Source organism: Capricornis sumatraensis, chromosome 13 (assembly GCF_032405125.1).
Source record: "Capricornis sumatraensis isolate serow.1 chromosome 13, serow.2, whole genome shotgun sequence".
NCBI lineage: Eukaryota > Metazoa > Chordata > Mammalia > Artiodactyla > Bovidae > Capricornis > Capricornis sumatraensis.
Genome location: NC_091081.1, coordinates 21,582,998 through 21,727,176, shown reverse-complemented (window position 1 = coordinate 21,727,176; position 144,179 = coordinate 21,582,998). Strand labels below are relative to the sequence as shown.

The following is a 144,179-nucleotide window of genomic DNA, read 5'->3' as shown; positions in this document are numbered from 1 at the left end:
ACTCATGGCAGACTCATGTCAATGTATGGCAAAACCAATACAATATTGTAAAGAAAAAACTTAAAATAAAATAAAATAAAAATTAGAGCTGAGTGCTGAAGAATTGATGTTTTGAACTGTGTTGTTGAAGGCTCTTGAGAGTCCCTTGGACTGCAAGGAGATCCAACCAGTCAATCCTAAAGGAAATCAGTCCTGGGTATTCATTGGAAGTACTGATGCTGAAGCTGAAACTCCAATACTTTGGCCACCTGATGCGAAGAACTGACTCATTTGAAAAGACCCTGATGCTGGGAAGATTGAAGGCAGGAGGAGAAGGAGACGACAGAGGATGAGATGGTTGGATGGCATCACTGACTCAATGGACATGCTGCTGCTGCTGCTGCTAAGTTGCTTCAGTCATGTTCGACTCTGTGTGACCCCATAGACAGCAGCCCACCAGGCCTCCCCATCCCTGGATTCTTCAGGCAAGAACACTGAAGTGGGTTGCCATTCCTTCTCCAATGCATGAAAGTGAAAAGTGAAAGTGAAGTCGCTCAGTCACGTCCAACTCTTAGCAACCCCATGGACTGCAGCCTACCAGGCTCCTCCATCCATGGGATTTTCCAGGCAAGAGTACTGGAGAAGGCTGCCTTTGCCTTCTCTGTCAATGGACATGAGTTTAAGTAAACTCAGGGAGTTGGTGATGGACAGGGAGGGCTGACATGCTGCAGTCCATGGGGTCACAAAGAGTTGGACACGACTGAGCTACTGAACTCAACTGATTTACAATGCTGGTTACATATATGTATGTACATATGTGTGTGTGTATATATATATACATATATGGCTTCCCTGGTGGCCCAGTGGTAAAGACCAGCCTGCCAATGCAGGAGATGCCGGTTCAATCCCTGGGTCCGGAAGATCCCATGGAAAAGGAAATGGCAACCCACTCCAGTATTCTTGCCTGGACAGAAGAGCCTGGTGGGCTATAGTCCATGGGGTCACAAAGAGTCAGACACAACTTAGTGACTAAGCGAGCACACATCCTTCACCTCAGTCCCTTTATAGCCTTAAAAATCCAGTGTGGCTAGTCCAGGTCTAACTGCAGTCTCAGCCTACACTGCTGAGCTTTTCGTTTGCTATTCTACAGCCACTTTGTCTCCTATCAGTGTCTACAGAGCCACAGTCTCTTTGAGCAATAGTCCTTTCACCCACATATATGTTCTCTGTAAGATTTCCCTGCTTTCTTAATGTGGTGTAGGTCACTCAATTAGTGTTATTGATTCATTTACTTTTTCATATTACATTTATTGCAGTCTACAGTTCTATATATGTGTATTTTATTTAACACTTCTTCTCTCTCCATTCTTCTTCCTTTTTTTTTTTTTTTTTGACCACACTGCCTGCAGATGTGGGATCTTAGCTTCCTGACCAGGGATTGAATCCAGGCCCCATGAAGTGAAAGTGTGGAGTCCTAACCCCTGGGTCAGGGAAGTCTCACTCCACTCTCCACTCTTATGCTGGGACTAAATACGCTGTGAGAAAAGGGACTGACTATTTTCTATTATTTCACAGGGCCTGGTACATAGTAATCACACACACAAAAAAATTGTTCAATGAGTTAACTCTCAAAGGAGTATAAAAGTAATTAGGCAGACAAAAGAGGGAAATTACTCCTGGGAAAACAAGTAGGAAGTATGAAAACTCACAAGATGAGAAGAGTATTGATGCTTTTGTGAATCGCCAGATAGTTTGATGTGGCCAGAGGTCAGTAGGCACACAGTAGAGGATAGACAATATACAGAAAAGGTGTATTTGAAGACAAATTCCCAGAAAAATCACCTAAGGATTACAGGATAAAAGGAAAGGGATAAGAAAAGTTAATAAACACACAAGCATGTCCAGTAATGCATCTAATTCTTTTAAAAAGAAGGAAATACTAATATTTCCACTATTGTTTTCTAAATTATGAATGGATCTTCAAGTGAACAACAGACCATGAAAAGTGCATGTGTATATGAATGGAGAGTACTGTTAAATGTTTTTAATTGAAATAATTCTGGCAAAATTGCTGATGTATAGAATCACTTGTGATCTTCATAACAATTATTTCTAAACAGGAATCATTTAACTAAATAGACAATTTCTTCAAAACATTGGACAAAGGAGAATCTATTGTCTCTATCTGATCTTGCCCCCGACAGAACAGCTTCTGTTGTAGCCCATAGCAGGAGGGTGGGAGTGGGGAGTGAGGAGTGGGGGGAGGGGTAGGTACCTATTGTAAACAATCTAATTAAACGAGACATACGTAGATGAATAACCAGACCAAGTCCAAGTCTAATGATCCAGTAATACAACCATTTAATTGAAGCTTTTCCACAAGAAGAAAATAGGTATTGTATAGCAAGGTTATTATACAGCTATTGCAATAAAGGGCTTCCCTGGCAGCTCAGCGGTAAAAGAATCCGACTGCAATTCAGGAGTTGTAGTAGATGAGGATTCAATCCCTGGGTCAGGACAATCCCCTGAAGGAGGGCATGGCAACCCACTCCAGTATTCTTTCCTGGAGAATCTCATGAACAGATGAACCCGGTGAGCTATCGTCCATAGTGTCGCATAGAATCAGACACAATGGAAAAGACTTAGCATGCATGCATTGCAATAAAAGGAAAGCAAAAAGAAGTGTTATGAGGAAACAGAGATAGACCGCATATTCAAGGCTATTAGAATGATGGTAAGCATGAGTGGCTGCTGATCCTGGAGTTATTTCACTGTAACAATCTTTTCTTTCTCATCAAAGGAGAAAAGAGAAAACCATTGTGAAGGATACTACCAGAGACAAGACTGAATTGTAACTGAGGGACCATATTCATGAAAGGATCCTATGGAAATAGTCTTTCCACCAGTCCCATTTTTATCTCTTGGTAAACAGAGGTATGGGAGTTTAAAATAGTCTGTAAGTTAAGAAGCAGGAAATGTGTCTCCTCTAAGTAGTCAAGGTCAAAATTTACCCCATCTAGTCAAGGGAAAAAACTATGCCCAAAATTAAACTCAAAGCTTAAAACAAGCAATATAGAGCAAAATATTAAAGAATCAAGAAAGCACCTGCATTCTTTTACATATCTGTGTCATTCTAATGCACAAATATCATAGGTGATTTTCTGTTGCCTTGAATTTAAAGCTCATTATTACCCCCAGATAAACTCAACAGGAATATTTTTCATCTTTTCCTGAAAAAAAAAAAAAAAATCATGATTTTGTTGCTGTCAGTTGCCAGTAACCATATGTAACAGAGGTGGGTACAGATGGGAGGAAATAGTAAAAAGGTCAGCTGCAAGTGAGTTTTGCACAAATAAGGCATATTTTGTTGAAAGCTTCAAATCTCTGAATAATTTACTGTATCCTGACCACTTTCCCGGAATGTGAGGTCAAGTGGGCCTTAGAAAGCATCATTACGAACAAAGCTAGTGCAGGTGATGGAATTCCAGTGGAGCTATTTCAAATCCTGAAAGATGATGCTATGAAAGTGCTGCACTCAATATGCCAGCAAATTTGGAAAACTTAGCAGTGGCCACAGGACTGGAAAAGGTCAGTTTTCATTCAATCCCAAAGAAAGGCAATGCCAAAGAATGCTCAAACTACCGCACAATTGCACTCATCTCACAAGCTAATAAAGTAATGCTCAAAATTCTCCAAGCCAGGCTTCAACAATACATGAACCGTGAACTTCCTGATGTTCAAGCTGGTTTTAGAAAAGGCAGAGGAACCAGAGATCAAATTGCCAACATCCGCTGGATCATGGAAAAAGCAAGAGAGTTCCAGAAAAACATCTATTTCTGCTTTATTGACTATGCCAAAGCATTTGACTGTGTGGATCACAATAAACTGTGCAAAATTCTGAAAGAGATGGGAATTCCAGACCACCTGACCTGCCTCTTGAGAAATCTGTATGCAGGTCAGGAAGCAACAGTCAGAACTGGACATGGAACAACAGACTGGTTCCAAATAGAAAAAGGAGTACGTCAAGGCTATATATTGTCACCCTGCTTATTTAACTTCTATGCAGAGTACATCATGAGACACGCTGGACTGGAAGAAGCACAAGCTGGAATCAAGATTGCCGGGAGAAATATCAATAACCTCAGATATGCAGATGACACCACCCTTATGGCAGAAAGTGAAGAGGAACTAAAAAGCCTCCTGATGAAAGTGAAAGAAGAGAGCGAAAAAGTTGGCTTAAAGCTCAACATTCAGAAAATGAAGATCATGGCATCCAGTCCCATCACTTCATGGGAAATAGATGGGGAAACAGTGGAAACAGTGTCAGACTTTATTTTGGGGGGTTCCAAAATCACTGCAGAGGGTGACTGCAGCCATGAAATTAAAAGATGCTTACTCCTTGGAAGGAAGAGTTATGACCAACCTAGATAGCATATTCAAAAGCAGAGACATTACTTTGCCGACTAAGGTCCGTCTGGTCAAGTCTATGGTTTTTCCAGTGGTCATGTATGGATGTGAGAGTTGGACTGTGAAGAAGGCTGTGCACCGAAGAATTGATGCTTTTGAACTGTGGTGTTGGGGAAGACTCTTGAGAGTCCCTTGGACTGCAAGGAGATCCAACCAGTCCATTCTGAAGGAGATCAACCCTGGGATTTCTTTGGAAGGAATGATGCTAAAGCTGAAGCTCCAGTACTTTGGCCACCTCATGCAAAGAGTTGACTCATTGGAAAAGACTCTGATGCTGGGAGGGATTGAGGGCAGGAGGAGAAGGGGACGACAGAGGATGAGATGGCTGGATGGCATCACAGACTCTATGGACATGAGTCTGAGTGAATTCCGGGAGATGGTGATGGACAGGGAGGCCTGGTGTGCTGCAATTCATGGGGTTGCAAAGAGTCAGACACGACTGAGTGACTGAACTGAACTGAACTGAACTGACCACTTTTAATTTAGAGATGTGTGAAGTAGGTGGCTCAGATGGTAAAGATTCTGCCTGCAATGTGAGAGACCTTGGTTTGTCGATTCCTGGGCCAGGAAGATCCCCGGAGAAGGGAATGGCTACCCACTCCAGTATTCTTGCCTGGAGAATTCTATTGTCAGAGGAGTCTGCAGGGCTACAGTCCATGGGATTGCAGAGTTGAACACGACTGAGCGACTAACACATACACACATGAGGTGATACCTGGGTCAGGTCTGCAAAGCTACCACTTCATTTTAATGATCCCAAGTTAACAACTGGCCAAATTGTCACATAATGTCAGTGAAGTCTGGACCCTAAATTATTTTAAATGAGTACTGAGATTTATATCTACTATATTCTGAAACTTCAAAATTGTTCATATACCTACATATGCATAAAATAAACTTAACAGCCTTATTTAAGCAAACAAAACATAATTTGGAGCATCCTAGTTGATAAAATCAATTTAATAAAATAATAATGTTAAGCTATTTGAAATACATTTCTACAATGAATTACCAAACTCCTCTGTATTCTGCTATGTCAGAGTTGCCCTACAGTCTATGCTCTCTGATTTATACCTTTTCCTCTTGTTTCCCAGAAGCACAATTTCAACATCAGACATGAGTCTCCTTTGTGCCAGCATGATCTCACTGAAAGTGGTTAGCCTCTCTGAGATTGGCCTGTTTGAAGTAAGAATGTCCTCCCTTGACTCAGCTCAACTCTCTTTTCTCAAAGATATCTCTTCTGAATGCTCTGCTCTTTCATAATGCACAGATCTCCTTTCAACAGCCCATAACGTACAGGTCTGAGTCACTTTCTCATTTGGCTCATATCAAATGTGATAATATGCATATAACACAATAGTTGGGAGATGTTCTTCATATCATTAATTTCCAGTTGTGTGACCTTGGGGTCAAATGTACCACTCCAACTTTATATTTCTGAGATATGTTAGGGAGAAGAGATGTACATTATAAAATTCATGTAAATAAAAAAAAGATTATAATTTAACTTTAAATAGCTAAGGGAAAATTATCAGCATCACCGACTCAATGGACATGGGTTTAAGCATGAGTTTAAGGGGCCACAAAGAAGACAGGACTTAGCAACTGAACAACAACAACAATATTTGCATTTTGTAGTAAATTTAACCAACATTAACACTAGGTTTACAGAAGGTCAAGGGCTCACTGCTAGGATCTCTGTGGTTAAAAGAATGGGAAAGTCATAATATTACTTCCATAAACAAATGTATACTCTAGTTAGGATAATGAGGTAATCCCAAATATAAAAGAATATGTTTTAAAAAACAGAACTTTGTGATTGAATTTAGAATGCACATTCCAAATGAGGTCAAATTGAATTAAGTAGGATGATGTAATAGGTAATAAATTTTAAGATGAGTTATAAACTTATAAGACACACAGGTCAGTAAGTAGTAGACATAGAACACAGCAAAGGGGAGGGGTCAAACAATTGGTTAGTAAAGAACCTTGACCAGAGGCTGCAGCTCTGGACCAAGCTCTCTAGATATTCTAGATATTGAGAGAGAACTTAGAGGTTTCCAGTTTGAACTCTCATAAAGTAGGAACCACCCCCCTCTGCAATCTCCTAAAACATCACACTGCTTCTCATTAAACTCTAACATTCCAAAGAGCTTATCACTCCCACAATCACTGAATCAGTGTTGAGACAATACAACCTACAAGACAGCTGTCCCCTATAAAACGAGCCAAAAGGTAGGAGTGAAACGCCTTGACGTCTTTGAACATATTTTGCCCTTGATTATTATGTCAGGATTTGAGCTTTATTGAGGGCACCTGCTATAAGCAAGTATAAATGGAAATTCTATGAAATTGACTAAATGAAAACAAAGAATGTAATCTAATCTGCTCAATCTAAATAGTTTTAATGGTAAAGGATTTGGGAGTTTACTGGAACTGGTTTAAGAAAATAACAAATACAGCCAATAATCTGATGATTATCGAAACAATGACAAACTCATATGTTAAAAGAAAGATTCCATCAAAAACAGGGCAGTCTCCCAGAAGGGGAAGGCAGATGAAGGAGAGATGCTGGGGAAGCCAACCGCGTGGTCCGGCGGCCGTTGGGTGGACGCCCTGGCCTTGGCGCCTCCGCCCGCTGTGTAGCCACGCGCAGGCTCCGCACCCGCTCAGCGGGTTATCGTGCCCACTCCCACCAACGTGGCTGCCGGCATGCCCAGCGGCAAAGTGAGATACGCAAAGCTCTCCAGCCCCGACGGCGGACATATTAACAGTCAGAAGGAAACTTCACCTGCCAAAGAGAGCTTAAAGCCGAAAAGATGCCCAGGTGTCGTAAGACCTCATGTATTGGAGAAAAGCTGTACTGACATTCCTTTTAAGGCCATTGCCTGCGCCTTCTCACAGTTTTTGGTTGGTGCTTTTCTCATTATTACGGGCTGCCTCCTGATGGCAGGCTATATCAGCAAAGTGGGCGCCAATCGAGCCTTCCCGGTCCTGACAGTCGGGATCCTGGTGTTCCTCCCCGGGTTTTACTACCTGATCGTCGCCTACAGAGCCTACCGAGGCTGCCCGGGCTGCTCCTTCCGTGACCTTCCGGATTTTGATCACTAGTCCCCACCCTAGCCAGAGGAGTCACAGGTAGGGGTGAGCAGAGTTGAAGGCATTGGACAGAAGTTGTGGAAATCTATGCTTAAGAATTAAGGAAATCTACCGTTTTGCAAATAAATGTTTGGCACAACTATGGCCAGATTTCCTAAATCCATCCTCCAAATGTTAATTGAGTTTACAGTTAGCCAACTAGGAAGTTAAGAGAGGACGTGTTCTTTTTTTATTTTCCTGGCCCTTGCAGAATCCCATGACAAATTTTTCCACTTGGATATGTATCCAGGAGGAATAGCAACGTTGTGTGAGGAAGTGAAGAGTTACTCTGTGAAAGCAAAATGTTGCCACCACCTAGTTAGAGCTGAATGTTTCTTTTAAATAGTCCTCATCGACAATTTTATTATATCTTGTGGCAAATAGAAAAATGTAATAATTATGTTAAATTTATTACCAAGTGATTTATTTGATAATTTCTGTTTTATCCCTCATATTAATCTCTAACTTTGTATTCTATGGATGATCTTGATAAAACCAAATATCAATTGAGGAAAAATTAAAAGAGCACTACAGCTGTGTTGTATGGAGGCCCTACAAGCTTTAGGGTCACACAGAGCTCCATTTAAATCCCAGAGGCAAACTTTCCAGCTGTATAAGTTTGAACAAATTAATACTCTGAGACACAGTTGGGGACCATAATTCCTACAGTTTTGGGTTCTCAGTTCAGTTTAGTTCAGTTGCTCAGTTGCATCCAACTCTTTGTGACCCCAAGAACCACAGCACATCAGGCTTCCCTGTCCATCACCAACTCCCGGAGTCCACCCAAACCCATGTCCATCGAGTTGATGATGTCATCCAACCATCTCATCCTCTGTCGTCCCCTTCTCCTCCTGCCCTCAATCTTCTCCAGCATCAGGGTTTTTCCAATGAGTCAGCTCTTCGTATCAGGTGGCCAAAGTACTGGAGTTTCAAGCTTCAACATCAGTCCTTCCAATGAATAACCAGGACTGATCTCCTTTAGGATGGACTGCTTGGATCTCCTTGCAGTCGAAGGGACTCTCAAGAGTCTTCTCGTAACACCACAGTTCAAAAGCATCAATTCTTTGGTGCTCAGCTTTCTTCACAGTCCAACTCTCACATCCATGCATGACCACTGGAAAAACCATAGCCTTGACTAGACGGACCTTTGTTAGCAAAGTAATGTCTCTACTTTTTAATATGCTGTCTAGGTTGGTCACAACTTTCCTTCCAAGGAGTAAGCATCTTTTAATTTCATGGCTGCAGTCACCATCTGCAGCGATTTTGGAGCCCAGAAAAATAATCAGCCATCTATTTGCCATGAAGTGATGGGATTGGATGTCATGATCTTAGTTTTGGGTTCTAGTAGGGGTTAAATAAAAAAATTCCATATCAACAACATAGCACATACGTGTTTTCAAAAGTGTTAATTTCTCACGGCAAAATAGGGTTCTATAGAAGAATGCACTAAGCCATAAATGAATTACATCTATTCACCTCAAACAACATAGAAGACCTGGCCACCAGAGAGACCTGGACTGCTAATCTGCAAAGTTACAAGTTTAAATCCAGACACAGCATTACTTCTTATTTGCATGAACCTTCTCTTGATTCCTATAAAGGAATAGGGCAAATCCAAGCTTTGTGGTGCCTAAATTTTCTATAATTTGGATGGGGGGTGGTGGTCTCTTAAGAAATAGAATGCAAATTTGTGAATACAGAATTAAACAGAGGGCTTATCAAGGGGCACATACAAGGGTGGGGCCCTGATGCATAAGTCTCATCGGCTTCCTGATAAATTTGGCTGTTAGAGAAAGTGAAGAAAGGATCTAGAGAAGAGGACTGAATATGGAGTCAAGGCTGTGGCTCCATAATAAAGGTAATATTGAACAAACTAGTAATATTTTCTAGAGAAAAGTGTATCATCATATAAAAACAAATACTTTTTGAAGTGTTGTAATAAAGAACATAGATTTGTGAAAGATAAGGAAAGGAGTATATTTTCTGGACAAAGAATATTATCAGTTCATAAAAGAGAAGGAAGGTATTCTCAGATGTGTTACTGTTAGAATAAACAGGATGTACTCAAGTTTAAAAAAAGAATTTGGTGATCTTCCATGGCTATTATATTATTATTGTTCATACCTAGACATATACATAATGAATGTGAAAAACAAATAAAGCTCCAAATATTAGTTTGATATTTATCAAATTGTGCTAAATAAACAGGGATAATATGAAATGTAATTTGTTTGGACTCAGCATTATCATAATCCACTCTCTTATTAGAAACCACAGAATTTACAGAAGAGTATATTGGGAACATAACTGGTAAAAAGTTCACCACAGCTTCAATATGAGTAATTAATATTAAAGAACAATCAATCTGTGCAATGTTAGTTAAGGAATGCCAATTCATAAAATCAAAGATCCAAATAAAGTCAGTAGTGGTAAACCTTTGTTCAGAGATGAACCTCATCCCAAAGAACACAGTTAGGTCAGTAAAGACATGCTATGAGGGCATGATCATACCACAGAAGATAATACTAGAAATCCAAACATTGTTTTAACTCCACATTGTATGGATAGTATATATGGTAACTTTATAAGTTTAGTTTACCAAGTCACATGTCTAACCACTCTTCTTGAATTGTAACTTATATTTATGTGCCTTTTCTTTTGTTATACAGAGTTTAGACAAATTTCCTAGAACAACATCCTTTTGAAACGACTAGTTCCAAGCAGTGCCTGACAGCCATCTGATAACAGTTAATTGGCTCACCAAGCTGAGTCATTGGACACAAGAGATGGTGAGAGAGTGTAAGAAGCAAAACCCATCTCCAGACAGAAGAATATTTTTAATAACATTCTGATAGTAGGAGCTTATCTTTGATTTTGAAACAGAGCACAGTACTTCATTAATTTTTGGAAGAAAGTCTTATTTCTCTGTCTTCCCAAGAGTGTGGGCCACAAACTCATAATTTACTCTGAGGTCTTCTTCCATGGTTTTGAAAGTAGCCTGTTTCACTGCGGATTCCACAAGCTCATTCATCAGCTGCTTTTCAAGAAATTTGTAGAACATGTCAAGTCTTAAAACCTGTACTGAATTGAGAATATTACCTGTCAAAATTTTAAACAGACTAGATGTACCTGCCCAGTAAACTTGGGTCCCATCATCAAGATTTGTGTGGGAGACACAAAGACAAACACCTATCCTGTGACAGCATGTTCCACTTCAAATATATCATTTAAATGAATGTGGGAAAAAACAAGACACTGGTCCTGCTGAACAGGTGCTAGTGGAGCAGTCAAATGAGCTTTTTTTCCATGCCTTCTCCTTTCTGCCTTTCCCTCCTCAAAATACTTTATGAAAGGGTCTATTTGACTAAGTCGACAAGTAAAAGTATTGGGAAAACAAGAACAAAACAAAACAAAAAAAGAAAACAGGATCATATAGAGCTATACTTGGAAAAAGGAAATGGGAAGTAGAAGAAAATGTTTCTAACCTTCAGTAGATCCAGCTCACACTCTAAGGTCTTTCAAGTTAGTCATCAATGATTGGGAATTCTTGGGCTCCCTCAAGTTAAGAAAGAATGGTTTGTGCATTTAAAAATGAAGTGGTATATTCCATTAAAACTGATCAGGATACACATACTTTCTTACACCTTTCCTCTCTTGGGACATGTTTGGGAAAAAAAATTATTCCTAAAAAAATGATAATAAATACTTCTAATAATATTTTCTAGTGATTATTGATATATACACTGCTGCTGCTGTTAAGTCGCTTCAGCCATGTCCGACTCTATGCGACCCCATAGACAGCAGCCTACCAGGCTCCTCCATCCCTGGGATTCTCCAAGCAAGAACACTGGAGTGGGTTGCCATTTCCTCCTCCAATGCATGAAAGTGAAAAGTGAAAGTGAAGTCGCTCAGTCATGTCTGACTCTTCACGACCCCATGGACTGCAGTCTACCAGGCTCCTCCATACATGGGATTTTCCAGGCAAGAATACTGGAGTGGGTTGCCATTGCCTTCTCCAGATATATACACTAAAATGTTTTAAAAATAAAAATAATTGTATGACTTACTATATTTCAGATAAGAATCAATAAAGATGAGTAGGGTGGATTTCAAAGTCTTCCAGCACATTTAGAAAATTTGGGTTCAAAAGTGGGCATGAAAAGTTAGAGTTTTGAAAGTGTACCACTGACTATCAACGGCTTTTGGTTTGATCTGCCATTGTTCAGTGAAATGCTACTAAAGCAGAGCAACAGTTTAGAAAAAGTGAGCTCAATTTCGTTACTATTCACTGTGTAACAGGGCAGTACATGGGGAATAAAAACAAGACAGTCTGGACGCTTAGCACTACTACCAGCCAATAAGGTGCTTTAAAGCCCGATATTCTTACACAGATACATTTAGCTTCTAATTTTAAATGGTTCGCTAGATGTTTATGTGCATTATCTGAGTGCTAAGTTAAAAAGAGTATATCACATAGCATGTACATAAGTACAAACTTGTTTTGAATGGCCAAAATACTAGATCATGGTATTTATTTGTATTTGCATCACATTCTCTGTGACATCAATGTAATTGATATACTGACATTTTAAGATGGTTGCATTGCTGCTTCTCCATATAAAAATTTAACTGGAAAATGAAGCATTTATAAATACAATTTAATAGAAAATTTTTACACAGAATCAGAATATTTCAGGTAAGATATTATTTAACCAACTGACTTGTTCAGTTGCTCAGTTGTATCTGACTCTGTGACCTCATGAACTGTGGCACCAGGCTTCCCTGTCCTTCACTATCTCCCAGAGCTTGCCTTATTGAGGTTCATTTATAAATATGAGCACAAGCCATTCATATCCACACAACTCAAATAGTTTCTCAGTTCACATATTGCCCTAGATTTTTCAGAGATCTTAAAAATGTAACAATTATAGTAGATTATCAATCTTTGTTGTTATTTAGTCACTAAGTCATGTCCTACTCTTTTGAGACTCCATGGACTATAGCCCTTCAGGCTGCTCTGTCCATGGGATCTCTCAGGAAAGAATACTGGAGTGGGTTGCCATTTTCTTCTCTAGGGGATCTTCCAAACCCAAGGATTGAACCCTTGTTTTCTGCATCGGCAGGCAGATTCACCAGGGAAGTCATTTTCAATCTTGTTAGCTATCATTTGACAATGTACATAAAAATTTTAAATGTACATAACTTCTGACCCAGAAATTTCACATTTAGAATTTATCACATATATATAAATACATATACACACATATAATATATACTTTATGATCTGAACAGACATAATTGTGGTAAGATGTTTAAGTGTTACACTGTTTCAAATATTAAAAACTGAACAACTAAGTCTCCATCAATAGCCATTAGGGTTAAATAAATTATAGAACATATTTAGTATCAAATATGTTATATACACATATATGTAAAAATTTTAGAATATGTTGAATAATTATTGAATGTAATAAACAGTTCTAGAATAGTGCCTAACATTATCCCGTTTGTTTCTTTGCAAAGTAAATTCACAAATACATATATTCCCTCCTCATTTAATAAGAAAGATAAACTAAACAGTGGGAAAATATTTTTTCTAAGTTCATGCATTTTTATCAATTGGCTTAGAAATGTACACTATTAAAACATTCATATTTGATTAATGGATTTAAAATTGTATGTGCATAAACTTTTTTACATTATACTAATACTGTTTAAATGTTTATTATGAGCACATATTATTTCTGTGTTTGAGAACTACTTTTAAGTACCCTGAATAGTGAAATTTTATCCTATCAAAAATAAACTATGTGTACTAGATCTATAAAGATGTGAGAATGCTGAAATAATAGTAATTTGTGTCATTAAAGCAATCAGGTGAAAGTACTTTAGAGAATGTCTCCAAATACGAAACTCAATATAAGTTTAATATCTAACTGTATTAAAAATAATGATGTTAATCATAATACCACTATTTGACCACACGTCCTGAAATTCTTACCACAATCCTTTATAGATATTAGTCCCACATTTTTATGGATAAAATCTGAGGCAAGAAGTCTTTCAGAAACTTACCTATGTTTAGCACATAACTAGTAAGTAGAGAGCCAGGACTGGAATTCACAATTCTATGTGTTTAAGTCCTGGCAAAAAGAAAAAAGGAATATCAAAGATGGCAGTGGAATCACAACCAAAATCACCAGGTCCATGTCAGAAAATTAAACAGAAAACTGGACAGCTTTCTAAGTTTAGAGGGCTAACAACATTTTTCAGGTAATAGATTTAATTCATCCTGTTTTTACATAAATACCCGATAGATTTTTATCTTGTGAACAAACCCAAATGCCTCTGCCACCCTTCATCTTAAGAATCGCTAGCTTTGTCTAAAACGATAGCAATGACATGGTAGAGAATGACAGTGGGCAGAATGAAAAAGCATATCTTTACAATGGAAAGAGTTTGTGACTATATTATATAAACTATATCCCACATTAGCAAGAGCTATTTCAGGGAGTCATTAACTGTGAAATTGTAGAGTGGCTCTCAATAAAAAGCTTGAGAGCCAGGAGCCTATTTATATAAGAAGTTCCCCCAAATAACCTGGTATCAAGTTGTATATTCATTGTCTGTAAAGATGTTTCTTTCAGAGTAATTTGAGAATTACAAAAGAATTAGAAGCCTCCCTTGGGACATGGAAACAACCTAGATGTCCATCAGCAGATGAATGGATAAGAAAGCTTTGGTACATGTACACAATGGAGTATTACTCAGCCGTTAAAAAGAATTCATTTGAATCAGTTCTGATGAGATGGATGAAACTGGAGCCGATTATACAGAGTGAAGTAAGCCAGAAAGAAAAACACCAATACAGTATACTAACACATATATATGGAATTTAGAAAGATGGCAATGACGACCCTGTATGCAAGACAGGAAAAAAGACACAGCTGTGTATAACGGACTTTTGGACTCAGAGAGAGAGGGAGAGGGCGGGATGATTTGGGAGAATGGCATTCTATCATGTATACTATCATGTAAGAATTGAATCGCCAGTCTATGTCTGACGCAGGTTACAGCATGCTTGGGGCTGGTGCATGGGGATCACCCACAGAGATGTTATGGGGAGGGAGGTGGGAGGGGGTTTCATGTTTGGGAACACATGTAAGAATTAAAGATTTTAAAATTTAATATAAATAAATAAATAAATAAATAAATAAATAAATAAAAGAGTTAAACAGTAATCTGGCCTTAATTTGAGAGTCTGTAACTCACAAGCATTTCTCACAGAAAGACATATCACTATCAGGGAGCAAGTGGTTTGTTTCTAAAGTGTGAGATAACAATGAAGTCTGAGTAAGCTAATGTGATAGGTTATTATATATGTCAGAGGTTACTGAGATGCAATATTAGTTCTTTTTGTCTTTTTTGCATTCTTCCAGTATTTTTTATTCTGAAGTGAAATTGGTCTACTAAACTGGCAGTTAGAAACAGGAGAGCGAGAGGATAATGATATGTCCATTTTTTATCTACTTGATACTCATTCTCCATACCATGGACAAAGAATAATGATGCTGAACTAAGGTCAAGTAGTTATGGTGTTAGCTTCCTGTACATACCAGAGGTTTTGTTTGTACACTGGGCATGTCAGTTCAATTATAAAAGATTTAACAAAGTCAATTATATCTTATCTACAAGAAACCCACTTTAAATATAAAGACACATATCAGTCAGTTCAATCACTCAGTCATGTCCGACTCTTTGCGACCATGTGGACTGCAGCACGCCAGGCTTCCCTGTCCATCACCAACTCCCAGAGCTTACTCAAACTTATGCACATTGAATCTGTGATGCCATCCAACAATCTCATCCTGTCATCCCCTTCTTCTACCTTCAGTCTTTCCCTGCATCAGATTTCCCAGTCTATTCCATGAGTCAGCTCTTTGCATCAGGTGGCCAAAGTATTAAAGTTTCAGCTTCAGCATCAGTACTTCCAATGAATATTCAGGACTGATTTCTTTTAGGATGGACTGGTTGGATCTCCTTGCAGTCCAAGAAACTCTCAAAAGTCTTCTTCAACACCACAGTTGAAAAACATCAATTCTTTGGTGCTCAGCTTTCTTTATAGTCCAACTCTCACATCCATACCTGACTACTGGAAAAACCATAGCTTTGACTAGATGGACCTTTGTTGGCAAAGTAATGTCTCTGCTTTTTAATATGTTGTCTAAGTTGGTCATAGCTTTTCTTGCAAGGAGAAAGAATCTTTTAATTTGATGGCTGCAGTCACCATCCACAGTGATTTTGGGGCCCAAGAAAACAACATCTCTCACTATTTCCATTGTTTCCCCACATATTTGTCATGAAGTGATGACCCTGGATGCCATGATTTTAGTTTTTTGAATGTTGAGTTTTAAGCCAACTTTTTCACTCTCTTCTTTCACTTTCATAAAGAGGCTCTTTAGTTCTTCTTCACTTTCTTCCATAAGGGTGGTGTCATCTTCATTCTGAGGGTACTGATATTTCTCCCAGCAATCTTGATTCCTTCTTGTGCTTCATCCAGCCCGGCATTTCACATGATGTACTCTGCATATAAGTAAAATAAGCTGGGTGACAATACACAGCCTTGATGTACTCCTTTCCCAATTTGGAACCAGTCTTTCGTTCCACATTCTAACTGTTGCTCCTCGACCTACACACAGATTTCTCAGGAGACAGGTAGGTGGTCTAGTATTCCCATCTCTTAAAGAATTTTCCACAGTTTGTTGTAATCCACATAGTCAAAGGCTTTGGCGTAAGTCGATGAAGCAGATATAGATGTTTTTCCAGAACTCTCTTGCTTCTTTGATGATCCAACGTTGGCAATTTGATCTCTGGTTCCTCTGCCTTTTCTAAATCCAGCTTGAACATCAGGGAGTTCACGGTTCATGTACTGTTGAAGCCTGGCTTGGAGAATTTTGAGCATTACTTTGTTAGTGTGTGAGATGAGTGCAATTGTGCAGTAGTGTGAACATTCTTTGGCATTGCCTTTCTTTGGGATTAGAATGAAAACTGACCTTTTCCAGTCCTGTGGTCACTGCTGAGTTTTCCAAAATTGCTGGCATATTGAGTGCAGAACTTTCACAGCATCATCTTTCAGGATTTGAAATAGCTCAACTGGAACTCCATCACCTGCACTAGCTTTGTTTGTAGTGATGCTTTCTAAGGCCCACTTGACTTCGCATTCCATGATGTCTGGCTCTAGGTGAATGATCACACCATTGTAGTTATCGAGGTCATGAAGATCTTTTCTGTTTAGTTCTTCTGTGTATTCTTGCCACCTCTTCTTAATATCGTCTGCTTCTGTTAGGTTCATACCATTTCTGTCCTTTACTGTGCCCATCTTTGCATGAAATGTTCCCTTGGTATCTCTAATTTTCTTGAAAAGATCTCTAGTCTTTCTCATTCTTTTGCTTTACTCTATTTCTTTGTACTGATCACTGAGGAAGGCTTTCTTATCTCCCCTTGCTATTCTTTGGAACTCTGCATTCAAATAGGTAAATCTTTCCTTTTCTCCTTTGCCTTAACTTCTCTTCTTTTCTCAGCTATTTGTAAGCCCTCTTCAGACAACTGTTTTGCCTTTTTGCATTTCTTCTTCTTGGGGATGGTCTTGATCACTGCCTCTTGTACAGTGCCATGAACCTCTGTCCATAGTTCTTTGGGCACTCTGTCTATCAGATCTAATCCCTTGAGTCCATTTGTCCCTTCCACTGTATAATCATAAGGGATTTGATTTAGGTCATACCTGAATGGTCTAGTGGTTTCCCCTACTTTCTTCGATTTAAGTCTGAATTTGGCAATAAGGAGTTCATGATTTGAGTCACAGTCAACTCTCAGTCTTTTTTTTTTTTTTGCTGACTGTACAGAGCTTCTCCATCTTTGGCTGCAAAGAATATAATCAATCTGAATTCAGTACTGACCATCTGGTGTTATCCATGTGTAGAGTCTTCCCTTTTGTTGTTGGAAGAGGGTGTTTGCTATGAACATTGAGTTCTCTTGACAAAACTGTTAGCCTTTGACCTGCCTCATTTTGTCAAAACTCTGTTAGCCTTTGACCTGCCTCATTTTGTACTCCAAAGCCAAGTTTGCCTGTTACTCCAGTTATCTCTTGACTTCCTATCTTTGCATTCCAGTCCCCTATAGTGTAAAGGACATTTTTTGGAGGTATTAGTGCTAGAAGGTCTTGTAGGTCTTCATAGAACTGTTCAGCTTCTTCAGCATTACTGTTCGGGGCATGGGCTTGGATTACTGTGATATTGAATGGTTTGCCTTGGAAACAAATAGAGATCATCCTGTCATTTTCGAGATTGCATCCAAGTACTGCATTTCAGACTCTTTTGTTTACTATGATAGTTACTCCATTTCTTCTAAGGGATTCTTGCCCACAGTAGTAGATATAATGGTCATCTGAGTTAAATTCACCCATTCCAGTCCATTTTAGTTTACTGATTCCTAGAATGTCGACGTTCACTCTTGCCATCTCCTGTTCAACCACTTCCAATTTGCCTTGATTCATGGACCTAATATTCCAGGTTCCTATGTAATGTTACTCTTTACAGCATCGGACTTCACTTCCATCACCAGTCACATCCACAGATGGAGCTCTGGCGCCATCTCTTCATTCTTTCTGGAGTTATTTCTCAACTGATCTCCTGTAGCATATTGGACACCTATTGCCCTGGGGAGTTCATCTTTCAGTGTCCTTTCTGCCTTTTCATGCTGTTCACGGGGGGTTCTGATTTGCCATTCCCTTCTCCATTGGACCATGTTTTGTCAGAACTCTCCACCATGACCTGTCCATCTTGGAGAGCCCTACAGGGCCCTACAGGTCATGGCTCATAGTCATTGAGTTAGACAAGGCTGTGGTCCATGTGATCAATTTGGTTAGTTTTCTATAATTGTGATTTTCATTCTGTCTGCCCTCTGATGGAGAAGGATAAGAGGCTTATGGAAGCTTCCTGATGGGAAAGACTGACTGAAGGTGAAACTGGGTCTTGTTCTGATGGGCGGGGCCATGCTCAGTAAATCGTTAATCCAATTTTCTGTTGATGTGTTGGGCTTTGTTCCTCCCTGTTTTTTGACTTGAGGCCAAACTATGGTGGAAGTGATGAAGATAATGGTGACCTCCTTCAATAGGTCCCCTGCATGCACTGCTGCACTCAGTGCCCCGACCCTGCAGCATTCCACTGTGGACACACGCCTCTGCCAGAGACTCCTGGACACTCACGGGCAAATCTGGGTCAGTCTCTTGTTGGGTCACTGCTCCTATCTCCTGGGTCTTGGTGCACACAAAGTTCTGTTTGTGCCCTCCAAGAGTCTGTTTCCTCAGTCCTGTGTAAGTTCTGGTGGGTCTATGGTTGGGTTAATGGCAATCTCCTCCAAGAGGGCTTATGCCATACTCAGATCTACTGCACCCAGAGCCCCTGTCCCTGTGGCAGGCCATTGCTGACCCATACCTTTGCAGGAGACATTCAAACACGGTTCTGGCTCAGTCTCTGTGGGTTCTCTGGGTTCTGGTGGGCACAAGGTTTGTTTGAGCCCTCTGAGTGTCTCTGGCAGGTAAGGGGTTTGATTCTAAATGCAATTTCACCACCATACCGTTTTGCTGGGGCTTCTCATTTGCCCTTGGACATTGCATGTCTTTTGTGTGTGTGTGGGATCCAACATTTTCCAGTCAATGGTTGTTCAGCAGCGAACTGTAGTTTTTGAGTTCTCACAGAAGATGAGCGCACATCCTTCTACTCCGCAATCTTATGCCACAAACATCGCCAAAGACACACATAGGATAAAGTAAATGGATGAGCAAGAATGCCATGCTAACACTCAAACTCGGAGCAGCTATATTAATTTCAGACAAAGCTAACTTCAAAGCAAGGAAAATTATCAGAGATAAAGAGGGGTATCACATAATAAGGAATCAGTCGTCCAAGAAGACATGTGTTCAGTTGCTCAGTCATATCCAGCTGTTTGTGACCCCATGGACGATAGCCCACCAGACTCTGCTTGTCCATGGAATTTTCCAGGCAAGAATACTGGAGTGGGTTGCCATTTCCTTCTCCAGGGGATCTTCCTGATCCAGGGATCAAACCTGCATCTCTTGTATATCCTGCATTGCAGGCAGGTTCTTTACCACTGAGCCACCTAGAAAGCCCCCAAGAAGACATCAGTTCAGTTTAGTTCAGTCACTCAGTTGTTTCTGACTCTTTGTGACCCCATGGACTGCAGCACGCCAGGCAAGAAAACATTACAGTCATAGTGGCTTCACACCTACAAGCAAAAAGTCAAAATACGTGAGGCAAATACCGATAGAGTTACAGGGATAAATAAGTGAATCCACTATTGGAGATGTAGACTTCAACACTTCTCTATCAGAATAGACAGATATAGCAAGGAGAAAATCAATATGCACATAGTTAAAGTCAACAATACCATCAATCAACAGACTGTAATTGACAACTATAGGCTACTTCATACAACAATAGCAGAACATGCATTCTGCTTAGGCCCAGTGGAGAAGGCAATGTCACCCGACTCCAGTACTCTTGCCTGGAAAATCCCATAGATAGAGGAGCCTGGTAGGCTGCAGTCCATGGGGTCGCTGAGGCTTGAACATGACTGAGTGACTTCACTTTCACTTGTCACTTTCATGCATTGGAGAAGGAAATGGCAACACACTCCAGTGTTCTTTGCTTGGAGAATCCCAGGGACAGGGCAGCCTGGTGGGCTGACAGCAGCAGCAGCAGCTTAGGCCCAGATGGAATATTCGTCAAGGTAGACCACATTCTAGGGCATAAAAGCATTTTAACAAATTTAAAGGATATAAGAAAATAAATACTAAAATCGTATAGACCACAATGGAATTAAACTATAAATCAATAACAGAAAAATAGGTGGAAATCTCAAAATACTTTGAAATAAATGAAAATGAAAATGTAACATCAAAATTTGGGGAATGCAGCAAAATCAGTTTTTAGAGGAAAATTTATATAGGTGAACACATATATCAGAAAAGAAGAAACATATAAGTCATCTAAGCTTCAATCATCTAAACTTCCACCTTAGGTAACTAGAAAAAAGGAGCAAATTAAATCCAAAGTAAGCAAAAGAAGAGAAACAATATAAATTAGAGCAGAAATTAATGAAATTGAAAACAGAAAATTAACAAGACCAAAAACTATTTCTATGAAAGGGTCAATCAATTAATAAGCCTCTAGCAAGGTTCAGTTCAGTTCATTTCAGTCGCTCAGTCCGTGTCCGACTCTTTGAGACCCCATGAATCACAGCATGCCAGGCCTAGCAAGGTTAAGTAAAAGAAAAAAAGGAGAGAAGTTGTAATTACTAATTCAAAACTTAAAGATATAATACCACTAGTGATCCCACAGACATTAAAAGGATAATAAAAGATACTATGAACAAGTCTAGGTTTGTAAATTTGATAACTTAGGTAAAATGGACCAATTCCTTGAAAAAATCAGTCTGCCAAAACATACATAGACTTATATATATAGACAAATTCCTCATATATATGTGTGTGTGTGAATCTATTGAATCAATAATTAATAATCTTCAAAAATAAGCCCAGATGCGTTCACAGGTAAATTCTACCAATTCTCTACAATCTCTTCTAAAAAACAGAACCAGAGAAGATACTTTCTGATTCATTCTATGAAGCCAGAATTACTCTAACAACAAAACCAGACAGACATTACAAGAAACTACAGATAAATACTTCTTGAGAATAGAGACGCAAAAAACTCTTCCTTATCATCCCTTTCTCCTGGTCTTACCATCCTGCTCTGGCTTGTCAGTCCAAGAAAAAAGCCTCCATCACTTCTTGACAGCTTCAAGGGTGGAGAGAATAGAACTATGAAGGGGAAAAAAAAATGCTACCCCCCTCTTCAATCCTTGTACCAATTACAAAAAATAAGATCTCCAATTTATAATTCTAGCTTATCTTTCATTTTGTTTTTAGAATCTATTCCAAGAGCTCTAATCAGGGGCTTCTGACTTCAAGGAGTCCCTGAACTAGAAGAAATTACATACAACATTCTGTGTGTGCACACCCACGTACATTTTGGGAGGGGTAAAGATCCACAGCTTTGAACAAAGTATTGAAGAGGAGTTCTGTGCTTTTTAACCTCCACTAAACTTGGGGTGGGTGGTGGCAAATATGATGCTCTTTCATGAAGTTAGAATTTATGACCAACAATTTGTCAATTAGAAGTTATATCAAGTATTAATTGGCTTGTTTTAAAAGAGAGATACAGAACAAATTAACATGAAAGACTTTAATTAATTTACAGTTTTTAGTCAAAGCCAGGTATGTATGATTCCATCCTCTATACATTCTTTTTGTTGGAGATGGAATAATATTAATTAACAGTCATAACCATGACCTTAGATACTGCAAAATTATGAAATCACAGGTGTATTATCAAAGAAAGATTACATTATACTAATATAGTTTTAGGGTTAATTTGAATTTCGGTTATTAGAAAACAGGTAACCCATGAATTATCTAGTTACATAGGGTAACCTTCTTATTACCTTCTCCTTGAAGGTAATTTTCTGCCTACTTATCTGGCAGATTTTACAGGAGGGAGAAGAGGAAAATCAGGGCTCCTTTGTTTATTGTCCAAAAGTCTCCCGTTTGGTTGGCACAAACGAGACTCTGATTTTTGAGTTTTGGACTCTGATGTTCTGCACACTGGAGTCTCCTTGTCACCTGAACCTCCAGATTTCCAAGGTCTTCACGTCGCCCTGACCCCCGTCAGTCTCTTCTCTGTTACACACACACACACTCTCTCCCCCAAACACACACAAGCTCTGTAAATGCATTCTCCCCCGCCCCCATTAATGCAAGACCCACTCCTCAACGCTCAATTTGAATCAAAATATTAGCACCAGACCCTGAAAATTCTCCCAGGGCTCCTCCTCGGTGTCGGCCCAGTTCTCAGGTTTCCAGGCGGGCCTGATGGACGGCAGATTAGATTGGCTGAGCTCTTGGAGGAGCAGAGGCTCCACCAAATCACAAATCCAGGATTTTCATCCTTCTCGGTCTCCTCCCTAGACTCCCGGCAACAGGCGTGCGTTGTTTCTCTTAGGGGAACCCAGCCTGGGGTTGCTATGGAGACGTGACGCTGCGGCTTGCAGAGCAACTCGGACCCAGATATCGCCTAGCAAACCTAAGCAAAGCCAGTGCCCTGCGTTGCTGCCTTCCATATCTGCACGCCCTCTTCATCCAAAACTTTTTTTTCTCTTGACTCCCTCCATGGAAGATTCCATCCCCGTCAACCAAAAAACAGAACACCAAGAACTTGGGGAAACAGGGCGGCCGTGGGAAGAAACGGTAACTACTTCCCAAGATCCTGAGCTTGGGTTATCCGAGGCCCTAGAGTTGGAGCAGGGGCCAGAAACTGGACTCCAGACCGGGAGCAGCCCTCCTAGGATGCCCGTCTCTGGAGCCAGAACGCCGGATCGACCTGTGGATGACCTCATAGGACTACGCGCATCATTTCCATCTTCCTCATCTCAGGAGCTCCCTTCCACTCTTTCTCCCCTGGCTCTGGCCAGGCAGGATTTTATGGCACCATGGCAGTCAGACAAGACCACTAGTGTTATTTCTGAAGCTGAGACACCTCATTTTGGCCATTTGGAACAATTATCTGATAAAGGTGGATCAACTCCTCATCAAACATGTCAATCAAAGGGAAACAACTTTCATCAGTCTCAGCAAACTAAATATCCCCTGTATGAACTGAGAGATGTGAGCGACCACACCTCTAAACAGAAAGAGCTGAGATTTGACATTTTTCAAGAAGACGACTCAAACAGTAACTATCATCTAGATCAGCCTGAGTCTGGGGCTTCTGAAGTGGCCCCCAGTGTGCTTGAGATTGCTGTTCAAAATACTAAGGCTTACCTAATGAAGACCAGTAGCAAGTCGGGCTTAAATCTGTAAGTCTTGGAGGAAAAGAGGGAGGAAAAACTGGCAAAGGAAGGGGGCATGATTATCTTTGTGTGAGGATGTGCTTCTGTGGGTGAATGAAAATATATCTGAAAAGTCTGAATTAGTGAGAGAGTGACTTCATAACTCTTTGGTATCATAGGACTCAAGACAGGTCACTGGTGGAGTTTCTTTTAGCTTCTTTAAAGATCCTAGATACACAGAAATAAACTCTAGGAATTATGGAATCTGGGGTTTGAAAGAAACCATAAAGTATCTCTGCTACTGCTGCTGCTAAGTCGCTTCAGTCGTGTCCGACTCTGTGCGACCCCAGAGAAGGCAGCCCACCAGGCTCCCCCGTCCCTGGGATTCTCCAGGCAAGAACACTGGAATGAGTTGCCATTTCCTTCTCCAGCGTATGAAAGTGAAAGGTGAAAGTTAAGTTGCTCAGTCGTGTCTGACTCTTAGTGACCCCATGGACTGCACCCACCAGGCTCCTCCATCCATGGGAGTTTCCAGGCAAGAGTACTGGAGTGAGGTGCCATTGAAAGTATATTTCCAGGATGCTTATTAAAACGGACTGTCTACCAAAATCTAAGCATTCTCAGTGCTTGCATGGTGTGGTTTCAAGTCCCTACCCAGGCCAGTGCTGGAGTGATAAATTACCTGCTTCACCTGGGGCTGTCCCAACTAAGCATGGCATCCTGAGAAACTCCTCAGTCCGAGACAAATCAGGAGAATTCCTTGCTATACAGGCCACCCCAAGTGCATGCCATTTTATCCAGATCTCTTTTAAAATGTGGTAACCAATGACCCAGGAATTTTCCGGCCATCCTATTATAGCTAAGATTCAGATCTCATCATTGAGTCCAGATTTCTAGAGGTTCTTGCTTCCAAGGTTACATAATCATAGGGTCAACAAAATTACAGGGCTAGAAGGGACTTGAGAAAACATCTAATATAATCCGCTTGCTTTTTAAATGAGGGGACTGATCATGGAAAAATTAATTTGCTCAACATTTCTCTGGCTACAACACTCACTGACTCTTCCCTTTCCTCCATCACTCTGCTTCAGCCACATGGCCTCGTCAGTTCCAGTGTTGCTGCTTTGGCCCAATGGCTTCTTCCCTAAGTCCTCCTTAGTCTTTGCTGGCTGTCTTCACATCTTAGGAATCAGCTTCCATAGAACTCTATTATAACTGCCTGCTCTTTCCTTCATAGTACTTAAGGTCATTTATAATTGTATAGAGACTTACAGATTTATATTTAATGTTTGACTCTCCCACTAAAGTGCAGGTCCCGAGTACAGGGACCATTTGAGTTTTGAACACCACTATATATTTAATGCCTAGCACAGTGTTATCAGCTATTTACTGACTAAAGAATTAATTAATTAATGGCAGTACAGGAGACACAGTCTAGACCTTTTGAATCTAGTTAATTCTCAACATGGGGGCTTCCTTGGTGATTCAGCGGTAAACAACTCATCTGGCAATGCAGGAGATGCAGGTTCAATTCCTGGATTGGGATCTCCTGGAGATCCCCTGGAGAAGGAAATGGCAACCCACTCCAGTATTCTTGCCTGGTAAATCCCATGGACAGAAGGAGCCTAGCGGGCTACAGACCATGGGGTCGCAACAGAGTTGAACACAACTTAGCGACTAAACAATGACAACAATCCCCAAAACAATTTGCTGAGATGCCTCCTGATTAGTCAGCAAACATTAAATGAGTGCCATTCAATACACGTATGTGACAAAAGCTTGTAAAAAAAGCTATTATTTGGCTTTTAAACATATGAAGTATAAAAAAAAATATGAAGTATAATCTTAAAGTCTGAAGAATAAGATATCAGTTAATATATAATGTGAGAAGCCTTCACAAAACCCAAATTAAAATATTATTTATAAATTACTGTCTTTAACTACAATTTACTTAAACTTCAGGGATGTGATTTGCTGGATTCTACTTGAATTGCTGATACAAACTTCTTATCACAATTCTCTAGGTTAAATAACAAGCAAGAATTTACAAACTTTGATAAAATGTCAAAAAAGCTTATTATAAATACTTGAAAGTTCACAATTTAAAACTGAATACAAAACATAAAATGGGAAATTTTCTTTTACTGAATTATTTTATAACTGACATTACTTAAATAGCTAAATTTAATTTAGCGTCCAAATGCTAAGTCTCTGAGGTGGTGAATGAATACCGTCCATAATATTCACTATTACTTTCTAAGTGCTTTATAGCCTGTAGTTAAAAATGGCTCATTAAAGATGAACTAAACTCCATATCTTATATACAGCTATTATTTAACAACCATGAAAGCTATTTTTTATTGCAGTTAAAACAATGTTGACTAAAATACAAAATTGGTTTTCATATTGTTGAATAAAAAGCCTGCAAAAAAGACTGCTTCCTTCTTTTCTGCCAGTCATAACATTTCTGTTCATTTATAAAAATAGCAATTTTCAGAGAAAGAAGAAGATATTCTTCATATATAATATTTGCAAACTGTCCATCACATTGGTTGTGCTTATAATTTACCTATTTTTCTTTGACATTCTTAAGATCCATTAGACAAATACAAATATTAAAGAAAGAATTAAATAACAAGGGCAGGTTAAAATAGGAATTTATTGAACATCCATTTTGTTTCACTATAATAAGGAAGGAGATATATTAAAACAATAAACAAAAACCTAATTTCAGCTCTGGAAGAACCTACTGCAGATGCTGAATGAGAAATATGTGATATACACAGTTACACCACAGTGTATCAGTGATCTTAGAAAGGCCCAGTCCACACTGAGGAAGAACAGTTTCAGGAATAACCTGAATAGTAAGGCTTTGAGGATTAATTGTATTTTAAATCATTTCTTGAGAAAAATATGTATAGGACACGACAAGCAAAGGCTCTCAAGTCAGACAGCAACAAGATGCTGGACAGACATTTACCTTGCTGGGCAGACATTCTAACTGAACTAATTATTAGAAATGAAAGTGGAGAGAGACAGTGCTTATCCACCAGAGAGGTAATTTATGCAAATCCTCAAACCGGACAGAGGAATTTCTATCTCTCCTGAGAGCAGTTTGACAGGCGTTTTGGGTTCTTCAGTAATAAATTTCACATTGAAAAACTGGTATCTTAAAAAGCACCTCCTAGCAGTTATGTGTAAAATATAATGAATTAATGAGAGATTAGAGAAGGCAATGGCACCCCACTCCAGTACTCTTGCCTCGCAAATCCCATGGATGGAGGTGCCTGGTAGGCTGCATTCCATGGGGTCACTAAGAGTCAGACATGACTGAGCGACTTCACTTCCACTTTTCACTTTTATGCATTGGAGAAGGAAATGGCAACCCACTCCAGTGTTCTTGCCTAGAGAATCCCAAGGACGGGGGAGCCTGGTGGGCTGCTGTTTATGGGGTCACACAGAGTTGGACATGACTGAAGTGCCTTAGCAGCAGCAGCAGCAGAGATTAATTAATGAATCAATAGAGAGGTTAGAGGCAGCTTCACTAACTCAGTTATGAAATAAAAAGCTACAGCAGTGGTTTTAACAGAAAAGGACAAAAAATATTAGAGTGCATCACATTTTAATAAACATGAGTAACATCAGATGACATTTTTCTCTCCGTTTGTGTGTAGGGGGGTGGGTTGGGGTTGCAATATGAAATGTATTTCTTGTAGGTCTAAAAACACTGAAGTATATAACTGGCTTAGGAAATGTGAAAAGAGAATTGATCTTAAAAGAGTCAGCTGTATTTAAAAATCAAGTTGTATTTGATGAGGGGTAGGAAAGAGGGATGGGAAAGAAGTTATGTTAAAAGAATGAAAAATAAGCTTAGTCACTTTTAAATACATAACTGAGAGATTTTGATATGAAATAAAAAGTAAAAATTGTAGCTGATGTAGAACATGTATCTTGCTGCAATGTGTTTTTCTTTAATAAGTTAAATATTCATATCATATTGAAGGAATTTCTTAAAAAGTTCTAAGATAAGTTATTCTTGGCAGTGGTAAAAGTTACTGAGTTTCTCCACCAAAAATCTCTCAAGTCTTTAGGTTGTTGAAGTTTCCTAAAAACCCAGTGAATATGTATGAAATTATTTCTTCAAATGCTTTAGACAGGGATATTATTTGGAATTTTCTCTTTTCGGGTAGATATGATCATCTTTCTGAAATGCTGACCAAGGTCTTAGATAAGCGTCCTGAAAATGCTGTGGACATCATTGAAAATATTAGCCAAGATGTCAAGATGGAACATTTTAGTAAAAAATTAGATACACTCCAAAATGAGAATGAGATGCTTCCAACCTATGAAATGGCAGAGAAGCAGAAAACCCTTTTTCTTCAGGGAAATTTAGAAGGAGCTGACCAAGAACTGGAAGATGAAATAGTAAGTCACTCTGTAATTGAATAGGTCAATCTTAACGGTTTTTTTGAGGTGAATGGGGTGTGGCTTTAAATTCATACCCACTGCATTTTTATAGCTTACTAAATAGTATTTGTAACCTCATTTCACACCACTCATTTCCTTGGTTAGAGTTTCTTATGTTTTCACATTGTGTTTTAGTATTTCACAGATATAGCTATTTTATGTTTGTGGGGCTAAACTCCTTGGTATCAGTGAAAATGTTTTCTTTATCTTTTATATTTTCCAAAGTGCCTGGGACAGCCTGAGTTCATAGCTGTTTCTTATTGAGTATTGTTGAATGAATGAATAAATGGCACATAATTTAAAATTTGGCTTTAAATCAAGATGCATATTTTCCCCTTTAATTTACTGTAAAAATTAAAAGAGTTTCTAATGTCATTTGCATTTTCTTCCAAGGCTACTTCTTCATATTGTAACTTGACAGTATGTATATTATGTCAATGAGACATAATAGGAGAGAAATAAAAGATTTCTTTTAATCCCCAAAGATAGATTGTTAAAAATATTTACAGAGAAAGTTGGTGACAGAGATTACAAGCTATCATTCAAGAATGAAATCAGCTGTGTTACAGAAATTTTACCTTCAAATATTTCAAATCAGTATCCGCTTTGTTTCCTAAATGCCTGCATATTTGCAATTTATTCTACTGAGTAATTTATACTGTACATCTACCGAGCTTCTACGTTCCGTTACTGTTAGGCTATTTAAAACTGTCTACATACTTGCAAATTTGATGTTTGGAGTAAGATATGTTCAAAAAAGGACGCAGAATTCAGTCAAGGAAAGATAGTTCGGGTAGGGATATACCACATGGAACTAATGGTAAAGAACCCGCCTGCCAGTGCAGGAGACGTAAGAGACGTGAGTTAGATATCTGGCTTGAGAAGATCCCCTAGAGGAGGGCATGGCAACCCACTCCAATACTCTTGCCTGGGGAATCCCATGGTAAGAGGAGCCTGGAGGGCTCCAGTCCATAGGGTCACAAAGAGTTGGCATGACTGAAGCAGCTTAGTAAACACACACACAAACCCTCTAGAGCTCTGTAGCCTTCATAAGGAGACACAAATGACTCAGCAAGATATAGAATAGTCAGAAGGGACGAGTGATAGGTGTCAAGGACTTGACATTAGCTGATCTTTTCTAAAAACATCTTACTCAAAACACTTGGTTATGGACAAGTCTGGGGACAAACAGCATGTGGGGATCAAATATGTGTTATTTTTGCTTTTATTTCTTTTGCCTTTGGAGACTGATCTAAGAAAATATTGCTAGGATTTATGTCTGAGAATGTTTTGCCTGTGTTCTGTTCTAGGAGTTTTATGGTGTCATGACTCACATTTAGGTTGTTAAGTCATTTTGAGTTTATTTTTGTAGATGGTGTGAGGGAAATTTCTAATTTCACTTATTTGTATGTAGCAGTCCAGCTTTCCCAAAACCACTTGCTGAAGAGATTGTCCTTTCTCCACTGTACACTGTTCTTGCCTCCTTTGTTGTAGATTAATTGACCATAGGTACACAGGTTTATTTCTAGGTGGTCTATTCTGTTTCATTGATCTATTTGCCTATTTTTGTGCCAATACCATGCTATTTTGATTATAATAGCATTTGTAGTATTGTCTGAAGTCTGGGAGGGTTATACCTCCAACTTTTTTTTTTCCCCTCAGGATTACTTTGTCTATTCTGGGTCTTTGTAGCTCCAAATAAATTTTAGTATTAATTGTTCTAGTTCTATGAAAAAGGTCATTTTTATAGGGATTGTATTAAGTCTTTGGGTTGCAAGCAGTTGTCTTATGGATAAAATATTAATCACAGTGCTTGTATTCCTAGGCAGAACACGCTCTTCCAAACATAATGGAATCAGCTTTTTATTTTGAACAAGCTGGAGTTGGTTTGGGCACAGATGAGACTTACCGCATATTTCTTGCCCTCAAGCAGCTTACTGACACCCACCCAATCCAAAAATGTCGTTTCTGGGGCAAGATCTTAGGTCTGGAAATGAATTATATTGTAGCTGAAGTGGAATTCCGTGAGGGAGAAGATGAAGAGGAGGTGGAAGAGGAAGACGTACCTGAAGAGAGGGACAATGGAGAGAGTGAAGCTGATGAAGACGATGCAGATGAACTACCGAGGCCCTTTTACAAGGCCCCACAGGCTATTCCAAAAGAAGAAAGCAGAACAGGTGCCAACAAATATGTCTATTTTGTTTGCAATGAACCAGGAAGACCATGGGTGAAGTTACCAGCAGTGACACCTGCACAAATCGTTATTGCAAGAAAAATCAAGAAGTTTTTCACTGGGCGATTGGATACTCCCATTATAAGCTACCCACCCTTCCCAGGAAATGAGAGTAATTACTTACGAGCACAAATTGCCAGAATTTCAGCAGGGACCCATGTCAGCCCTCTAGGATTCTATCATTTTGGTGAGGAAGAAGGAGAAGAGGAAGAAGAAATAGAAAGTGGGCGAGATAGCTTTGAAGAAAACCCTGATTTTGAAGGCATCCAAGTGATTGATCTGGTGGAATCCCTATCCAATTGGGTTCATCATGTACAACATATCCTCCCTCAGGTAGGGGTTTTGCAATTCTCAGACTATCAGCTAGTCAGTAAATATGTATTAAATTCTGTCTATAATGCACACAGTATATTCAAGACAAAGGCCTTCAGACTGTAGACAAAGACAGAGACAATTAAAAAATCTAAACACAAAGTAGTATATAATTGCCAAGTCGTTTAGACCCAGGATCTTCAACAGATTTTATTTCCAAATGGAAGTAAAATGGGCTTTATTTTATTTGGGCTTCCCTTGTGGCTCAGATGGTAAAGAATCTGCCTGCAATGCGGGAGACCTGGATTTGATCCCTGAGTTGGGAAGATCCCCTGGAGGGGGGAATGGCAACCCACTCCAATATTCTTGCCTGGAGAATCCCCATGGACAGAGGAGCCTGGTGGGCTACGGTCCATGAGGTTGCTAAAAGTCGGACACAACTGAGTGACTAAGCACACATCGGGTATTTGGCAAGTTATGGAAGAATTTAGGTTTAGGTGTGTTGTGAAATTATCTTTACATGTTAGATATAAATGGGTACATTAATTTTGGGAAGAGTTCTTTTATTCTATTCTTATTAGCTAAGGAACTTTTTTTGCATGAACAATAAAAGATTTTAACAAAAACAAGTGTCATATAGTAGTTACACAGAACCTATTCTGCCAGTTTTTAATAGCACTTTATATATAGTAGCTCATTTAAAACTCACACTTGTATAGAAGACTCATTTCCTTATTGTACAGATGAGGAAATTAAGGCAGAAAGTTTAGGAAATGTCACAAGGGTAACATATCTAATAAGTTTCAGATGTGAATGAGCAGAATGGATCCAGAGTCCACACTCTTAAACAATCTGGTAAACAGTCTCATTGACAGGTAGAATATCTTCACTATACTTTGATGTAGATAAGAGATATTCTTAAATATCTCTAGATAAGTTAATTAAATGAGAAATTATAATCTCAAAACTCCATGTTGCTAAGTCGCTTCAGTTGTATCCGACTCTGTGCGACCCCATAGACAGCAGCCCACCAGGCTCCCCTGCCCCTGGGATTCTCCAGGCAAGAACACTGGAGTGGGTTGCCATTTCCTTCCCCAATGCATGAAAGTGAAAAGTGAAAGTGAAGTCGCTCAGTCGTGTCTGAACTCTTAGTGACCTCGTGGACTGCAGTTTACCAGGCTCCTCCGTCCATGGGATTTTCCAGGCAAGAGTACTGGAGTGGGTTGCCATTGCCTTCTCCCAAAACTCCATACCTAATCTTATTATCACATTGTTGCTATTAATAATAATAGTACCTTACCATCATATTAATTAGTAAAATGCATTATTACCTTTTCACTAAGGTTTGAATAATTTTAATATATAAATACCCTGTAACAATATTTTGCTTGAAATAACATAGATCAAAATAGCATTTGGTAAATATACATTGAATGAATGAATGGTCAATATGCCGCACAGTGGAACACCATGCAGATAAGTACTTCAATCCAAAGGAATATTCTGGGATTTTAAGGTCCTCATTAGACCACTAGATCTTGCAGTATTTTTGCCCAGGGTCGCTGTAATTGGTTCAACCCCATACAAAAAAGTGAGGAAGAAGAGGAAGAAGAAGATGAAGAAAATGAAGAAAAAGGAGAAGAGCCTGATGACATAGAACAGGAAGTGGGGCCTCCACTCTTGACACCAATCTCTGAAGATTTAGGTAATTTTACATATCCTACATATGTATGTGTGTCCATATATGTATATATGTGTGTGTGTGTGTGTGTGTGTGTGTGTGTACAGGAATACATAAGTATGTACACATGTACATACGAGCATGAAAGTGAAAGTGAAAGTGAGGTCACTCAGTCATGTCCAACTCTTTGCAACCCCATGGACTGTAGTCTACCAGGCTCCTCTGTCCATGGGATTTTTCAGGCAAGAATACTGGAGTGGGTTGCCATTTCCTTCTCCAGGGGACCTTCCCGACCCAAGAATCGAACCCCTGTCTCCCTCATTGCAGGCAGACGCTTTACCCTCTGAGCCACCAGGGAAGCCCATTTACGAGCATATCTTGGAGATATTGTAAGACAGATTCCAGACCACTGCAGAAAATGTGAATATTATAATAAATGAGTCAACTTTTTGGTTTCCCAGTGCACATAAAAATTATGTTTACACTCTACTGCAGTCTATTAAGTGTACAATAATATAATATTTAAAAAATGTACATGCCTTAATTAGAAAATACTATATTGTGGGGGGATGAGAGAATTAGGTGAGGGAGATTAGGAGAGACAGATTTCTAGTTACAAGATAAATCACTCACGGCTATGAAATGTAAGGTGTGGGGAATATAGTCCAAATAACATAAGATCTTGGCATGGTGACATGCTGCATGCAAAGTTGCTCAGTCATGTCCGACTCTTTGTGACCCCTTGGGCATTGCCCACCAGGCTCCTCTGACCATGAGGATTCTGCAGGCAAGAATACTGGAGTGCGTGCCCTCCTCCAGGGGATCTTCCTGACCCAGGCATCAAACCAGGGTCTCCTACATTGCAGGCAGATTCTTTACTGACTGAGCTATGAGGGAAACCTGTATATGAATATATACACAGGTATTTCTGGCTTTTCAAAAAATCACTTTACAGCACTTTGCTTTTATGAGAGAATGACATTAATACCAATTTTCACTGATAGAAATTTTTTAAAAAAGGCAAAACAAAAGTAATGTTCAGCATTTTTGCAGTGAGCAGTTATAGAACAGCACACACTTCAGGCTGTCAGAGCAGCACCTCCAAGATCCTTTCCCAGGAACGACACTCAGCATCAAGTTGTCATTGCTTTGAATTGTGTTTGGAGCTTCTGTGCTTTATCTGTTTATCTTGGCAATCTGTTAGCAAGATGTGTCCTAAGGTAACTGCTTCTTTGCTCTATGTCATTTCAGCTTACAAACGGTTTCATAGGAGCACTCTACTTTTGGATAGTGGGGGAAACCGTTACACACGCACACACACACACAATGTAGTTAATGGTGGGAGTAAAGAATGTAACGTGGCCAGCCCCACAAAGAACTTTCTAGGACAGAGGTTGCAGGAGTGTGTTGCAGAGGGGAAACATAAGTTGGCTCTCTTACTAGAAATGCTGACAGTTATCTTTTTTAAAAATACTTGTCTTGCATCCTACAGATCATAAACACATGACATAGAGTAAAATATCATTAAGTACTATTTTTTTCCAATATACTATTGTTCTCATATTCTTCTTTTCTTCCTATTCAGTTTTGGAGTGTTCATGTTCCAAACCCTAGCTCTCTTTCATAATGCTGATTTGATCATCACGTATTTTTCCCTCTACCACACAGGCCTCCTTTCCCTTGGTAAAACTTATTTTCTCTGTTGTTGAAATGTACATATATAAACACAGACAAATATATATAAATACACATTTTTTTTTCAAATTTCATTGTTCCACAATGTTCAGATAGTACCCTCCTGATTCTATGTTAAACAGATGTTTTAACTTTTCTATGTCAAGTGTGTGTGTGTTTTAAGGTATATAAATATAGCTTTTCTGTTGCACAGTATATGCTTGTCTATTTAGGAGTTAAATCTATTTTGAATTTCTCTTTGGTTTACAGAGATCCAGAATACATCGCCTTGGACAACACGGTTATCCTCAAATCTCATTCCTCAATATGCGATTGCAGTCCTTAGATCCAACATTTGGCCTGGAGCATATGCCTTTTCCAATGGCAAGTATGTATGTGCCCACGTGTAAGGCTGTTATTTTGATGATTTAACTTCTGGAAATTATAAGTTATCACTGGAATGTTAAGTTACTACTGTTTTAACTTCTTTGGCATGTAAAGTCTGTAATGGCATAAGATGAATTCAAACAACATCCATCTTATAAAACAAAGCATCAAATTCATAACATTAGAGTAATTCAGACTTCTGTGTTTTTATCTGAATTATCCAATTTATGGAGCTAAAATGTTTTTTATTCTATGGTTATTTGAGTAATTGATAATCATTTCATGGAGGTAATTCTAAGCAGTGTTAAATTGAGTCTTATTTTTGTTAGTTATCTTGAGAAAAGATAATTTAAAATATGTATGTTTAGGCTATCACTTTCAAGAGAATTAGGATAAGAGGATAGTCAATGTCCTTTGGTCACCCAGAGCATATACTTCCATTTGTCTTATGCTTCCATTTCTTACTTAATAACCTAGGGTCAGAAGCTTGGCTGAGCTGGAGAACTGAGTGGTCAAATGTCAGAGTAGCTATGAGATCAACAAGCCAAAAATGGAAGTGTTTTCAAGCCTTTAATCACTTACTGTAATGGCATAAGCAAGTTGAAGCACTGATTCTACTCGCTGTCCGCCACCTCATTCCATTTGCCCACGTGGAAGGGCACACTGGTGGAAGGTCAGATGGGTCAGCACAGTTGTGAGGGCATCCCACTGACAAGGAAGTCCTCCACATAAGGCTTTTGCAGTTTTATGAACCTGCGACCAGAGGAAGGTGGGGAGGGCTAGGAAAAAGCACTGGGTACTGGGACTTCCCTGGTGGTTCAGCGGTTAAGACTCTGAGCTGCCACAACAGGGCATCCAGATTCGATCCCTGGTCAAGGAACTAGATCCCACATGCCCTAACGCCAAAAATAAAAAACAAAACCAAAAAATGACTGGGTACTGAGTCAGAGTAGGGGAAAGCATCTATGAGTTCTCCTTTTCTCTTACTCAACCCCCATTAGGAAGCCTTGGCAGAGGGACCTGAAGACTTCTGCTGAAGGCCCCAGATGAAGAGGCTTGGGAATAAAGGCACCTGAGCCAGAAACACAATTCTATCAAGAGCATGACAGGCCAGAGGGGCCAGAGTCCTTGCCCACAACTCCTCTGCGACTGCAGTGCACTGGCTCTGCACCAAGTCTGTTGCGGAGAGAGCACTTTTCTCCATGAGGTCTACCAGGGAAAGCTTTTGTGATTGCCCAAGGCTGGACCTGAAAAACCATGCATAGGTTTCTGACCACAAGCCCAAATCTTCATGCAGCCAAGTTTGCTAGATTGGCAACTTCTTAATTCTTCCTAACTCTAAAGAATGTATGCAACCTTTAACTTAGTTGTTTCGTTCTTCTGAAAATAATTAAAAGATCAAAGGCTGTGGTTCAGTTCAGGTGTAAGGTACATTTTGACTATGTTTTCTTAACCAACTTGAGCAGTTTGGCTCATAGTAACCCCCTGTGGGCTTCCCAGGTTGTGTGTGGTAAAGAATCCACCTGCCAATGCAGGAGATGTGAGAGATGTGGGTTCAATCCCTAGGTCGGGAAGATCCCCTGGAAGAGGTAATGGCAACCAGCTCCAGTATTCTTGCCTGGGAAATCCCATGGACAGAAAAGAACCTGGCGGGCTACTGTACACGGGGTCGCAAAGAGTCGGACACAACTGAGCACACACACACACAGAGCTCCCTGTGGTAGAAGAATCATTTAGGGATATTTCATCTCTAATGCATTTTAAATATACTGTACTGTTTTAACATTATGGGACTATGATACTCTTAAGTACTTTATTCTTACAGAAAAGGATGTTTTTCTTACTGAAAACTTATATGATCTACATTTTATTTTTAAATTACAGAAAGTTTGAAAATTTCTACATAGGCTGGGGTCATAAATACAGTCCAGACAGCTATACACCTCCAGTTCCCCCAGCTGTTTATCAAGAGTACCCCAGTGGACCAGAAATTACGGAAATGGATGATCCTACTGTGGAGGAGGAGCAGGCCTTCAGGGCTGCACAAGAAGCAGCAGCAAATTCAACAGAGGAGAATGAAGAAACTGAGGAAGAGGAAGATGATTATGACTAATACAAGTAGAATTAGCCCAGTCTTATGAGACCAATACACACATACTCCTTATTTGGGACTGACATATATATAAATTACTATTCATGTGTAAAATGTCATTCCCTGAAAATAAAAATTTAGAATTTCACATTTGGAACTATTAATATGTACTTTTAGAAAGATGCTCAACAGATTTTTCAGAGGTGAAATGACATTTTCTTTTTTTAAAAAAATCATTTATTATTTTTTAAATTTAAATTTATTTAATTGGAGGCTAGTTACTTTATAATATTGTAAATTACTGTTTTGATGGCTTCAGCTAACCAAATATGTACTTTTTAAGCCTCAGGTTGAATTTCTAATAGGCAAACAAGGTAATATACACCCCACAAAAGCTACTTGGGGGGATTAAATATTTTTTGAGTGTCAAGGAATACTGAGACCAAAAATATTGATAACTAAGTTAGAGCATGTGTTCTTCAGCAATTTGTGATACTATTGCAAACACTGTATGTATATACATCTATCTATCTATCTATTCCCCCCAACCCTCTGTGTGGAGAGGGTATACAATTCTATTACCTGCTCCAAGACTGTAGGAACATTCAAATTTTTTAGCTTTTACCTGTTACTTCTTAAAGAAACTTCTCAATGTAACTCTTCTTTCATCATATGGAAATTGGTTTTATCTGATTTGGGGAAAAACTATTTGCAGAGATGGCTAGCTGGGACAGCAAAAGACTTCAGACTGATATTTTCTATCACTGCTTTTCTAAAACTAGTTATTTTTATTCACTGAAAAAGTATCTTTAAGTCCTATATCCCTGGCACTCCAAGGCTACTGTTAAAAACTAGGCATTGCTTCAGAAATCTTAGGAGCTTACTTACATTCAAGGAGGTAAATATTTTGTGATACAAATATTATGCCATAGTACAGTGTCAAGCCCTGTGGTGAAGAACCAATTAAAAAATAAAAATTAAAAAACCCTTCTACTCCATGGTCATTATCTGTGTAAAATAAAAGTATCAGTAATTGTAGTTTCTGTAATATTCTTGTCATAGACTGGCAGTTTGCAGATCAATGATCTTATCTTCGAGCAACATTGCTTATCAAACTCTTAGGTGTATTTAATTCAAACTTGAGCCGTTCAGGAAGCACTTCTAAGAGGAAGCCCTTCCAAGAGGAGAACTAAGGGGGAAAGGGTCCTAGGCAGCACCAGCTGTATTTTGGCAAAGGACTTTAGGCTGAAAGGAGTGAAACTTTGAGCATGGTGAGAGATGAAACTGAAGAGGTAAGCAGAGCCCAGATTGTGTAGGAAGTTTGGATTTTAACCATGAGCAATGAAGGGGACTCAACTAGGCAGTCACAAAATCGTATTTGTATTTTAGAACAGTTTGGCTTCTATGTGGAAGATGGATCAAGACAAGCAGACCAGTTAGGAGGATATTACGCTGTCTAGGTAAGAGATAATGAGGGCATGAAGCACCATAACTGCATGGGGATATAGAGTGGAAATCTGTTTACCAGTCTGAATGACAGTATTAGAAAGGAGGTTTTCCAGAATTTTCCAATTGGCAATACTATTCATTCCAGGAGTATAACACTTAGTATTTAATACAATAGATAATATTCATAGAACTTCATTCAAGTAAGTTCTTGTTCGTTTTTTAATGGGGTAGCAGCCCCTTACTGCTTCTCCTTTTTAATATCTCTTTTTTCATCTACCCAGATTTCTTTCTGAGAAAGGGCCTCTGACCCATGGCAGACAGTCAGTCACGTGCTAATCAGATGTGCTCTCTCTGGAATCTGAAATCTAAGCAGACATTCTACCCCAACTCCTAACCTGATTGCCCCTGCTGTATTAGGCCATATTCTAGCCTCAACTGTTGCCTTTGTTCTAGAATAGCTCCCTAGTTACCTGTGGATTCTGTGAACTTCTGATAATTTGAACGAATTCTCTTCTGCTTAAAACTGGCCAGAATAAGATTCTTGCTTCAACCTTAACTGGCAATCCTAACATGAAACTGAAAGATTCCTTCTTACAGGACACATTAAACATAAGACTCTCACAGTTATATAAGAGTATAAATATTTAACAAAAGCAAATTACTCTTTTCAGAATTATGCCTATGAAGTATTAAGGTTCTTTCTATCTAGTGAGGAGGGAATTTCATTACATATATAATAATAACAGAATAAAGCAGAATGCTATAATGGTAAGAGCTTGGAGGTGAGACAGTCTGGGTTCACATCTTAGATTAGGGCCACTTTCTTGGGCAAATTACTAATCTCGCAAGTTTCAGCTTCCTCACAGGGCTAATAACAGTATTTGTCTCACAAAACTATAAAATATTTTGGAAATCAAACTAATTAATACATGCAAAATACTGAGAATACCTAAATAAGTTAGAACTCAACAAATAGTCATATGACTATAACACAAAACTAGTTTCTGAAACATGGATAAATCAAGAAATACAAAACTCACAATGCAAACAAGATATTTTATTGGAATAATTACTAAACAATGAAGCACTAAAGGTATAATTTAGACATTTCAGAAATTAAAATATAAATGGAGTATTTAGAAAATCCACAGATTCATATGTTGTATTAAGGTTAATACCAGAATTTGGAAAAAAAAGTAAAATTCCACAATCACTGAAATGCTGACTTCTTCAAGGGATCTTCTCAGCTGTAAAGACTTGAGAAGCTTGTCTCCTAGCCTTGAAAAGAAATTTTTAAAATGTTAAGTAAGTGACAAGTCAATTAATTAAAATATGCATTATCATGTAATATTAAAAAAAAACTAAAATCTGGGATTTTTTTTTCAAGATAATGAAAATCCTGTAAGGAACAGTACAACTTCAAATTTAGGAAATTAGGAAATCATTTTTAAAGTCAAGCCATAAAAAATTAAAGAAAATTTGAGATAAAGATAAAATGCAAAAAATTAAAAAGAAAATATCACCTTTTTATGGAATAATAAATCAAAAGTAAAAATGTGGCTGAAACTCAGAAAGAGACAAGTAAATACAGGGAAGGAGAGATAAAGATGAGACTATGAGCAGAGAAATACCACCAACGCCTCTCTTTCAAGACCAGAAAAGTAACAGTCAAATAAAATACTCAGCTAAACTCCATCTTAGTATCTAACCTCATCTATGATCTCAAAAGTTATCTGTATATTGGTGAGCAAGCATCTTGCTTTTTCTAACAGTTAAAATTAACCTCTAACTTCATTCAGCCAAATAAATGATAGGGTTTAAAAAAAGGAATGCAATTCTGGTATTTAAGTCATTGCAAAGAAACCTCTTTGCATAAACATTTGCAAAGAAACTTATCATAATTAAATTGAAGAACTTCTTCAACAATCCTTGCCTTTATATCCCAAGTTGTGAGGCTAAAAAGATTACTCTAGCTCTCTCTCATTTCAAACAACTTTAATCCTTTCCCTCATGATCCTATTATTCTTCATTAATGCTCCTCTCTACTGGGTGTCTGTTCTCCCTTTGAAAGTGAAAGTCGCTCAGTCTTGTCCAACTCTTTGTGACCCCACAGACTATACAGTCCATGGAATTCTCCAGGCCTGAATACTGGAGTGGGTAAGTGTTCCCTTCTCCAGGGGATCTTCCCGACCCAGGGATTGAACCCAGGTCTCCCACATTGTAGGAGGATTCTTTACCAGTTGAGCCGTAAGGGAAGCCCTTCTCTCTTTAGAGGGAAACAAATGTGGAGTACTTAAGAGGGACTTTTTTTCTTCAAGATTAGAGAATTGTGCATTTTCTAGACTTGATATGCTACCATATAGCTTCTGTTTATACAAATGGAGGGGCTCCACTCCTTAGGAATTTTTCTATAATGTACTGCTCATCACTTAAATGCAAGGGATAAAGAGGCAACACTACTGGAGTTAATTTCTGGAACTGTATATATCCAGTAAGTATTATGTGTATGAACAGTTCTTGAGTCTGAAAGAAAAACATGTCCCTCACAGTACTTAACTCTCTCAATAGTGTGATAATTATACCTCCAATAGTACATCCAAAATATCCAAGTGCCTAACATAGAGACTCAGGAATCTCTAGAATCACATTTAATCAACTAAGACCAATATGAGCTGAACTCCTTGATTAAGTTAGACTTTCTCATCATACTGTTGCCATTTTCATTACTCCCCTGATAATCAAAATTAAATAATATATTATAAAATTAAATATTTTTATGAAGTTCTGAGCAAACTATCTGACAATATTTGGGTATCATCTGAAATTTAAAGATGTCCATTCTGGAATTAAATGATGTAGTGAACAACAACAGATCTTTGCCAATCTAATGTTATAGAATGAGGTATTAGGAGTTACAAAGGAATAACATTGATTTTTTTTTTTATAACATTGATTTTTAACTTAAACCTGTCCAAGCATCCCATGAAAAATATTTAGATACTTACAATTTTCTCCTCTGAAGAAAGCACACCTTCTACTGCCACTATCTGGTATTGCTTATGTTTTAAATTCCCCACAAACTTCCGTAGTTGCTTGAGACTGCTAACTTCCATGTCTTGCTTTAAGAGTTTCTGCATTTCTCGAGAAGGGCATCCAGGGTCAAATACTAGTAAACATAATGTTCGGTTTTTTCTCTCTTCAATTCCAACAACTGTTCGACTATGACCTGTAGAAAAATAAAAAAAAGAGTACAAACGTGCGAGAGATACCTATTTGAGCAGCTGTAAGTTACTATACACACACACACACACACACACACACATATAGACACCCTATATATACTTTTTATGTGTGTTTCGTATATAAATACAGTCAGTCCCTCTGACATATTGGTTATCTGAGTTCTTTGAGTTCTCAGACACAAAACTTTAGTTCTGCTTCCTAAACTCCAGTTTTCTTTCGTTCAGTTTTAGTTTTCAAAGGCTTCATGGCAAAATATTCTACTCCTACTATGTCAAATATTTTAGTTTCCTTTCCTAATCCCATAGTCCTTTTTATTCAAGTGATCTCAGATAAAAGGATTTGAAATTTAACTGCTGGGGAACAAAAACTCATGGTTCCAAAAGGTAGACAAAAGTTAATTTATATATAAGATAATTTCAATGGGAAGGGCTTAACTTTTATAGCTTATATCCTAAACAATGAAATTCCTAACATTTACTTCTCTTTCTTCCTGTCAATTCAAATCATCCACTTGAGAAATTTCATGAAATACCCACACATTAGGCACTGTTCCAGACAGTTCGTGACACAAAAGCAAACAAAATAAACATGTCTGTTTTCATGGAGCTTACATTCTAATAGGAAGAAATGCTCCATAGACAAGGTAAATGAGTAAAGTCTATATATGTTAGCTAAAGCAAAATAATGCAGGGAAGAGGGAAAGGAAATGCCAGTGCTACAGAGGGATAGAATAATGAGCTAAAAATTTTTAAAGGGTGGTCAGGGAAGGCCTCATTGAAGTGAGGTAAAGCCCTGAAAAAAATTAACGATGAATAATAAAGGAAGAGGTAGCCCTGAATCAGGTCGCCCCAAAGATATCAAGGATATCATCCATTACTGCAATGTATTATGACAATATAGCCCTACAAATCAGAGTACTGTCAGTATACTTCTCTCCTCTATTATCAGAATCTTAACATACCCTAAAGCAAAAGCTAATCAGTTGTCTTATATAAATAAATCATCTTATAAGTTACACTCAGTATCTATAAATTATACTAACCTTGATGCTGAAGATAGATAGGCGGTTTAGACGTACACACTACTTTTGGACTTCCTTCTCTCTCTGAAGCATAGTAGCTCAATATCCATTCAAATAAGCGAGGGTGTGTACCCAAAGGACCAGTTGACTTGTGAAAGTCAACAATACGACACCTATAAAAAAATTGACAAAATGGATTATTTAGAAAATATTTTAAAAACTTATCAATGGAGTTATAAAATGCAAACATTTTAAATTAATTTTATTTCATCACTGTTTTCCTAAGAAGAAATAAAATTTTATTATTTATCTGAAAACTGTTATTTTAGAAGGAAATTCTTTAAATAACTTAAGGTTGATGATAGCTATCAAAGTTACAAAAATTTTCTCACACTGAAAATCTCCCTTCGTAGTAAATGAGGATCATACCTGATTTTAAAGAGTCTACATATAACCTGAGACATGGGGACTTTTATTCTAAAGTCTCTAAACCTGATGATTAATTAGAAGTTGATTTTTAATTCCTCAGCAGCCATAAGAAGTTATCAAAATATCCTAAATATTTTTCCTGTCAGTTCTCTCAAATTTCAATAATAGACAAGAAAAGAATACCTGTAAAGATCACAGAAAACCTGTGTGTACCCCCATCTATATATCTATCTATCTACTATTTGGCAACAGACCGTGCCGGTACTGTTTCCTCAAGAGGAAGTCAACCATGAATAAATCAAATTATTTTAACCAGGAGCATTATTTATATTTCTCAACAACTATTTTAAAAAGACTGAGTATAAAGGAAAGGAAAAACAATTAAAAGACTTATTTTCACTTTAAAGTATAGCACAGACATCCTATTCTTGTCTTTCTTGGCCATAAAGTTTCCAAATATACCCACATTGTACTAGTTGCTATCTTCAGCCTCAGTAAGTTTAATATTTATAACTTTCAGCTGATTACTCCTGAGCTTTAAATATTGAAATGAACTTCTGGAAAAGCTATTAACAAGTAAGAACAGTGATCTTGGGTTAGCAGTTGACTATAGGTTTAGATTTAAAATTTGAATGGTATTCTATGGATAAATTCATAGAGAGCAAAAGGAAGACATTTAAATAACTAGTAAACAAATTGAGGGTATAGTAATAAAAAGGCTTTACAAAGAACTAATTTATTTCAGGTACCAAGAAAACAGCATGATATATCAGGTACTTTAAACAAAAATTTTCCTTTCCTTAAAAATGACTTAAAAGCTCAAAATATGATATAGTATGAATAATCTGAAGGTGTGAACAGACTGGCAAAAAGGAAAAGAAGAAAAATTTAAAGGGCATTAAAACAGTCCTTTGAATTTAATAATTCAAGAAAGTTATTATACACACAGTCATTTTTCTATTTAAAATTTAGGAAGCATTTTTATCTCTGAATATAACTCATATATAGAAATGATGTAAAACACTGGCAAAATGACTTGCAAACAAACATAAAAGGAAATATACAGTCATGAAGCTTAAGGCAAACTTTCTATTAAAGATGATCATAAGCATTTATCTCTGATGCCTCTTGAAAGCGCAACAACATAATACTGAAGGAGAAAATGATTTAAACACCTATGGAGAAAGAGAATAGGGTCCGACAAGAAACTGGCACACATTTCTGGAAAATGGATAGCAGGAGAGGGTAAACATAAAAGTGAATGCAGACAAATAGAGACAACTTTCTTAAAACCCAAAAGAGGACAGAAGTTTAATGCACACCAGGTACTGGGCAGAGTAGTACTGAGGCTGAAAACCGAGATTAACTGGAAGGTTGAATAAACAGAGCAAGTCACTAACCAACTCCTCACCTAGTGGAGGAACTGTAGGCAAGAATGGACTCTGAGAAAAGAGCTCCCTCTTATACTAATATTTGAGACTCCCCAACCACACAGCAAACTTCCACCTGAGAAATGAAGTTTTCTCAACTACAAGCTCCATGAAACCCTACAGGACTGCCAATCAGCTTTTTTACTGCCTCATTCTTCACTTTAGGAAAAACAGTAAGGATTTTTAAAAGTTAGAAGAAAGTCTTCTAAATGAACAGACTAAAATAAATAGACATGAAACTAACAACATGGAGGAAACAGAAAAATGCAAGGAATAGAAAAATTTTACAACCATAAAAGGCCATGATGCTATGAAATTACTTCTTAAAATCGAAAAACATTGTTAAAATAAAAATTTCAATACAGTAGTGAGGAGATAAAGTTGAGAATCCAGATAGTAAGACACAACCAGTGAATTCAAAAAGTCAAAAATGTTCAGCGGCCAACAGGAGTGCCAGAAAGAAAAATAACAATACTCATCAAACAAGCTCTTACTACATGCCAGTCCCAGTCTAAGCACTACATTAGCACTACAACTCTATGATGCAGTCACTATTTATATGCTCTTTTCTCAATGGTGGAACTAGGGTACGAACAAGTTAAATCATAGAGCTAATAAGCAGAGAGCTAGAATCAGTTGTAGGCAATTTTATTTAAAAAGTCTAAGCTCTTAACCACTATGTGCTTAGTCCCTCAGTCATACTGAACTCTTTGCGACCCCATGGACTGTAGCCCACCAGGCTCCTCTGTCCACAGGATTCTCCAGGTACATCTTGCCTTCTCATTAAGTAATACTGATTGTTAGAAGCCAGTAGAGGAACAACTTAATCTGATCCATAAATAATTTTGAGTTAAGAATAATAGAGCAACACAAACTATCACTCAGTAATAAGCCTAGGTGTCCTTTCTTAGGAAGCTAATAAAGAAAGTGTTCAAGTAAAAGAGAATAATCCAAAAACGAGAAAGACATGGAATCCAGGAAAAACTCCAGGATCCAATTCAACAGAGTGAAGAAATGCAACATGATTAGAGCTATGGAAAGGATCTAGAAGCAAACAACCCAGACTAGAGAAGGACAATCGGCTTTAAGAAAAACGTCTCCAGGAATAAGGAGTTCCTCAGGTTACATAAGTGGAGTTTCTGCAAAAACTTGACCATGATGTAGACAAACAGTAAAAGGGAAAAGGGAAGGCAATTCTTAAGGAAAACTTTAAAAAGCTTTTCAGGAAAGATATAAAATCATTAGTGAATAATATTTACATAGTTATGACTCTAACTTAATAAAAACTGAGATTTAACTGTGTTATAAAAACTGAGGAGAAACAGGTGGGAGATACAAGGAGAATGTAACAGACAATGTCTAAAGCTGACAAACCAAGAAAAAGCCATGAAAGCATATTATTTAAAAACAATGAAAGTGACAGCCATCTCTAAGAAATAAGACTTGAGAATAGAGAAGATCAAGAAGCAGGGTATGTGTGGTTGGTTTCCATTGTAAGTCTTTCATTTTATTATTGCTCCTTAATGTGAACCGTGAACTTCCAGATGTTCAAGCTGGTTTTAGAAAAGGCAGAGGAACCAGAGATCAAATTGCCAACATCTGCTGGATCATCGAAAAAGCAAGAGTTCCAGAAAAACATCTATTTCTGCTTTATTGACTATGCCAAAGCCTTTGACTGTGTGGATCACAATAAACTATGGAAAATTCTGAAAGAGATAGGAATACCAGACCACCTGACCTGCCTCTTGAGAAACCTGTATGCAGGTCAGGAAGCAACAGTTAGAACTGGACATGGAACAACAGACTGGTTCCAAATAGGAAAAGGAGTACATCAAGGCTGTATATTGTCACCCTGCTTATTTAACTTCTATTCAGAGTACATCATGAGAAACGCTGGGCTAGAAGAAGCACAAGCCGGAATCAAGACTGCCAGGAGAAATATCAATAACCTCAGATATGCAGATGACACCACCGTTGTGGCAGAAAGTGAAGAGGAACTAAAAAGCCTCTTGATGAAAGTCAAAGTGGAGAGTGAAAAAGTTGGCTTAAAGCTCAACATTCAGAAAACGAAGATCATGACATCTGGTCCCATCACTTCATGGGAAATAGAAGGGGAAACAGTGGAAACAGTGTTAGACTTTATTTTTTTGGGCTCCAAAATCACTGCAGATGGTGACTGCAGCCATGAAATTAAAAGACGCTTATTCTTTCGAAGCAAAGTTAGGACCAACCTAGATAGAATGTTGTAAAGCAGAGACATTACTTTGCCAACAAAGGTCCGTCTAGTCAAGGCTATGGTTTTTCCAGTGGTCATGTATGGATGTGAGAGTTGGACTGTGAAGAAAGCTGAGCGCTAAAGAATTGATACTCTTGAACTGTGGTGTTGGAGAAGACTCTTGAGAGTCCCTTGGACTGCAAAGAGATCCAACCAGTCCATTCTAAAGGAGATCAGCCCTGGGTGTTCCCTGGAAGGAATGATGCTAAAGCTGGAACTCCAATACTTTGGCCACTTCATGCGAAGAGGTGACTCATTGGAAAAGACTCTTATGCTGGCAGGGACTGGGGGCAGGGGGAGAAGGGGACGACAGAGGATGAGATGGCTGGATGGCATCACCGACTCGATGGATGTGAGTTTGAGTGAACTCTGGGAGTTGGTGATGGACAGGGAGGCCTGGCGTGCTGCGATTCATGGGGTCGCAAAGAGTCGGACACGACTGAGCGACTGAACTAAACTGAAATTTTATTTTTAAACTATCCCTTTGATAAAAAACACAAACAACAAAAACTTCCTAGATATGACAATAACATTAACTTGTCTTTTCGGGTACATACTTTATCCTTAGGGAAGTGAGAAGGGTATATATTTCACATGCTCCAATCCAGGCCTTTGTTCCCTGTAACCTGTTATTAAGCTGAGAGGCACCCTGGGGATCAAAACCTTCCTTCCATGCATCTTCAATCATAGACTGAATTTTTGGAATGCAAGGAACTGACATACCTAAAATTATACAAAGCAAACATGTAATATGACAGTTACTAAAGTACTGAATAATACTTAGCAGTACATCATATATTCTACAAGAACCTATCATTTTTAAGACAGTTATTTCTGACATCTACTATATCATTTTCTCTTCCTACAACCAGAATGAAGATTTTTAATGCAGATATCCACTAAAATACATCTTTATTAAAGCTATTAATTTTAATATGCATACTATATATTAATTCATTCCACATCATATGTACTTTATTAGATGGTAAATTCAGAGTCTGTATTTCACATACCTTTCAAGCTATCATCATAAGCATCATTTTGCAATAATGATGAAAGCAGCATTTGGAAATTTCTGTAACCACAACCCCAACCTTTATCACCAAAAGATGAATGAAAGTGATCCACTCCTGCAGAAAGCCACACACGCCTCACATCTGTGGCAGCATTCTGATAATACCTATAAAGTGCTTCCATAATTCCTAAAATGGAAAAGAGATTTAGAAGGTTTAGAAGGGTATCACCTTTCTATGTCTGTCTCATACATTTCCAGTATCAATCTCTTTCTCAAGGCACATGTAAATCCTGCCAATTCCGTCTTCTACCTTTTTACTGACATAGTCTTAGTTATTGTCCTGCTTGTTTTACACAATGCAAGATTCCTAACACTAGCATATCACTTATGCTGAATTGAAATTGTTTGCCTTTTTTATTTCTGCAACATAAAAGTACACTGCTGAATGAATGTTCTTCTTATCTCTCCATTTTATTATTCATTGTGCTGGACATCATTTTCTCTGAAGTTCAGTTCTATTTACTCCCAATTTAAAAACTTCATTATGGTTTATCACAGTGAGTTGATTTTTATGTGACATAATTAGTTCCAGTTGGCATAAAAAAAACCCAAGATCTACATGAAAGAATTGTTTTTATGTACATATATATACATAATTATTTTAACTTTTTATTTTATATTGAGTATAGTTGATTAACATTAACAATGTGATAGTTTCAGGTATACAGCAAAGTGATTCAGTTATACATAATTCTGTTCTTTTTCAAATTCTTTTTCCCATTACAATTATTATATAATATTGAACAGAGTTCCTTGTGCTATATATCTAATAAAGTAGGTCCTTACTGGTTATCCATTTTAAGGGTATAAATATTTAAAGACAATATAAAAGGATATGTTTATGATATCAAAGATGGAGGAATTTCTTAAATAAGACACTTAAGACACAAGTAAAGGGAAAGACTGAGAAATCTGATTACATTCAAATTTAAAATTCTGCCTAATTAAAGACACCACATACAAAATTTGGGCTTCCCTGATAGTTCAGTTCGTAAAGAATCTGCCTGCAGTGCAGGAGATCCCAGTTCAACTCCTGGGTTGGAAAGATCCGCTGGAGAAGGGATAGGCTATCCACTCCAGTATTCTCGGGCTTCCCTTGTAGCTCAGCTGGTAAAGAATCCACCTGCAATGCGGGAGAGCTGGGTTCAAGGCAAATTATAGATTTGAAAAAGAAAACTGCTCCTCATATCATCAATGAAGAAATAATATCTTGAATACTTAACGGACTGCCAAAAATCAATAAGAAAAAGACAAACAACCCAACGGACACGAGAAAAGGGACTAGGTTATTTACAGAAGAAATGAACTCAGGAGTCATCAGAGAAATACAATTAAGTATCTTACCATTAAATGGCAAAAACTTAAAAGTGTCACAATATAAAGTGTGAGTCAAAAACACAACGATCTAATGCAGATTACAACCATTCTAGAAAACAACTTCATAATACTCAACGAAATTAATTATGCAAATATCCTTTAATCTAGTATTTCTGGTCTGGATGTTAGAGAAACTTTTGAGGAGGAAGCCTGTTCATAATTTTTAAGAATAAAACACTGGAAACAACGTAAGTCATAACAGCAAATTCTATTCAGCAAAGTGAAAGCAGCACAGTTTAAGAATCAACATATTGAAGCAAATCCAATCAGAGCACACATATTGTACACCAACCTACATACAGTTTAAAATATAAAAGATTATATATTATTATGGAAACTTACATACAAGATAAAATTACTAAAACATATATGAGATTGATAAATGCCAAATTCGGGTTAATGATTCCCTTTGTGGAGGAGGAGAAATTAGAAATCAAAGAGGGGTACACAAGGGGTTTAAAATACATCTAAAAGGTTTTACAGCTTAAAAACATTAAGTTTCATAAAAATTGGGTGGCAGGAACAAAGCTGTTTTCATATAATATTTTTTAACTATACTAACAGATATAGTTTTTTATAAATGTGGAAGATATCAGGAAAAAAATACATTCTTTGGAACAAGGCAGATCTGATTGTGAATACCAACTGGGCCAATAACTAGCTATGCAACCTCACCTTGTGCTCATTTGCTTCAGTCATGTCTGACTCTTTGCAACCTTATGGACTGTAGCTCTCCAGGCTCCTCTGTCCATGGGATTTACCAGGCAAGAATACTGGAGTGGGCTGCCATGCCCTTCTCCAGGGGATCTTCCCAACCCAGGGACTGAAACTGCATCTCTTATGTCTCCTGCATTGGAAGGCAGGTTCTTTACCACTAGCGCCACCTGCGAAGCCCAACCTTACCTCAGGAAAGTAATTGAATCTCTCTAAGACACAATTTCCTTATCCAGGAAACTCTAATACACAAGATTTTTCTTTTGAGAGTTACATGACACAATATATACATATAAAGGTCTTAGTGTCTAAAACTATACTGAACAATATGGCAGAAACTATTTGCATATGGTTATCTGAACACCTGAAATGTGGCTTGTCCAAACTCAGATGTTCTGCAAACTAAAATACACACTGCATTTTAAAGACTGTACAAAGATTGCAAAATACTGCACTGATAATTTTTAATACTGATTACACACTGAAATATATTTTGGATATACTGGAAAAATATTAAAATTAATTTTACCTAGTCTTTATTTTTCTAATGTGACTATTGGAAATTTAAAATTATTTATGTGGCTCACTTACATTCTACTAGACAGCAATTGTCTGGAAAATAGTAAGCTCTCAATAAAAAACTATTCTCAAAGGTCTGTTTTCAAATGTCAAGTAAATTGATACAAGATAAAAGTGAATCATTTACTATAAAAATAAAAGGTCAGGAGTTCTAAAACAACACACAAAAAATTATTTGAATACATGGTCTCACCTAAAACTATATAAACTGTGGGTTGTGAAAATCAAGCATAATTCAAATAATCCTATTACTTTAGTGATGTATGCAATATTAAAACCATGATTTGGATGTTTAAATACTCACCAGATGTTTTTGTTTTTCCATCATCAACACCAATAGCTAGTGATTCCATCATATCAGCTTTTCTTCTATGAAATTCAGATGGATGCATTCTTCCCCGATTTACTTCTATCTCCATATTTCGTAGCTGCTGTTGTTTGTACCCTCCAGAATTATCTAAACCATATTGTCTCTATTGAACATAAAAACAAATGACTTAATTTTTATGTCCCTTTATATCAATGAGGTGAAAAATTTACCACTATTTTATATATCTGGAAATATATTTTGAAATATTCTGGTTTATAGACTTCTATATGAGTCAACTTACAGATTTTTATGAAAAATAATCACGCACACAAAAAAATCCTTGAGTTAATAACAGCCTTTCTCTACAAACAACCATCATGGCAAGAGACTTGTTTTCCTTGAAGTAGGGAAAGTAGATAATCCAATCTTCCTATTAATAGTAATGTGAAAAGCAGATGAGTTCTGACCATATTGCTGATTTTTTTCAAGACAACCTGTCAAGGAACCTGTAGTTGTTACTTGGTTCCTAGGCTAGCCTAGAAAGGCCTATTTAATCCACAATTCACTCAGGTATTTACTCTATGCAGTAAATGAACTATGTTTTTGCACACTGACAGAAAACCTAAAATAATATGTTAAAACAGCCCCTACAAAAATATTTCTGAGATCTAAACAACTAACCTGCAAAGTTACATAATCAACTTATACTCCCTTAAACATTGAAAACTGTTGTATTGATAATATAAGGTAGAGAAGATATAGGAAAAGTCAACTTTTTTTCCCTCTGAATCTTGGTGGGAAAATAATTATGCAAATAGATGAACCATGGATGAGAAAAATAGCCTAAATTATATTCTAAAGAAAGAATAGACATGTGGAAGAAATCAGAGGAAAAAAAGTTAGAGGTCAAACAAGTTCAGGAAGATTATGATATGTACAATGCATATTAGTATATTAAAGGCTTTAAGAAGACATCAGGTACACAAACCTGTTTAATTGAACATTTTCAAACCTATTCATTCATAAACCCTTTTTATTCAGACATTATCCTATAAGCACATAGAAAAAGAACATTTAAAATCTATGAGCATTATTAGCAAATGACTACATAGTCCACAGCAAGTTAGGACTGAAAAGAGTCGAAAAAGCCGTTAAAATATAAAAGAAGCTACCAGTTTAGTTCAGTAGATACTACCATTCACCTAAGATAGGCTCAAACTTCATAAAAAAGCATTCTCCATTAAAAGTGGTTCTTTCTAAATTCCTGAACTGCAGTCACTAAAAGAATTTAAGACTCAGGAGACATTAATTCTAAGTTTCTATTTTATGTATTTATGCAAACATTTAAAATTCTGAGTCTCAATTTCTTAGTTTTCTCCATTAACATAGGTTTAAAACTAGGCTTCACCATTTGATACTGCCCAATCCTGAACAAGTTAAGCTACATAAAGCACTCTTTGTTTCCATTTCTTCCTCTGCTGTTCAAAAAAAAAAAAAATCTAAAATAACTTCATGGAGTATGAAAGACTGTTAAGATACTTTACATCAGGGTCCCCAACTCCAGGGCCACAGATGGGTACCAGTTCATGACCTGTTAGGAACCAGGCCGCACAGCTGGAGATAAACAGTAGGTGAGTGAGCAAAGTTTCATCTGTATTTACAGCCGCTCCCCATCACTTGCATTACTGTCTGAAACTTTTGTCAGACCAGCAGCAGCATAATAAACATAATGTACTTGAATCAACCTGAAACCATTCTCCCTGCCACTCCAGGTCCATGAAAAAACTGTCTTGGTCCCTGGTGCCAAAAAAGTTGGGGACTGCCACTTTATAAGAAGTGTTTGCTCTAGTATGTAAATGCATACTTATGAACGGTGGTTGTTATGAACTATAAAAAATATATGTAAAAAATATTTTGTATTATAATAAAGACAAAAATAATAAACTGAAGTCTTAACAGCCTGTTTGAAAAATAAGAACTCTAACTAAACCAAAATAATATAATTATTATCATTGTACCTGCAGCTTCTGAAATTCTTCCATTTCTTGTCTTGATTCTTCAGATCTCCTCTTTCTGTCTTCTTCTTGTTGAAGCTGTTGAGCCAACTCTAGATCTCTAGAACACTGCACTCTATTCACACCTATTATATATTTTTAATATTTAGAATAAAAGACTGAAATCAAGGCTCACTTATATGTTAGTACATATTTTTTAAATGGAGTAAAGGTTATTATTTTGCCATTTATTTATGACTATGATGTCACAGAAATACTGAGTTTAAATCCAGCAGAACTTGAACTGCCTCTGTAAGGGTACAACCTTCACTTAAATCACTAATATTCACTGAGTGTTTAGGCTGTGACAAACACGTCTCATTAATTCTCATTAAATATCTCATTTGGGTCTTCATAACAGTTAGGAAGTTAAGTATTATTATCTGTTGAAGAAACCAGAACTTAAGAGAAATTAAGTAGCACCCTGGAGTGGTGCCCCTCATTAATACATGTAAGGCAGATTAGTTTTTAAGAGAAATACTTGGTGGGGGGGGAGGGGAGGATGGAAATAATTAAGAGAATAAAAAACAAGTGAGCAAAGTACAGATATTAGATCATAACCTAATGTTGACCTCAAACAAATAGTATAACTTGCCCATTTTACTCTCTATCCAGTGTCCTACACATCTATTATTCAGTGCCCTCTGGCTAGCATCTCCTTGACCTCTCAATTTGATGGTTTAATTATGTATCCGAATATTCTTTCCTTCCCTTCAAATCGCTCAGCCTCTGATACCTCTTCCTAATTGGTCCCCACTTTTACAGGCGGAAATACACAATCCAAAACTGATTTTTAGCATACTTATGAGGCTATCTACAGTGATTCACTCAGACTCACCTCAGACTCCAGCCTATGGAGTACACATAGCGTATGTGTAAGCCTATGGAGGGTACACAAAATAACTCATGTACCCATACAAAGCTTGGGTCTCCCTGGTGGCTCAGTGGTAAAGAATCTGCCTGAGACCCGGTTTAGATCCTGGAGTTGGGTAGATCCCCTGGAGGAGGGCATGGCAACCCACTCAGTACCCCTGCCTAGAGAATACCATGGACAGAGAAGCCTGGTGGGTTGCAGTCCATAGGGTCACACAGAGTTGGACAGGACTGAAGTGAGTCAGTAACAGCAGCAGCATACAAAGCTTATCATAAACAAAGAATTATCAGAAACTCAACATCAGAGTTATTCTTCCACCGTAAATAGCAAAGAACTGTTCCATCTTTACTCCAGCAATTCTCATCTTGGTATTAGGCTGAGTGATCGGGTAATGCTGTCCATGGATATCACTAACTGTACTAGGATCGCTGATAATGAATACTAGAAACCTCTGCAGTAACAGGAGATATCTATGTACCTTAAGAAACTGATATCCAGTAGAACACAATTGGTTTCTCTTTTTGTCTACTTTATACTTTGTTTCAATGGAATTGTGAAACTCATATAGGATCTTTCCATTTCTAAGGCACCATCATGATTACTTAATCAATGCCACTAGCAAAAAAGATAGGGAAACAGAAGAAAATTTTAGAATCTCTTATAAAACTAGTCAGTGGTAATAAAGAAGCTAGAAGAGTAGTTGAAAATGTACTTGAAAAACTTTGAAGTCACATACTTCACATTCTTTTTAAAATGATATGTGCCATATGGCAGCTTCTGAGCTCATAAACCATTTTTACTGATAAGATGTTAAATTCAATTACTTCCAGCTGCTGGAAGAATGGCCTCAACTTTTAAATCAAAAAGATTTTAAAAATGGTACAATATTTCATTATCTTCTGATGTTCTGGGTCAAAACCCTGGATGCACACCCCTAATTGCTAGTCACACCAGTTAATCCTTTACAATCTTTTCTGTGAAAAATCTTTGACAAGTTGAAGCTGTATTAAAAGTTTTTTAAGGGACAGATTTATTTTTGACCAATGTGTTTTCTTCCCCTCTATAACACTAATCTAAAAAGTAGATAATGTCCTAGGAAGTAGAAATTAAATCATAACATCCTTATCTTTAAACATATCGTCATACCTTGTCCAAAGCTGCTTTCTTCCAAATGCAAGTCAACATGTTCCTGCAGAATATGGTAGTTTGTACAGATGAGCCCACACATAGGGCAGTCATAGAGTAGTTGATTACAGTCTGTATTAGAGATATAATTTAGTTGGTTTTATTTTTAAAATCTTTAGATTTTTCACATCAAGTCAAAGACTGTCTACTACTCACTAACTTTATTAAGTAAAAGTTCTTTGTAGCTGGATTTAAAGCAATTTTCTACTTCTAGATGAAAGACTGAGCATAGACACAAACCTCTTATCACTACAGTGAAAGAAAATATTAATTATAAATATTCAGCTCTGTAGTCAAAATAAGAAAAGTAGAAAGGAAAAAAAATGGTAAATAGTGGTCAGTCTAGATATGGATTTTGGGGGCTGGATTCTCAGTACCCTCCAAACTAAGTGGTGATATGCAGAATTCAGGCATTCAGCACAAAGCTGGACACGGATCAAATGCCCTAGTTGGGAGCATAAGATCAAAGAGCTGCATCCATTAACCAGTACCTCAGACAGGTACAACTTGCCCAAGAGAGAAATGGTACCTCTATAAGACCAAGACCTAGCTGATAGTGGGTACAGATGATGTTATTAGAAAATTACAAATTAAAATAAAACAACACTATATATATATTAGAATGACCAAAATCTGGCTAGTCAAAATCTGTATGATCGAAACTCTGGTTTTTCCTAGTCATGTATGGATGTAAGAGTTGGACCATAAAGAAGACTGAGCACTGAAGAATTGATGCTTTTGAACTGTGGTGCTGGAGAAGACTTCTGAGGGTCCCTTGGACAGCAAAGAGATCAAACCAGTTAATCCTAAAGGAAGTCAACCCTGAACATACACTGGAAGGACTGATGCTGAAGCTGAAGCTCCAATACTTTGGCCACCTGATATGAAGAGTCAATTCTTTGGAAAAGACCTTGATGCTGGAAAAGACTAAGGACAAGAGGAGGAGCAGGTGACAGAGAATGAGATGGTTGGATGGCATCACTGACTCAATGGACAGGAGTTTAAGCAAACTCAGGGATATATTGAAGGACAGGGAAGCCTGGTGTGCCACAGTTCATGGGGGTCACAAAGAACTGGATGTGACTTAGTGACCGAACAACAACAAAATCATTGACAACACCAAATGCTGGCAAGGACATGAACTTTCATTCACTGCTGGTGGGAATGCAAAATGGTCTAATCCCTTTGAAAAAGTCTGGCAATTTCTTATAAAACCAAACATACTATTACTACATGATCCAAAAATCACGAATTCCCTTGTGTTCACCAAAAGGAATTGAAAACTTCTGTCCACACAAAAGCCAGTATAGTTTATAGCAGCTTTATTCGTAATTGCCAAAACTTGGAAGCATCCAGAGGGACCTTCAGTAGGTGACCAGATACTGAACTGTGGAACATCCAAAAGAATATTATTCAACTAAAAAAAAAGCTATTAAACCATAAAAAGACATGGAGGAATCTTAAATGCACATTGCTAAGTGAAATAAACCAATATGAAAAAGCTACATGGCATGTGATTCCAATTATATGACATTTTAAAAAAGGCAAAAATATGTAGACAGTAAAAAGATCGATGGTAGCCAGTGGCCATAGGGAGCGAAGGATGAACAGGTGGAGCACAGGGCATTTTCAGGGCAGTGAAGCTATTCTGTATGATACTAAATACTAAATGGTGGGTTCATGTCATCATACATGTGTCAAACCTGTGTACATCACCAAGATTGAACCCTAATATAAACATGGGCTTTGGGTGATATTGACATCAATGCAGATTCACTGACTTTGACAAATGTATCACTTGGTATGGGTTGTTGAATGCTTGAGGAGTTTAGGAGGATATAGGGACAGGGGGTACTTGGGTACTCCCTGTACTTTCTACTCAATTTTACTGTGAACCTGAACTTTCCTAAAAAATAGCATTTATTAAAATTCAAAAAATGAATATATGCCCTCTCCTTCAGTTCAGTTCAGTGCAGTCGCTCAGTCGTCTCCGACTCTTTGCGAACCATGAATCACAGCACGCCAGGCCTCCCTGTCCATCACCAACTCCTGGAGTTCACTCAAATGCATGTCCATTGAGTCAGTGATGCCATCCAGCCATATCATCCTCTGTCATCCCCTTCTCCTCCTGCCCCTAATTCCTCCCAGCATCAGGGTCTTTTCCAATGAGTCAACTCTTCGCATGAGGTGGCCAAAGTACTGGAGTTTCAGCTTCAGCATCAGTCCTTCCAATGAACACCCAGGACTGATCTCCTTCAGAATGGACTGGTTGGATCTCCTTGCAGTCCAAGGGACTCTCAACAGTCTTCTCCAACACCACAGTTCAAAAGCATCAATTCTTTGGCGCTCAGCTTTCTTCACAGTCCAACTCTCACATCCATACATGACCACAGGAAAAACCATAGCCTTGACTAGACGGACCTTTCCTGGCAAAGTAATATCTTTGCTTTTGAATATACTATCTAGGTTGGTCATAACTTTCCTTCCAAGGAGTAAGCGTCTTTTAATTTCATGGCTGCAATCACCATCTGCAGTGATTTTGGAGTCCCCCAAAATAAAGTCTGACACTCCACTGTTTCCCCATCTATTTCCCATGAAGTGATGGGACCAGATGCCACGATCTTCGTTTTCTGAATGTTGAGCTTTAAGCCAACTTTTTCACTCTCCTTTCACTTTCATCAAGAGGCTTTTTAGTTCCTCTTCACTTTCTGCCCATAAGGGTGGTATCATCTGCATATCTGAGGTTATTGATATTTCTCCCGGCAATCTTGATTCCAGCTTGTGCTTCTTTCAGCCCAGCGTTTCTCATGGTGTACTCTGCATATAAGTTAAATAAGCAGGGTGACAATATACAGCCTTGAGGTACTTCTTTTCCTATTTGGAACCAGTCTGTTGCTCCATGTCCAGTTCTAACTGTTGCTTCCTGATCTGCATATAGGTTTTCTCTCCTTAACCTTTCATAAAAATTATTCAAATGAATCAGACTTAAATGTAAAATTCAAAACTTCTAGAAGATAACATGGGAAAGGTGACCTTGGGTTTGGCAGAGTTTCGATACAACACCAAAAGCACAACCCATGAAAAAAGAAATCAAATAAGGCAAACTTCATTAAAAGTAAAAACTTCTGTGAAAGACACTGTTAAGAGAATGAAAAGACAAGTCTCAGACTGAGAGAAAATATCTGTGAAATATCTGCAAAATCCAATAAAGGACTTGCATCCACAATATATAAATTATTCTTAAAACTCAACAGTATCAAAGAAACACATGATTCTAAATGTGTATGCACCAACAACAGAGCCTCACAATATATGAAACAAGTCTGATAGAGCCTAAAGGAAAAACAGACAAATATACTGGGATATATAGATATATATAGATCATAATAGGGAACTTTAACCTCCTTCCAAAAACTGGTAGAACTGCTGGACAGGAAATCAGTAAGGACATGGAAGATCTGAACACAATCAAACAACACACTCTAACTGACAAATATAGAACATTTGATCCAACAACATCAGAAATTTTTTTCCTCAAATGTCTATGGAACATGTGAACATGTGCTAAAACAGACCATGTCCCATATCTCAGGCCATAAAACAAGTTTCAATAACTTGAACAAATTCAAAAGAACTTAAATCATAGTTTGCTCTCTGATCAAAAAAGAATCAAAGTAGAACTCAGTAACAGAAAATCACAATCCCAGAGAATCCAGATGCCACTGGCCTGGGTGGTAAATAAAAGAATACCCTCTGGAAACTGGTCTTCCCTGTGGCTTAGTTGGTAAAGAATCTGCCTGCAATGCAATCCCTCGGTTGGAAAGATCCCCTGGAGAAGGAAATGGTAACCCACTCCAGTATTCTTGCCTGGAGAACTTCATGGACAGAAGAACCTTGTAGGCTATAGTCCATGAGATCACAAAGAGTCAGACAGGACTGAGCAACTAACACTTTCATTTTCACTTTCTTCCTCTGGAAACTAGACTGTGAGTCTGCTTCTCCTCAAGTTTCTACAGCTACTTTAGAAGTAGATGAAACATTTGTCTGCATCAAAACTCTTTTCCGTTATAGTAGTTTCATATTATAATAATGGCAAATGAGCAATGCTATAAACTGAAATTAAAAACACATTTGTAGTAATCTTATTTACAAACCAACTTTTGGGATACTACATATTAAATTGAGACTAATGCTACTTATTATATAAAATGAATACTTTACCTTCTAATGGAGTGTCTAAAAGATCGGCATGCTTTGTTTTCACATGAGTTTCCATATCTTGACTATTATCTTCTATTTTTCCACAGAATGGACATTCAGGAGGACTGTACATCGTTTCATAAATTGATTCTTTAATTTTGGTTCGGTCAGACTGTCTTTCCGTACTTTTCAGGAATTTTCTAGATTCAGTTAAGTTCTCTGAATAAAAGTCTTTATGTTTTAAAGTATCATCCTTAGGCAGGCTTTGAGCTGAAATCTTCGGCTGATTAGATGCACAAGCTGAATGAACACTTGAATTAAAGTCTGCTCTACACTGTAGGCTGCTGTCCTTCCTGTTATTGGAAGTTCCATACTGTATTGTATTAATCCTCTCAAAGTTTCTTTCTAGTTCATTTTGCTCAAAATGAGCAGTTTCAATATGAAAACACATTTCATCATAATTCACACCTGACAACTTGCAAAATGGACATATAACTTCATTTTCCATGTGAACAGTTAGGTGAGCCTTCATGTCTGGTTCTGAGGATACTGTTTCACCACAAATATCACAAGATAGCATGGTAGAGCAGGTAACTAGAAAAGAATACAATGTTATTTATGTTAGAAAGTAAGAGCTGAAGAAAAAGAAAATACATTTTATAAAAGGATTTGGAACAACTGTATTTGTTATTTATAACTAGATTATTTAGATGAAGAAAATTTCAATGTCCTTACTGTTCCTAAAATATACTAATTTATTTATAAATCTCAACTACTGTATTTCAAGTTAATGGTTTGGATAAAACAAAGGCAAAGCGAAAGTGAAGTTGCTCAGTCGTGTCTGACTTTTATGGACTGTAGTCCATCAGGCTCTTCCATCCATGGGGTTTTCCAGGCAAGAATACTGGAGTGAGTTCTTATTTCCTTCTCCAAGGGATCTTCCTGACCCAGGGATGGAGCCCTGGGTCAGATTCTTTACTGTCTGAGCCACCAGGGAATCCCTAAACAAAGGCAATGATACTGCAAATTGAAATTAAAAATTTTTCAAAAATTTCAAAGTGTGTCTGGACTGAGGTAAAGAAAAAATAATGTATATAAACTCGCCCAGGTAAAATAAGCCAAGTAAGAGAAAAAAGAGAGAAGAAACCTTATCAACCAATATATCTAAATACAAAAACTTTAAAGTTGTTAACAATGAGTTGCGCAAATAAACAAATTTCATAATAGCAGCTAACAGTTGAAGAGTTTTATATGTCAAACTAATTAAAGCATCATTACTATCATTCTGGGCTTCACTGATGGCTCAGCGGTAAAGAATCTACCTGCAATGCAGGAGATGCAAGTTGGATCCCTGGGTGGGGAAGATCCCCTAGAGGAGGGCATAGCAACCCACTCCAGTATTCTTGCCGTGAAAATCCCATGTGCAGAGGAGCCTGTCAGGCTATAGTCCATGCGGTTGTAAAGGACTGAATGGACTGGGCACACACGATCATTCTAAATGAAGGCAACTGGCTCAAAGTCACCAGAACCAGAAAATGATTAGCCCAAATGCTAACCCAGTCAGGCTCCAGAGGTGCACTCTCCACCCAAAATATAAAAGCACAGTGAACACAGTTAAAAAGAGCACTGATTCCAGAGTCAAGAGAACTGGGTTATAATCTCAGCTTTCATAATTTTAGATGACACACCTCACCTTTCTGAGGTTTGGCCTACAAAATGAGTTACACTGAATCAGCAGTCACTTCTGGGTTTTACAAAGTTCTGGCTCTGACACAAATTTTGCTAAGAAGTTTTTTAAAAGCAAGCACAGTCACAACCTTTCTACTACCTAGACTATCTTTCAGCTAGAAACTGTTTTAAAACAAACAAAGTGAAAATAAGGAAACTATCCCCACCATTTAAATAAATTTAGTTTAATAGGATCGCCCAACTTCGTCTCCCTGCCCCCCATCCCTTTTCCTCAGACAAGTGAAAACAGTCTCTGATTTTGATGTAAATTATCCCAAACCATCAGTGCAAAGAACGTGACACTCAGAGAATTTTCTTCTTTTCCCGGGCCGGGACCCAGAATGGTGTGCTTGAGCTCCCCAACCCTTAGGACAAGTGGATGACACATGTGTGGAGGTCGGCGGAAGGTGCCGGAGCCTGCCCAAAGGTCCATGGCAACGTCCCAAGGCCAGGACATGAAACCAGTCCCGATACTAACTGGGTCAAAGCATTCGGCCTAGGGATCCGGGGCTGGGACGGTCAGTTCCTACCGGCCTGAAGAGCCGGCCGCTGTCACACTGCCCTTCCTCTTCGGATCCCGCAGCAGATGCCGTCTAGCTCGCGGGCAAAGGAGTGCTGCGCGGTGTCGATTCCCTTTCCCGGCCTGAAAAACTGAGGTAGGCCCTTATTTTTACCCAGACACTGACGGTTAACCGATAAGAGAACCAGCGACTCTGAAAAGCCTCAGCCTCCGGACGCACATTCAAAAAAGCTTTTCCTCTCTTCCCCGGAAGAGAAGGAATCCCAGCATGAACCTCTGCACGCTAATCTGGGTCGTGGTGGATTGTGGGAGTCGTAGTCGTTTCCCCGTCAAGGTTCCAACGCCTAATTTAAGAAGAGACACTAGACTCAGAGGTCTCTATGAATGAATTCTCAGGTTGTGTCCTAAGGCATTACACGAATCCACAATACCCACTGTCAATGGCAACCCACTCCAGTACTCTTGCCTGGCAAATCCCATGGATGGAGAAGCCTGATAGGCTGCAGTCCATGGGGTCGCTAGGAGTCGGACACGACTGAGCGACTTCACTTTCACTTTTTCACTTTCATGCAGTGGAGAAAGAAATGGCAACCCACTCCAGTGTTCTTGCCTGGAGAATCCCAGGGACGGGGGAGCCTGGTAGGCTGCCGTCTCTGGGGTCGCACAGAGTCGGACACGACTGAAGCGACTTAGCAGCAGCAGCAGGGCCTGACTGAGTAGCACTCTCACATTATCAAGCAAGGGCTTATAATGTTACAGCGTGCCAAAGTCCTCTAACTATGGAGGGTGGCAAAGACCTGTTCTTGCCTCACGGTTACAAGATAACGCTATTTTGATCCCTGAATTAAAAATATGAAACAGCTCTTGGTACTTAAAAAATACAATATCAGAATTTAAAAAATCATATTAATAGAGAGCTGTAAGGTAACCCAAAAATTTTCTCAGAAAAGAGAACAAAAAGAACAAGAGATGGAAAACAGGAGCTTCTTTGGGGAAGGAATTATGTGTTATTTATCTTGCATATTCTGTGCCTAGAACTACCATAGAGAAAACAATCTGTTTTCAATACTGCTTGTTCAACCCCAAGGTTGAATCATGTGTTGAACAAGGCCGTATGTGTGTTATAAAAAATCAAGAGTACTTTACTTGGAGCTATTTATTTCATACATCAGTGGCTACTATTTTGCAAAAAAAAATCCCCAGATGTCACGGCATCCAAAAATTTTCAACTGAAAGGTTGAAACAAATGAGCAGAGAAGATAGGAAGAAGTGAATGAGGTTGAAGAAAATGAAGCTCCACGAGGTCAGGATTTTTATCCGTTGTGTACACTATTGTACCTCCAACATCAAATCAAGTCTGGCACAGATTAGTCCCTCCGTCAATACTACGTTGTAAAATGAATAAATGAATGGATGGAAGCTTGGGCGGATGGATGAACAAAAGAACGAACGGGTGAATGACAGAACTGGCAGGGAGCACTACTGCTGTCAGGGCAGTAGGACACACTTCTGCCACAGCAACGCGCAGAATTAAAATCCCAGAGTCTAGAAGTCGCCGGATCCCTCATGAGTGGGTGGGGCTGGGGCGTCCGCGTCTCTCCGCCCTTCTGCCCGTCGGAGCAGCAGCTTCGCTGCCGCCGCTGCCGCCGCCGCCACCGCTGCCGCGTGCAAGGGCTTCTGGGAGTCCAGACTTGGGGGTCTAGAGTAAGGGGCGCAGGAGGCCGCCATCTTGAGTTGTGAGCCTGGTCTCTGTACTCATCGCTAGGGGCGGAGTGCTGACCCCACAGATACCGCAGCAGCCGCCACAGCCGGGGACTGGGAAGTCAGGGCGCCGGCTAGTGCCACATTAATGGGTAAGTGGGACTGACACACGCCAGGTGGGGTGAGCCTCGGGTTTGGTCCTTTCGGGAGCTGCTAGTTCCTGAGGCCACTGTTTTTATCTTCCCCTACAACTGGAGAAGGAAATGGCAACCCACTCCAGTGTTCTTGCCTGGAGAATCCCAGGGACGGGGGAGCCTGGTGGGCTCCCGTCTCTGGGGTCGCACAGAGTCGGACATGACTGAAGCGACTTACCAGCAGTAGCAGCAGCAACAAAGGGTTCCGGGCCGGGCCGGGTTCTCTCAGCTTCTCCAGAGGGAGACAGCGGTGGCGGGGGCGTGGCGGCCAGACCTTTCCCTTGAGGACGCGAAGGCGCAGGGAGCTCAGAGCCTCTCCGAGAGCCAGGCTGATGATGCTCAGGAGCTTTAGGCACAGGATCCTCTCGCCGCTCTGCTCCGCCGTCTCTCGGCAGTTATTATTATTATTATTATTATTTTCGGTACATGGCCTTATCGGACGTTGCCTGTCGCTTCAGGGGCTCAGCAATCTGTTCGGCAGCTCAGCTTGTTAGAAGTTCTTTTGTGTCCAGAATAAGGCAGGTTCAGCCCCAGGGGCCTACGTGTCGCACCCTCTACCTCCAGCGCTGCCGTCCACCTGGCGCAGATGCCTGGAAGGGCTCAGTGCTGACGCGGGCCAGCGCGGGTTAGATGCTTCTGCTAGATCACTTCCAAGGTGACAGTTTAATAGTGTCTCATCACTAATACACAAGAGATGAGAGGAATTGAAATCTGTGAGAAGGGATAGTGCTACTTCAAAAGAATATGACACTGGCATTTACTCCTCGTTTTTTTGAACACTTTTTAAAAAAACCTTCTGATCTGATGTCTCTTAGTTACAGCATTCCATGATTTATATTTTATAAAAAAAAAAGTGACTTTCTCTCATGGTAAACAGGAAATAGCTCTGTCCTTTAGATCTTCAAGTACTGCTTGTTTGCTTGTAGGGGCTCTGATTGCTGCACTTTCCGCTTTGTACTGATCTTGTCATTTTACTAACAGACACCCAAGCCCATAGAAACGCAGGCTTTATGGAGACAAGAAATTCCGTTAATATGTTTTAGAAAAAGTTCAGATTCCAGTTGCTTGCCTAACCTCTGGCAACATTATAGTGTTTGATTGGCATTTCTTATATTTGAAATAACTTGTATGAGACAGCAGGCTTTGAAGTACAGTCTTTTAAGCTATATTCCAGAGAAAGAAAATCCCCTTGGGTGATGCAGCTTTAAAAAATCATTTTCCTTGAACTTTATATCCCCTTTCAAGCAACTGCAGTGAGGATGCAGATGTTAAATAAGAGACAAGAAGTTAGTACTACAGAAGGAAAACAAACAAATAATATATGAGTTGCTGGCGTGAGATTTTATTTGGTTAGCATTTATACTGAAAGATTTTAATTTGTCATTGCCTAGATTGATGATCTTAGGAGTACTGTCTGCTGTGTGTGTTGGGAGGCACAAGGTAATTCAATCAGATGTGGGGAGAAGATATTAGAACTTCTGCTTATCTTATAAAACTATTCTTTTTAAAAAAAATTTCTGTGAATTTATAATTGGATAGTTTGTTAAGTTAGTAATATGCATATATAAATAAACAAGCATATTGAGGGTGCATTCCCAAATGTATTTTGTGTGCATAGGATATGTGATCAAAAGTTTAGAGGCCAGTGGCTTAGAAGATGCCTAATGTATAAGTGGTAAATATTGTAAAGAGGTTTATTGCTGTGAACATTTCATTTTGCTAAGATATTATACTGTTGAGTGTAATTCAACAACTAATACGAAGCCCAGTTTGCTTGGTAATTAACTTTGTTTTTCCCTTCCAAGCCTAAGCTTTTATTAGTGCAACAGAGCTTTTATATATAAAATAGAGAATAATGCTAAACGTTATTAAGAAAGTTAGATTGAACTGTTTCTAGACATAAGTATTTGTAGGTGCACACAGTATTGCTAACATTAATTTATTGACTGTTTTATAAAGAGATATTGGTTGATTATGCATGTATTTTAATTGCACAACTATATACATGTGTTAAGAGGTGCAAAGTACTTTTTAAAGCATTGTAAAGTCCTCAGCCCTTTCCATTCTACCTTTAGTTCCACCACTAAAGAAATTTCTCTGTCTTTACCAGTGACCTGATTATCAGGTCTACCTTCCTATGGCACTTGACTTATTGCAGACACTTAAATATTTGCGGGATAAATCAATGAATGAATAAATTGAGTGACTATTTTTTTTTAGTGTCACTGCAACTGAAATATTTCTTTATCTTTTAAATTCCCTTCTTTTTCATGACTCTTATTTTCTTCTGATCCTTCTATTTATGTTTGGTTTCCTTTGCTTTCCATGGAAATGTGAACATTCTTAAGATTTCTCCTTTGGGCATCTTTCTTTTATAGCTCTAATGCTCTTGAATGATCATTCAATACTCTTTTCCTGAGTTTGACTCATAATTTTTAACCATCTATAAATCAAAACCTTCTGTTTGTGCTCTATGTACTATAAATTTAACACATTTAAGATTAAAGTCACTATACATTATTAGAGTGGCTGCAGTAAACAATAACAAAATTCTAATAAGGGTAGCCAGGATACAGAGCAACAGTAATAGTTAATGAAAATGCAAAGTGGTATACTTACTTTTCAGAATGGCAGTTATAAAATGTGGAGCATATGCTTGTCCTTTTATCCATAGATTCTACTCCTACATATTTACCTGAGAGAAATGAAAACTTATATTTACACAACCTGTACATTGAGTGTTTATAACAGTTTTATTTGTAACTGCCCTAAACTAGAAACCACCTAAATGTCCTTAAGCTAGTGAATCAATAAACTATGGTATATCTGTAGAATAGAATATTACTAAACAATAAAGAATGAATTTTGATACATGCCGACAATATGGTGACTCACAGATATACTATGTTAAATGAAGGAAGACAATTAAAACTATATACTGTTATAATTTCATTTATGTGAAATTTGGGTAAAGGCAGAGCTATGGAAATCGTGGTTACCAGGTTTTAGGAGTAGGAGAAGGACTAAATAGGGGCAACATGAGGAAGTTCTGGGGGGAATTATGAAGCTGTTCTATATCTTAATTGTGTTGGTTATATGCCTGAGCATTGTGTCAGGTTCATAGAATTGTGTACTGAGTGATTTTTGCTGTATGTAAATGAAAAATAAAATAATTGAATTCATTGTTTTCATCTCAAAAACAAGGAGGAGGCAAAAAAACAAAACCACCACGCCAGTCCTCCATCTGTATTCCCTGTCTTGGGTTATTCTGTCATTATTCTGAAAGAGTTCATGCTGAAAACCATGAAATCATCCTCAACTCCTTTTTCTTTCTTAGCACATATTCCTTACGTTCTCTTGGCCTCTAATTCTTATTGAATCAATATCTGAAATGTTTCTGGCATCAGTCTGTCTTCTGTGTTTTTCAGTGCAGCTACTAATTTACTTTAGGTCTTTTATCATCAATGTTTGAAACAACCTTCTCTTTAATTTCTTAATTCTTCTCCTTAGGATCAAGACCAGATTTCTCAGCTAGATTGCAGGAACTATATATTTCAGCCTTACCTACCTTTCTGGTTTTATCTCCTGCCCCTTTTAAAATATATTTTATGTTTATATGTTTTGTATATTTATAAAATGTTTATGTGTTAATTTTTTAAAATATGTATAATAAAACTACTTAAAGTATAGAAACATTTCAGTATTTTAAATGAAATAATTATACTCTAGTACTGAAAATTGGTATTGTAGTCATAACTCAAGTCCTGACCTATGTGGTTTTAGTTCTTTAGGCAGTTCCTTAAGTAAATGAAAGAAGCCAGACACCAATAAATACATAAGGTGTGCTTACTGAAACTTGATGCCATATTTTGTTGAAAATAAGACAATTCATTGCTGATTATTTCTTGATTTTTCCAGAAGCTGTGATTTAGAAGTTTTTTATCCAGCTGTTTCATGATTGTTTCCTGGCTAACAGTTATTTTAAGATGCACCTCACTTATAGAAAGGTTAAAATACCAGGGATAGGAGAGTGCCTCTCCGAATCAGTGAAATTATGATAATGACTTTGTATTTAGACCAAAATCTATTATTTGTTTGATAGTAAAGTCCTAAAAAATTTGATCATTTTCCTCCAATTTTGATGTGGGAGTGAGAGGATTTATTCATTGTACATAATTTTCAGGATGAGTTTTGTTGGTGTATTTGATCCATGAGCCTGAATTTGGTTGTCCCAGAGGAAACATCTCATGTTATTTTGAAAGTAATATATATCTATTTTCCTCTCCTAATCTTAAGATGCCATGGCTAGTCCTGGGAAAGATAATTATAGAATGAAAAGTTACAAGAATAAAGCCCTAAACCCCCAGGAGATGCGTAGACGAAGAGAAGAAGAAGGAATACAGCTTCGAAAACAAAAAAGAGAAGAACAGGTAGGTGTTTTAAAATATTTAATTCTGTTATTGCTAATTTTTAGATAATTTTAAACGAAAATTTTTTTTCTAGGAAATTGAATATAAATATATTTTTATTAGAATCCAATAATATTAGCAAATTCATGAATCAGAACCCTCTGCTATTTTTAATCCCTGACAAGAATGCCTTTTCTATTCCATCGATATACCTTTTATGTCAATATTTCTACCCCAATATTTCTATCCCCAGACATATTTACTCTTGAGCCTATTTGTATCACTTCCACTCAGCGCTGTAAAATTTGCCCCCTAGAAAAACATTAACTGTATTCATTTGTCACTTTGTGGTTTTCATAACCCTTGCCCCTAAGTTAATTATAATCATTTTCCTATGCTACTCATACTGTTCCTCCTGTAGTCTCACCAGGCAGACCTCTTAGCCTTCTCTGTTTGAGCTTTATATATGGAACATAAGGAATAGAAAAATTCATTTAGAAGAGTGCATCTCCACATGTTTCATTCCAAGATACACTGAAATTTAGAAGTATTCATAAATAAGTAGAAGGGTATGGTCCTCACATACATAATTAGAACTACTATGTAAAAGGGACTAGCAATGTAGAAAGTAAAAAAAAGCCTGTTTTAGAAATATGATTATCTCCCCTATTTATAGCATCTAACATAGTCTCTACTATATTACAGTAGGTACTTAAGAAAAAAAAGTCTGTTGAATAAATGAATAGGAAAAGAACTGTGTAGAGACTGAAAAGAGCAGAATTTTATTTAGCTATCAAAAAGATTATGATACCAGATTTTTTTAATCAGTTTTGATTTATGAAATATACCTGTAAATCATGCTCAGTGACTTGACCATGTCTCTTTCTTCCTCTTTTTTTTTTTTTTCTTTATGTTCACTCAGTTATTAAGCATAGGGTCATCTTTCCTGAGAGTTGTTCTTGTTACTTATTAGTCTGATATACTGGCTCTGTTAATATATCACATTATCTCACTCATGTAATAGATCTGGTTTCCTTCTTAGATATCTCATAATTCAGTGTAGGCATATGTGTTTTTCCAAGTGCTATAAAATATAAATATGTGTTCTGTTTATGGTACTGGAAACTGATTAAAAGACCTGAGATTAAGAATGCCCCAAAGCAGTCTATAGGACAAGAGGTAATCTAGCCCCAGATGTTTAACTTCTCTTCAATAATTTAGTTGTTTATGGTATGGTGATTACGAAATACTAAAATATTCAGAACTTTAAGCGATAAAATGATTGTTTTGTTTTGTTCACTTAAAGGAAAAAATAATTCTATGGAAATTTAGTGTTTTATGGAAAACTTAATATATTATTTCTCTTTATTATAGTTATTCAAACGCAGAAATGTCTCTTTGCCCAGAAATGATGAATCTATGTTAGAAAATCCTATTCAGGATCCAGACATCAGTTCCACTGTACCCATTCCGGAGGTAGATATTACAAATGTATTTCAAATTATATTTCTCAGTATTTCAGAGATGTACTGCAAAATTATTAATTTAAAATATTTAGATAATAATTATATTTTCTGTGTTTTAGGAAGAAGTTATTACTTCAGATATGGTTCAGATGATTTTTTCTAATAATGCTGATCAACAACTAACAGCTACACAGAAATTTAGAAAGCTGCTTTCTAAAGGCAAGAATTATTTTCAGTGTGCTTATTTGATGTTACTTATTTCCTGATGTTACAGGAATTTGTAGTGCAATTTTGTTAGTTTTTTTTTATTTTAAGACACTTTCTTTGCCAGTACGTCTTGATTTTTTCTATAATAATCTCTTTTTTAAAACCATTATACTGTCAAAGTAACACATGTTGATTGTAGAATATCTGCAAATATAGAAGAATTTAAAGAAGCAAAATAGTCCCAAATCAGTCCCATTGCTAAGAGAGTTAGAGATACATATTTATAAATTCTTACAGAAATATTTTTCAGACTTTTTAAAAATGGCAGCAGGACAGGAGAGCATGAATGTAAAACAATTTAATCAGATATTTCTTTTTTTCCAAATTAAAAAAAAATTTAGTTTGTATTTTATATTGGGTGGGAGTAAAAGCATTATATTATGTATTATCTTGTTGACGTTTTATAACTGTAAGAGCAGTTTAGGCTGTAGTCCGGAATTTACATTTTGAAGGATCCAGACTTTTCATGTAGAACACCAAAACAAAACTTTGTAGTATTTTACTAGCTTTGCAGAAATCTCCCAATTTTTGAAAAAGTTAGGATAGCAAATTTGTAGAAAAAAGAAAAGGAAGAAAGTCTGTTCCTTTTTTTTTTTCTTTTGACCACATTGCTTGACTTGTGGGATCTTAGTTCCCAACCATTGAACCTGGGCCCCCTGCATTGCAAGTGCACTGGACTGCCAGGGAATCCCAGAAATATCTTTATTTTAAGTTTGCATTTATTTTAATTGCATTTACTTTTTGCATTTATTTTAAATTTGCATTTAAACTTCTCAGAGATTTTATTATTCTCATAAGTCCTCACCTATCATGAGAGTTTATCAAGAATTCTACATAGTTCAATAGCATTTTTGTAAATAACATCTTGAGAAGATAGGACTTGTCTGGCTGAAAGACATTAGGCAGTTCATGATTGATAGTGAAAGGGACATCCCTGGAAATTGGAGTATGGTTATGAAGAATTAGAAGGACTGTCACCCTTAGAAGGATTATTATCCTTTGATTGGTGTTTTAAGTATTGGACTGAAATACTCCCGTACTGTAAAGGTGACCTGCTAAATAGCCTTTAATTTATGAATTTTAAATATTTGTTTAGGAAATATTTTAAAACTTTCTTACTGTTACACTAATGAAAAAGAATTTGCTTTTTTGTGTACTTTTTTTTTTTTTTTTGCAGCAAACATTGCAGTTATGAGAGCATTTGTCTTCTTCCAGCTAAAGGTTTCAAAACTCTAGAAAGAGTTATTTTGTGTGTCCTGTTAACTGACACAGGGTCCAGATCATTGTGCTTTTGTATCTGCATAATAGCTTCATTCTTTTTTAATTTTTAGAACCTAATCCACCAATTGATCAAGTTATACAGAAACCAGGAGTGGTGCAGAGATTTGTCAAATTTCTTGAAAGAAATGAAAATTGTACATTACAAGTGAGTTCTGTAGTTTATGTTCTTAATTATCTCTTTCCAGAAATGACGTAGGATTAGTTTCTAGTGAAAGCAACTTCTACAGTACTGAATATATTGTAAGCATTCAGTAAATATCAGTAGGTGGCAATTAAAGGTGGTGCTACCTGTTTTGCCCTGGTCAAGTTTACAGTGCTAATTTTTTCTAGAAACTATTACTTTCTCTGAAACTATTATCATTAAACAATTTTTTTTAATATATTTTAAATCATTGGTAATTTTAAGAAAAGTTTTATAGTTGTCAACCTTTAATAACTTTTGCTTTAGAAAATCATAAATCAAAATCTTAACTTTCTTAATGGTTAAATTTATTTTGGCTCCTAACTAAAGTTGTAACTTTTTAGTATAAACTCTTGTACCTCTTAAAACATTTTTATCTGATTGATCAGTTCCTTTTTTTTTCTTTTTTAATAAAGAACAAATCAGTATAAATCTACTTAAAATGTGACCAAAGTTGAGTGTGTCTTAAAGAGTGTTGTTTCTCAGTTATAGTGAAAATTTAAAGATGTCTTCCAAATAATTGACTACCAAAAGTATTGAAGTTTACAAATATTTTACTGTTTAAGATTGTTCTTCCTGACTTTCATTACTATATATATAACCTACACCTACTTGCTCAATGCTCTTATTGGTATTGGAGAACTGTTCCTGGTATTTGAATAATTTGAAATTACATCTTAGAATAGTGTTCCACTTAATCTGAATAATTTGGGAAAGATTCTGTCTCTAGGTGTAAGCAAAGAAATGTGCTGCACTTGTGAATATTATCCATCATGAGCTTTATAAAAAATGCTGAGAATGTTTACAATAAGGACAGTCTTATTGTCAATTAAGTGATAGTGCTATAAGGACTGTTCACTTCAGTTCAGTCGCTCAGTCATGTCCCAATGTTTCCGACCCCATGAATAGCAGCACACCAGGCCTCCCTGTCCATCACCATCTCCCAGAGTTCACTCAGACTCACGTCCATAGAGTCCGTGATGCCATCCAGCCATCTCATCCTCGGTCGTCCCCTTCTCCTCCTGTTACCAGTCCCTGCCAACATAAGAGTCTTTTCCAATGAGTCAACACTTCACATGAGGTGGCCAAAGTACTGGAGCTTCAGCTTTAGCATCATTCCTTCCAAAGAAATCCCAGGATTGATGTCCTTCAGAATGGACTGGTTGGATCTCCTTGCAGTCCAAGGGACTCTCAAGAGTCTTCTCCAACACCACAGTTCAAAAGCATCAATTCTTCCGTGCTCAGCCTTCTTCACAGTCCAACTCTCACATCCATACATGACCACTGGAAAAACCATAGTCTTGACTAGACCGACCTTAGTCGGCAAAGTAATGTCTCTGTTTTTGAATATAATATCTAGGTTGGTCATAACTTTTCTTCCAAGGAGTAAGCGTCTTTTAATTTCATGGCTGCAATCACCATCTGCGGTGATTTTGGAGCCCCAAAAAATGAAGTCTGACACTGTTTCTACTGTTTCCCTATCTATTTCCCATGAAGTGATGGGACTGGATGCCATGATCTTCATTTTCTGAATGTTGAGCTTTAAGCCAACTTTTTCGCTCTCCCCTTTCACTTTCATCAAGAGGCTTTTTAGCTCCTCTTCACTTTCTGCCATAAGGGTGGTGTCATCTGCATATCTGAGGTTCTTGATATTTCTCCTGGCAATCTTGATTCCAGCTTGTGTTTCTTCCAGTCCAGCGTTTCTCATGATGTACTCTGCATAGAAGTTAAATAAGCAGGGTGACAACATACAGCCCTGACGTACTCCTTTTCCTATTTGGAACCAGTCTGTTGTTCCATGTCCAGTTCTAACTGTTGCTTCCTGACCTGCATACAGGTTTCTCAAGAGGCAGGTCAGGAGTCTGGTATTCCCATCTCTTTTAGTATTTTGCACAGTTTATTGTGATCCACACAGTCAAAGGCTTTGGCATAGTCAATAAAGCAGAAATAGATGTTTTTCTGGAACTCTCTTGCTTTGTCGATGATCCAGCGGATGTTGGCAATTTGATCTCTGGTTCCTCTGCCTTTTCTAAAACCAGCTTGAACATCAGGGAATTCACGGTTCACGTATTGCTGAAGCCTGACCTGGAGAATTTTGAGCATTACTTTACTATTATGTGAGATGAGTGCAATTGTGTGGTAGTTTGAGCATTCTTTGGCATTGCCTTTCTTTGGGATTGGATTGAAAACTGACCTTTCCCAGTCCTGTGGCCACTGCTGAGTTTTCCAAATTTACTGGCATATTGAGTGCAGAACTTTCACAGCATCATCTTTCATGATTTGAAATAGCTCAACTGGAATTCCATCACCTCCGCTAGCTTTGTTCATAGTGATACTTTCTAAGGCTCACTTGACTTCACATTCCAAGATATCTGGCTCTAGATTAGTGATCACATCATCATGATTATCTGGGTCGTGAAGATCTTTTTTGTACAGTTCTTCCGTGTATTCTTGCCACCTCTTCTTAATATCTTCTGCTTCTGTTAGGTCCATACAATTTCTGTCCTTTATCGAGCCTATCTTTGCATGAAATGTTCCCTTGGTATCTCTGATTTTCTTGAAGAGATATCTAGTCTTTCCCATTCTGTTGTTTTCCTCTATTTCTTTGCATTGATCACTGAGCAAGGCTTTCATATCTCTTCTTGCTATTCTTTGGAACTCTGCATTCAGATGCTTATATCTTTCCTTTTCTCCTTTGCTTTTCGCCACTCTTCTTTTCACAGCTATTTGTAAGGCCTCCCCAGACAGCCATTTTGCTTTTTTGCATTTCTTTTCCTTGGCGATGATCTTGATCCCTGTCTCCTGTACAATGTCACGAACCTCATTCCATAGTTCATCAGGCCTTCTATCTATCAGATCTAGGCCCTTAAATCTATTTCTCACTTCCACTGTATAATCATAAGGGATTTGATTTAGGTCATTCTTGAATGGTCTAGCGGTTTTCCCTACTTTCTTCAATTTGAGTCTGACCTAAAATCTATCTGTCAACTAGAGTCTTTACATAGTAGTGCTAAGGGCTGGGAATCATGGTTTGGTCATTCACTTTATTTGTAAGCTCTGAGTCCAAAGTAAAACTTAAGCCTCCTGATAGCAGTTTATTGTTTGGCTCTTTAATTCTAAGTGATTGAAAGAAGAAATGAATGGATAAAATTGAATGTTAGTTTAAACAATACATTGTATAAGGCATTGTAGTTACAGATTGGTCAGATATTTTTCTCTTTGTAGAAATTCTTCACTCTGTTGGGGAAGACAAACACCTAAATAGATCTGTGATACTATAGTATGCTTAGTGCTAACAGAAAATTATACAAAGTACTTTGAGAGCAGAGAGAACATAACAGCTTATGTTTACAATGTTACACAGCTAGTCTTAAGGGGGAATGAGAGTTTAACAGGCTGAATAAAAGGAAAAGTAATTTCAGATTGTGAGAATAGCATGTGTAGAAAGCATACAGTATTCAAGAATGTTGGGGATTTGAGTGTTTATCAATCATTGTGTGTGTGTTAGTCACTCAGTCGTGTCTCTTTGTAATCCTGTGGACTGTAGCCTTCCAGGCTCCTCTGTTCATGGAATTCTCCAGGCAAGAATACTGGAGCGAGTTGACATTTTGACCTCCAATTAATCATTATACTTGAAACCTAGTGAAATTCAACAGTGTGTTCTTGGGGCAGCTATATGGTGTGTCATATTATCCAAGTTAATATGAAATATGTTGTTCAAACCATAGATCTAACTATACCAAAGAATGCCATACAGTTGCACTCATCTCACACACTAGTAAAGTCATGCTCAAAATTCTCCCAACTAGGCTTCAGCAATACGTGAACCGTGAACTTCCAGATGTTCAAGCTGGATTTAGAAAAGGCAGAGGGACCAGTGATCAAATTGCCAACATCTGCTGGATCATCGAAAAAGCAAGAGTTCCAGAAAAACATCTATTTCTGCTTTATTGACTATGCCAAAGCCTTTGATTGTGTGGATCACAATAAACTGTGCAGAATACTAAAAGAGATGGGAATACCAGACTCCTGACCTGCCTCTTGAGAAACCTGTATGCAGGTCAGGAAGCAACAGTTAGAACTGGACATGGAACAACAGACTGGTTCCAAATAGGAAAAGGAGTACGTCAAGGCTGTATGTTGTCACCCTGCTTATTTAACTTCTATGCAGAGTACACCATGAGAAACGCTGGGCTAGAGGAAGCACAAGCTGGAATCAAGATTGCCAGGAGAAATATCAATAACTTCAGTTATGCAGATGACACCACCTTTATGGCAGAAAGTGAAGAAGAGCTAAAGAGTGTCTTGATGAAAGTGAAAGGGGAGAGTGAAAAAGTTGGCTTAAACCTCAGCATTCAGAAAACTAAGATCATGGCATCTGGTCCCACCACTTCATGGGAAGTAGACGGGGAAACAGTAGAAACAGTGACTGACTATTTTTTTGGGCTCCAAACTCACTGCAGATGGTGACTGCAGCCATGAAATTAAAAGACACTTGCTTCTTGGAAGAAAACTTATGACCAACCTAGACAGCATATTGCAGAGCAGAGACATTAATTTATCAACAAAGGTCTGTCTAGTCAAGGCTATGGTTTTTCCAGTAGTCATGTATGGATGTGAGAGTTGGACTGTGAAGAAGGCTGAGCACGGAAGAATTGATGCTTTTGAACTGTGGTGTTGGAGAAGACTCTTGAGAGTCCCTTGGACTGCAAGGAGATCCAACCAGTCCATCCTAAAGGAAATCAGTTTTGAATATTCATTGGAAGGACTGATTCTGAAGCTGAAACTCCAATACTTTGACCACCTGATGCAAAGAGCTGATTCATTTGAAAAGACCCTGATGCTGGGAAAGATTGAGGGCAGGAGGAAAAGGGGACGACAGAGGATGAGATGGTTGGATGGTATCACCGACTCGATGGACATGGGTTTGGGTGAACTCCGGGAGTTGGTGATGGACAGGGAGGCCTGGTGTACTGCAATTCATGGAGTCGCAAAGAGTTGGACACGACTGAGCGAATGAACTGAACTGAACTATACTAAATTCTGTTCTGAGAGTGCATTTATCAGTCCAATGAAGTTACCCTAGGTACCTAACTAACACAATTGGCTATATAGTACTGTACTGTAAAAGGTTTATAATACTTTCCACACAAATAATACATAAAAAACAACCAAAAAATAAAACATTTTTAATCTCATCATATACTACCTTGAAAAGTACAGTAGTGTAGTATAGCAGCTGGCAGGCAGGGGCTGACATGCCAGGCGAGAAGAGTTACTGACTGGAGGAGGGAGAGAAAGTGGGAGATGGTAGAGCTGAAGGATTAATAGGAGATGGAGGTTAAGCTGGATTTAGAAAAGGCAAAGGAACCAGTGATCAAATTGCCAACATCCACTGGATCATCGAAAAAGCAAGAGAGTTCCAGAAAAACATCTATTTCTGCTTTATTGACTATGCCAAAGCCTTTGACTGTCGATCACAATAAACTGTGCAGAATACTAAAAGAGATGGGAGTACCAGACTCCCGACCTGCCTCTTGAGAAACCTGTATGCAGGTCAGGAAGCAACAGTTAGAACTGGACATGGAACAACAGACTGGTTCCAAATAGGAAAAGGAGTATGTCAAGGCTGTATGTTGTCACCCTGCTTATTTAACTTATTTAACTTTCTTAACTTATTCAGATAAGTATATCTGAATTCTGATTGTTATGAGGTTAAGCTCCAGTTTCACTCTTGCCTGATGTTGATGGAACACACGTTCACATCTTTGAAAGTTAGCATCTTGAAGGCTCATATGTAGGGGACTTACTGTAATTGAGAGGCCTCAAACTGGGGACCTACATGTTTGGCCTGCACATGTTTTAAAATATATGAATTCAGATATCAGGCTTTCAGAAGTTGAAGAATTTCAAATGGAAGTCTAGATTTGGGGCTTCTTTTTACAAATCAGAAGAATTGGCATTGTTGCCACATACTAAAGATCTAGTGGAGTCGAATAGGAGCTCTGCCCCCCCCCTTTTTTTCTTTTTTAAAAATATAACCGTTTTCTCTAGTTTTATCTGTACTTTTCATGCCTTTCACCAATGCTTTTTATTACATTTTTATTAATCATAATAATACCTACCTTAATGTGAGAAGTTGTCTAGGCCAAATATTTTTAAAGCTATTGTCACTATCCTCACTCCTTAATTTGCAGGTCTAATTTGCTAGTTTGTTAGAGAACCATGAGTTAAATTTTTTTCAATTGCATCATTATAAATCCATCACAGATAAGTATATCTGAATTCTGATTGTTATGAGTAACTTCCCAGAGGCTCTGCTGCTTGAAAGAGTTCCACAAGTTCTTGTGGCTCTGCTAATAATGAACTCTTTCACCTTGAACTAACCACCTAAATGTATGGCTTTATAGGTTTTCTTACTTCTTAAGTGAGGAAGTTAGGAATAGATGATCCTTAGGGAAACAAAAGTAACCTTTTATGATTCTAAGTTCCATAAATATTCTATTAATTAAGTAGTGTGTATCATTTTGTTTTAAACTGCTTGATTTAGAATACCTGGCTCCCTAATAGTAAACATCAGGGGTCTTATGAAATATAAATTCAGATGTGTTCATTTATTGTTCATGGTTTTATACATTTTTGTCATATTCTTCTCATTTCTTATTTTTCCAGATTAAAGAGTCCTTTTTTAAAAAAATATTTTTACCTATCAAATCTGATTTCACATTGAATCTTATTTATCGTAAGTGAATCTTTCTCTCAGACTTATTCAGCTAAGTCTTGACTCCCTCTCTTCTCCCTTTCTTCCTCTTTCTGACATTTCTTTGGGGCTTTCATTTATTTTGCTTTTATTTTTCCTTAGTTTGAAGCTGCGTGGGCATTAACTAATATAGCATCTGGAACTTTTCTGCATACCAAAGTAGTGATTGAAACTGGGGCTGTTCCAATTTTTATCAAACTTCTTAATTCAGAGCATGAAGATGTTCAAGAACAGGTAAGTTTCTAACTTGAACTGTTTTATCTACTAGATTTTAATTTTCTGTTGAAAGTATCATTTGTGATTATGATTTGAAATTCATTTTTACCAAGTTGCCTGTTAGAATATAATAATTTCTGTTTAGTGTCAAATTGGAAGGAAGAATGAACTGTTTTAGGTATAGTCCTGGCTCCTTTGTACATAGATTTCAGCTATTGAGAATTACTATTCCCATTTATAGAAGAGCATACTGAGACCCAGAAAAGATAGCAATTTACCCAAAGTCACAGCGAAGGACTGAGCCAGGTTTTAAACCTGGCTGACTTTTAAACCAGTCTGACTCCTCGTTCTTTAGATTATTTTATTGTTTCTTTTTAATATGTCATGTATTTTTAATAAACCATTTTAGATTAGACTATATATAAATTATCATAGTTGTTGTAACAGGGAAAATTTAATCACATAAGATTTTTACCATCTAGAGAAAGTCAAATGTTTTGTTATTTTTGTTTTGATTCATGTTCATGCAAATTGATCCGTAGATCTCACTACCATTCCATTTGTTTATTTATATATATATTTTTATAATTTTTCCCACTTAACAATAGTATTGAGAGCTTTTTCTTATGGCATTAATTATTCTTGAAGAAAATTTTACTGATTACTCATTATCCATTCAGGTAGCTACCATAATTTATCTATTCCTCAGTAGTTGTACAATTATTTCTAACTTATTGGTGTTAATATTGTGGTGAGCATCATTATATATCAATCTTGATAGTAATATGTCTTGACATTAATATATGCCTTGATTATTTCATTAGGGAAAAATGATTATACTCAAAGAAAAGCTTTTAAAGTGCTATTACTGTTTCAAAGTTGACTTCCAAAATGTTATAAAAATTGATATGCCACAAACAAAATACTTCCTAGGGTGCAAAATGTCATCATTTTAAAAACTTTTTCTTAAAAATCTGAAAAATAAACTTAGGTCTAGAGTAGATGTTAAAAATATTAGTGTAAATTTTAAATGTTAAAATATAATTTTCCCAGTTGAAAAATTAACTTATATCTACTTTTGTACTTATATGAGAAACTTGAAATGAAAATATAATGATCATTTGCATTTGTGTAGTTTCTTATCTAATTGAAATTTAATACATGAATAATTTGATCTTTTACTGTCATTTATTTAACCTGGACTATCTCTAAGCTTATTTTTAAGCATTGATTCAAGACAGTGCTCACATTAGCTTTACCTTAGTTTACTATGCTTTATCTCTCCTTCCTTTTTTCTTTTACAAGTCAGTTCCTTCCCAGTGAGTGGATTCTTTGGCATAGTAGCAAACCTCTAGCATAGGTAATTGTAAAATTACCTAAATAGATATACAGTTGACCCTTGAACAAAACAGGTTTGAATGCGTTGGTTCACTTACACACAGTTTTTTTTGTTGTTGTTTGCAATAAATACGTACTGCAGTACTACACAATCTGAAGTTGGTTGAGTCTGCAAGCGATCTTGGGTAAGGAGGGCCAACTTTGAAGTTATACGTCGATTTTCTACTGTGCAGGGGTTGATGCCCCTCACTGCCAAATTGTTCAAAGGTCAACTATATTTTGTCTCTCCATGTAGATTCGAAGTAGACAAACTATCTCCTTCTTATAGAGAATAAACATTTCACTAGCATGTAAGAAAAAATTTTTAAATGCCCTGTATTTTAATTTGACTAAGAATATTATTAAAGATACTTTTGAAGTTTTCCTTTCTTGTCTACTAGCATGTTTTTTTTAACATCTTGAAAACTTAACCAGTTTTTTCCTTTTACAATAACATTTCATTCTTAAGAGAGAATCTTATTTAAGATATTGTTGTAAAAGAATATTTTTTATTATTTTTTGAAGGCTGTTTGGGCACTTGGTAATATTGCTGGTGACAATGCAGAATGCAGAGATTTTGTTTTGAATTGTGAAATACTTCCACCTCTTTTAGAGTAAGTACTTTAAGTTTATCACAATTAAATACTATTAACTTTTGGAAAAGCAAACTATTTTGTACACTATATTTCTACATACACATTTACTTCTTCAGTGATACTTTTAAAGTTTGCTTATGTTTGGCCAAGCCTGAAATAGCTTGAAATTATATAAAACTAACAAAGAAAATTTCTGGTTGTATCATATCTGTCTTTTATGTTCCCTTAAGCCACACTTCACAGCATTCATTGCTTACTTGATGCCTACTGTGCTGAAACAATTATTCTAGAGAACAAGGATAAGTAGTAGTTTTTAATACACTAAAAATTTTAAAGTTACTAAAGCAGATAATATTGAGTGGATGAACAGATGATATGTTGAACTTGTCAGATTTTCATATTTGATTTTGAAATGTTCAGAGAAAAGAGAAATTTTTTCAGAATTAGAATTTTACTTAAAATGACTCAGCTAGTGGTTCCTTTTTCTAATACTTTTTTTAAGAAAAGAAGCTCCCCATAATATAGGGTTCTTTACAGAAATGACATAAAATTATTTGAAAGATAGGTTTATTTATCCAAGTTGGTTATCATTTACTGAGAGAATTTTTATTGAGGCTGAATACCATTGGCAAATAGTGAAAAAGGAAAAAGTAATTGAGGAGATATTTTGAAAGGGAAAATTTTACTCTTACCATTTCTGTGCCATTCGCCATTCTTTCCAAGCTTAGAAATTAGAATATGTTTTTAAATACAATTTTGTTTTGTTTTTAGATACAAAAAGAAAGAATATGTTTTTAGATACAGTTTTGCAAAATATATTTTATTGTTTTAGAATGTGTAACTTTCCATGGACAAAATGGATTTCTCAGCATCATTTCACTCAACTCACACTGAGTACTTAACTATGTTCAGGCCACTGAACCACTTGTGATTTCATTTACTTTGGGCTTATTCAAAATAATATCTGAGCAGTTAGTCCAATTATAAAGGAAAATACTGATTTAGGGTTCAATATCAGAATTATTTTGATGTTCATACTACTAAAAGTATCTCTTAAATTTTCAACTTAGGGTTTTTTTGGCCTGATTTTATGGTTTGTAGATTAACTGTGAGCACTTGGTTTCTCTTTTTACTTTGTCTCTAGGCCATATTCTTTGCTCTCTGTGTTTGGGTCATTTATTATTTGTTAATATTTAAAGTTGGTAATGGTTTATGAAATGGTAAGTAAGCATTTCTTAGTTCTAATTACTCTAAATGTTCTGCTGCTGCTAAGTCGCTTTAGTCATGTCCAACTCTGTGCGACCCCATAGACGGCAGCCCACTAGGCTCCTCTGTCCCTGGGATTCTCCAGGCAAGAATACTGGAGTGGGTTGCCATTTCCTTCTCCAATGCATGAGAGTGAAAAGTGAAAGTGAAGTCACTCAGTCGTGCCCAACTCTTAGCGATCTTTTAATTATGACAAAAGAAACCAAACTAAAAAACAAAGGTCTAATGAGAAACAAACAGTACCCAGCTATTGAATCATGGTTATAAACATAATAAATTTCAGAAAAAGAGTAGGTTTAGAAATTTTCAAAGTTTCATTAAAAAATTGAGAAAGGTGACAAGAAGGAAGGTATGTCAAGATGTTCTCACCATGGTTGGTCAAAAGGAAAAATGGTATTAACTTTAAGAAGATTATGGATAATCTGTAGTTCACATTGAAGTTAAATAAACAGTTAGCTAATGTGTTAAGTATGTATAAAATTTTTATCAATATAATACAGTTTTATCAGTTTGCCTTTTGATTCTCAGTAAATGTAAAGCTTTTACTATTATGGACTTTATATACTGATATGGTGATTCAGTCACCAAGTCGTGTCTGACTCTTGCAACCCTATGGATAGTAGTCTGCCAGGCTCCTCTGTCCATGGGATTCTCCAGGCAAGAATACTGGAGTGGTTTGCCATTTCCTTCTCCAGTGGATCTTCTCAACCCAAGAATCGAACCCAGCTCTCTTGCCTTTCAGGCAGATTCTTTACTGACTGAGCTACGAGGGAAGATCCCAATATACTGATATAGCTTTGTTGTTTTAATTTAATGCAACTTTAATTTATAATACAGCAAATTTGGACAAGAAAAGATTTGTAATTTCTCATAATACTCCCATTAATACAAGGAGGATAATATGCATCACAGCTTGGCCAAGTACAGTCTTCATGCCAAATTTGGCCTGTCCTCTGTTTTTGAAAATTAAATTTTACTGGATCACATCAATTTGCTTACTTACTGTCTGTGGTTGCTTTCATGCTGTATCAGCAGAGTTCAGTGGCTGCAACAGAGGAAGGCCTGTGAAGCCAAAAGTATTTACTGAAAATAAATACTACTAAATAATACTAAAAATAAATAATACTTTGTCATTTCCTGATGTAGTAAGTCAGTATAACTAACTTATTTCTAAATGAATTATGGTTTTAGAAGGTTTCAAATACTCTTTATAGCAAAACTTTTAGAGCATATTTTTTGTGTGACAGAATATATGCAATAAAAAATTTACCATTTAAAAATGTACAATTTACTGCCACTCAGTATGTTCACAGTGTTTCTCAACCAGAACAACTATCTAGTTCTAGAACTTTCTGTCATCCCAAACAGAAGCCCCAATACCCTTTTTTCCAAGTACTTGGATACCTCTAATCTGTTTTCTGTCTCTGTGGATTTACCTATTCTGGATATTTTACATAAATGAAATCATACAGTGTGTGACCTTTTGTGTCTGCTTCTTTCACTTAGCATATGGTTTTCAGGGTTCATTCATATTGTAGAATGTATCAGTACTTCATTCTTCTTACAATTAAATAATATTCCATTATATGGATATACCACATTTTGTGGTACATTCATCACGTGATGGTCATTTGGGTTATTTCCACCTTTTGGTTACTGTATATATGTAGTACTCCTGTGAACATTTGTGTGCAGGTTTTTGTTTGAACACCAGTGTTTTCAATTCTTTTTAGGTATATACCTACCAGTGGAATTGCTGGGTAATGTGCTAATGCTGTCTTTACCTTTTATCACCAGAATTTTTCCATAGTAGCTGCACCATTGTATTTCTACCAGCAATGTGTGAGAGTTCCAGTTTCTCACCAACAGTTGTCTTATTCTTTTTTTTAATTGATTTATTTATTTTAATGGAGGCTAATTACTTTACAGTATTGTGGTGATTTTTGCCATACATTGACATGAATCAGCCATAGGTGTACATGTATCCCCCCGACCCGAACCCCTCTCCCACCTCCCTCCCTATCCCATCCCTCTGGGTCGTCCCAGTGCACCAGCTTTCATTTCCCTGTTTCAGGTATTGAACTTGAACTGGTCATCTATTTCACATATGGTAATATACATGTTTCAGTGCTTTTCTCTCAAATCATCCCACCCTTGCCTTCTCCCACAGAGGCCAAAAGTCTGTTCTTTATATTTGTGTCTCTTTTGCTGTCTCATGTATAGGGTCATTGTTACCATCTTTCTAAATTCCATATATATGCATTAATATACTGTATTGATGTTTTTCTTTCTGGCTTACTTCACTGTGTATAATAGGCTCCAGTTTCATCCACCTCATTAGAACTGACTCAAATGTGTTCTTTTTAATAGCTGAGTAATATTCCATTGTGTATATGCACCACAACTTTCTTATCCATTCATCTGCCGATGGATATCTAGGTTGCTCCCACGTCCTGGCTATTATAAACAGAGCTGCAGTGAACATTGGGGTACACGTGTCTCTTTCAGTTCTGATTTCCTCAGTGTGTATGCCAAGCAGTGGGATTGCTGGGTCGTGTGGCAGTTCTACTTCCAGTTTTTTAAGGAATCTTCACACTGTTCTCCATAGTGGCTGTACTAGTTTACATTTTCACCAACAGTCTAAGAGGGTTCCCTTTTCTCCATACCCTCTCCAGCATTTACTGTTTGTAGACTTTTTGATAGCAGCCATTCTGACCTGTGTCAGATGGGAGCTCATTGTGGTTTTTTTTTTTTTTTTTCCATTGTGGTTTTTATTTGCATTTCTCTGATAATGAGTGATGTTGAGCATCTTTTCATGTGTTTGTTAGCCATCTGTATGTCTTCTTTGGAGAAATGTCTGTTTAGTTATTTGGCCTGTTTTTTGATTGGATCATTTATTCTTCTGGTATTGAACTGCATGAGCTGCTTGTATATTTTTGTGATTAATTCTTTGTCAGTTGCTTCGTGTGCTATTATTTTCTCCCCATCTGAAAGCTGTCTTTCAGCTTGCTTATAGTTTCCTTTGTTGTGCAAAAGGTTTTAAATTTAATTTGGTCCCATTTGTTTATTTTTTCTTTTATTTCCATTACTCTGGGGGGTGGGTCATAGAGGATCTTGCCATGATTTATGTCAGAGAGTGTTTTGCCTGTTTTCCGCTAGGAGTTTTATAAGTTTCTGATCTTACATTTGGATCTTTAATCCATTTTGAGTTTATTTTTGTGTGTGGTCTTAGAAAGTGTTCTAGTTTCATTCTTTTACAAGTGGTTGACCAGTTTTCCCAGCACCACTTGTTAAAGAGATTGTCTTTCTCTATTGTGTATTTTTGCTTCCTTTGTCAAAGATAAGGTGTCCGTGCTGCTGCTGCTACTAAGTCGCTTCAGTTGTGTCCGACTCTGTGCAACTCCATAGACGGAAACCCACCAGGCTCCCCTGTCCCTGGGATTCTCTAGGCAAGAACACTGGAGTGGGTTGCCATTTCCTTCTCCAGTGCATAAAAGTGAAAAGTGAAAAGTGAAAGGGAAGTCGCTCAGTCGTGTCTGACTCTTAGTGACCCCATGGACTGCAGCCTACCAGGCTCCTCCATCCATGGGATTTTCCAGGCAAGAGTACTGGAGTGGGGTGCCATTTCCTTCTCTGAAGGTGTCCATAGGTTTGTGAATTTATCTCTGGGCGTTCTGTCTTGTTCTATTGATCTATATTTCTGTCTTTGTGCCAGTACCAAACTGTCTTGATGACTGTAGCTTTGTAGTATAGTCTGAAGTCAGGCAGATTGATTCCTCCAGTTCCATTCTTCTTTCTCAAGATTGCTTTGGCTATTCAAGGTTTTCCTAAGTAGTTTATTCTTTTCGTTGGCAATGGTGAATGGGATTTTTTCCTTAATTTCTCTTTGTTTTCTCATTGTTAGTGTATAGGAATGCAAGGGATTGCTGTGTATTAATTTTACATCCTGTAGCTTTACTATATTCATTGATCAGCTCTAGTAATTTTCTTGTTGTGTCTTTAGGGTTTTCTGTGTAGAGGATAATGTCATATGGAAACAGGAAGACTTTTACTTCTTTTCCCATCTGGATTCCTTTTTTTCTTTTTCTTCTCTGATTGCTGTGGCTAAAACTTCCAAAGCTATATTGAATAGTAATGGTGAGAGTGGGCACCCTTGTCTTATTCCTGACTTTAGGGGAAATGCTTTCAATTATTTGCCATTGAGGATAATGTTTGCTGTGGATTTATCCTATATGGCTTTTATTATTTTCAGGTATGTTCCTTCTATGCCTGCTTTCTGGAGAGTTTTTATCATAAATGGATTGTTGGATTTTGTCAGAGGCTTTCTCTGCATCTGTTGAGATAATCATATGGCTTTTCTTTCAATTTGTTAATGTGGTGTATCACATTGATTTGCAAATATTGAAGAATCCTTGCATCCCTAGGATAAAGCCCACTTGGTCATGATTTGTGATCTTTTTAATATGTTGTTGGATTCTGCTTGCTAGAATTTTCTTGAGTTTTGCATCTATGTTCATAAGTGATATTGGCCTGTAGTTTTCTTTTTTTGTGTGGCATCTTTGTCTTGTTTTGGTATTAGGATGATGGTGGCCTCATAGAATGAGTTTGGGAGTTTACCTTTGCAACTTTCTGGAAGTTTGAGTAGGATAGGTGGTCGCGCTTCTCTAAATTTTTGGTTGAATTCACCTGTGAAGCCATCTGGTCCTGGACTTTTGTTTGTTGGCAGATATTTGATTACACTTTCGATTTCCATGCTTGTGATGGGTCTGTTAAGATTTTCTATTTCTCCCTAGCTCAGTTTTGGAAGGTTATATTTTTCTAAGAATTCACCTGTTTCTTCCAAGTTGTCCATTTTATTGCTGTCCATATAGTTGCTGATAGTAGTCTCTTGTGATCCTTTGTATTTCTGTGTTGTCTGTTGTTATTTCTCCATTTTCATTGCTAATTTTATTGATTGGATTCTTCTCCCTTTTTTTCTTGATGAGTCTGGCTAATGGTTTGTCTATTTTATTCATCTACTCAAAGACCCTCCTTTTAGTTTTGTTGATTTTTGTTATATCTCCTTTGTTTCTTTTTCATAAATTTCTGCTCTGATTTTTGTGATTTCTTTCCTTCTGCTAACTTTGGGGTCCTTCGTTTCTTCTTTTTATAGTTACTTTAGGTGAAAAGTTAGGTTGTTATTTGATTTTTCTCTTTTTTCTTGAGGTAGCTTGTATTGCTGTGAACCTTCCCCTTAGCACTGCTTTCACTGAATCCCAGAGGTTTGGGATTGTCGTGTTTTCATTTTCATTCGTTTCTATGGATATTTTGATTTCCTTTTTGATCTCTTCTGTGGACTATTGTTTATTCAGAAGCATATTGTTTAGCCTCCATATGTTTGTATTTTTAATAGTTTTTTTTTTTCCTGTAGTTGACAGCTAATCTTATTGCATTGTGATCAGAAAAGATGCTTGAAATGATTTCAGTTTTTTTGAATTTACCAAGACTAGATTTATGGCCCAGGATGTGATCTATCCTGGACAATGTTCTGTGTGCACTTGAGAAAAAGGTGAAATTCATTGTTTTAGGGTGAAATGTCCTATAGATATCAATTAGGTCTAACTGGTCCATTGTATCATGTAAAACTTGTGCTTCCTTGCTAATTTTCTGTTTGGTTGATCTATCCATAGGTGTGAGTAGGGTATTAAAGTCTCCCACTATTATTGGGTTACTGTTAATTTCCTCTTTCATACTTGTTAGCATTTGCCTTGTGTTGAGGTGCTCCTATGTTGGGTGCATATATATTTATGATTGTTATATCTTCTTGGATTGATCCTTTGATCATTATGTAGTGTCCTTCTTTGTCTCTTTTCATGGTCTTTATTTCAAAGTCTATTTTATCTGATATGAGTATTGCTTCTCCTGCTTTCTTTTGGTCTCCATTTGCATGGAATCTTTTCCCAGCCCTTCACTTTTAGTCTGTATGTGACCCTTGGTTTGAGGTGGGTTTCTTGTAGACAGCATTTATAGTGGTCTTGTTTTTGTATCCGTTCAGCCAGTCTTTGTCTTTTGGTTGGGGCATTCAACCCATTTACATTTAAGGTAATTATTGATAAGTATGATCCTGTTGCCATTTTGTTGTTTTGTGTTTGATTTTATAACCTTTTCTGTGTTTCCTGTCTAGAGAAGATCCTTTAGCATTTGTTGAAGAATTGGTTTGGTGGTGCTGAATTCTCTCAGATTTTGCTTGCCTGTAAAGCTTTTGATTTCTCCTTCATCTCTGAATGAGATCCTTGCTGGGTACAGTAATCTGGCTTTTTCTCTTTCATCACTGGTTCATTACTTCCATCACTTTCAGTATGTCCTGCCATTCCCTTCTGGCCTGAAGAGTTTCTGTTGAAGGATCAGCTGTTATCCTTATGGGGATCCCCTTGTGGGTTACTAGTTGCTTTTCCCTTGCTGCTTTTAATAGTTATTGTTTGTGTTTGATCTTCCTTAGTTTAATTAATATGTGTCTTGGGATGTTTCACCTTGGGTTTATCCTGTTTGGGACTCTCTGGCTTTCTTGGACTTGGGTGCCTATTTCCTTCTCTATTTTAGGGAAGTTTTCAACTATTATCTCCTGAAGTATTTTCTCATGCCCTTTCTTTTTGTCTTCGTCTTCTGGGATACCTGTGATTTGAATGCTGGTGCGTTTACCATTGTCCCAGAGGTCTCTAAGGTTGTCCTCATTTCTTTTAATTCTTTTTTGCTTTTTTCCTCTCTGTTCATTTTTCCACAATTCTGTCTTTCACCTCACTTATTCTCTCTTCTGCCTTAGTTATTCTACTGTTGGTTCCCTCCAGGGTGCTTTTGGCCTCAGTATTACGTTATTCATTATTGATTGGCTCTTCATTTCTTCTAGGTCCTTGTTAAACATTTCTTGCATCTTCTCAGTCCTTGTCTGTAGTCTGTGTATCTGTAACTCCATTTTGTTTTCAAGATTTTGGATCATCTTTAATATCATTTATTCTGAATTCTTTTTCAGGTAAACTCCTTGTCTCCTCCTCTTTTGTTTAGTTTGGTGGGTATTTATCATGTTCCTTTACCTGCTGAATATTTATCTGCCTTTTCATTTTGTTTAGATTGCTGTGTTTGGGGTGCCCTTTCTGTAGGCTAGAAGTTCATAGTTCCTCTTTATTGTGGAGTCTGCTTCCTGTGGGTGGGGTTGGACTAGTGGCTTGTCAAGGTTTCCTGCTTGGGGGAGCTTGTATCTGTGTTCTGGTGGGTGGAGCTGAATCTGTTCTCTCTGGAGTGCAATGAAATGCCCAGTAGTGAGTTTTGGGGTGTCTATGGGTTTGGCATGGCTTTGGGCAGCCTGTTTTTTAATGCTCAGGGCTTTGTTCCTGCTTTGCTGGAGAATTATCATTGTATGTCTTGCCCTGGAACTTGTTGACTCTTGGGTGGAACTTGGTTTCAGTGTAGGTATGGAGACTTTTGGGTGAGCTGTTGTCTGTAACTGTTCCCTGGAATCAGGAGTTCTCTAATGTTCTTAAGTTTTAGAGTTAAGCCTCCTGCCTCTGGCTTTCAGTCCTTCTCTTACAGTAGCCTCAAGACTTCTCCATCCATAAAGCACAGATGATAAAACATCTAGATTAATGGTGAAACAATTCTCCTCAGCGAGGGACACCCAAAGAGATTCAGAGTTACATAGAGAAGAGAAGAAGTAGGAGGGAGAGGTGACCAGGAAAAGAAGAGGGAGAGTCAAAAAGGAAGTGAGCAATCTAGCCAGTAATCAATTCCCTAAGTGCTCTCCACAATCCAGAACACCCAGAGAGATTCACAGAGTTACATAGAGAAGCGAAGAGGGAGGGAGATAGAGGTGACCAGGAGGAGAAGACAGGGAGTCAAAATGAGAGAAACCAGTCTAGCCAGTAATCAGTTCCCTAAGTGCTCTCCACAATCCAGAACACCCAGAGAGATTCACAGAGTTACATAGAGAAGAGAAGAGGGAGGGAGATAGAGGTGACCAGGAGGAGAAGATGGGGAGTCAAAATGAGAGAAACCAGTCTAGCCAGTAATCAGTTCCCTAAGTGTTCTCCACAGCCCAGAACACCCAGAGAGATTCACAGAGTTAAGTAGAGAAGAGGAGAGGGAGTAAGGAGATTGAGGTGACCTGGGAGAGAAAAGGGAGAGAGGGCAGTCAAGCCAGTAATTACATCCCTAAGTGAAAATGGATATTGAAGATTAGATTCTTAGATGTACAAAATTGATTAACAAATACCAAAATGCAAAGAATAAAAATCTAGAATAAAGGTTAGACTCTCAAAAATACAATATAAAAATTACAAAACAAAATCAATCACAAAAATTTTAAAAGAAATATATATATATGAAATTTGCTTTAAAAATAGGGTCTTTTTTTTTGCAAGGTAATAGTAGGTTATCAAAGTGAAAGTTAAAGGCATAATAAAGAACTTGAAAAAAATTAAAAAGTGATAATAGTAAAAATATACCTTGGAATTTCTCTGGAGCTGTTGTAGGAAGTGTGGGTCAGTTCAGTTTCAGATAGTTCCTTGTTCCAGCTTTTACTCAAGGTCAAATTATGGTCTATAGGCCCCCTCCAATGCAGTTAATGTTAACTACAGGGTTTTAATCTGTTGTACCTCTCACTTCCAGAGCGGTTCCCTCTTTGTTTATTTTGGCTTCCTTTGTTTGCAAGTCTCTTTAGTGTCTAATTTTTGCCCTAACACAAGGGGGCAAAGGTGGTTACTTATTTAGGCTCACTTGTTCAGTTGTGGGGAGGCAGGGACACTGCAAACAAATATCTGGTGTCGGGGGAGTGGTCGCAGCATATGGACCACACTGAGCTTGCCACAACCCAAAGCAGCATGTGCTTCCTGGGTCTACACTGCTCAGGCTCCAGGGCACTCTGCAAGGTCACTGTCCCAAGTGGACCCTGCGTTTCATGCACTTCCCAGGTCTAAACCACGCAGGTTCTTGGGTACTCCACAAGGGCACAGACCCAGTTAGGCATGCATTTGTGCCCTTCCCAGGTCCAAGCAGCTCAGGTGACCAGGTGCTTGGCGAGCGCACTGTCCCAGATGGGCCGTGTGTGCGTCTGAATCACCTCCCTGGTCCCAGGCGCTTGGTTTCCCGGGTGCACTGCAATGGCACCGTTTCAGGTGGTCTGTGTGTCTCCTCTGGGGAGTTGATCTCAGGCTGCGATCCTCCTGGTGGATGTCAACCACCCAGGATCCCAGGAAGACGTGGTTAGCAACTGGGTGCCTGCTCAGTTTGGTGGAAGATGCTGAAATGTTGGTCTCTGGGGCCGCCCTTGCCTTCTGGCTGCCTCTCTACCTCCAAGCTGGGTAGGGGTGAGGAGGGGCCTATTCGCAGCTGTCTAGGACATAGGCCTTAGAGCCCCTCTTGGGAAAATTCTTTTTTTTTTTTTTTGTCTCTCTGGAGATCCCACAGTTTTGGTTGCTATCTCAAGTTAGATCCTTCATATTGTCCTCAGGGCATTCAGGCCCTGTCTGATGATACAACCCAGCCTCAGCAAGCCCCTGGGCTACTTCTCCACTGGCAGTGGTGGTTAGGCGCATAAAGTGTGGTTTTTAGTTTTTTTCCTCCCGGTTATGTTGCCCTCTGAGATTCCAAAACTCCCCGCAGACCTGCCTCTGAGAGGGTTTCTACTGTGGAAACTTCTCCTCCTTCACAACTCCCTCCCCAGGACAGATATCCATCCCTAAATCTTCTCTTTTTTTTCCTTTTATGTTTTGTCCTACCTCCTTTCAAAGAGAATGGGTTGCCTTTCTGGGTGTTTCATGTCCTCTGCCAGCATTCAGAAATTGTTTTGTGGAAGTTGCGCAACATTCAAAGGATCTTTTGAGGAATTTATGGGGGAGAAAGTGGTCTCCCCATCCTATTCCTCTGCCATCTTCTGTTGTCCGTTATTCTGATTAAAGCCATCCTGGTGGATATGAGGGGAGAAGGCAATGGCACCCCACTCCAGTATTCTTGCCTGGAAAATCCTGTGGATGGAGGAGCCTAGTAGGCTGCAGTCCATAGGGTCATGAAGAGTTGGACACGACTGAGTGACTTCACCTTCACTTTTCACTTTCATGCATTGGAGAAGGAAATGGCAACCCACTCCAGTGTTCTTGCCTGGAGAATCCCAGGGACAGGGGAGCCTGGTGGGACAGGGTCACACAGAGTTGGACACGACTGAAGTGACTTAGCAGTAGCAGCAGTGGGTATGAGGTGGTATTTAATTTTGCTTTGATTTACATTTCCTAATGACATTGCATATCTTTTCATACATTTGTTTGCTATTTGTGTATCTTCTTTGGAGAAATATCTAAGTCCTTTGCATATTTTTAAATTCAGTTGTCATTTTGTTGTTGAGTTGTAAGAATTCTTCATGTGTTCTGGATAGATTCTTATCAGATAGATGATTTTAGAATATCTTTTGCATTCTGTGGGTTTTCTTTTCACTCTCTTGATAATTTCTTTGATTCACATAATTTCTGATTTTGATGAAGTCCAGTAGTATCTATTTTTTCTTTTATTACTTATGTTTTCAGTGTCATATGTAAAAAACTGTTGCCAAATTTAAGGTCGTGAAACACTGTGTTTTCTTCTAAGAGTTTTACCTCTTACATTTGCATTTTTGGTCCATCTTGAGCTAATTTTTTTGTGTGACTTGAGATACATGTGGACATCCACTTGTTCCGACATGGTTGCTTGAAGAGACTCTTCTCTCCTTGTTGAATGATCTTGATACCTTTGGTGAAAAGGCATTGACCATCCATATGTGAGTTGAATCTACAGGCAGATTCTTTACCCAGTGAGCCACCATAATGTTGCATAAAAGTGGCGACATTATGTTTTTTATCACTCATTCACCATTGAAAATAGCTGTGGGTTTTCATAAATATCGTTTACTTATTGAGATGGTTTCCTTGTCCTAGGTTGTTGAGTGTTTTTATCATGAAGAGGTGTTGGGATCTGTTAAATGCTTGTTCTGCATCAGTTGACATGATCACGTTTTGTTTTGTTTTCCTTTATGCTGTTAATGTGGTGAATGTATTGTTTGGTCTTGGTTTATTGAACCATCTTTGCATTCCTGGGATAAATCTCAGTAGGTCATAGTATATAATTCTTCTAATATGTTCTTGGATTCAGTTTCCTAGAATTGTGTTGAAGATTTTTTTGTATCTGTTAGTAACAAACACACACACACACACACACACACTCTTGTCATGTCGGCTTTGGTATCAGGGTAATGCTGGCATCATAAAATAAGGTAGGAATGTTCTCTTTTATTTCCTAGAAGAGTTTGAGAAGGATTTAATTCTTCTATAATGTTTAGTAGAATTTACCAGTGAAATTGTCTCGTGTTTGACTTTTCTTTATTAGGAGGGTTTTGATTACTCATTATCTTTAATTGTTATATATCTATTTAGGTTTTCTGTTTCTTCTTGAATCAGTTTGGTAGTTTATGTGTTTCTGAGAAATTGTTCATATCCTTTGCATTATCCAATTTGTTGGCTTATAGTTCATAGTATTCTCTTATAATTACTTGTGTTTCTGAAAGGTAAGTAATAATATCCCTAACTCTCATTCCTGATTTAAGTCTTTTATTCTTTGTCAGTCTGGGTAAATATTTATTTTGTTGATTTTTCTTTCAAAGTGTCAACTCTTGATGGAGTTCATTTTCTCTAGTGTTTTTCTCTTCTCTGTTTCATTTATCTCTGCTCTTTACTATTGCCTTTTTTCTTCTAGCTTGGGGTTTAATTTGCTGCAGATTTTTTAGTTTCTTAATTAAGATGAAGGTTTATGTTATTTATTTGATATCTTGTTTAATGTAGGTGTTTTCAGTTATAATTCTCTCTGTGAGCTTTCAGTGAATTCTGTAAGTTTTAGTATGTTGGGTTTTCATTTTCAGTTATTCTGAAATATTTCCTCATTTCCTGGTGACTTTTTTTGACTTATTGGTTGTCTAAGATTATGTTACTTAATTTCCACATATTTGTGAATTTTCCAGTTTTTCATCTTTTAGTGATTTTTAGCTTCATTCCATTGTTCTCTGTATGATTTCAGTCTTTAAAAATATATAGGATTTACCTTGTGGTCTAATATATGGTAAATCCTGGAGAATATCCCATGTGCACTTGAAAAGAATGTATGCTCTCCTGTTAATGAGAAGAGTGTTGTATGTGCTGTGCTTGGTCGTGTCCAACTCATCGTGTCCCCATAGACTGTTAGGTGTCTTACTATTAGTTGATGTATAGTGTTGATGAAGTCCACTATTTTCTTATTGATCTTCTGTTTAAGTGTTCTAGCTATTACTGAAAACTATATTACGGCCTTTATGATGGTACAGCTGTCTATTTCTCTCTTCAGTTCTGTCAGTTTTTGCTTTGTACAATTTGCTTTGTTGCTAAATGTTAAAACTTCATGATGGATTGTCATTCTTATCAGCATGTAATGTTATTTATCTCTTAAACAGTTTTTCTCTTGTCTATTTTTCTAATATTAATATAGCTATGCTGGCTCTCTTTGGCTTATTATTTGCACAGAATATTTTTTCCATCCTTTCACTTTCAACCTGTTTGTATCTTTGAATCTAAAATGAGTGTCTTGTAGAATGCATTACAGATGGCTCATGAATAATTGTTTTTTTTATTTGTTTTTTAATGCATGCTGCTAGTCACTGCCTTTTAATTCTAATTCAAGAGTTCAGTCTGTTTACATTCAGTAAAACTACTCATGGGAAAGTACGTCTGCCATTTTGTTGTTTTCTATGTGTCTTAGGCGTTAAACCTTTTTTGTTCCTCAGTTCCTTCCTTCTTGCCTTCTCTTGCATTTATTGACTTTTTAACAATAATATACTGTATTTATTCCCTTCTCATTTCTTTTTTAGTATATTTTTTGGTTGTGTTTTTAAAATCTAAGGAGTACAATGAACATCTTAAACTTAAAATAACTTTGAATTTATACCACTTTAGTCTCAGTATGATACAAAAGCTCTGCTCCCTTATATCTCTTACAATGTTACTGTTATTGCAGATTACATTGTTTTACACTGTGTGCCTGTTAACATAGATTTGTAATTACTGCTCTATGTGTATGTTTTTTAAATCATAGAAGAAATTATAAACCAAAAATGAAATAATACTGTCTTTTATATTTACCTTGTAGTTATTTTAGTGTTGTTATTTCTTCACACAGTCCTGAGTTATTAGTTATCATCTTATTTCAGGACATTTTAGTTATTTTAGTTATTCTTATAAAGTGAATATACTAATGATGGAATTTTCTCAGCTTTTGTTGTTCCTTCATTTTTGAAGGGTAGTATTGCTGGATATAGAATTCTTGTTTGATAGTTTTCTTTCAGCAGTTTAAGTATATTATTGCTTCTGTCCTCCATGATTTTTGATGACAAATCAGCTGTTGATCATAATGAGGGAACTCCCAGTTAAGCAAAACAAAGGCAAGCACCCTTCATCAATCTTTCAGGGAGTACCCAGACAGGTCAAAACAGAGAAACACAATAATTACTTGGAAACAAGTCTGCATAGACCCTTTTGGAAACAGAACTCACAGTGGGAACTCCAGCTTTTGTCTTCAAGGCTGCATCCAGGCTAGGGAGGGGATTGGATAAAAAGGTAAGTTATATTGCCAGAAAGCTCTCCTTCCACATTTCAGCCCCTTCCTGATTAAAAGTTTACTTCCTTACTGTGAATATTTACTATCTTGGACAGTTCTAATTAAGCTAATTCTAACAGAGTTTGAAAAAATTGGTGATTTGGGGAAGGATAGGCTTCCAGGGTTATCTTCTGTACCATTTTTGCCAAAGTCACTCTAGAATAAGAATTCTTCCTAAACCTAGGTTCTCCGTACTTCTTGCAGTTTGCTAGCAGGTTGCAGATAGAAATACTAAGACAGGCAGTTTGTTAAAAACAAAACAAAAACTATTTTTTCTTAATATCTGATCTTCATTCAGTTTGACTCTGTATACCTTACTTAATGAATTTGTATTGTGTATTATTTTCATGGTTAAAAACAAGTAATCTAATAATGTACTCTTAATTATTTTGTGTTTTTTTTGTTTTTAATATAAATTTATTTATTTTCTTTGGAGGCTAATTACTTTACAATATTGTATTGGTTTTGCCATACATTGACATGAACCCACCACGTGTGTACATGTGTTTCCCATCCTGAACCCACCTCCCTCCCTCTCCCATCCCTCTGGATTCTTTTTAAAATATATAGAAATAACTAAGTCAATTTCCCATGACACTTTTCTTTTGAATTTTTTTTTTTTTCTGGAAATATAATGAATCTTTAAAACCCACTTTTCCTTTTACCACATCAGTTTGATTCCTTATAAGATATATTAAGAACTTTTGTGTTATGATAGTAGAAGCTAGCTGAAAAGGAAAAATGAATATAAAGTGACAGTTCCTTTTTTCTTTTTCTTGGCAGGTTACTAACAAGTTCAAACAGACTTACAACAACCAGAAATGCCGTATGGGCCCTCTCAAATTTATGTAGAGGCAAAAATCCTCCTCCAAACTTTAGTAAGGTATTTGTAAAGTACACAAATTAAGGAATCTGTCTACAAAAAATTTTAAGTCTCCTTATAATAGATTTTTAGAGATTGAAGGGACTGTACTCTTTTTAGTAATTATTTTTTAATTAACTGGACAGTATTGGCACATCCATAAAATCAAAAGATGCATAATGAAAAGGCTCACTTGTTTTATGTTCCCAAAGAAAAATGTCTGTGAAATATTTGACTGAATAACAATTAAGAGTCAGTCTTTTAAGTAAAAAATGGTATTACTATTGGGAAAATAAAAGAGCAAATTCAGCTTGTAACTCAAATGCATATATTTCGTGGAGATCATCATCATAGTTTTTTGATATGCAGAAGTGCTTGATGTGTATTTTCTATTTTATCTCACAATATTCAAAAGATATATATTCAGGAATTGAGGTTTAATAAAATTAGTAATATTTACTGCTTCTTTGGGATTATTCTCCCTCTCCACTATTAACTATAAGTATATGGATGTGAAGACTAGAACGATCTGTGGTACATTTTGGTATCACTGCCTTGATTTGTGTAAATGTGCTGATAATTTTACTACCCACCATTGTTTTTATACTTTTAGTGCAAATGTCAACAAAATGAAAAAGGCCGATTGTGTTAGTATAAGCTAACACATAATAACTATGAAAATAGTTTTGGCATTAAAGACCCCCTAAATACAGTGGAAGTGAGAAATAGATTTAAGGGACTAGATCGATAGAATACCTAATGAACTATGGATGGAAATTCGTGACATTATACAGGAGATGGAGATCAAGACCATCCCCATGGAAAAGAAAGGCAAAAAAGCAAAATTGCTGAGGAGGCCTTACAAATAGCTGTGAAAAGAAGAGAAGTGAAAAGCGAAGGAGAAGAGGAAAGATATTCCCATCTGAATGCAGAGTTCCAAAGAATAGCAAGGAGAGATAAGAAAACCTTCCTCAGCGATCAGTGCAAAGAAATAGAGGAAAACAACAGAGTGGGAAAGACTAGAGAACTCTTCAAGAAAATTAGAGACACCTAGGGAACATTTCATGCAAAGATGGGCTCAATAAAGGACAGAAATGGTATGGACCTAACAGAAGCAGAAGATATTAAGAAGAGGTGGCAAGAATACACAGAAGAACTGTACAAAAAAGGTCTCCATGACCCAGATAATCATGATGGTGAGATCACTCACCTAGAGCCAGACATCCTGGAATGTGCAGTCAAGTGGGCCTTAGAAAGCATCACTGCGAACAAAGCTAGTGGAGGTGATGGAATTCCATTTGAGCTATTTCAAATCCTGAAAGATGATGCTGTGAAAGTGCTGCACTCAATATGCCAGCAAATTTAGAAAACTCAGCAGTGACCACAGGACTGGGAAAGGTTAGTTTTCATTCCAATCCCAAAGAAAGCCAATGCCAAAGAATGCTCAAACTACCACACAGTTGCACTCATCTCACACGCTAGTAAAGTGATGCTCAAAATTCTCCAAGCCAGGCTTCAGCAATATGTGAACCGTGAACTTCCAGATGTTCAAGCTGGTTTTAGAAAAGGCAGAGGAACCAAAGATCAAATTGCCAACATCCACTGGATCTTCAAAAAAGCAAGAGAGATCCAGACAACATCTATTTCTGCTTTATTGACTGTGCCAAAGCCTTTGACTGTGTGGGTCACAATAAACTATGGAGAATTCTAAAAGAGATGGGAATACCAGACTACCTGACCTGCCTCTTGAGAAACCTACATGCAGGTCAGGAAGCAACAGTTAGAACTGGACATGGAACAACAGACTGGTTCCAAATGGGAAAAGGAGTACGTCAAGGCTATATATTGTCACCCTGCTTATTTAACTTATATGCAGAGTACATCATGAGAAACGCTGGACTGGAAGAAGCACAACCTGGAATCAAGATTTCCAGGAGAAATATCAATAACCTCAGATATGCAGATGACACCACCCTTATGGCAGAAAGTGAAGAGGAACTAAAAGGACTCTTGATGAAAATGAAAGGAGAGTGGAAAAATTGGCTTAAAGCTCAACATTCAGAAAACGAAGATCATGACATCTGGTCCCATCACTTCATGGGAAATAGATGGGGAAACAGTAGAAACAGTGTCAGACTTTATTTTTGGGTGCTCCAAAATCACTGCAGATGAAATTAAAAGACGCTTACTCCTTGGAAGCAAAGTTAGGACCAACCTAGATAGCATGTTGTAAAGCAGAGACATTACTTTGCCAACAAAGGTCCGTCTAGTCAAGGCTATGGTTTTTCCAGTGGTCATGGATGGATGTAAGAGTTGGACTGTGAAGAAAGCTGAGTGCCGAAGAATGATGCTTTTGAACTGTGGTGTTGGAGAAGACTCTTGAGAGTCCCTTGGACTGCAGGGAGATCCAACCAGTCCATCCTAAAGGAGACCAGTCCTGGGTGTTCATTGGAAGGACTGATGCTGAGGCTGAAACTCCAATACTTCGGCCACCGCATGCGAAGACTTGACTCATGGGAAAGGACTCTGATGCTGGGAGGGATTAGGAGCAGGAGGAGAAGGAACGACGGAGGATGAAATGGCTGGATAGCATCACTGACTCGATGGACATGAGTTTGAGTGAACTCTGGGAGTTGGTGATGGACAGGGAGGCCTGGTGTGCTCTGATTCATGGGGTCACAAAGAATCGGACACAACTGAGAGACTGAACTGTACTGAACTGAATGATTTCAAGAATCCCCCAGGGATCCATAGAACCACCCTTTGAAAACCCTTGACCTGCAATACTGCTTTAATATCTACCTAATTTCCATCTTTAAGTCCTTCCTTAAAAGTTACTTGTTCAATCTCTACCTTAACTCCTATATTTAATGTAATCTATACCATTCCTAGCCACTGACCTCCACATTTTACTCTTTTTTGTCAGTACCTTTTAATATAATACGTGTTTATTTGTTGATTTATTTATATTTAAAAAATCTTTCTTCCTCTAAAGTATAAAATTCTTAAAGTTAGGAGTCTTTTTCTTTCATTAGACTTTTGTTAAGTAAATTTTTTGTGATTTTCTGAGAGAAATTATTTTATCATGCAAAGTTTTTAAATTTTTATTTTTACAATCATATTTTATATCTGCAAGAATAGTATTTCTTGTCCTTTGATTGCTCATCTTTATGTAAATTTTTGTTCTTTTATGACTTCAGCAAATTGTCTTATGTGTGGGTTTATAATTTTTGAATTTTTCTTTTTTTCTGATGTCTCCTTCATTTTGTTTATGGTCTGTTTGTTTTGATTTCTTCCCTACTAGAGGTTTTCATACAGCTGGTGATCCTTGACAGGAACTAAAATGCTGATTGAAAGATGGGTATATAGGTTCATCATCTTATGAGCTTCACTGTAGACTAATTGGGTAGCAAAACCATGTTTTCTTAATCTCTCTAGTTTACAGTCCAGTGTTTCATTTCAGCCTCTTCTATGAACTGTACCCCAAAGTTCAGTTTCTGTAGCTCACCAGTTGTAGTCAGGATTATAAATGTCTACTGGACTACTCAAAGATGGAATTTATATTTCTATTTCTTCTTTTTCTAGTTTCTGAGAAGACAGTGGGGCAAAAATGTTTTTATTTTGTGTTCTTAAAACTAGAACTCTGTAGGACTTCATTGTTTTTTAAATCATAGTAGGGGTGTGGTATATGACTCAGACATAGGAGATCGCTAATGCATAATTATTTTTACAAACTTTGCCAAATAACTTATCCAGTATAAGATAAATAGGAATCATAATCAGTTTCATGTTTATATGTAGTTTTCACGATCATAATTTTAACAGTGGAATGTCTTAATTTCTCTGATATTTTTCTAGCTTAAATTTTGTATTTAAAATTATTTTAAACTGAGTAGAAATTATTTTCCTGAAGAAACTGTTTTGGATAGAGAAAATTTTTAAATACTGATTCTTTCTTCCCTTCCAGGTTTCACCTTGCTTAAATGTCCTGTCACGATTGTTATTTAGCAGTGACCCAGATGTGTTAGCAGATGTATGTTGGGCCCTTTCTTATCTTTCCGATGGATCCAATGATAAAATTCAAGCAGTCATTGATTCTGGAGTCTGTCGAAGATTGGTGGAACTTTTGATGTAACTATAATTTATGGTTAATAAGTATATGATTGTGTTTTAAGTTTACCAGTTAGGGTAGTGGTCTTCTAAACATCTCAAGTTACAAACTTCAGGAAGGATTGAAAAGCTACTGAATCCACTCTGCAGAATAGCTGAAATACTGAAAATCTGACCCTTAAACTTAGCTTTTATACCCTCTATTTGGAACTAATCAGTTTGTTAATGAATTTTACTAGTTTAATCTCTTCATAAATGGGCGGGACTTAATTCACCAAGTAGTTATTGAATGCCTATCACCTGCTAGAGTGTTGTGCGATATGTTAATAATGTATGGAACACAGCTCTGCTCTCACAGAACCAATAATCTAGTTAACTGTTCATTACAATAATCAATTTGTGTATGTGTCCATGCAGTGAAAAACATTTGGTATTTTGCTTGTATTAAAGATCATGTTTTTCTTTGCTGGGCTATTGTTGCTACTTTCATTAAAAAGAACAGATTTTCTATGAAAGAAATTAAAAACTTGTAAGAAAACTTGTTTTAAAAAGATTATTTTAGTTTCCTCATCCTCTTCTTTTAAAAAAGTGTGTTATTTTTCTGCCTTTTTTCTTTTTTCAAATAGTCATCAGGTAGGCTCAAACAAGGAAGATGGTACAAAAGAGAGGTTCAGTAAGAGGTTGTGACCCTAGCTTGAAGACAGCATTTGAGGAAGAGGGGAACACAGTGAGACCGAGGGATCGGATCAGGGCCCATACTGACGATGACACCCACTAGAGCAGAGCAGATAAGCAGGCTGGAGCAGGAATTGGAACCAGTACCTGATAGCAGTCTAGCTGAATCAGAAGCTGGTCATACATAGGGAGGTTGTGATAATGGAAGCCAGCTTCTTATTCTTAGAAAATGGAGATAGATGTATGGAAAGGAGAAAAGCCAGAATAATCTTATGGTGCTAGATCAGAAGTAAAGGTATCAATGTGACCTCATGGCTTTCATCATAAAGAGATAGAAATAAATATATATGTAGATATATATGTATGTGTGTATATGTGTCCTCTTAGAGGGCCTGAGAGCAGTGACAAACCTATACTAACAAGATGAGCACACCAAATGCACAAGTCTTGGTTTTTAAACACTACTCTGATCAAGTAGAGTCATGGGTTCTTGAAAAATGACTAATACCAGGGCTGGGCCTAAAAAAAAAAAGGCAAGATGAACCCAGAAAGTATTGAGAGCTCAAAGAAGCTGCTGCTGCTAAGTTGCTTCAGTCTTGTCCGACTCTGTGCGACCCCATAGACGGCAGCCCACCAGGCTCCCCCGTCCCTGGGTTTCTCCAGGCAAGAACACTGGAATGGGTTGCCATTTCCTTCTCCGATGCATGAAAGTGAAAAGTGAAGGTGAAGTCACTCAGTCGTGTCCAACTCTTTGCAACCCCATGGACTGTAGCCTACCAGGCTCCTCCATCCATGGGATTTTCCAGGCAAGAGTACTGGAGTGGGTTGCCATTGCCTTCTCCAGCTCAAAGAAGAGAGAAATATCAAAAGGACACAGAAGGCCACTTGAAGAGACTCCTACAGTTTAAACCTGGAATGATTTGAACATTGAAATAAATTGTAGTAACATTACAACTTTTTTGAATAAAATAGCAATCCATAAATCCACACTTAAATAAGTAGATAGATCAATAGATTTTAAAAAAAGGTATATAGTGTAAGTGATAGTATTAGAAACTCATCATTGGCAACAATAATGATTATTAATTCAGACAATAAATATCAGAATATGCTAAAGTTAGTGGTGAAAGTGGATTAAGGAATGGTATTTTACATAGTCTAAAAGTATTATTTTCTCATAAAACACTAATTACAAGAGGAAAAACAGTAGTGAAGAAATCTGGTGGACACCATCTTATTTAAGTGACAGAGGCCAGTGCCACTATAGTGGACAAAATAGATACCATATGCCGTATAATGCTATGTAATGAAAAGACTATAGCATTTCTGATATCTCAGCCAAAACCATATAACTTCATCTTAATCCCTGAACAAAACCAAATAATTAGCTTTTGATTGTCACAGGGAAGACTAAGGAATTCTTTTGACCTGAAAGAGACTGGAAAGACATGGGTACAACACATGATTCTGGGTTAGATTTCTTTGTTAGAGGAATATTACTGGGAATACTAGTGAAACTTGAAAGGGATCTTGGGTAGAGTATGGAGGAATTTTCTGTACTATTTTTGCAAATTTTTTGTAAATTTTAATATAGAATGTAAGTTCATATTTTTATTACTTTTAGGCACAATGATTATAAAGTTGTATCACCTGCATTAAGAGCAGTTGGTAATATTGTGACTGGTGATGATATTCAAACACAGGTGAGTTCAGACTTTTATATGATAAATTGGTAACATAAGGAACTTTAAAGAAGTTTATCATTTTCATCTGACTTGATTACATGTTAATCAAGATGTTAGTATTACCATAATTATGCAGGCATCTGTTACATGTCAGTAAGCATATTCTCAGTAATAAGTAATCCATCTCAAATACCCCTATATGAAGGCACTATCATAGACCTATATCAATGTAAAGAAGTATACGATAGGACTTTGGCTCTTGAGGGGTTTACATTTCAGTTGAGGAGAAAATATATAATGAAATAAAGCAAATTACCTAAGGTAGTATGTGTCCTGAGAACTGATTTGTCCTTAAACACTATAAATTTTTTTTTAATTGGTGTGCTGAGAAATCTTTGTAGATTCCATAAAGGAGTTGGAATTACAGCTGGAGAAGAGTTTCAGTAGACTAGAAGAAATTTATGTGGTCATAAGGTAGAGGCACACATGTGTGAGTTATGATTAAGAGGTGTTAAACTTGGCTGGAAAAGAAACTGCTTAGGAGATGTTTACAGGTTAAAAGTTGGGCTGGAAATGCAAGGGTCTTTGTAATAGATTGAAAACTAGATTATGAGAGTTGAAGGAGGGATAGCAAGGAAACATTTTCCCAGATTGAGAACTAACTGTGTGTGTCTGTGTCTGCATGTGTGTGTGTCTGTGTGTGTCTACGTGTGTGTTTGCCTGTCTTGGATGATGGTGAGACTTAAAAAAAAGGTGTGATGTCAAACTGATTTCAGATCTGGAATATTCTTTCTTAAAGATACAAACTTAAACTCAGAAACATTAAATTATCCATTGCTATCATGAACTATACATTCTAATCTACATTTTTTTAAGTTTTAGTCTTTTGAAGTCATATTTAGATATTTAATTATTAAACAGTAGATCTTTAGTAATTGATAATTATTAGTTTAAAATAGCTCTTTAAAATAAAATGCACTTCCACACATACACTGTTTTCAGCAGAATTTTGGTGCACTGCTTCATATGTTCTTCACCAAGTAAACTTAATGTAAATCATTGTGGTTACTGTGAAAATGGAGCATAATTAATCTTGCTGTGAAATAAAGAATGTAAAGAGACAAAGCAAACCATGCTGTGCTCAGTCACTCAGTCATGTCTGACTCTTTGTGACCCCATGGACTGAAGCCCACCAGGCTCCTCTGTCCATGGGATTCTCCAGGCAAGAATACTGGAGTGGGTTGCTGTGCCCTCCTCCAGGGGACCTTCCCAACCCAGGGATCGAACCCAGGTATCCTGCATTACAGACAGATTCTTTGCTGTCTGAGCCACTAGGGAAGCTCCTAAGAATACTTGAGTGGGTGGTCTTTCCCTTCTCCAAGGGATCTTCTGACCCAGGAATTGAACCAGGGTCTCCTGCATTGCAGGCAGATTCTTTACCAGCTGAGCTACCAGGGAAGCAAACTGTACTTACTTACAAAAGGAAAATAGGACAGTATAAATTTTAATGAAACAAATAGACTTAATATACACATTTCTTAACAATTTCTTAATAGACACTATTTCTTAACAGTTATGGAGTTGGATACATTCAAACTGTTTGAGGTATAAATATAGATACATTTTCCCCATTAATTTATTTGGCAAAACTTAAGTGGTTGGATCCTGACCAATCACTAAATCTCTTCAAATAGTTGTGTCAGTTGAGCTCTGAATGTATTTGTAAACTTGAAGGGCACACCTCTGTATTCTGCATATTTGCAAATGAGTGGTGGAGAACAGGGCACTTCACTACACCAAGTTTTGGCAAATTGGGAGAGTAGAAGACAGCAAGTGTCTAACTAAGTTTTACTTTGAGAGAAATTTCTTTTTTCTTAATACGTTTTCCAGAATTATTATTGTGTTTCTAAATAGTATATTTTTGTGTAGTTCTTTTCCAATAAAACTTTTCATTTTGTTATTGTTGTTTTAGGTAATTTTGAATTGCTCTGCTTTACCCTGTCTTTTACACTTACTGAGTAGCTCAAAGGAGTCAATCAGAAAAGAAGCCTGCTGGACTGTTTCAAATATCACTGCTGGAAACAGAGCTCAGATTCAGGTAAATAGCTTTCATATCTGAAAAAAAGGAGACCTCAGGAGTTATTTTGGACAAAAGTCGGCATTTTATCAGTGATATTTTTAGTGAGTTACTAAAAACATTTTCTCAAAAGATCCTTGAAAAGTTTTTTATAGAAATTGAATTTTCCTCCTCTAAAATAATAACATTTACCTGTTGTAGGTATTCTAGTATAGTGCCTGACATGTAACAGTCATTAAGAAGAGCTTGAATTTCATTAGGTTTCAATATCAGCAATGATTGGGCTTCCCTGGTGGGTCAGATGGTAAAGAATCTGCCTGCAAGAGACCCAGGTTTGATCCCTCGGTTGGAAAGATTGGCTACCCACTCCAGTATTCTTGGAATGGCTACCCACTCCAGTGTTCTTGCCTGGAAAATCCCATGGATATAGGAGCCTGACGGGCTACTGTCCATGGGGTTACAAAGAATCAGACATGACTGAGCAACTAACACACTAAGGCAATAATCTTCCTCTCAGTGCTTTTAAATAATGATTTATTAGTGTCCCATCAAGCTGCTTGAGTCATTAATACTAATTTCATCTTGATCAACGACCAGCCTGTGCTTTATCATCTTTAAAATTTATATTCTGCTAATATATTTTCCAGTCTTTAAAGGAAAGTATGTGAAAGTCTGTTGAAAATTTAGAAATAAATTATTTCTAAAGGTGTTTCCGAAAAGTCTGATGTTTTAAAGCCAACAAGTTTCAAGATTCTTCTACTTCATAATATTTATAAGACACTATTTGCATTGATTATGCTATATCATTTTTTTCTCCTCAGGCTGTTATAGATGCAAATATTTTTCCTGTTTTAATTGAGATTCTTCAGAAAGCAGAGTTTCGCACTAGGAAAGAAGCAGCTTGGGCTATAACTAATGCAACATCAGGAGGCACTCCAGAACAGATCAGGTGAAAAAAATTTTTAATTGTTTTTTAAATATAAATAGGACAAAATTTGGAATAATACATACTTTTTATTTGTTGATAAAACTAAAACATTATTTCTAAGTAAGTTTTATAAGCATTTCTAATGTGAAATGATAGCATTTGTTGCATCTTTTATTCATTCACAGTGGTTTATTTTTGTCAAAGTATAATTGATATTCTCCTAGGCAAACTATGAAAAATCAGAGATTAAAAATCTGAAAAAGAAGTATATGTTAATTTGAAAACTATACTATTATGGGCATTAAGTATTTTTTTGACCATTAAAATCTCATGCATGTCTCTAATCCATGATTGTCTTCAATTTTTTAAATGATTGAATAATGGATAGTACGTTATGGTAGTATATTGACAATTAAATGTAATTTGTACACTTACAGTCTTACAGTGCTTTAGCATGGTGCCTAAACATTAAGCTCTCTACTGAGATTAGCTATTATCATTATTATTTGTAATCATCATCATTTTTATTATCGGTATTCTCTTTTCTGCTGTCACCTTTTTTTCTTCCTGCTTTGTATGGTTTGCGGGATCTTAGTTCCTGGACAGGGATCAAATCCATATCCCCTGCAGTGTAAACACAGAATTCTAACCACTTGACTGCCAGAGAATTCCCTGCTTTCACTCTTTTTTCCTCCATAGGAAAGTTCTACTTTGCTGTTCTAGAAAAGCCTGACTTTCTACAGAATCTTCTTGTTGTGAGGATCACTTCTTGAAACTCGATACTTCTTTGGTTTCTTGAAGTGCTTATTTAGGAAATATTTTCTAATACATATTTTATTTATTTCTTAATTTATACAAAAGAAGTTAGGCTGCTATGCCAATTTATAAATCACTAGGAAGATTTTGAAATCTACTTTTTGGGAGATCATTGTCTATTATTGCCTTCATTTCTACTGTTATTTTCTTTTCTCAGATATGTTGATACCATCTGTCTCTGCCTTTTATTTTTCATTCCTCCTCTTTGATTTAATCAGTATTATTTTCATTTCATTTGTGTCATGAATACAAATAGTAATAAAATAAGATCTTTCATTTGTTCTAACTTGTATATTTTTTTGATGCTGATGTTATTTTTGTCTGTTTTGGGGCCCAAAGTTTGTAAACAGTTTATAAACAGTTGTATTTTATTTTTCAATTTACTTTCATCTTTGTGTCTGTTCCTTAAAATGTATTAGTATGAATCAGGTGTCCAAATTGAGATAATTATTTTTCTAGCCATTTCCATCATTTAATTAACTCTACATATAGGGGAAGAAGACTTGATCTCAGATAAGGTTCAGCATTCATATCACTAATTTTTATTGACTGCTAGTTGTTATGCTAAGTCATTTCAGTTGTTGAGCATCAGTAGTACATCAGATGCTTTCATGTATTTTATTTCCATTAACTTTATAACTATGAGATAGTTATTCATTCAGCAGTTATATTTGATCAGTCACAGGTTAGTATATGGCAAGTGAGTATTCCAGTGAAGATATGCACATTTAAAAGAGGTGGGGATGAAAACTAACTTCTACTGAATATTTGCAGTATTCTCACAGCAACATTCTAGTTTAGTACTATTATTATTTCCACTTTTGATGTGGAAACTGAGGCACAGAGAGGTTACACAAAAGCACACAACTAATAAGGAGTTGGGATTAGGACTTGAAACCGTGCAGTTGGGCTTCAGAGCATGTTTAGCATGGACTTTAGAGCATGCTTAATATGGACTTTTTGCCAGGTGAAGAAATTAGCTATTTTAAAGATCTAATAACAACTAGAAAAGGAAAAAGCATTAGGAAATGAGTAGAACAATTTTTGTGATCATTGTTTATTAAGATTATTCACAACATGGCCTGTTTTGCTTCTAGAAGCCTTCTGTGCTTCTGAAACACAGCCTATATTTTAGAACATTAACTACGATTGTTTCTGTGGAAAATTTCTTTCAGTTTGATTTAGGTGTCTCTTTTCCGTCTTCATTTCTACCTACCCCGATATGGCTTCATGTGTTACACGGGCTAACTAACCTTTAAAACAAAAATAAACCTTGAGCCAACTATTCTTCGCACTCATATGCTATGCAAAAACAACTATAAGTACCAATTTGCTTATATGTATTTTTGTAATATTTGTAATACCATTAATTGCTAATTATGTTAAATTATGAAAATAAGAGTAAGAATTTTCAGGTTCCTATATAAGTAAAAATTTAAGTATTTTTAAGAATACTTAAGTGTTTATGTAACATTTCACTGAAGAATGTTTTCATGTCATTGCTATAAATATTTAAGTATTTTAAAATGTTTCTCCTCCACATTTTTTTTTTAATTATTCTGAAGGTATTTGGTAGCCTTAGGCTGCATTAAACCACTTTGTGATCTGTTGACTGTTATGGACTCTAAAATAGTTCAAGTGGCTTTAAATGGACTTGAAAATATTTTACGGCTTGGGGAACAAGAATCTAAACAGAATGGAATAGGCATTAATCCATACTGTGCACTCATTGAAGAAGCATATGGTGAGCATTCAGTAAAATTTATATTGCTATCAATGTTTTAATTGAGATCCAAGTGACACATTGGTTTCATGTGTATAACATAATGATTCAGTATTTGTGTATACTGCAAAATGAATGTAATAATTATAGTTCATGTCACCATAGTTAAAAATTTTTTTCTTGTAGTGAGAACCCTTCAGATTTACTCTTAGCAGCTTTCATATATATATTACAGTATTATTAAATGTGGTCCCCATCACTGTATATTACTTCCCCAAAGCTTATACAGACTAGAAGTTTGTGCCTTTTGACAGCCCCTTTCACCCATTTAATTCAACCCCTCACCTCCTGTCTCTGACAACAGCCAGTCTGTACCCTGTATCAATGCACTTACTCTGAGCTCTTTGTTTTTGTTTGTTTAGATTCTGCATATAAGTGAGATTATAGGGTATTTGTCTGTATCTGTGACTTGTTTCAGTGAGTGTAATGCCCCCAAGGTCCATCCAGGTTGTTGCAGATGGCAAGGTTTTCTTCTTTTTTAAAAAAACTGAATACTGTTCCTCTGTATGTGTATGTGTTTGTGTGTATATGTACCACAGTTTCTTTATCAATTCATTCTTTGATAGATAAGATAGCTCCCATGTCTGGGCTGTTGTAAATAATGCTGAAGTGAACACGGGGTTCATAATATCTTTGAGTTCATTTTTTTTTTTTCATTTTCTTGAGATAAATATCAAGAAGTGAAATTGCTGGATTATATTTTAAGAAATAAATGTGAAAAGTTAAAACTAGAACTGCCATATAATCCATATTGTTCTCCATAGGGATTGCACCAGTTTACATTCCCACCAATAGTGCACAAGGGTTTCCTTTTCCCACATCCTTACCAACACTTTTCTGTCTCATCTTTTTGACAGTGGTCATTCTAACAGGTGTAAGGTGAAATCTTATTGTGGTTTTCATTTCCATTTCCCTAATGATTAATAATGTTGAGCATCTTGTCATATACCTATTGGGCATCTGTGTATCTCCCTTGAAAAAATGTTCATTCAGATTGTCTGCCCATTTTTTAATCAGATAGTTTGGTTTTGGGGTATTGAGTTATATGAGTTCTTTATATATTTTAGATATTAACCCCCTACTAGGTATATGATTCACAAATACTTTCTCTCATTTCCTAGGTTATCTTTTCATATTGCTGATGTTTTCCTTTGCTGTGCAGAAGTTTTTTAGTTTAATGTGGTCCCACTTGTTTATTTTTACTTTTTTGTCCTTTGTGTTTGGCATCAGATCCAGAATTCAAACAACTGTAACCAAGACCATGGAATTTATTTCCAGATGAGGCATGAATCTTAAGTCAGTTCTTTTTCCTCTCAGTATATTTCCATTAAATATTCACTTTCTGTCTTAAGTCCTATTATATCCATTCAACCACACCTGGGAGACCACTTTGCCTTTATTTCAAATTACATAATGTCACTGATTAAGACATCATATAAATGAAAGATATTAATCGCTGATTTAAGAATATTTCCTGCTACAATCATTATTTTGGCCCCAAGTTATACTAGAGTTTAAGCTATTCTATGAGTATATATAGATATGATTACTTGATATATTTATATCCTGCAACAAATTGAAGAGGTTTATCTATAATTAAGTGAAAAATACTTTTAGCATCATCCAGACTTACATGTGGATTATTTTCTTGTGAGCAGTAAAATAAAACACTGTAGATTCTCCTTACACTATGAAAATGGGTTTTTTAAGTTTCACTTATAAACTGTATTGGATTTACAAATAGTATTCATTTATTCCTTATTGATACACTTTGGCTTATTCTGTGAGAGAACTTATTGTTAGTTTGCTCATTAATTTTAGGGGTTTTTTTTTGTTGTTGTTGTTTCGTTGCTTTCCCTTTTTGTGCTTTTTATTTAACATGATTACCCTGGAAACAACTTGTGGAGTTTACATGATCTAAAACTGTCATTTTAAAATTCAGAAACTGAAGTACAGAGGAATCAAATTTATTTGGGAAAAATCATACAACTAGAAAGGTGGATTCTATGATCTTCCTACTGCCCAGCCTATGCTTACTCTTCATACCTTATTGCCCAATGTTTTTATTTGTGAACTATAAAGCATAAGTATTGTCTATCATTATATGCAAAAATCAGATAAAAGCTACAGAATCATTGAAATGTGTAATCTAAAAAATGCTACAAACTAGTGACTATAACAAAAGAGAAGTAGACTCATATAAACTAGTGGTTACCAGTGCAACCAGTGGAGGTGGAGTGCAAATTATTGGGTAAGATAGGCTCAAGGATGTATTGTACAACAGAGGGAATATAGCCAATGTTTTGTAATAACTGTAAATGGAATACAATCTTTAAAAATTATGTTTTAATTTTTTAAATTAGATTAAAAATAACAGTTCCATTGACAGTGGACTGGTGATCTATTGATTCATTATTTTGATTTAAATATATGTTGAAATCTGAGTAATAACTTTGATTTTATATATATGCTTTATATAATAGGTCTAGATAAAATTGAATTTCTGCAAAGCCATGAAAATCAGGAAATTTACCAAAAGGCTTTTGATCTGATTGAACATTACTTTGGTGTAGAAGATGATGACCCCAGTATTGTACCTCAAGTGGATGAAAATCAGCAACAGTTTGTATTTCAGCAGCAGGAAGCACCAATGGAAGGGTTCCAACTTTAACTTGGTAGGAGGTAAATTAATGGCTAAGAAGGGTAGCTTTACATATCTCCCCTTTCTTGCATTGTCAGTAGGAATATTTGATGTGTTTTTGTGTAGAACAAAAAAACAAAGAAGATGCACTTTCAGAAAGCAAAACAAAAGTTTCCATTCATATGCAACCTTTTATTATAGTTTTGTTGTTATGTTGGCCTGCCTGTATATATATCTTTCATTGTTTTATCTTTTTTTGTGTCTATCTGAGAACAGTTAAATACATTATTTAATAATTTAAGCCTGAGAAGGAGAATTTTGGTAAAGTATGACAATAATGGTTCTGAATTTTTCTAGCGCTCTTGGAAACTGCACATTAACAGTACAGATGTTGATAATTGCATTTTGGCAGTGTTGGACATTCCCATTCTCTAGTAAATCTACCTCTCAAAGCAAAAACAAAACAAAAAAGCTTCAGAAGCATGAAATAGAGAAGAGGCTAAATTAGAATGTAAAGATAGATGTTACCAGAAATTATAAATCACTGTGCTCTAGGTTATACTTTGCAAAAAAAAAAAGGTTGGACAAAACCTGTAAAAGTTACTTATAAAATATAGGAAAAATATTGTACTGATAATTAAAATGTAGCAATTGTGAAGAGAGAAGCTGTTCTTCATATTGAACACATTAAAATAATAACACAACATTTAAATACTTGTGTTTTTAACATATAAATGCTATATTTTATATTTTGACCAAATATGCTAACATTTTTGAAATAGTGTTTTTTTATTTTTTCACTGCTCATTTTAGAGAGCATCATGATAGAGATGCCATTATGAATCTAAAGTAGTGCTGCATAGCAAAAATAATACTGTATTCCTTTCTCTGATTTTTCAGAGCAGTAATTGAGAAGTTTCACTTTCTGTGTAATAATGAACTTAGGTACTTGAATGGCAAAATTGTCCTGAAGAAATCACCTTGTTATGTATTAAATTTTATTAAATGTACTTAATGTTTGGACACAAAAGGATGATACTAATGAAAATTACTAAGGCTTCTTTAATTGGTTGAAACCTATATTAGGATTTTTTTCCCCTTTGGTAATACTCAAAGGGTCATACTGCTGCTTATCAATGTACCATTGTATTAGATTACATTTGTATCAGATTGGTTAATATAATGTAAGTGTTTATGTATTAACAGCAAAAACCTCTTCATATTGTGAAACTTAAAAAAGTTTCAATAGAAAATTATATATATATATTTATTTATAGATCCATATATATGCATGTGTCTTACGTGTTTTTTTTCACGGTACTATACTCGGTAGTTTTCTAAGCAGATATGGTACTGTTGAGCTCAGTCTTTTCATTTATAGTTATATACAGGCTATTTACATTTCCAGTTATATATCTAAAATACTTATTTAAAAATTAGTTTATTGCTGTTTTAAGATAGAAACTAAAAGCATTTTTGATATGACTCATAGTCTATTCTGTAAAGAAAGATTTCATTTATGGTATCATTTATAATGTTTCTGCTGGAAATCAGAGGCATGTTAACAAGAAGAAAATGTATACAGAAGTACTTTTAAATAGTATGACACTTTGTAAAATTATATATCATGAAACTAAGCTTTTGGCAAGACACTTAAAACCTACAGGCTATAGACTACAGGTTTAAATGGTGTCCATAACGCTGACTGCATCTGCCAAACCTCTTTTATATTGTTCAGTAGAGTATTGTATCTGTGCCCTTTTTATTGTAGTAGAAGTTATGAAGTTCAGTATGTGTATATTCAAAAGAACAGGGTAGTTATATTAAAGATTACCAAACTGATGGTGAATTTATCAGATCAACACTTTTTTGTGATGCTGATAATATAAGTATCAGGTGACAGGGTATTCCACTCTTTCTAATCAATTGAACTTGATAATGCAGCATAATTCATAAACTAACCAGCTGTGCCTGCTTTTATTTTGAGGACCCTGTAGTCAGTTTAGGAGATTTAGATTAATAAATCTCTAAGCCACGTCTTTCAAACAAAACAGTTCTTACAGAAGGAAAAATAATGGAAATAATAGAATGGCCTTTAATTTTAAATTTTTCCCAGTAAAGCAAGCATTATACCTCTAAGTATAGAATTTGACCATATTTTAGGCATTTATATACAAAAATTATATTTAATTCATTGGATCTGTTACTAGGATAATTGATTTGATTAGATTTAAGTGCAAGGGGCAATATGTAATTGTTAGGACCAGCTATTAGTATGGTAATAACTTTATTGAACCAATACTAGCAAATACTTGTTTCTAAATTTTTTCTTAATATGACTACTCTTTTCAAATATTTTAAATGCTCCAAAATGTATTTTCCTTAATCTTCCCTGGCCCTTGTGGGAAATTTTTTTCTTTTTTCAACTTGCTTTCCTAAGCTTTATTATATTTAAATCCGAGAGAAACTGTGCCAAAAAAAAGAAAAGAAAACATGCTCTAAAGGGCAATGCATGCAACATTAATGCAGAAATAAAAAAAAAATACTTGAAAGAGTCCTTTACGTTTAATTAAATTTGGTGTTTTAGTTTTGTCTGAATTTGAATTTTTCCTAGCTAATCTATGCAATTATGCTTACTTGTTTTATATTTGTAAGTACTTGACTCAATGACCTGGGTGTTTTTACTATCAGTTTTATTTTGAAAACTGTTTCTAGAACTTAATTTTTAGTGTCATTTTGTTCACTTATTGGTAGCACTAGAACAGGAAAGCAAAAAATAAAAACAAAAAAAGTGTAGTAAAATCTGCTGGCACAGAAACAGCATATCATTCGGTAACTGTAAAACCTATATGCAGATAAAGATTGATTTGTTGATAAAGGACTTTTGTTGGACAAAACATTACCTTTGCCTTCATATTTTTTCTTCTCTTAAGAAGGAGCATTATGGAAAAAGTAATTACAATACAAAGTCTTAGTGGATTTTTGTTGCTGTTCTAAATTCAGCTGCTTTGTGAAACTGTGAAATCAAAGTAATTGTTAACCTTTATTCATTTTAGTTCATAGCATTACTGTTTCACAGAATGTAACATATTAGGAGCCCATATGATAGAGCTCTAGAAGGATAATGTGTCTTTAAGTTCTGATTGGGAAGTGGGATGGGGAAGATGTTCTTGACTAAAAAAAAAATCAACATTTGAGTAATATGCAATATTATGAAATGTTACAGCACTATATTAAAAACAATAAAATGCTATTTTACAATTGCATTTATATAAGCGTGTCTGTTTCATTTCTTCTCACTTACGATTGTGTATTCCTAACGGAGCAAAAATAGATGCCCTCGATTAAAATTCCATCCCCTTTCTAAAACAAGTAAGATTTCGTCAGTAGGACTATCTGATAAAGTAGTATGTTGCGTTTATTTTAGAACTTATATATTCAACTATAATGGAGGATGTATCTAATTTATGTTTGTATCTCATGCCTTGGCAATTAATGGGACATTCACATGTTTCAGCTGAGATTATTTTTCCTTTTCTATTATTTTAATGCAATACACTGCATTTATTTAAGGCTTAGAGTTTTAAACCTAATATATAGAAATAGAAGGGAATATCTGATTTAAACTTTCTTAGTGTGCTCTGAAACACAAAATCACACAGTAGCCAAGCTTAGCCTCCGCCCCTAGTTTAGTGTTTTTATTTTCTTATTCTACTACCATTTTTTTTGTTTTTGCTTCATCTGGCCTCATTTCCTTCAGTATTTGAAATTTTGTTAATCATAGAGTAGTAAAAGTAGTTATGTCAGTTATTTTTAGGGTTTCTTGCTCTCAATAAAGCCGTCTGCAATTTTAAGAGACACATACATCATATCATTATTAGTCACTTTAACATTTCAATTTTCCATTCTTATGAAATAAAATTTTCAAATAGTTGCACTTGCAAGCATTGCTGTACAGCACCACCAGAACTAAAATGTTGATTGGGAGCAACCCCACCAAGTAAAAAGCTTAAAATGCTCACTGCTGCTACTGCTAAGTCACTTCAGTCGTGTCTGACTCAGTGCGACCCCATAGACGGCAGCCCACCTAGCTTTTGCATAAACATTTAAATTTGGAAGCAGTAGGCAATTTGGGGAATTTAATGTGTAATGCTCGAAAGTACCTGTTATTTAAAAATTGGGAGTTCTAAACTTCAGACAGCTTTACTTTTGAGGGATCCCTCTTGTTCCCTTTCAGTCATGGTTTTTTTAAACTGTTGTCTAAAAAAGTATGGCAAAATTTTAGGGGTTTAACTTGAATCATTATTTTCTGAGCATTCCACCTTCTAAATTGCTTTATTATAAAATACACAAAGAGAATAATGTGTAAGAAGACAGTTGAATAATAAAACTCCTGTGTATTCACCATCCAATTTAATTATTATCAGTCCCTTGTAACTATTACTCTGGATTTTATTAATAATCCTTGTGCTTTTCTTCATTGTTTCATCTCGTGTGTATATATCCCTAAGAAATATAGCCTCACTTATCTGTTTTCTAAATGTGTAAACTGGAAGTTTACATATATTTTCTATATCTGGGAATTTTGGGTTTTGGCTCAATGTTAACATTTTTTGAAATTCATGTTGATGCATGTATGTGTGGTTTGTTCATTCTCTTTGCTGTTCACTATTCTGTTTTGTGACTACATCGTGATGTGTGGTAGGGGAAGTTTGTTTTACTTTTGTTCCCAAGGCATATGGGATCTTAGTTTCCCAACCAGGGATGAATCCTGTGCCCCGTGCGGTGGAAGTGCAGAGTCTCAACTACTGCACCGCCAAGGAAGTCCCCAGGATGCTCATTTTAGCATTATCTCTAGTGGCTAAAAACTGGACCAAATAACCAGATAAACTGGCATATTCATACAATGGAATACTATAACAATGAAAATGAATGACTTCCTGCTACTCACAGTCTGTTGATGAATCTCACAGTATAATACTGAGTATAAGAATTTACACAAGTGTATATTATATAATTCTGTGTATATAAAGTTAAAACAGGCAAAACTAGTCTACGGTGATAAAACAACATCTTTTTTTATCTGTGTGGTAATGACTGAGGGCAGAAATAAGGCAGAAAGGAGATGTTTTACGTCTTGACCTGAACAGTTATACAGGAGTGTTCACTAAAATTCTATCAAACTGTGTACACTTTTGTGCACTTTCTAAATGTATGTTATACTTCAGCAAAAATTTACTAAAAGTAGAAATAAAAAAAGATTTTGCCATTCTTGTTACCAAAATAAAGCCTTGACAAGTACTTTGTTAAATATTCTCTTTTACCTATCATTTATTGTTGCTGGTAATAGTGATGATATTCCGATGAACACTTTGTCAGTTAGAATATCATTTAGCCTTGGCCTGTGCAGCCAGCGCCGCTTCTTCACGCCATTTTGCCTTCTTTGCCAGGTTCCAACTTGTTAAAGATTCATGTCGTTCTGCAGCCTGCAGAAGCAAAAGGCAAAGCATTTTGACGCTCTGGAAAAATTTGTATTTTAGAGATACATAGCAGACTCCATGAAAGAAGAAAAATAACAAAGCATCAATCACATGTAGCATTTAAGAAAAACGATCCTTTGATACAGAAAAAATCTGCCTAAGTTATTAGACTTCTAGACAACAGTACCGCTGTATCAGAAATCTGCCCCCACCTCCTCTTGGCACGCAAAGATATAGTTGTTGGACAAAAAATAAATCACTTTCAAATAGTTAAACTCAAAATCAAGAAAGGGAAATCCTCAGGTACCTTTTACGAAAAGAATGCAAAAGGCATAAGTTGATGGGGAATGAGAAGGACAAAAGCCAGGATAGATGGAAATGGCTTTATTAGGGGGAAATAATGGCTTTAACAGCTGTGGGCTAGAAGTTGAATCGCTATACCAATAGGCAAGTTCAGGATTTAGATCATGGGCATGGAGCTGAGGTATTCCTGTGAAATGACTAAAGCTCTTACCAGCCTGATAAATGGCAAGAACACTAAGCATTTACCTAGGGGAGAAAAAATTACTTGTAAAAAGAGAAGATAATTAGCATTGTGATCAGGAGGAAAGAACTCTAGCTACAAAACAGATCAGAGGAAGTAATCTAAATGCAGCACAGAGTTATAAGTACAAAAAAATAGAGACATTAAGAGACATGGATAATAAATTAGAAATTCCAACATATATTCCCACCAGGTGAGTTATTAGAATGAGGGGAGAGGTCATATTTGAAGTAATAACAGCTTACACTTTTTCAGAAGTGAGCAAAGCTATAGGTCCCTCAGACTGAAGAACATACAAAGTACTTTGCAGGAAAAAAAAAAATCTAATAGATATTGATGGAAGTCTGTTATGCATTTCACACTTAACATATCCAAAATAGAGGACGTGATATATTTTGTCTGTCAGGCCTACCAGTTCTTTCCCCAGCTGTACACATGGGGAATGGCAACACCATCCATCTTACATTCTAAAGGCAGAAATCCAGGCTTTTTTGATGTCATTCTTCCATTTTGTTTTCTCTTCCCATACTGAACTTACCATAAAGGTCTATCCTTTTTACCTTTCCGAACACATCTCAAATTGCTAACCATTTCTCCATCTCTATCTGACAGCATCTTAGATAAGGTAACATATTAATTATTCAAAGTGACAGGTGATTGGAGAGAAAGAAGATGGATACAGTTCAGTTCAGTTGTTCAGTTGTGTCCGACTCTTTGCAACCCATGAACCGCAGCATGCCAGGTCTCCCTGTCCATCACCAACTCAGAGAGCCTACCCAACTCAAACCATTGAGTTGGTGATGCCATCCTCCTCCTGCCCTCAATCTTTCCAGGCATCAGGGTCTTTTCAAACGAGTCAGCTCTTCGCATCAGGTGTCCAAAGTATTGGAGTTTCAGCTTCAACATCAGACCTTCCAATGAACACCCAGGACTGATCTCCTTTAGGATGGACTGGTTGAATCTCCTTGCAGTCCAGGAGACTCTCAAGAGTCCTCTCCAACACCACAGTTCAAAAGCATCAATTCTTTGGAGCTCAGCTTTCTTTATAGTCCAACTCACATCCATACGTGACTACTGGAAAAACCATAGCTTAGGAATCCCTTAGAAGAAATGGAGTAGCCATCATGGTCAACAAAAGAGTCCAAAATGCAGTACTTGGATGCAATCTCAAAAATGACAGGATGATCTTTGTTCATTTCCAAGGCAAATCATTAAATATCACAGTAATCCAAGTCTATGCCCCAGCCAATAACGCTGAAGAAGCTGAAGTTGAACAGTTCTAAGACTTACAAGACCTTCTAGAACTAAAACCCAAAAAAAGATGTCCTTTTCACTATAGGGGACTAGAATGCAAAAGTACGAAGTCAAGAAACACCTGGAGTAATAGGCAAGTTTGGCCTTGGAGTACAGAATGAAGCAAGGCAAAGGCTAATAGAGTTCTGCCAAGAGAACGCACTGGTCATAGCAAACACCCTCTTCCAACAACACAAGAGAAGACTCTACACATGGACATCACCAGATGGTCAACACCGAAATCAGACTGATTATATTCTTTGCAGCCAAAGATGGAGAAGCTCTATACAGTCAGCAAAAACAAGACTGGGAACTGACTGTGGCTCAGATCATGAACTCCTTATTGCCAAATTCAGATTGAAACTGAAGCAATGGAGAAAACCACTAGACCATTCAGGTAGGACCTAAATCAAATCCCTTATGACTATACAGTGGAAGTAAGAAATAGATTTAAGGGACTAGATCTGATAGAGTGCCTGATGAACTATGGATGGATGTTCATGACATTGTACAGGAAACAGGAATCAAGACCATCCCCATGGAAAAGAAATGCAAAAAAGCAAAATGGCTGTCTGAGGAGGCTTTACAAATAGCTGTGAAAAGAAGGGAAGTGAAAAGCAAAGGAGAAAAGGAAAGATATACCCATTTGAATGCAGAGTTCCAAAGCATAGCAAGGAGAGATAAGAAAGCCTTCCTCAGTGATCAGTGCAAAGAAATAGAAGAAAACAATAGAATGGGAAAGACTAGAGGTCTCTTCAAGAAAATTAGAGATACCAAGGGAACGTTTCATGCAAAGATGGGCTCAATAAAGGACAGAAATGGCAGGGACCTAACAGAAGCAGAAGATATTAAGAAGAGGTGGCAAGAATACACAGAAGAACTGTACAAAATAGATCTTCACAACCCAGATAATCACGATGGTGTGATCACTCACCTAGAGCCAGACATCCTGGAATGTGAAGTCAAGTGGGCCTTAGAAAGCAGCACTACGAACAAAGTTAGTGGAGGTGATGGAATTCCAGTTGAGCTGTTTCAAATCCTGAAAGATGATCCTGTGAAAGTGCTGCACTCAATATGTTAGCAAATTTTGAAAACTCAGCAGTGGCCACAGGACCGGAAAAGGTCAGTTTTCATTCCAATCCCAAAGAAAGGCAACACCAAAGATGCTCACACTACCATAGAACTGCACTCATCTCACACACTAGTAAAGTGATGCTCAAAATTCTCCAAGCCAGGCTTTAGCAATACAAGAACTGAAATTCCAGAAGTTCAAGTTGGTTTTCGAGAAAGCACAGGAACCAAAGATCAAATTGCCAACATCCACTGGATCATCAAAAAAGTAAGAGAGTTCCAGAAAAACATCTATTTCTGCTTTATTGACTATAACGAAGCCTTTGACAATGTGGATCACAATAAACTGGAAAATTCTGAAAGAGATGGGAATACCAGACCACCTCTTGAGAAACCTATATGCAGGTCAGGAAGCAACAGTTAGAACTGGACATGGAACAACCGACTGGTTCCAAATGGGAAAAGGAGTACGTCAGGGCTGCATATTGTCACCCTGCTTATTTAACTTATATGCAGAATACATCATGAGAAATGCTGGGCTGGAAGAAGCACAAGTTAGAATCAAGATTGCCAGGAGAAATCTCAATAACCTCAGATATGCAGATGACACCACCCTTATGGCAGAAAGTGAAGAGGAACTAAAGAGCTTCTTGATGCAAGTGAAAGAGGAGAGTGAAAAAGTTGGCTTAAAGCTCAACATTCAGAAAACTAAAATCCATGACGTCTGGTCCCATTACTTCATGGCAAATAGATGAAGAATCAGTGGAAACAGTAGCTGACTTTATTTTTCTGGGCTCCAAAATCACTGTGGATGGTGATTGCAGCCATGAAAGTAAAAGACGCTTGCTTCTTGGAAGAAAAGTTATGACCCACCTAGACAGCATATTTTTAAAAAGCAGAGACATTACTTTGCAACAAAGGTCTGTCTAGTCAAGGCTATGGTTTTTCCAGTGGTCATGTATGGATGTGAGAGTTGGACTGTGAAGACAGCTGAGCACTGAAGAATTGATGCTTTTGAACTGTGGTGCTGGAGAAGACTTGAGAGTTCCTTGGACTGCAAGGAGATCCAACCAGTCCATTCTAAAGGAGATCAGCCCTGGGTGTTCATTGGAAGGACTGATGCTAAAGCTGAAACTCCAATACTTTGGCCACTTGATGAGAAGAGCTGACTCATTTGAAAAGATCCTGATGCTGGGAAAGAATGAGGGCAGGAGGAGAAGGGGACGACAGAGGATGAGATAGTTGGATGGCACCACCGACTCATGGGCTTGGGTGGACTCCAGGAGTTGGTGATGGACAGGGAGGCCTGGCGTGCTGCGGTTCATGGGGTCGCAAAGAGTCAGACACAACTGAGCAACTGAACTGAACTGAACTGACCTGACCAGACGGACCTTTGTTGACAAAGTAATGTCTCTGCTTTTTAATATGCTATCTAGTTTGGTCATAACTTTTCTTTCAAGGAGTAAGCATCTTTTAATTTCATGGCTGCAATCACCATCCACAGTGATTTTGGAGCCCAGAAAAATAAAGTCAGCTACTGTTTCCACTGATTCCCCATCTATTTGCCATGAAGTGATGGGACCGGATGCCATGATCTTAGTTTTCTGAATGTTGAGCTTTAAGCCAACTTTTTCACTCTCTTCTTTCACTTGCATCAAGAGGCTCTTTAGTTCTTCACTTTCTGCCATAAGGGTGGTGTCATCTGCATATCTGAGTTTATTGATATTTCTCCTGGCAATCTTGATTCCAGCTTTTGCTTCCTCCAGCCCAGCTTTCTCCTGATGTACTCTGCATGTAAGTTAAATAAGCAGAGTGACAATATGCAGCCCTGACATACTCCTTTTCCCATTTGGAACCAGTCGGTTGTTCCATGTCCAGTTCTAACTGTTGCTTCCTGACCTGCATATAGGTTTCTCAAGAGGTGGTCTGGTATTCCCATCTCTTTCAGAATTTTTCACAGTTTATTGTGATCCACACAGTCAAAGGTTTCTTTATAGTCATAAAGCAGAAATAGATGTTTTTCTGGAACTCTCTTGGTTTTTCCATGATCCAGCGGATGTCGGCAATTTGATCTCTGGTTCCTCTGCCTTTTTGAGAACCAACCTGAACATCTGAAGTTCACAGTTCACATATTGCTGAAGCCTGGCTTGGATAATTTTGAGCACCACTTTACTAGTGTGTGAGATGAGTGCAATTGTATGTACTGTGAGCATCTTTGGCGTTGCCTTTCTTTGGGATTGGAATGAAAACTGACCCTTTCCAGTCCTGTGGCCACTGCTGAGTTTTCCAAATTTGCTGACATATTGAATGCAGCACTTTCCCAGCATCATCTTTCAGGATTTGAAATAGCTCAACTGGAATTTCATCACCTCCACTAACTTTGTTCGTAGTGCTGCTTTCTAAGGCCCACCTGACTTCACATTCCAGGATGTCTGTGGCATAGAATCATGAAATATTTAGAAGTGCAAAATTTTGAAGTGATGACCACGGAGTCTAGTTTGCTTGTGTCCTGTATATGAGCCCTTTTCCTTGCCATCTCTAATATGTATTTTCTGAAGGGAAATTATGAGGTAATAACTCTCTAATTTTGCTTCTTGCTTTTCCCCAATTCTTGCATCTGCTGATTAGTTTTTACTATGAAATGCAGCCCCACAAATATTGATATCTCTGTGAATCATCTTTTCTCTAGTCTGAATTTCTCCATCCCTAACAACTTTCCTCTGTGTTGAACTCTCCTCTGGACACACTCCAGTTTATCAGTGTCCTTCTTCATGGTGGCACCTACAACTGAGCCCATTAGAGTGTAATTATAACTTCTTTGTTTTGGAATTGTGTTTTAGTAACACAGCCAGGGATGGAACTGGATTTCAGTAGCCTCATCACACAGAATAGTTTGCCTGGAACCAACCAAGCATCTTTGACTCTCTGTGATGCTATGGACTGTAGCCTGCCAGGCAGCTCTGTCCCTGGGATTCTCCAGGAAAGAATACTGGAGTGGGTTACCATGCCCTCTTCTAGGGGATGATCTCGACCCAAGGATTGAACCCGTGTCTCCTGTTTCCTATATGTGTCTTATGTCTCCTGCACTGTCATGCGGGTTCTTTATCACTAGTGCCATCTAGGAAGCCCTAATGTTGTCTATATATCTATTCTTTTATTTTGGCCATGCCATGTGGCATGTGGGGATCTTAGTTCTCAGACAAGGGATGGAAGCCTTGCCCCTGCAGTGGAAACATGGTCTTAACCACTGGACCATCAGGGAAGTCCTTATACATATCTGTTTCTTTCTGTTGGCTTGGCAAATAACTTAGCCTTTGAAATTATTCTTATCAAATGGAAATTTTAGTAAATGTTTATTGGGATGAACACTTAAACATAAAAATAAATTCAGTCATCTCTAGTTTTTAACCTACTTAGTAACCTGCCTATCCAGTTGGTGATTCTCTAGCTCCTAAATGACAGACTGGATTCCAATACTGCCTGGACCCTTCATGTTTCAAACTATCTTCCCTTTATACTTCAGCCACATTAGTTCTGTGTGTTTCGTTTTGTGTTTTTTTTTTAGTACACCAGACACTTTACTCTCTATAGGCTTTCCTCATTCTCTTGGCCTTACCCTGATGACTTATTCTCATTCTTCTCAGAGTGAGCTTCCCTAACCACTGCATCTGAAGCACTCTGACTCAGGTACTATTTTATTATCCTCCCAGCTACTCATATGTAAGTCATTATACACCAGCAATCCTATTGGCTCTGTTTAAAAATATATCCCAGTTGGACCACTCCACATCATCTCTCCTGATATCACCCTTGTCTGAGATAACCATCTGTTGCCTAGTTTATTGCAATATCTTTTACATAGTCTCAAGGCTATGGTTTTTCCAGTAGTCATGTATGGATGTGAGAGTTGGACTGTAAAGAAAGCTGAGTGCCAAAGAATTGATGCTTTTGAACTGTGGTGTTGGAGAAGACTCTTGAGAGTCCCTTGGACTGCAAGGAGATCCAACCAGTCCATCCTAAAGGAGATCAATCCTGAATATTCATTGGAAGGACTGATGCTGAAGCTGAAATGCCAATACTTTGGCCACCTGATGCGAAGGACTGACTCATTGGAAAAGACCCTGATGTTGGGAAAGATTGAAGGTGGGAGGAGAATGGAACGACAGAGGGTGAGATGATTGGATGGCATCACCGACTCAATGGTCATGAGTGTACACTCCAGGAGTTGGTGATGGACAGGGAAGCCTGGCGTGCTGTGGTTCATGGGGTTGCAAAGAGTCGGACATGACTGAGCCGCTGAACTGAACTGATGCCATAGCTAAACAGTTCATGATTTAAGGAAGGGTGTAGTTTGGATAACTTTCATACAAAAAAGTTCTTCCTTTGCCTATTTTAACCAGGTTATAAACTGTAATTTCTCATTTTTCTTTGTCTTATAAATGGAAACAAGCTTCTGTCCCTTCTGTCCAGATAGTTAATTTGTTGACTCAAATTTCCATGAAAGTGTTGTTTTCAGTACAACTGATATGTGAGGATGGGTCAAGCTGTCTGAGATGAGACTGTTCTTACATTGGAAAACTAGCAATAATCCCCCAAATGAGAACAAAGCTCATAATCCTTAAAATTCACAACTCTGTTTTTACTTTAAAGTGGTACTCACCCTTTTGGCTGATGCTATCACTGCAAAGCAGGCAATGATTGTGAGTCCAATCATTATGTAACAAGCTTTCACCCGAGCTTTGTTTCTTGCAGCATCTATCATTTCTGGCCTAAACCAAGATGTGTATTCTATTAATTACATTAAAGCCATATGATTTCCTGACTGGCATAATAGACAATGATTTTTTACATAAATATTCCAAAAATTTCCGTGAATGCAACTGGCAGATGTGAAAGCCTTACACATTCTAGTACATTATCTTACTAATTTCAAATTAACAGGTATTTATTATTTATATTGCTGCAGTAATATGAAGTGGCAGCTTATAAATAGATATAAGTAAAGAATGATTTCTGAGAAAGTATTCAGCAGTATTTTTTCTTATCTATGTCTTTTCAATAGAATGCAGTAACATAAAAAAAAGCAATTCCTCTTTAAAAATATATCTTTAACTTTCCACTAGTTGAAAGAACACAGAAAACCAATATCTAGCCTGTTTTCCTCAGGTTTTAGCCAGATTAATATAAGTTTTAAGATATTAGTTGCAAACAGGTGAATATTAGTACATTATTAGATTACACTTGTTGTTGATTTTTGTTCCAGATGGAACCTGAAAGATCTGATCTTTTTTACCCATCCATCTGTCTTTGAACTGCTATACCAAATTAGTTTAACACTGAAAAGAAAGGGAAAAGTACAGTCATTATTAAATATCGTTAGTGTATGGTACAAAAATTATAGGTCACTTGTTAATTATATGTCCATTAAAAGCATAAAAGTGAAAGCTGTTTACATTGTAAATCTAACAGTTAGCTTAGGAGGCATATCTCTCCTAAATAGCAATGATTTGAAAATTATAGAAAATAATAAAAAATATTCAAATACTTTCATGTCTCCAACCCAAAACTACAATACTTTTCCTAGGCACCTTGCTCAAAGTTAATTTAACAGAATTTCTCCTTTTTTATGATATTTCTTTGACTGTGATCCTGGGGAAGAATTATTTCTGTAAAATGGGTCTCTTCACATATACAGCTATATTGCTATAATATTGGGTCTAGAATCTCTAGACATGCGTTAATTTACAACAATGCAGGTTCTTTACATTTTTGATTACTCTCATATAGCCCTAAAATCCAAAATCCAAAAACACTGAGGATGGTCTTTTTAAGCTCTTCTGGGGCTAATTTCTGCTCTGGGCTAAATTATAGATCTCAAGGAAAACAAAATTTGTTTTATAATATTAAAAAAAGATCTCCATGGTGAGTAAGTGCTGAAAACAGAGTTCAAATTCCATGTCCATTCCTCATTAAAACATTTAATCCAAGAAAGGGATAAAAATGCTTGAGAATTCATTACTGAACATTTCCCACCGTATTTTTCCCATTTGAAATGCTGTTGATGACTAATAAATTAACAATCAATAAAAAGTGTGCACAATATGCACACAACAAGGTGTAGACCCAGTTTCCATCATCCAACAGGCATTGATCACATCATATAAAATAATATTTGAACATCTGAAATACTTATTCGATTTTATAGTTCTAGTCTCACTTCTTTTTTGAGATCAGTTTAAAAAGTGGTAGATTGGCTTTATCTTTAGTTTCCTTCCTTCCCCTTTTAACCACTCCCTTGTAAAGTGCTGGGAAGATTTCTGGGCTTTGCATAAACTGAAGCTGTAAAAAAAATGTTTTTTACGGGTGACCTTCACTTTATTTTTGTTTTCGTAGAAGATTACATTTACCCTGGTGTTGAAGTTGTCAGCTTAGGTTTTATCAAGCGAACGCCTGTCTTGGGTATGGGATGAGGAGGCCAGAGACACAGATGCGCCCTGGCTCCTAGTCCCAGAAAACCCGCGCTCAGAGGGCTGCAGAACCGCGTACACCAGGCATCTCCCGCCCCAGAAGAGGAGGTCATATGGATGTAGCTTCTTCCCAGAGACTCTCCGGCCACCCCGCGAGTCATGATCCTTCCTTGGGTGGATCAGGGAGCCGCAACTCCTCCCCTCCCCAGCCCAGGCCAGGGCCCCTCCGCCTCTCAGCCAGCCGGGCGTATGCGAGGACCTTGGTTTTTGTTTGGCTTAAGGGCTCCACTGCCTCCCGGCCCGGAGCTCGCCGGGGGCGGGTATCTGAGTGACCGTGGAAGTACCCACTGAACTTCGGGATTTTCACCCGACTTCAACAGTCTCCCCATAAGCTTAGCTTATCTCTCACAGTCCAGTGAAGGAGCCTGGCATTTAACCGCACTAGGGGCGCGTGAGTAATTCCTTTAGAGTGGTAAGTAGTACTATGAAGACCCGTGTGGCTCTGCACGCCTCTCCCGACCTCTGTGCGCCCAGGTCGGGAAGTGGGTGGACCCCGAGCCTTCCAGGCCTGGGGCGGACCCTCCAGGGGGCCCTCAACCCGGCCCGGCACACTTACGGAATCCGAGGCGGGATATCCTCCATCGCTTTGAAACGCCCGGTCCACAGCAGAATTCTCTTGTCGAATTGCGACGGCTTGTGCTCAGCGGGGACCCTATGGACCTTCTCGGCTGCGAAAGCGACAGGGACATACAGAGTGACAGAGAGACCGACGGCCCAGTGATCGGGGCGCACTCACGCCTCCATCCTCCAGCCTCAGCGCTCCACGGACCCGTCCCTCCCGGGTCGTTCCCAGCCCCTGCTCACCAGAACCTGGGGGCTCCGAGCGGCCGGGGCTCCCGCCACTGGAGTACTGGGGGTGACCCCGGGGCCAGAGAGACGCGACCGGCCGCCGCTCGACATCTGGGGGCGCTCCCGGGGCGCAGCAGGGGATGCGCCCTGGGCGGAGGCGCAGGAGGCTCCCGACCGTGGCCAGCATGCTGCTGAGCTCTGGTCCGGCGCCCTCAGCCCAGCCAGGGCCGGAGCTCCCGGGACCCCTGCCGCCCCGCCCCGCGCCGCTCCCAGGGGAGCCCCGGATGCGCAGCTGGAGTCTGACGTGCGCGCCCTGGGCTCCGGGTCCCCGCCCCCAGCCTGCGACCCCCGATCGGGCGTCTTGACCCTGGGCCTGTCGGTCCCCTGGAGCGCCGCGGAAGACTTTCCTCCCGAAACAGCTCCATGCCTTTTAAAGGCAATTCTTGGTATTGAATAGAAACGTGTTTCCATCACATATATATGTATTTTTTAATTTCACTGTTCGGTGCTTAAGAGAATGAATTTCACCTCTCTTCCAGGGAAAGCCAACAGTCAGGCCTTCTAGTGCAGGTCGTTTCAGTTGTTTACCAAGCGACTGTAAGGCTTTCAACTAACTTCTGACTTTCCCGTCAGGCGACTTTTTGAAGTTAGCTAGCTCTTCACCTCACCCATACTTTTCTCTTTTCCAGACAAAACAACCTCAGTTCCTACAGTTTTTGTCCACCTCTTCATTTCTTAGACCGCAAACTCTGCAAACACTCTTCAAAATGAGCTTTTCTACATTTCTACAATCTTCCCTCTCAAAAAGAGGGGAGAATCCTCTATTCTTTGGCGTCTAAATGAGGATAGGAACTCAGAAAAAAAAGGCTTGTAGGAAAACTGTCAACTCTAAAGAAATATACTTATTCTGTGTCCTCATGTTCCCTGGTGGCTCAGAGGAAAAAGAATCTGCCTGCTATGAGGAGACGTGGGTTCCCTGGGTGGGGGAGAGCCCCTGGAGAAGGGAATGGGAACCCACTCCAATATTCTTGCCTGGAGAATTCCGTGGTTAGAGGAGCCTGGAGGGCTACAGTTCATGGGATTGCAAAGAGCCAGCAGGACTGAGGACTAACATAACACGCAACTTCCTCAGATTCAAGGGACCACAGACCCCATCCAAGTTTAAGTGCTCCCCTGGAGGGAGCGCAGGCCAGCTCACCCTCCCTGTTTCTGTCTCTGAGGTTTTTCTGAACCCAGACACTGAGCTACTTTTAGTTGGGTCTCCAGATACTTCTTTCCTTCCTAACTAGAAGTGTCCAGCTCTTGAGGGCAATATCTCTGTAACTTTGCATCTTTCATGTAATGTGTTCAACAAAAGAAAACATTCATATCTCCGTAAAGAAACATGCGTTGAGAGATGTGATAATGGAAAGTACCATGAGCTTTGTGTTCACACCAAGGTTTAAACCCCTAATTTGTGATTTAGAGTTGCACAATTATTAGCAAATCATTTAAGTCATTAGTGTTGGTCTCATTTGTAAAATAAGAATGGCTTCCTTTCAAGTTCATTCATGCAACAGCTATAAAAAAACACCACCACCCTGCTCTATGCCAGCTACTCCTCAGAGCTGGGCATAGAGCAGTGAACAATGTCTAGTGGGGATTAGCATATGAAGAGGGAAAAAAGACCAGGATGAGAAAAAGTAAGCAGACATGAGGTAGAAACTATTTAGAGAGGATGGTTAAGGATACCCTTCTAAATGTCCCTGGCACGTTAATAACCTTTCAAAGATGTTTCTTTCCCTTCACATTCTTTAACTAGTTCCCAAGCACAAGTGCATTTTAATTCATGAAATCCCTTGTAGGGAACTGTAGGAGGCTATGAGCTCTCTATGGGTATAGCCCAAACACTGGCTCTTAATAGATACTTAATTTTAATCTTACACAAATGAAAAAATTAATGTGAATCTTCAATAATAAAATAGACTGCATCTGGGCGAGTTTAAGAAGAGACTGGACACTTAGGACATGCTGCGTGATAAACAGAATGAATTCCTACCTGAAAAATTATGTTGCCATAAGGTAATATTTGATGGCTGCACGTATGTGCCACTTGAAAATTCTCCCATTATTCAAATGTGTTGTTTTTTCCTTTATTATTTTAATTTTCTACACGTCATCGAGTATATCCATAGAGCTAGAGAAAAACATCTCTGTGAATCAGCCAGTCATTAATAGTTCACCAAGAAATATTAAACTAGTTAAATTTATTTCCCTGGAGAGAACCAAATGTCAGGCATCGACACATGGTTTTCTATCTCAGGCTTCTCTAGCATTGCAGAACCACAGGGCAAAGAGAATCGTGGCTTACGTCATGAGAGAAAGAACAGTTTGCATTCTGTTCTCTGTTCCTGATGGGATTAAAATACCACTATTTGGCAGTGTTCTCCATTTTTTAAAAAGTTACAGCTGCATGAGAGATATTTTCTTTAGCTCTAGAATTGGGACAACCAAACAAAAACATAAACAAACTCAAATCAACTCCTAATAGAAAAAAAAAAAGCCAATTATATTTCTTTCTTTCTTTTAAACCAGGACAGTTCATTTCTTCATTCCACAGATGTTCATTGAGTGTCTCCTGTGCACTGAGTACTGTTCTGGGCTTTGAGGTCATAGCATAGCAGGTAAACATACAAAATTTTTTGTTTCTCATAGAGCTTATTACTAATCCATGGCGCTTTCAGTTTACCCAGTCCATTCAGTATTATTTCTCAGTCCAATGGTTCATCTAATTTGCATGTATTGTTTTCAGTTTTGCTCCTTCAAAGCTTGTTTGGATTAGTATAGTTTACTTTCCCATTTCCTACAGTTAATTTATTTACTTGTGTTATAGATATATAACTTTTTAGAATAAAGTTATTACATAAAGTAAGTGGAAAGTGTAGGCAATTTTTAATTATTATCATTTTTTATTATTGAAAGCTAGTGTGTGCTCGGCACAGGGTGAACGTAGGAAATGCAAAGACTGCCACAGTCCGGGAGAAGTTCCCAGTTTGGCTGGGATGATATTCCCTCATCAGGAAATGCCTTGCTCCCAAAGGAGGAGCTGGGAGGGATTTTAACTAATCCGTTTCCAATCCCCTACTAGTCCCTCTGTAGGGAAAGTTCTAAAGTGACAGTTTCCTGGCAGACCCAGGTTACAGTGGTGTCCAGTGGTTCAGGCAGCCTTACCAAGTGGGCGGTCCAGGTAAGTGTCGGATTACCTGCTCTGTACTACGTGTGTGCTGAGGACACCAGCCAAAGTTCAAAATGAGATCTCGAAAACTGAAAAGATCCATGTACTTCTCTTCATGTTATTCCTTTTAATTTCCGTTTTCATTGCTGCAGCTCAGTCTTTTATTCTCTTTCAATCATCCTATTGCAAGGACCTCCAAAGTATCTTCCCCGTCTCTGGTCAGTTCCATCTCCAGTCCTTTCTCTGCCTAGTTGCCAGAAATAGTTTTCTAAAACATGGATGTTATCGTGTAAAACTTTCATGGTTGGTGCCAGTCTCTTCCCTATTCCTTTTCTAATCCTGCTCCCCACATCCCGACCCCCAGACTACAAAAAGGACCCTGAAAAAACTTATAGTGAGGCAGGGAGGACTCTTTTAAAGTCTTCTGCTTTGATATTTTGCCTAGTTTGATTCAAATCTCTGCCCTTGTCATATCCCTAGGCATTTAAAATGTCACTAAGCACAGGTAGGTAGATTACATTGAATTACTCTGTGCTAATAGTGACGCACAACAGCAATCAACTAACATCACGGTTTAGTTCTGGCTTATATAGCTGGGTAGGCACAGTACTCATCAGGGCACGGCTGAGTTCTGACCAGCTGAGCTGCTTGTTGTCCCATTGTTCTAAACATTAGTCTGAGAAATACATTCAGAAGAAACCAGGCTGCATTAGCTGCTTCTGCACCAATCAAAGCCTTTTATATTTTCAGTAATACATAGCTTGCATTTTTTTCTAGAAATAGCAAGTCTGAGATATAAGCATATTTATGAAGTACTACTTATGCAAACTGTCCCCTAGGACAGTGAAGAGGCATCTGTAGTGGTCATGTCTCTCACTTTCTTTGGCTGAAAGGTTATTTTTGTAGCCTGTTTGAATGTCTATAAAGACACATAAATGTCAGATTTTATGTAATTGCTAATCATTTTTGGCAGAGTAGCCTCTGGCACCCATGATCAATTTCAAACTCCAGAATTCCTAGTAACAATCTTTTATGACAAAAATGAGGATTTTATGGTCTCCAACTCTGAATTTGCTACAGACTTCACACCCTTGAGGCACAGTCATGCCTTTATGGGGTTCAAACCTGTATCTTGCAATAGAAATTTATGATGGCTTGCTAGTACTTCTCCAGCTCCGAGTCCCACATCATCCTCCTTACACATGAATAGGAAAGGTCCATTATAAATGTGTGATATAATACCTTACTTATACAGTTACAATTGAAGAAGGTGGTGGTGTTTTTTTTCATACTCATGATGTGAATAATGCCATCTCACGTTCTCTTAAAACAACTGCCTCTTTCCCTACATGCCTCTATTCAGAGCTTCAGCTTCTCTCGGCTGCTTTTCTCTCTCTTGGTTCATGTGATCATACAGGTACAGGAACAGGAACGTCGCTCAGTCGTGTCTGACTCTTTGCGACCCCATGGACTGTAGAATCCCTCTGTCCGTGGGATTTTCCAAGCAATAGTACTGGAGTGGATTGCCATTTTCTTCTCCAGCGGATCTTCCTGACCCAGGGATCGAACCCAGGTCTCCCTCATTGTAGACAGACGCTTTACCGTCTGAGCCACCAGGGAAGTCCTTCATGTGATCATATTGTCTAGGAAATGGGGAATTGGCCTACTTGAATGTTTTCCCTATTCAGGGATAAAGAGATCAGCTTATCAGAATAATTTTGTTTTTGCTATTGTGACCCTTTTTTCTTGGGGCTACTCATACTGATTTCTAATTTCCAGTGTGAAGTCTAATTATATCTTGGCACGGCTAATTAAAAGGGTAGAGTCTCAAGAGGTTTTTTTTTTTTCATATTTCTCCTTACACCACCATCTACAAATTCACACTAAATTATTATTTACTATTTATGATTGTGATAATGAAGATTAGCAACAGAATTTGTTAAAGATAATTGACAGGACACTAATACCACAAGTCACTTAAATTATCACAGCTCTCCTACAAGAGAGCTAGGTAAAAAAAATCAAAATCTAGGGAAATATTTTAAGGTCAAAACTAGATGGCCCAGGATACAGAATGTTATATAGGTTAAAAATCAGCTATTATTAGTTTATTATTCCTTCATTCTTTCACTATTCTCAAAAGCTTAAACTACTAAACATCCAAGAGTCAACCCTACTCAGTTCAGTTCAGTTCAGTTCAGTCGCTCAGTCGTGTCCGACTCTTTGCGACCCCATGAATTGCAGCACGCCAGGCCTCCCTGTCCATCACCATCTCCCAGAGTTCACTCAGACTCACGTTCATCAAGTCCGTGATGCCATCCAGCCATCTCATCCTCGGTCGTCCCCGTCTCCTCCTGCCCCCAATCCTTCCCAGCATCAGAGTCGTTTCCAATGAGTCAACCCTAGTAGACTATCCAAAAATAAAACATTAATAATATTAAAAAAGCTATCTCCTTGAATCCCTACTTGTTATTGGAATTTCCATGTGTATTTTGACTAAATGGCAGTTATAAAACAAAAAAAATTATGACACTGAGAGGCTGAAACATATTGATTCAATAACAAAGTTTTGTTTAGATAATTAAAAAAAAAACAAAAAAACAAAGTTAAATGGAAACAGAGACAGAGGTACCTGAATGTTAAATACTCTTTACTTCTATTACAAACATCATGTTCTGAGTTTGAAATGTTTCCTGGCTTCCTCTAGTAGTCATCTAAAATCTTGAAAGCTGGTTCATAAAAAGCTAGACTACTCTAAGAGGCCATTAAAGTACTTACTAGTTGTGTAAGCATTGTATTTAAAAATTGAGTTATAAGGTCAGAAGGGAGTGGCGTGATACATTTAAAGTACTCAAAGGGGGGGGGGGGCGGGAAACAAACTATAATCCTATGATCTAGGATACTTTACCCAGGACGGTTGTAATTCAGAATTGAAGGGGAGAGAAAGCTTCTCAGACAGGAAAAAACAGTGTTCATCAACCTGAACCAACTTTACAGGAGTGTTAAAAAGAGCTTCTTTAAATGAAAAAAGAAAGGCTACAACAAGAAACGCTGAGTGAATGAATAAATGGTGGGAAACTTTTAAAAAATATTGTGAAGATTTTGTTCATATGTGTTATAGTTTGACTTTTTAGGGAACAAAGCCATTTCTATAACCAGTTTTCCCCAAAGAAAAAAATGTTTAAAAGTTGAAAATAGGGTTCATTGCCTTGACAAAATGAAAACTTGTAAATTTTTGAGTCAATTTAAAAGCAAATTCTTTGCTCCTAAGGATATATCTTTACATTCAGTTCAGTTCAGTTCAGTCGCTCAGTCATGTCCAACTCTGCAACCCCATGAATTGCAGCACGCCAGGACTCCCTGTCCATCACCAACTCCCAGAGTTCACCCAAACTCATGTGCATCGAGTCAGTGATGCCATCCAGCCATCTCATCCTCTGTTGTCCCCTTCTCCTCCTGCCCCTAATACCTCCTAGCATCAGGGTCTTTTCCAATGAGTCAACTCTTCACATGAGGTGGGCAAAGTATTGGAGTTTCAGCTTCAGTATCAGTCCTTCCAAAGAACACCCAGGACTGGTCTCCTTTAGGATGGACTGGCTGATTCTCCTTGCAGTCCAAGGGACTCTCAAGAGTCTTCTCCAGCACCACAGTTCAAAAGCATCAATTCTTCGATGCTCAGCTTTCTTTATAGTCCAACTCTCACATCCATACATAACCACTGGAAAAACCATAGCCTTGACTTAGACGGACCTTTGTTGCCAAAGTAATGTCTCTGCTTTTTAATATGCTGTCTAGGTTGGTCCTAACTTTCCTTCCACAGTCTTTTAATTTCATGGCTGCAGCCACCATCTGCAGTGATTTTGGAGCCCCAAAAAATAAAGTCTGACACTGTTTCCACTGTTTCCCCATCTATTTCCCATGAAGTGATGGGACTGGATGCCATGATCTTCGTTTTCTGAATGTTGAGCTTTAAGCCAACTTTTTCACTCTCCTCTTTCGCTTTCATCAAGAGGCTCTTTAGTTCCTCTTCACTTTCTGCCATAAGGGTGGTGTCATCTGCATATCTGAGGTTATTGATATTTCTCCCAGCCATCTTGATTCCAGCTTGTGCTTCTTCCAGTCCAGCATTTCTCACAATGTACTCTGCATATAAGTTAAATAAGCAAGGTGACCATATACATCCTTGACGCACTCCTTTTCCTATTTGGAACCAGTCTGTTGTTCCATGTCCAGTTCTAACTGTTGCTTCTTGACCTGCACATAGGCTTCTCAAGAGGCAGGTCAGGAGTCATATTCCCATCTCTTTTAGTATTCTGCACAGTTTCTTGTGATCCACACAGTCAAAGGCTTTGGCATAGTCAATAAAGCAGAAATAGATGTTTTTCTGGAACTCTCTTGCTTTGTCGATGATCCAGTGGATGTTGGCAATTTGGTCTCTGGTTCCTCTGCCTTTTCTAAAACCAGCTTGAACATCTGGAAGTTCACAGTTCACATATTGCTAAAGCCTGGCTTGGAGAATTTTGAGCATTACTTTACTAGCGTGTGAGATGAGTGCAATTGCGCGGTAGTTTGAGCATTCTTTGGCATTGCCTTTCTTTGGGACTGGAATGAAAACTGACCTTTCCCAGTCCTGTGGCCACTGGACTGGAAAATTTGCTGGCATATTGAGTGCAGCACTTTCACAGCATCATCTTTCAGGATTTGAAATAGCTCAACTGGAATTTTATCACCTCCACTAGCTTTGTTCGGAGTGATGCTTTCTAAGGCCCACTTGACTTCACATTCCAGGATGTCTGGCTCTAGGTGAGTGATCACACCATTGTGATTATCTGGGTCGTGAAGACCTTTTTTGTACAGTTCTTCTGTGTATTCTTGCCACCTCTTCTTAATATCTTCTGCTTCTGTTAGGTCCCTGACATTTCTGTCCTTTATCGAGCCCATCTTTGCATGAAATGTTCCCTTGGTATCTCTAATTTTCTTGAAGAGATCTCTAGTCTTTCCCATTCTGTTGTTTTCCTCTATTTCTTTCTATTGATCACTGAGGAAGGCCTTCTTATCTCTTCTTGCTATTCTTTGGAACTCTGCATTCAAATGGGAATATCTTTCCTATTCTCCTTTGCTTTTCACTTCTCTTCTTGTCACAGCTACTTGTAAGGCCTCCTCAGACAGCCATTTTGCTTTCTTGCATTTCTTTTCCATGGGGATGGTCTTGATTCCTGTCTCTTGTACGATGTCATGAACCTCTGTCCATAGTTCATCAGGCACTCTATCTATCAGATCTAGTCTCTTAAATCTATTTCTCACTTCCATTGTATAATCATAAGGGATTTGATTTAGGTCATACCTGAATGGTCTAGTGGTTTCCCTACTTTCTTCAATTTGAGTCTGAATTTGGTAATAAGGAGTTCATGATCTGAGCCACAGTCAGCTCCTGGTCTCTTTTTGCTGACTGTATAGAGCTTCTCCATCTTTGGCTGCAAAGAATGTAATCAGTCTGATTTCAGTGTTGACCATCTGGTGATGTCCATGTGTAGAGTCTTCTCTTGTGTTGTTGGAAGAGGGTGTTTGCTATGACCAGTGTGTTCTCTTGGCAGAACTCTATTAGCCATTGCCCATTTCTTTAATACTTTATCTTGTAAACTAATAAAATATATATTTTCATTTAATGCTTGTTCGTATTGAATTAAACAGAGACATAAATATAAGTTTTTATCATGAAGTCGTTCTAAAATCTTTCCATAAGGGTCCTAGTTCCTGTTATGCTATTGGCCATAAATAGTAAAAATATGATTGCCCACTAGGTGGCAGCGGAATTCCAAATTGTTCCAGGCTCCTCTGTCCATGGGATTTTCTGGGCAAGAGTACTGGAGTGCGTTGCCACTGGCTTCTCAGGTTCTAGGAATACACACCTACAAAATAGAGTCTTCCTAAATTCTCATGATAGGTATGAAAAGGGTAAGTTCTGTCCCTGCCCTCAGCTAGCTCACAGTCTGAATTCCGCAGCTGTATATGTACTTTCTGTTTGTTTCCTTTCCCCTTTTTGTAGCTAAAAATTGTAAATACAGACTATTCTCAAATATCAGAAAAGAAACTGAGTTTACTGTAGTCTTTTTTTGCCAGTGTGGATTCTGAGCAACCAAGCGGTTATGTGAGGTGCTTGCAAGCAAATATGAGATTTGTGTGCCATAAACCCAGCTCCCCAAAGGTTAATCTAATAGACATTCTTTGATAGTTTTTCCACTAAAAATGTATTTGGTTTCAGGCCTTGCTTTTTTTCATGATTTTTCCCAGCCTCCAGACAATTAAAACTATTATTTATGATTAGAAAGCAGCTGTGCTTTAGGGCATTTAGTTCACGATTACTATAATTACTTCAGAGTCTACTTTTGCTCTAACTAGTGGCAATAGAATTGCAAGTTGATGGGAACAATCTCATTCTTTTCATCTGTAAATTTCACTGTACTCCATTACATTATTTACATTATATATTATTAAGGTCATATTAAAGGTAACATAAAATTTCCACATGCTCACATCCTGAACACAAATATTTTCTATTTCTTATGCTTCCTTAAAGTGCTGTGCTCAGCCGCTTAGTCATATCTGGCTCTTTGTAACCCCATGGACCATAGCCTGCCAGGCTCCTCTGTCCATAGAATTCTCCAGGCAAGAATATTGGAGTGGGTTGCCATTTTCTTTTTCCAGGGGATCTTCCTGACCCAGAGATTGAAACCGTGTCTCTTATGTCTCCTGCATCAGCAAGCAGATCTACATTTATACAGTTCTAATTACAGTATCCATAATATCTAAAATTTTACACTTATTAGATGATAAATCATTTCCATTTTACAGCTTAATCTTTATATTTATCTTTTTATACAGCATCTTAATATTTAGCTATAAAGATATATTATAATTTATTTTAATTTATATGGTAGACATAGGTTGTTTCTAACTTTCAGTTCAGTTCAGATCAGTCACTCAGTCATGTCCGACTCTTTGTGACCCTGTGAACCGCAGCACGCCAGACCTCCCTGTCCATCACCAACTCCCGGAGTTCACTCAGAGTCACGTCCACAGTTCACACAAACAAAAATGTCCAAGTAAAACAATGTTATGATATTTCTTCAGACTTCACTTAAATTCTGTGAATTTTATCATAACTTTATTTTTTGTAAGTAATGCTTTACTTTTTTTGTCACTTTTCTATAATCAAATAGTTGACAGAGAGTTCATTCAGAGTGTACGTTTTAGATCTAAATCAATTTTCTCTAAACTGTACTTCAATATCCCTCTCTGTTTGTTACATAATAATCACTTTCCTGGAATTATATGATTCTTATTTTACTGACTGCTTAACTATAATATTGGCGAAGGCAATGGCACCCCACTCCAGCTATTGCCTGGAAAATCCCATGGATGGAGGAGCCTGGTAGGCTGCAGTCCATGGGGTAGCTGAGGGTATATAAACGGGTTAATCTGGATTTTAAAGTTCTGTTTTACTAATGCTTGTTTTTGTTTCAATATTGCATCATTTAATTATTGTTACTTTGTCTGGAAGCACTACTGACTCCTGGTACTTCTCCCACCTTTATCATTCTTATTCTCTTTTAGAATATTCTTTGCCACTTATCTTCCATTTTTATTATATAAAACAGCTTTTTATGATTTTCATTGGGATAACACAAAAAAAGTGAATGGGCTAAATTGAGAAATTATTTTTATTAAAATTTTTATTCTGAAATGAAACATGCTCATTGTAATGAAAATTTAAACAGTAATGAAACATAGCAAATGAAAGTCTACTCGACCAAGTATTCTTTAGGGAAAACTAGTGTTTTCAGTTAGATTCTTATCTTTCCAATCTTTATATATATTATATATGCAAAAAATTTACTATTCTGCAACTGATTTTCAACATTCAGAATGGAAGGCAGGGCTTTCAATACCTGTTCATATAAACTTACTTCACTTTTTCAAGTGGCTGAACAGTCATTTATTGAACAAATGTGCCACAATTTATTTAGTGAATTCTTTATAGACATTTAACTTATTTGAAATTAAAAAATTTTTTATTTTATTTTTGGTATTAAATTGATATTTTTAAAATAAATTTATCCTTATATGGTTTTTTACAAGGAATATCTTGTAAATAAATATATTTCTGTGTAGTTGAGAATTTATTTCTGAGGTATGAATGTTCTAGCAGGAGAATTGCTAAGTCAGAGACTGTTCTTTAATTGTGATAAATACTGACAAATTGACCTTCAAAAAGTTGTCCTGAATTACTGTTTCATCTACAGTATATAATAATTCCTATTTCCAAACTAGTAAATTTAACACAATTTGAAGATTTCAAGAATATCTTTTCCTGGTTGAGTAAACACTGTGTTCAACACACGCTTTCCTCTTGTTCTGTATCTGGTTTTGATTGACTCACTGAAGAAACAGGTTTATGATTCTAACCTGATACATAGATGTCTGTAAGGTCATCTGATATATCCCCTTAAGTTTAAACATTTTTAGGTCAAAGGCATGAAAAAAGTGTTGATATACAACTCTGGAAGCCTTTTCTGCTTGAAATTTGCAGAGTACATGGATTTGTATGGTCTAGCAGCAAGTTGGAGTGTCTGAATTCACATCTGTTTGGACACTAAATAGCTGTAGACTTCAGGCAAGATGCTTAATCTTACTGTTCCATAATTTCCTCCTTGGTAATAGTTACCAACTTCACAAGATTGTTGTGAAAACTAGTAATAACAGTGATGAGGATAATAATAATATTTTTGAATAGTGATTTGTAGCTTTCAAAACACATTAATGGTGCATTATCTCTTTAGATCTTTATGGTGTGCTGTGCTTAGTCGCTCAGTCATGTCCAACTCTTTGCAACCCCATGGACTGTAGCCCACCAGGCTCCTCTGTCCATGGGGACTCTTCAGGCAAGAATACTGGAGTGGGTTGCCATGGCTTCCTCCAGGGGATCTTCCCGACCCAAGGATCGAACCAGGGTCTCCTGAACTGCAGCAGAGTCATTACCAGCTGAGCTGCCAGGGAAGATCTTTATAGTAACCCTATATGGCAGGTGGAATACACATTTTATCATCATTTTTGCATATAAGAAAACTAAGGCACAGTTAAGATGTGGTAACAGTATCAAGGAATATTTCTTTGAGAAGCTAATCTTACTACACAAAGGTAATACCAAGGACAAGGACACTTACATAAATATTCCTAGCAAAGCATTTCAGGGGCTCCTGTGTGTGTATGATATTTCTTCCAATGTTCCTAAGGATGTTTACTATGAGAAGACCAGTCTGTGACCAACAGGTCTCCCTCTGCTTTTCCCTCCAAAACTCTTTGAATATAGTTATGGAGAAAAGTTTAATTACTAGAAAATAGAAATATGTGTGTGTTATTTATAAATTTATAAAAGTACTATGAATTATTAGACAGCCATTGCTTTTGTATAGCAATTCACTCACCTGTGCCCACTGGAAATAGAATAGGCAAGTTTCCTCTTGTGTCTTCCACCACTGGAAGCCTTGGTTCTGCATATAATTTGCACCTTCTGTTTTCTCAGCTTCCACTAGAGCTTCATTACAAGCACTGATTTGCAGCCTTCCACACACTAGGTTAGTAGGAATAGCCCCTGAACAAAATACACACTGGCTCTTAGAGGTGAACCAGAAAAGGACCCTCTCCCATGTGGCTTAGCAGAGTGATTTGTCATCTTCTTCCCCATCCTGGAGGACGTGTATGTAAATGTGCATTTTTATTTCTTTCTGAGGAGTAGGAGTAGATACTTGAAAGAAAAGAAAGTCTTGACATTAACAGATTCATGAGCTAGAGTTCCAAAGTTTGGCTTCTACTTTTTAAAACTACTGATCCAGTAAATGCTTTTATACTCCCTCTGATTCAAATCTTAAATGTTCTTTATGAGTGGAATGATTAATAATTTTCTCCCTAACTTGAACTATGTCACTAATAAATAACTCTCTTGGAATATTATATTTCCCATGAAATCAGACTTATAGTTCAATGTGTAATTTCTCACTTGGGTTGTAAACACATTCAGTGATTTAGCTGCATTATTTAGCTCTTTTTCCAGGAATGAGAACCTATGAGCATATATCTGATACTGCTTTATTTGGGATACAGGTGAGGAATAAGTAAGCAAAATTAGAGATAAATAATTATAGAATAGATTTGAAGAGTGGCCCACCTATTTTTTTTCAATTGATTCCCAGACATAGCTATTGAGAGTCTTCTAAGTGGCACAAATTCTTGATACCAAAGTTGATGAGGTAATATCCTTATGCTAAAGGAATTCACATATTAATCTAGTCAGAACTATAGAATTTTAGATGGGAAAGGGAAGTTTGAAATCAATTTATTCCATGTCTTTCATTTTACAGGTGAGAACATGTAACCAGTGATGTGAGACACAAGTGTTTTAGTCATGATTCTTTAGTTTCAATTAGTAGACATCCAAGAAAAATAAACTGAGGAAAACAGGAAAATTATTTGCTTTCATAGCCGATAGTCTAAGGAGAGTTCAGCTTTAGTTACTGCTGTATCGAGATGTTCAAATGTTGGTCTCCCTTCGCTCTTCATCTTCCCCTCTACCCGCTTGCCTCTTCCGTATTACTTGGCTCAGTTTCACTTTTCATTTTGAACTCATTATCTTCTGTCTCAAACAAGTTTCCTTCATGTGGCAGGAAAGGTAGCCCTATCATTGATAGCCCTATCGTTGATAGCCCTATTGTTCACAAACTGAAATCAAGGAGGGTCTTTCTGCCTGCTTCCCTGTGCAGAAAGGACCCAGGACTCTGTGGCTGCCTCAGTCACAGGTGCTTTCCACCCTTGTAGTGCTCCAGGACTGACAGTCCTTTCAGTGTCACGTGGAGCAGACAGCTCCTCAAAGAATTATAAAGAGGGAAGGAGACTTGGAACACAGCAAATGCAGAAGGAGCTGAGACCAGAAAACAAGCCTCGGAGACGATGAACTTCCCAGCCGCACTGCAGGTTATGCCTGCTGAGGGCGCTGGTGTCCGCTTCCCTTGTCTGCCAAGATGCCCAGAGCTAAGTTTAGCACAAAAGCAATCACTACTCCTGGCTTCAATTTCAGTTATTATTTGCCTTTCTAGAATGCCTTTCTATTATTTGCCTTCTAGAATGTTTAAGAATTCTATTATATGTATTTTCCTTTTAAAAAATACACTGCAGATGTCTTTTTGGAAATAGGTGGTTGCAAATATAATAAATGACTTGCACCCTTCAACACTTCACTTTTCTTATGCTTTTTACCAACATGGGCATCTCTTACTATCAGTTCTTATGTCTGTACAGTGGCATGTAAGGACTAATATCCTGAATTCCATTAGTTTTACATTGTTAACTTGCAGAATTTGACCTCCAGGTTTTGTTTATCTAAAGTATTTACAATTGATAGCTCTTTAGATGGGAAATAACCTAACACAGGCCCACTGGTTAACTGCTGACTAGATTTCACACTGTCAGCTTGTACATCTTCTAGTCCTGCCTTCTATTTCTAACAAGCAAGAAACAGATCAAGTTCACATATTTATAGATGTGAAGGAATGGCTATTTGCAAAAATGAGAAGATCTTTGATTAATTTGTTTTAGGTCTGGCATTCTCAAAATTTTATTTTCCTATAATCTGATTTTGGCTGGAAACATAATACCAGGTACCAGAAAAATTATATAAGAGCAGAAATTATGAAATGCAAGAAATGTCAATTGAGATTTTCCTCCAAAGACCTTTTGATGTATACATCTATTTGTGTGTTTTGTCTTCCAGTACCTGACATTGATTTTGTAGTTGGCCACTCATTAAAGAAGACAAGCAGCCCATACATGAATTTATCAGGCTGTTTGTGTTTCTTACATTTTCTCTAAGCATAAGTAATCCAGGGCTGAAAAAGCAGTGCTAGAGTGTGGGGGACCAAGTCTTCCTCTGGTTTGTTGCTCTGCTGTCTTCAACTTGCAGATTCTATCTCATGATCTGAGATCATAGCTCCATTGCTCCACAGAAGTAGCAAGAAGGGAAAAGAAGCTGGGAGAGGGCGTATCCTTTCCTTTTAGTATCACTGTGGAAGTGTCACTTACTTCCATGTTTCATTGCTCACATGCTTATTCTCCACCTTATTTTAAGCCATCTTTTGAAGGTTGTGCAATTCATTGTTTTCTGCTCTGAAAGTCTAATTTTGTTGATCATGGCAGTGAAGGCCTATCTGAAGGATTGGTTTAAAGATAGCTCAAGAACTGTGGAGAAAGTTGGGAACACAAACACTGAGTTATTGTGCTGACCAAGATGTAAGGAAAATTGGTGAGAACATTAAAATCGCTCATTTAACATGTATTGAATGCCAGTTTCAGAGGTGGCCTTATACCAAACCCAGAGTGCACAATTACACTTGGACCTTGCGCTTGAGATCCTCATGCCCTGGGCTGATAGGCTTCTGATTTCATTCTGCCAATAAAAGTGGTGGTACTATGTATGTTATTTCCCCACCCCTGCATTTTAGCAATAAAATATATTAGTGTATCTCCACAAACAAAGGAAGGAGATGACTATATGGGTCCTTTTTTGAGTGTTCATTTGCTTATTTTTATCTTCTTAGTAGTAGTAGTAGTAGTCGCTCAGTCACGTCCAACTCTTTCCAACCCCAAAGACTGTAGCTCCCCTGTCCATGGGATTCTCCAGGCTAGAATACTGGAGTGGGTAGCCATTCCCTTCTCCAGGGAAATCTTCCCAACCCAGGGATCAAACCCAGGTCTCTTGCATTGCAAGCAGATTCTTTACAGTCCAACCTACCAGGGAAGAAATAATAAATTTATGTTTTCATTTTTATAACATTTGTATACTGTCTTTATAATAAAAAATAAGCCCTTTATGACAAATAGTAAGAAAATCATTGAATTTATACCTAGTTGAATTCAGAAACCTCAAAAGCTAACAGAAAAATGAAAGGTACAATAGTCATTCATTTAGTTGTTCATTTTACATGGAAGCAAGGAGGTAGCTTTGGGTTTAAAGGATTCAGAACTTAATTTCATAGGTTGAGTAGCATTTTCTTGTGGAATAACTGTTGAAAGCTGTGAAAATGTAGTAAAGCTCACAACTCCTATGAAACAATATTTCTTTTATCGTTCTGTCGGCACAGCAGTGCTGGGATTTCTGTTTTGTGTGATTATACTTGAGAATCTGAAAGCGTTCCCACAGCTTTGCTCCCATGTCAACAGGGGAAACTGTTTTCATATCAACAGCACAGTGAGTTAATGAAATGACAAACAGAATACTCATTTCCTAACACTTTCATGTACATCAGAACATTTTATACCCTTAACAATTTTATGAGATATTATCACCATATTGTATGTAAATACATTTAAGCTAAGCAGTCACCTAGGATTAATATCTTTGTTCTTTTCATTTGCTTATTTGTTTATTTATCTTAACTGTTTAGTCCATGCTGAGATAAGACTGTGGAAGGTCTTGCTTAGCAAGGTGGGGTAATTTAATTCTGAAGGCAATAGGAGGTTATTCAATTTTCTGAATAGGAAAATGATAGTATTGGAACAAACTTGTTAGAGGTTGATCTGGAATGATGTATTCTGTGTATCAGAAGGGGGCTCTCGGGGTAGGTAACTAGTATGGAATTTTCCAACAAGAGAGAGATAAAGTCATAAGGGCTTAAATTGTGATGCCGACAGTAGTAATAGCAGAGAGGAAAGGGCAGTTGAAAGAGCTCTTTCTAAAGGAGAACGGACTGCTCACTGCAAAATGATGGAAACACTAGAATGTAAACTGCTCAAGAGGTGAGAACTTGTTTGTCTTGTATCATTTCTATATTCCCCTTGCATAGAATGGTATGCCTGTGTATAGTAAAACATTTGATAAATGTTAGTAGAATGAATTAGAATAAAAACAGATGAATGCAGTAAAATGTAATATGTGCTTTGACAGAAACAGAAAGAAAATCTTGGTAGAAAAGGAGGTGGTTGAATTGTATCTGATGGACCAGTGAGGAGGACAGAGGGGTGGAGAGGACATTAAGGCAGGGGGAAGAGGTGGGTTCTGAGGGGCGGGAACAGACAATCTCCAGCAGTTGGCCATTTCCCCAGGGTGAGGCACTAGACATTACCTACATGTTGGAGCTGGACTTGCAGAATTTGAGCATCTGGATAAGGAGTTTTGACTAACTGCAGGTTTAAAAACAAATGAGTAAAGCGAAGAGGTTTTTAATATAGAAATATGTGTATCAGAAATGAGTGGAAGGTTTAGTGAGTCCTTCTCTATGTTTAGAATAAAACATTGAGAGACCAGAGTCAATTTGAAGCCTATTGCAATAATCTACGTAAGAAGTGATGAAGGCCTTCCTTAGCTTAAGGAACTAAAGACAGGGGTAAAGATCTTGGCAAGATTTTGAGAAAATGCAGGAATTAGAAAATAAAAGACAGGAACTTCCCTGGCTATCCAGTAGTTAAGACTTTGCCTTCTGGTGGCTCAGACAGTAAAGAATCTGCTTGCAATGCAGGAGACCAGGGTTCGATCCCTGAGCCAGGAAGATTCCCCTGGAGAAGGGAATGGCAACCCACTCCTGTATTCTCGCCTGGTGAATTCCATGGACAGAGCAGCCTGGTGGGTCACAGTCCATGGGGTGGCAACAAGTTGGGCACAACTGAGCAGCTAACACTTCCTTCCTTCCTTCCAGTGCAGGGTGTGTGGGTTCATTCCCTGGTCATGGAGATAATAGTCCAACCTGCTTCACAGCCAAAAAAACCAAAATATAAAACAGAAATGATATTGTAACAAATTCAAAAAGACTTAAAAATATATAGGTGATGAATTAAAAGTGGAGAAGAATGAAGGAAATAGTGAAGTTAAAGGTGACTAGGATGAATTCCAGGGTTCCACCTAGTCCAGTGGTAGTACAACAAGCTGAGAAGTGGAAAACACCAGAAGGAGGAGTGAGGAGGAGGAAATAATGGAATAAATTTTAGGCATACTGACTTTGAAGTGTTAGAGCGACAAGCAGGTAGTTTGATTAGAGAATGACCTGGAGCAGAGAGTTTGGCGAGTTATCTGCATCAAAGTTGAGACATGAAGATGGGATAATATTGTAGTGAGAAAGGGTGTTGAAAGAAACGAGACTCATACTGGTGGAGGAACTCTGGGGAATGACCACATTTAGAGTCAAAAGGAGGAAGACATATCAGCAATGGAGACCAAATCGGAATGGTCAGGGGTGTCAGAGTAGAACCAAAAGAGCCTTTGCATTAGATTGAGGAATAATTGAAAGCTTAAAAAAAAACTATGGCGGTAATGAAGAAAGAGAATTTCAAGGAGGAGGAATTATACCACAAATGCCATTAAGATTCAAAGGAGATGCTTAAAAATGACCGTTGAATTT

At 37.5% G+C, this 144,179-nt stretch overlaps 4 protein-coding genes across 5 annotated transcripts; 2 read left to right on the top strand and 2 right to left on the bottom strand.

The window, feature by feature from the left end:
* Window positions 1-22,891: 22,891 nt before the first annotated feature.
* On the top strand, window positions 22,892-36,417 carry RSPH4A (radial spoke head component 4A). Of its 2 annotated transcripts, XM_068985524.1 has the most exons (6): window positions 22,892-23,577; window positions 27,741-27,975; window positions 29,843-30,583; window positions 32,120-32,267; window positions 34,188-34,305; window positions 36,189-36,417. In XM_068985524.1, the coding sequence occupies exons 1-6, from the start codon at window positions 22,892-22,894 to the stop codon at window positions 36,415-36,417; spliced, it is 2,157 nt and encodes a 718-aa protein (XP_068841625.1). The 2 variants fall into 2 exon arrangements, with proteins under 2 accessions (XP_068841625.1, XP_068841626.1); XM_068985525.1 differs by lacking the exon at window positions 32,120-32,267 and having other exon boundaries at window positions 36,189-36,211.
* Window positions 36,418-38,989: 2,572 nt separating this feature from the next.
* On the bottom strand, window positions 38,990-60,940 carry ZUP1 (zinc finger containing ubiquitin peptidase 1). Its single transcript, XM_068985346.1, has 10 exons — window positions 60,818-60,940; window positions 58,633-59,205; window positions 54,373-54,483; window positions 52,317-52,438; window positions 50,293-50,461; window positions 47,257-47,445; window positions 46,801-46,966; window positions 42,131-42,282; window positions 40,851-41,071; window positions 38,990-39,123 (listed from the first exon to the last, which is right to left on the bottom strand). The coding sequence occupies exons 2-10, from the start codon at window positions 59,189-59,191 to the stop codon at window positions 39,076-39,078; spliced, it is 1,737 nt and encodes a 578-aa protein (XP_068841447.1). The 5' UTR covers window positions 59,192-59,205; window positions 60,818-60,940; the 3' UTR covers window positions 38,990-39,075.
* A 6,108-nt stretch (window positions 60,941-67,048) lies between these two features.
* Window positions 67,049-109,851, top strand: KPNA5 (karyopherin subunit alpha 5). The gene is made up of 13 exons (XM_068985229.1): window positions 67,049-67,184; window positions 68,538-68,639; window positions 68,749-68,848; window positions 70,228-70,322; window positions 77,221-77,352; window positions 79,237-79,325; window positions 95,028-95,127; window positions 99,074-99,237; window positions 101,516-101,594; window positions 103,549-103,674; window positions 104,475-104,602; window positions 106,963-107,141; window positions 109,664-109,851. Exons 1-13 carry the CDS (start codon window positions 67,056-67,058, stop codon window positions 109,849-109,851), a joined length of 1,611 nt encoding a protein of 536 aa, XP_068841330.1. The 5' UTR covers window positions 67,049-67,055.
* Window positions 109,852-115,208: 5,357 nt separating this feature from the next.
* On the bottom strand, window positions 115,209-125,712 carry FAM162B (family with sequence similarity 162 member B). The gene is made up of 4 exons (XM_068984823.1): window positions 125,541-125,712; window positions 125,293-125,404; window positions 122,870-122,978; window positions 115,209-115,307 (listed from the first exon to the last, which is right to left on the bottom strand). The coding sequence occupies exons 1-4, from the start codon at window positions 125,710-125,712 to the stop codon at window positions 115,209-115,211; spliced, it is 492 nt and encodes a 163-aa protein (XP_068840924.1).
* Between the last annotated feature and the right edge of the window lie 18,467 nt (window positions 125,713-144,179).

Bases quoted from the DNA above. Each gene is read 5' to 3' on its own strand.
- KPNA5 (XM_068985229.1), top strand. From the start codon at position 67,056: ATGGCTAGTCCTGGGAAAGATAATTATAGAATGAAAAGTTACAAGAAT. The intron at 77,353-79,236 runs GTAAGTTTCTAA...TATTTTTTGAAG, and splicing joins ATGAAGATGTTCAAGAACAG to GCTGTTTGGGCACTTGGTAA. The intron at 101,595-103,548 runs GTGAGTTCAGAC...TTGTTGTTTTAG, and splicing joins GTGATGATATTCAAACACAG to GTAATTTTGAATTGCTCTGC.
- RSPH4A (XM_068985524.1), top strand. From the start codon at position 22,892: ATGGAAGATTCCATCCCCGTCAACCAAAAAACAGAACACCAAGAACTT. The intron at 27,976-29,842 runs GTAAGTCACTCT...TTGTATTCCTAG, and splicing joins AAGAACTGGAAGATGAAATA to GCAGAACACGCTCTTCCAAA. The intron at 30,584-32,119 runs GTAGGGGTTTTG...ATTTTTGCCCAG, and splicing joins TACAACATATCCTCCCTCAG to GGTCGCTGTAATTGGTTCAA.
- ZUP1 (XM_068985346.1), bottom strand. From the start codon at position 59,191: ATGCTATCTTGTGATATTTGTGGTGAAACAGTATCCTCAGAACCAGAC. The intron at 50,462-52,316 runs GTACAATGATAA...TATGTTCAATAG, and splicing joins AAGAATTTCAGAAGCTGCAG to AGACAATATGGTTTAGATAA. The intron at 41,072-42,130 runs GTTAGTATAATT...ATTTTTCTACAG, and splicing joins TATCTATCTTCAGCATCAAG to GTCATAGTCGAACAGTTGTT.
- FAM162B (XM_068984823.1), bottom strand. From the start codon at position 125,712: ATGCTGGCCACGGTCGGGAGCCTCCTGCGCCTCCGCCCAGGGCGCATC. The intron at 125,405-125,540 runs GTGAGCAGGGGC...TCGCTTTCGCAG, and splicing joins CTCGGAGCCCCCAGGTTCTG to CCGAGAAGGTCCATAGGGTC. The intron at 122,979-125,292 runs GTAAGTGTGCCG...ATCTTGGTTTAG, and splicing joins GATATCCCGCCTCGGATTCC to GCCAGAAATGATAGATGCTG.